The sequence below is a fragment of the Protopterus annectens genome, chromosome 4.part0 (genome assembly GCF_019279795.1).
Source record: "Protopterus annectens isolate FY-2018-M chromosome 4.part0, PAN1.0, whole genome shotgun sequence".
Taxonomy (NCBI): Eukaryota; Metazoa; Chordata; order Ceratodontiformes; family Protopteridae; genus Protopterus; species Protopterus annectens.
The window spans coordinates 806348684-806492862 of record NC_056733.1 but is presented as its reverse complement, the minus strand read 5'-3'; positions in this window follow the sequence as shown (position 1 = coordinate 806492862).

The window sequence follows — 144179 nt, the reverse complement described above, 5'->3', positions numbered from 1 at the left end:
CTTAAAGGGGTATACCAACGGGCAAATTGATTTAGCTGGGCTGCACATTGCTTACACCTAGTAAGCAGAGGTGTGCAATGCTTAGCATTGCTTATTTTTAAATGTGTGCACTATTTGCTGTTTGGCATTGATTTATTATTCATTACATGTTATATATTTGCTTGGTATCCATGATTCATGTGTACATACACTGTAAGGGGTACTTGTGTTTATTGGGGATTTCACCACTTTATTACAATGACACCTCATATCTGGATTTAATGCAGTACTCCAGTTCACATATATATGGTTATGTAGTAGGTTATACAATATAAAATTGTTTATAGATTCCTTTCACATGTTAATTGTGATTTTGCTATAGTGAGGATCAGTTTGGGTATACCGCAATTTTATGTATAGCTGTGATGGTTTACTGGTTAACTGCTGTGACTATAGTGTACAGAGTCCTGGGTTCAAGGCCTGTTTATTTTGTTGCTGGGCAGAACAACTCACACTATGTCAAGAAAACCCATGCGTGTGGACCGTTAAATTTAAATTAAATTAAGTAAAGTAGTAATGGCTCAGAGTCTGCAGCTGTCTGCCTCATGCTGATGCCGTCGTGCACATCCTACATGTGATGACATCAGCAGCAGTCAAATCAAAGAATTAAACTCGGGGAAATATGGAAATTAAAGGGGCCACTCGGGAATTCATGGCACCCCAATATTTTGCCCTCAAAATTGGTATTTACCGAGGAATTCGGTACGGTTGAAAGGTATGCTCAGATCTACACTGAGGAATTTGTAAGAAACTGTGTAGAGAGAAAGAACTGACAGTGTCTCCTGATAACTAAGATTTTTGAGGGTACTGATATATTTTTAGTTATGAATCTCTGATGTCTCTCAAGTTATGTGATATGTTTAGACACATACATGCCAAAAGGTTTATTATATTTAATAATGGATCTGGTAAGATATGAGTAAAGGGGAATTAAGACTTTTCACAAGAATGCTTGCTTTGTCATTTCATATCCTCAGTAGTCAATTCACGCATTGAACCAGTGCCTCAGATTACAGCATGAATGTGTCTTCCCTTGTTTCCATGACTTATCCCCAAATACTTTGTGTTTTTCTTTTTAGTGATTGTATCCTGGCCTATCATTCTCATTAAATTACATACATTTAATTACATCATTTCAGCCCAAATTCCTTTTTTCTTAATTCTTGCACCCAGTGAATAGAGAGTTTCATTCTATAATTATGGTCAGAGTTATGCAAGTTGCATTGATTATTGATTTGTTTATAAGAATTTGATCACAAGTGTAGATGGTGTCACTATCCATCCAGCACCATGTCCGATCATGCCTGTGTTTATCTGGACATTTTATTTGCCAGTGAAACTAAAAGATGGTTGCTTTGGATTCTTGAGACCCTGCTGTTTAAGTTTCATGAGACTTGTGAGGAGATTTGAGAAGGGGGTTCAACAGTTTTGGATTTCCAGCGATATTCAGGAGTTAATGGGAAGATTCCAGTAGGACTGCTTTAAATATAGTATTAAGAGACTGATTATTAGAATCAAGGGGGAAGGGATAGAATGGTGGGAGATGGTGATAAAGGAGGTGGAGCCTAATGCTTTGGGAATAGAGGTGCAGTTTAAATGTAGAGGCAGAGGGGATAGATTATTGAGTTACTCCACATGGGAGGCCAAACTTCATTATAGGCAAATACTGACTGTGATGCAGGAGGAGAGATGTGTGAGGGTAGATTATTCTTCTGGGCAAAGGACTAGATGCTCAGAAGTTGTTAGTTCTTAGGTGTAAAGAGAGGGAGAAAGAAAGAGGTCTCAGTCTTAGCATTAAAAATGAGAGATAAAAGTCTTGCTCATGACCCTGAAGAAATAAGTAGGTTATTGGCCTATGAGTATAAGTCAAATACTCAGGTGACATCTGAAGCTATAATTATAGATTAGTTCTTGGATGAGTTAGAGCTGCCTTTATTGACACAGGAACATGTTGGGGAGGGGTGGTTAGCTAATCCACTGTCCATCCTGGAAGTTTTAAGCACAGCTGATAGTTTAACCTCAGGTGAGGTACCCACATACATTGGATTTATAACAACATTTCACAAAGTGTTTTGACATATTTTGGCACTCAAACTCCTTTTACTGTATTTTGGGGCTTTCTCACCCAATCTTGTGTTATCTAAGGTTATTATAATGCCAAAGCTCAATAAGGACCCACAAGGGACAACTAATTACAGACCTATGTATCGCTTTCAAATGGAAGCCAAAATATTTGATAACATGTTAGCTATGAGATTAGAGAGCATATTGTGCCAGTGGATACCTGATAACCACTAGGGCTTTATTAAAGAGAGAAAGAAGTCAAAATTTAATTAGGCTATGGCTCAATGTCCAGACATAGGTCCTTCAGAATAATAGCTGGATGGCAGCTGTGTTAACAGACTTTAACAAAGCTTTTGATTTTGTGCATTGGCTTTTTTATTGGGGATTATATAAAATATGCAATTTCCTCCATACTTTATTTCTTTGTGTCAATTAATATATGGCAGCCTGATGGCTTTGTTTTTGCTAATGGCATTTTGTCAGAGTGGTTTAGCCTTCACAGGAAACCTGTTAGGGATGTCCACCCTCATTACTATTGTTTATCGTGATGGCTTCGACAGTGGATTTTTTTTCATCCATAAAGTTATGAGGACTGAGGCATATGGGCTGGTAGGGAAAGGAAAGAGTTCTCCTATTGGTTTGCTGGTGATTGTTTGGTTTGGCTTCCTAATCCAGATGGCACTATTACTGTTATTGTCAGTGTTTCACCAGTTTCGGGATGTTCTAGGATTTTCCATTAATCTGAGGAAATCCCATGCTCTGCTTTTAAACCAAAGCACCTATAATGCTTTGTGACAGGTAACATTCTTTCCCCTTCCAACAGTTGCAGTGGCATGCTATTTGGGGCTGAGGATGTTGCTGCATATGGAAAAACTGGTGGAACTTAATCTGGGCCCACTGTTAAAGCAAATACATCAGCAATTAACTATGTGGAACAAACACATTTTTTTCCTTTTTAAGTAGAATTCAAATTATTAAAACTATCATCTTACCCAAGGTGCCTTTTTTTCTGGAATCTTCTTTGTGTTACTTTCTTGATGTGACTGGGTGCTTTACAATGCAGGGTCACTTCTTTAATTGGGGAACAGGTATACCCAAAATATCCAGGAGGAAAATGTTTGCCCCTAGGATGAAGAAGGGATGAGGCTACCATCCTTTCTGCATTATCGCATTGCAGGTATGAGTGAGATGTTTAGCAGGTGCAGGACATCCAGGAAGCCAGTTTTGGGTTGGATGGAGGTTGCAGTGATTTTTGGGAAGGAGGGACCTGCTAGGCTCAATATCCAGAAGAGAGTTTGGGATCTCTGAGGGATTAGATCTCTGGATTGAGCATCAGTGATGGGCTGGTAGGAAGAATGTTATCAGTCTCACCCTTAAATCTAGAATTTGGGTCACCCCCTAATTCAGATAGATGACAGAAGTTTGTATTGGAAGCAGTCAATCAAAGGAAGTATTAAGGCTATACAATATATTTGGGATAGTGAGCTGGATACTCCTCTCTTCCTTGTCAAATTAAGAGACAGATCTGATCCATTAAAGGTAGCAATACCTGCAGCTACAATACTGTATTCATCAGGCAGAAGTTAGGCTTATCGTACCTGCTGGTTGACAGACATAGAGAAAGAGGTAAGACCTCTCAATCTGCATTTAAGCTGGGAATACATTATAGAAAGGAAAGTCTTTCTATATTGCACAGCTTATAAACATAGGAATTGTATCTAGCTCTAGGGATGTCATTGCCCTCTTTACTCAGCCCTCATTAGCATATGATGCCCCCTTTGGCATGTATCTGTCCAGAGACATGCAGCAACTGGAACGCATCAGAGATACCTTAATAAAAGGATATAAGGCATAAATAACATGTCTTATGTAGACAAAGTCTAAGTCCTGCCACTATACTCGGTATACTACAGAGTCCTAAGAAGTGACCTGTGTCTGGCATACAAGGCACCCTCCGATCCATTACTGTTTAATAAACTGCATATAAGCACATCAAATGGCATCAGAAATATTCAGTCCATGGATCTTAATCTCTTCTGCAACATCAACAGAACAGTTTGGAGGAACAGGTATATCTCAGAGGATTCCACTGCTGTGGAAAAGACTCCTCATCAACATAAAATAAAGTCCTCCCTTTATATATTTTCAAGTGAAACTTAGATTTATGGTTGAGGAAAAAAAATGCACTAATGATGGACACAGGCAGCTCCTAAATACGTCATCCCATGCATGTGTCTCCTCAAATTATCTATGGTATGATCCCAGTTATTCTCACTAGGAGTGAAATGCAATTATTGACCATGGGATGGGTAAGGCAATCTATAACCAAATGGAATAGGTTATTTCAAGCAAAAGAAATGGATAGTGACTAGGCTTTAAATGGCCTGCAAGAACAACTAGCCTAATACTTACCTATGAACCTTGAACATATATTTCATAGGGAAGTTTGCAAGATTGATGGAGGAGTATGAAACCAAACGGGATTTCACGTTAAATATTAGGATTGCAGAGAGGGAATGGCTAAACGAGTCTCTAAGCAGGTTCTCTGGAGATTTTACTGACGTTGCAGATTTCTCACTGCTTAAACATCATGATATATATTTGGCATAAGTCACCAGAGGTACTGAATAAGAGGACACGGAGAGAGTTTACAGGGTGTTGGAGATGCCAGTTTATGTACGTATGATTTAGGAGTGTTTTAGTCTTCAGAAAATCTGGGCTCATACATGGCATGCCATCTTTTATACCACTGGATTACAGCTACCTTGTATCAAGACTGTTCTCTTTCAGCTGCCAGGAATTAAACTGGTGAGAGATTAAAAAAAAAACATAATCATGTGCCTGATTAAAGGTGCTCATTCAGTCCAGGAGCAAACAAACCCCCCAGCTTTTGATCCATTTTTTCTCTTTCTTATTCAACATTTTATGCCAGCCTGTCTTGTTGGATCTAATGCCCAAAATGCGATCAATAATTATAAAATTAAAAAAAACATTTTTGATGTACTATAGTATGTTTATAAAGGGCATTAGTGATTTTTTGATGTTTTATATCACAAAAGTGCTCAGAAATAAAAATGGATCATTAAGCTGGGGTTTGTTTGCTCCTAGACTGAATAAGCATCTTTAATCAGTCACATGATTATGTTTCTTTTGAATCTCTCACCATTGGCTGTATAAGGAGTTTGGTTCATTCATGCTTTATACACTGATGAAGGCTATGTGATTTACTAAGCTGAAACTGATTTGTTTTATTCTCCTATATATTATATGTGTCTTAACACATAATAATAAATATTGGTTAACTGCCACAGTTTGCTGGTCTCATCATTTTGTTAGGATTATGTTTTGTTTTGGAACTTTGCAGCTGCCGTACCTGCAGAGATTCTGTTTTCACTTGGATTTGCTTCTGTTCTCTGCTGTTGGCCTGTGGCTTATGGACATTGAGCACCTTTTTTGGATTGTTTTTGTCCATTTTGACTTCATTTTTTGGCTGATATGACTTTTGCCATGATTATGTGAGATTTTCATCTATATGGATTATGTGTTTGTTTATTACTTTGGATCATTTCCAGTTTCAAGAGGTCTGCATCAAATGCCACCTCAGTGCAAAGGTTGGTGCCTTTATCTGATGACGTAGAGCTCTGGTGATTGTTTATTCAATGGAAACCTGGCTGTTTGGATTCTAAGTGCTCAGGTTTGGTTTAGAATATGGTTGGTTTGTTTTACTGTATATTGATCTGTTCACTCAGCAAATTTCGTCCTTTTTCATGGGATTTCTCTCCTGTTGGTGCCTTATTAATTGGTCGTTGATTCAATTTGACATTGAGGTATCTTTTGGGTTGGACTAAGCTGTTTTAGCTTTGTGGAACATTACTTCATATCCTATTGTGTGCAACTGTATATACTTCAATTTGGCTTTGGCAATTCTTCTGGATTTAGGACGGATATGACCTGTTTTCTACTATTGTACATCTGAATGTAGTCCTTATTACATCCATATTTTAAAGGTTTCGGGATTAATTGGAGGTTTTCTCCATAACAATCAAATGGGCATTTTCTTATAATTGTGTGGATCACACAGCTTTTCAGTCACAGAAGAACAATAACTATGTTTTGTGACTCTAAGGACAAAACACTATATCTTTTGTCCATAGTGGCCTGTTTATTTGTTATACATGTTTAAATTTATCTTTTGGGAGGCCTTTGTGACCCATTTTGGAGTGTATTTAATATTGTGTCTTGCATTCATCTGGGTCAGAACAATATTGGGACTCTTGAGTGTTTATGTGTTTCATGCTATCACTATTCCATTGATTATTTGCTTTACATCATTCTGACAAGCATATAGTTTCTAGGGGTATCAGACAATGCCAAAATTTGGTTTTGGCTTTGCCCAGTCATATTGTGGGCACTAGTAGCAACAATTGATAATTATTGGATTCACAGTGACTCCTAATTGTGGCGGGGCCACAGTTATACAATTCCTTTGAATATTTCATAGTTTTATATGGTCTCAGTACTGTTGGATGTAATTGTGTTTCCCACAGGGGCTGATATTGGCCATATGATGAATATATTTTATTTGGATACTTTTTATGGATTTGAACTCAGCACTGTAGACTGTATAGTGGGTAATATTGTTATATCTTATAATCAAAAACCTTCATTTTGGGTTATTATCATGGACTAAGCACTGTTGAATTTAGTATAGTTCTTTTTTCGCAGGGGCTGATATTGTCCATACTTTAGATATATCTGGAGTTGATATTTTATTATTGGTGTTGACTCTACACTAGAGATTGTTCCAACAGGGGCTGACTTTGTCCAATTTCTTTTTGTGTTGTGGTTCTGTCATACTGAAATGATTTGGAGTTTATTGTATAACTTTAGTTTGGGTTCCAGGTATTTATCTGAAGGATTTGGCAGTTGGCTGAACTATTTTGGAACATATTGATAACAATTGACTTGTTGCTGCATTTCTGACCAGTATTTTGATTGTGGCGTTCCACCTTTACTAGAATGACATTTGACCTATTACTATTGCTGCGTTATTCTGGTTACCAATATTATCATAGGATAATTCTATCTTTTATTATTACTTTTTTGGGCTAATTGAGTTTGCTTGATTCAGAAGGTTGTGGTTAATTTTTTCAATGAATATTTCTAACATATTGCGGGGGCTCGCCTCCGATCGTGATGATCTAGCCATTTTTGGGATGGGAATAATTAACCAATCTGAGAATGGTACAGTGTTACCATCAATGGATGATAGTTTTGAAACATGATTTTTAAAGCTTAATAAGAGTACAAACAAACAAACAAATAAGAGTATGAGGTTACTTTGAAGTAATGTTTGGCATTACAGGCTTTTTAGAGCATATATTACTAAGGGTATTATGCCCAAGGGTCTAAGAGTCCGTACACGACCTCTAGTCAACAATCCAGATGACATTCTCATGAAACAATTGGTGGAAGCCCAACATAAGGCTTCCATGAATTTTGTTGATCCTTGCTGGACACTATGAAAGAACAACTGATAGTGATATTGAGAATGTCACTAAGATGTGTGAGAACATTAGGGTTTTTGAGGGTCAGCCCATATATACTTCTTGTCTCAAAAAACTTAGTCAGAACCTATTGGGTCTTGAAGAACAGCTGAAGGATAGAAAAAAAAAGAAATTCCTTCATGATTTGGCTGATTATGATAGGGAGGATCCCTTCACTAAGGAAAGGGAAAAACATGTTCGGTTCTTACAACCTCACAAAAATGTCTCTAAGAGGAAACGCCCTAGATCTATACTTAAGAAAGTATCAACGTCCAGTTTTGACACCTCAAGGGATGATTCATCCTTGGGTTTTGAGGATGATATATCTGGCCCCACAGACTCTCCAGCATTAAAGAGAAGCAATTCTGGTATCCCTTTAGATTCAAACAAAGGGGGGGGGGCAGGAAGCACAAATCAGGTAGACAATATGGAGGGGTTGTTAAGAATGTTTGTATGGAAACAGTAAATCAAAATGTTCTGAATATTTCATCTTGCTCCCTTTCCTCTACGAAGATTGGTATTTTGAATAAAGGAGTGTCTTTTATACCTGTTTTTGTTTGTGTCTGAGAACAATTTTGTAAATGATGCTATAGCATTTTGGAGAAATCTTAACTTAAAGTTATTCTTTCAGGAAAGAGATACTCCTGATGCTTGGGAGGAGTTCAGATATCATAAGTCTACATTTATGCCACTGATGCATCACAATGTCCTTATGTTTCAAAACTCTGTCTTTAAGGACTTGCATTTTTACTCCAGGGAGACTAGGGCTAGATCCAGTAATGTTTCCAAGACTGATGTGGATGCAATTTCAAAACTAGCTGATAACCACCAACTGGTTATATTGATGGCGGATAAGGGAGGGGCGGTGGTGGTCCAAGATTTTACACAGTACAATACTGAAGCAACCAGGCAGCTTTCAGATGGTTGGTACTATTTACATTTAACACTTAATCTCACCCCCCCCCCTTTTCAAAAAACAAATTGATGAGTTTTTAGTTCTGGCCAAGGAGGAGGGTATCATTACAGATACCATTATGCACCATCTTATGTTATCTGACCCCAGCAACCAATATATTTATTTTCTTCTCAAAATCCACAAGGACACTCAAAATCACCCCGGTAGACCATTGTTTCAGGGAGGGGTTCCCTAATGGAACCGGTGTCCCAATTTTTAACTAAATATCTTAAACCACTACTTAAATGAGTACATGCCCAGTTACGGGAAACCACAGAATTTCTCTAGGTCATCTCTGAAGTGCAGCTTGAGCTGAGTTGGTTACTCTGTACTTTGGATGTTACAGCATTATACACCAATATCCCCCATTGGGCTGGGATTGATGCTTTAGAATATTGGTTGTATAAATCTAAATTATACCAACCTGGTTTTAATACATTTCTTATTTGTCTTGCCGAGCATGTACTTACAAAGAATGTTTTTTTCTATCATGATAAATGCTGCCTCCAGATTCAAGGTACAGCTATGGGTGCTTCATTTGCCCCAATCTATGCCGACCTATTTATGGCCTTTATTGAGGAGCAAATAATTTATGATAGCTCACATAATTTGTTTCTGGAGAAGACTAACATTTGGAAAAGATATTTGGTTGATTGCTGGATGGCATGGAGATTGGATGTAGACTATTTACAAGACGTTGTCAGTTACCTGAATGAGAACAAATGGGGGATACACTTTATGGTAAACTATGATATGGATCGGATAACTTTTCTGGATGTTTTGGTAACCAGAGGTCCTGATAACACCTTAATTTCTGAGGTCTACCATAAGTTCCCTGAATATAATTCCCTTCTCCATGCCACCAGCTATCATCCTCCACATATCTGTAAAAACATTCCCAAGTCTCATTTTTTGCGAGTTAAATATATTTTCCCAGACAATATATCCTCCACATATCTGTAAAAACATTCCCAAGTCTCATTTTTTGCGAGTTAAATATATTTTCCCAGACAATAGTACATATCAGAATTTCAGAGATGACCTTACAATCAGATTCAGGAACAGGGGGTATAAGGCGGGACACATCCTTCAGGCCAAGAACAGGATGGACACCATTGACAGGGAAAGCCTTCTTCAATATAAAAACAAGGTTGTTGATGGAGAACCCACTATACATTTTGTGACTACATTTGGCAGGAATACTGGATCACTTATGAATGGTGTCTAGCATCATTGGAACATCCTGTTGGCAGATAAACTCTCTGAACTGTTGGAGAACAGATGCCACTTTTCCTTTAGGAAGGGTAGGAATTTGTCTTCCTACTTTAATCATTATAAACATGGGTCCAGTTATAAGAAAGATTGTTTTCAAAGTACAATTTTGGGGGATCCAGTCATAGGTTTTTTTCCTTGTGGTCATTGCACATACTGTCCAAGGGTTATGAAGACCAAGTGTTTTAGTAGTAAAAACACTAGCCAGGTATATAATATTTCCTTTTTTGCCCATTGCCAAACAGATTGGGTGATTTACTTAGCCTTTTGTAATTGTTCAGCCTTCTACATTGGGCAAACATCATGACTGGTCAATTTTAGGATTTAATATTTAGGATTTCTGAGCACTTTTGTGATATAAAACAGCAAAGAATCAGTAATGCCCTTTATAAACATAATATAGTACATCAAAATGCTTTTTTTAATTTTATAACTATTGATTGCATTTTGGGCATTAGATCCAACAAGACAGACTGGCATGAAATGTTGAATAAGAAAGAGAAAAAATGGATCATTAGGCTGGGGGGTTTGTTTGCTCCTGGACTGAATGAGCACCTTTAATCAGTCACATGATTATGTTTCTTTTGAATCTCTCACCATTGATTATATAAGGAGTTTGGTTTATTCATGCTTTAATGACTGATGAAGGCTATGTAATTCACTAAGCTGAAACTGGTTTGTTTCATTCTCCTATATATTATATGTGTCTTAACACATAATTATAAATATTGGTTAACTGCCACAGTTTGCTGGTCTCATCATTTTGTTAGGATTACATTTTGTTTTGGAATCTTGCAGCTGCCATACCTGCAGAGATTCTGTTCTCACTTGTATCTGCACACAGTCAAGGTGAGGAACTGTGGCAGACATAACCCTGACTTCACAGCAATAGTGACGGCACTGTGTGATCTCCAAGGGATGTGCACATGAGTTGACCTTGCAATCATGCAGAGTTGGTGAACATTTGTATGGCAGACTGACCAAATACTGGCAAATGCAGATGGCCCATGATAGTATATCCTTGTCAGGAATACTGACTCCTGTAGTACACATAACAGTAGGTGCAACAAACCATCATGATAAGGGCATGCACACATATGCTCCCACAAATTGTATGTATCTCAATCAGCATCTGCGCAGCTAACACATTTGTGTGACACTGCATTTGATTGCACAGGTCATATGTCACATATCAGGTTCATGTAATGTTAACATATGCAGTAATGTGGCCCCATGGCATATCAAGGAAGAGGGTGCCATATCAATAAGGGTGTGTACACTCCCCTTATCCACGGTAAGATTTGAAGGTTGTCAGTGTAATTGTATTTAATTGGCCATATATGCAACGCTGATGATAAGATCTGTACATCAGACATTCACAAATGACATCTGTCCACATATTATCCCAGGTATGTGTCAGACAAACATATAGGGGCTATGAGCAGCAGAGGAAACATAACTGACACACATATACACATTCAGCAATGGTGTGTACACGTGTGAGGTTTGGTGCACAGTACATGCCAGGGTGCCAAACAGGTGCCAGCAATAATGTGCACATGGGTGCAGTGTGTTCCAGGGGAGGGAGCATCACCTACTAAAACAACCCATGCATCACAGAGATGTACATTGTTGCTAGCAGGGATTGGCTATAGCTGCACTGCATGCTGTTGAGTGCCATATGTCATGCATGTTGACAGATGGGTAATGAGAGGTCTGTGTGTAATATCTTTCTGCAACCTCACCTGTAAGTGTGTGTGTGTGGGTGTGTGTGTGGGGGTTAATTTGTCTGTAAGTGCTACCTGGTGGAGTGGAGGGGGGTTGATGTATGTAGAATCTGTGTGTGTTTATGTGTGTGTTTGTGTGTGTGTCCATGTATCCACATGTGTGAGTGTGGGGTTGTTCATACCTCTCAACCTCCCTTTGAAATAGTGCAGTACATGGACATGGACAAACACATGAGACACCAGGAATACGTTTCTGACATGTAATCTCAGGACAGCTGATAGTATAATAACGTCTGCAGCATGAAACATGTATTGGGAGGGAAAACTAGACACCAGGGATACTTTATTAATTGTAATCAGCAGAAAGGTGAAAGAATACCCACATATGCAGCACTACTGATGCACTGGGGAATTACTAGACAACACCAGAGAGTGTTTCCAAATATGACTGTAGTCCATATAAAAAGTTAATAGAGCAACAGATCTTGCATCTACTGAACAATAGTTATGTATGACATGCCAGTGTGTGACAGTATTGAGTGACTGTAGTAGCCCATAACATATGGGGGCCATGATCAAGATGTCTGGACAAAACCAGGGTAAACACTGAAAAAATGACTCCAGTCAAGGCAAAGAGGTAATAGAGTAACAGGTCATGTTTTTTGATCACTTTTCTAGGCAATTAGAAGAATGATACATTAATGACTTGTATTATTGACTGTAATTATTCAAGACTGATGCAGGATGGGGAACTTAAGAGAAAAAAACTAGGGACATTCTGTAAACTCAGGGACAGGTAAGTAGGATGGTGGAATGTCAGGGTGTGTGTGTGCATGTGTGTGTGTGTGTGTGTGTGTGTGTGTGTGTGTGTGTGTGTGTGTGTGTGTGTGTGTGTGTGTGTGTGTGTGTGTGTGTGTGTTCTGTTAAGCAATGCGATACAGGTCTTAAAGTGCATTTCTTGTTTTCCCCTCACAGGTGGTGAGGTGGGTTAAGGTCCCTCCTGCAGGCAATCTGATGTTGGTGTCCATAGAGATACTGAAAATGATGATAGGTGTGTTGAGGCACAGGTGGGGTTGTCAGGGGCTGAAGCTACACCATCGTTTGACATCCCGCTGTTATCCACCCCATCCCCGCACACAATCACAATGCCTTTACATGCCCAATCACCAGTGGCCATAGCTGAGGGACAGTTGGCAGTAGGTGGCATGGGACAGGACAGTGTGGTCTATGGCATGTGTTTGGACACAGCAGTGATAGCCAGATGTTCGGCAGGGTACCACATAGGCAGATGCACAGGGGTCCTCATTGGATGTCTGTTGGTCATCATGCCCCTGGCAGAAGCGCCACATCTGGTACCATCAGACGCATGTTTCAGGCCATCATGGAGGTGCAGGCATGTATGGAAAGGTACACCAGTCAGGATCTGAGGCTCCAGAGGGCTACTCATTCAGCTGTTACTGACAACATCTGTGATCTTGCAGGTGCCCTCTTTTATTTTTCAGAGGTATGGATAGACGGTTGGGTGAGATGGTGGGAATCCTCAACTGTGGAATGTCCATGCTCGAGCATATGGTGGGAGTGGTGTGACAGCCATGTGGACATAGGCCAGCAACACCAACAGCTGAAGGTCAATGTGGACATGCAAGAACACTGAGCCACTCCCATTGAGCAGTACCAGCCCCAGCACTGCAGGGTGGGGCACTGTCCCCACCACATCACAGCAGGCCATGTGCACATAACCCTGGCCAGTCCCAGGAGGGACCTGGATCCAGCAGACATTTGTCATCATCAGGGGAGAATACCATATCGTGGCTTGTACTTGCTGGTGCCCATGGAACCACTGGCAGGCACAGTTCTCATGTCCATGGCCGGAGACGGTGAACTGCTTGCACACCCTGACAGGTATGGTATGCAGCTGTCCAACAAACACCTGTATAGGGCAGCCACACGGCAGAACTGTGTGCATGCATACTCACACAATACAAACACAGCTATAGCAACCCCATACCTAAACACACCACATCACCATGGCCATATCAATAATTAAACCCCCTCACTCACACACATGGTGTTAAACGTATGGCTCAGCCTAGGTCTCTGGCAAACCAACAACACATCCTGTGCATATGATGATACCTGTGCCATATCCCTGTCATCCATAACATAGATGCAGGGACAGGCTAATATGGTTCTGATGCACACGGTGACTGTACTACGGTGTACCAATGTAATGCTGTGTAACATGTTGTCAGCAGTAAAGTTTAATGCTTACATGTCAGGAAGTGTAGCTGTCCAGCCATGATGCATTATAGCTGTTATTAACACTGACTGATTGTGGTCTTCATAATGTATTCCGTTTGTGCTGTAGGTGTCCATGTGTCAGCAGGAGGATGGTCTGCTTTGTATCCTACAAGAGGTATGTTACTGTGGTGACACCTTGGCTGTGCCATATTCTGGGTACAAGTGAAAACATGCCACAGGTCTGTATAACAGCTATTGCATGCACTACATGGCTGATAGGTCTGGGATGGTGTATACAGGTGAGTGCATGGTGGCTGCTGTCAGCAGCCCTTCTACAGTGGACAATGGTAAGGTAAGTGTACTGGGTGGTACACACCACATGTTTGTGTATAATACACAAACACAGGCTTTGGTGTTGATGCAATACACAGAGAATACTGTACACATGAATGTATGTACCTATGCAAGGAACACATTGTAGCCTATGTAATTCCATCAAGACCGAATAGGCACAACAACACATTGGGAAATAAGCAGTCTGCTAGTTTAATGTCATTAATGATGGTACTGGCAGAGTATATGTCCCCTTCCCCAATGTAGTGCAATCCTCAACTCAGTAAACATAGGTGTGCTGGTGTGGGTGGCACAGCCCTACCCTTTGGAGAGCGAGATGTGCTGTAGAGCCACAGATAGTGTGATAGACAACTACTTAACCTGTTAACATGAACTGTACAGTATTATGGCCAGCTAAGCAGGGGGATACACTCAGCAGTAACTGCAATGATGGTGACTGTGTCCACAAGAGCCACACCCAGCTATATATACCAATCCCAGTATCGCTGCACACCTATACAGTGGGGAAGGGGGCATTTACATATCTACCACTAGTTGTGATGGAATGTATTTCCACAGGATGATACCTGTGAAATGTTAGCATATGCCAGGCAGTTTTCAGACAGATGACCTCCTGGAACATGTATATTCTGCAAATGGAAGTAGATTCCTTCGCATGTATACACTCTTATTTGGCAACACTGGGACTAGAACCGCACCATAGGTATGTAGTGCTGCTGATGTGTGTGGCCTTAATTGCACACACCACACAGTTTTTAGGATGAAGTGTGTTCCAGGTTACATGTTGAGTGAAGAACATCCCCAGGCCTGTACAGTAAGGTAATGGGGGATGTACTGGTTGTTTATGGACAATACATAATGTGCTATACTGTCATATACACATTGACAAACACATAACAGTCAGAAACACATCTGAGAGACGTGGGCTTATCAGTTCTAACTACCTTGTCAGTGTGTCCATTGTGTTACAGATAGGTTGCACACAACACATGCATAACTGGACTGGATAGTGTTATCAGTTACCTGTATGGCTGATGGTGACAGTGGTTCCCATACAGTGGAACATAGGACATGTACCAGAGTTACCATGATGTAAAGACAGTATACTGAACACCCACACCCCACAGTGGATATTGTATGCACTGAAACCCATGATAACACTCTGACATACCCACCATCACACATTGACCAGGACTGCGATACAATCTCTTGTCTATCCCAAGAGTGCTACTACAGGGATATGCATCTAATGCACATGCCACAGGCATAGTAGGGTGATGTATTGTCATGGCTCTCCTATGGTCAGCAACATCACTATCCCTAATAATTGGAGGAACTCCCTGGTCAGCCTCAGTAAGAAGCTGAGATCCCTCATAAAATCCACCAAAACTAGTTATGAAAACAAAATTGCCACTGATTCTAAAGACAACCACAAATCATTCTATAGCTATGTCAAAAATCTCAATGGCAACACTCAGATCTGCTCTGACTTACAGCACAATGACACTAAATATACAGAACCAACTGATATGGCCAACATCATGGCAGATAGGTTCAGTGCTAACTTTACCCCCCTCTCACCCCCTAAAGGGCCCATCTTTATACCGGAAGAATGCAAAGTTCCTGTAATCACAGCTGTACAGGTAAAAACTTCACTCTCCAAAGCCAAGAACACAGCATCCATGGGACCTGACAACATCCCAGGCTGCCTTCTACATGAACTACAGAATGAACTGGCACCCCACCTAAGTGCCATGTTCAATCATAGCCTCACCTCAGGCTTTGTGTCCATTGAATGGTGCACCGCAACAGTTATCCCACTCCACAAAGGGGAGGCCACAACAGACCCCGGGAACTACCGCCCCATTAGCCTGATGAGCCTTGTCTGCAAGGCCATGGAACGTATCATCATGGAACTCATAAACAAAGACATTAGAGATCTCCAAACCCTGGACCCCACACAGTTTGGGTTTGTAAAAGGCAGATCATGTCTCCTAAACCTGATAGACTTCTTTGAAGTAGTCACCAAAGCCATAGATGAGGGTAAGGTGGTTCACACAGCCTATCTAGATCTCGCCAAGGCATTCAACACCATCCCCCACTCTGGAATTATAGATAAACTCACTAAACTAGGTATAAATCCCTATGTCACAAGATGGGTTGCGAACTGGCTTACTGAAAGAACCCACACTGTGAAAGTAGCAGACTCCAAATCAGACTTCAGACCAGTGACAAGTGGAGTTCCACAGGGTTCAGTCCTGGGTCCTCTCCTATTTGGCTAACTAAATTTGCAGATGACTGCAAACTAGGAGCCATAATTGAAATTCCTAACAATGTGGACATTCTACAAAAGGGCCTCACTTAGACAGATGCCTGGTGTCAAAGACATGGTCTCAAGTTCAATGCCAAAAAGTGCATTGTCATCCCCTTTGGTAAAAATTCTGTACCCATGAACTACCACATAGGCGGTAGTCTACTTAACACTGAAAGTGTGATAAGAGACCTTGGGACACAGGTGGACAGTAGTCTCTCCTTTGATAATCACATCACCAAAGTGATCAGGAAATCCTTCTACATGGAACACCTCATCACAAAAGGTTTCTCATCCAGAAAAAAAAGAGGTTATTGTTCCCCTCTACTCATCACTCATTAGACCCATTATAGAGTACAACGCCCTTTTTGGTATGTACCTCACAAGACATCTACAACAACTGGATAGGCTGCAAAAATACCTCACAAAGAGGATTACGGGCCTCAAACAGATGCCTTACGCAGACCGTCTCAAAAAACTCCAGCTTTACTCCGTCGCATATCGCCTACTCAGAGGCGATCTCTGCCTAACATACAAAGCTATGTCAAACCCAGAGCTGTTGGACATGCTCCACTTAAAGAAATCCCAGTCCTTCCGAGCTACACGCTCTAGGGGCCTAAACTTTGTCACCACAATAAACAGAACATGCCAGAGGGATAGATTCCTGTCCCAGAGACTTCCCATACTCGGGAAAAGACTACCTACCTATGTCAAACAGAGCTCCTCATTAGCACTCTTCAAGAAAAATCTTGATGATTGGATGGGTAATAGGAAATTCACCCCGGGGATCAGTTCTGTGGTTCTGCTTGACAGGGCCACAGGAAAATAATTTTCTTGGGTGGCGAAAGCTAGGGTACATTTTTGGCTAGTCTTGTATAGGTCCTAGGGCCAATAGCTTAGTACCTACCTATGAACCTATGAACCTATAATACTGTGTGGTATGGCATATGGTATTAGGAGAATGTGGCCTCAGAATGCTGTACCCTACAGATATACACACATGCACACATACACACATTTGCCAGAACTTAGAGGGTATCCCATGCCTATCAACCCATTTGTACAACAGTGTTGTGCTGGTACTGCAAGCCCCAGGTAGCCCTTAGGGAGAAGAGTGTAACAAGATACATGTAATGTCTGGGACAGCAGCAGCCACATCTAACTATGGCAATGGGGAGTGCGGTGGGTGTGAAGGGCCTCAGGGTATACTCAACTACAGGTCTACAAACACACAGACACTGATATTCTCAGTAGTGCACACATACACATTTGTTAGTACTGGGGTCCATCAGTGCAGGTGTTCATATGTGTGTACCAGGCTATTGTCCATGGAGAGATGGGAAATGTAGGGGATGTGTGTATAGTCATATCATGCCACCTGCCATGTGCCAGCAGGCCATCAATTACCAGATACCACAGGGGTGAGCCTCAGGGTGAGAGTTACATGCATCAGCTAATCATCTGGTTGCCTCTTGCAGAGGGCCAGTGAGGTGCTCCAGTTGACATGAGTGCAAGAAGTATTACATAACATGGTCAGTGTCTGCCTTGGAGACCTGTACCCAAGCATCTTCTGTTGACTGATAGTGTGGTTGAGGTATCCATGGCATGTGGTGTGTACAGGGTGTGAATTCCTAGCTATGGCATTCATAACACAGCTGGGAAGACATGTCAGTGTCAGTCAAGCATAGATTGCCTGTAAGTAGCCAAGATGGATACCTGACATCAGCAAATCTGTTCAGAGGACAGACAGATATCAGCTAGCCAACTATCTATGCATTAGGATGAATGCATTGACAGACAGACGTCTAACACTGATAGGTATGCCATTACTACATGACAGCAGCCCTCACTGATGTGCTATACACACAGTAGTCTACAGTTATTTTCCACATGTCAGATCAATATCCAGTAGGAAATATGTAATGAGACACAGCTCACACAACAGGAACACAACAGTGAGGAGTCAGAGTCCATCTTTGCATGCAGGGATGTTTGGCTCCAGTACTACATTCTGCAATCTACTCTTACATGGGAAAGCACTGTCAACAGTAGTACCATAATGATACACTACATGCCAGTGTGACTGCATATAACCTGGGATACTACCCATGTATGTAACACATTCAAATGTAAAAGAGTGTGGTACAAGCCATATATATTCAGGTGTCCCAGACAGTAGACACACACCCCTTGCTGCTGTAATGACAGCACATATACGCATGTTAAGTACATGCATTAAATACAACTGTTAAAGATGTCATTACCCAGATATTTTATCAGACCGGAATATGAGCACTGGTTATTAGGACTGAGCTATGCTTAGCAGGTGTAAGCATTGCTTCAATATAAATGCTAAGCACATTTGCACACTGGTAAGGGAAGCTGACACGGTGTAAGCGCCTGTACATTTAACCATATGTTAGTAGCACTTACCATAGCGTAAACCCGCACAAACCAACTTAAAGCTGCTCAAAACTGTCTTAACCACTCTGTATCCAACAGGCCTTGTTCTGCCCAGCGACAAAATAAACAGCCCTTGCAGGTTTTGAATCCAAGACCCTGTACACTATAATCACAGCAGTTAACCACAAAGCCATCACAGCAGTGAAAACAGTTGTTCTTTTTCTAATATATCTGTCAGTACACATACTGAATAGTGTTGAATGACTGCTATACTTCTAAAATGGTGTAGTACTTGTTAGTGATATTACTGTAGAATCACATATGTTGTTATATCTAAATATACACATAGATAAATATGGTGTGATACATCTAGGAAGGTATAAACAACAGTAATATTTACACATAACAAGGATATGGATTTTTATATATATATATATATATATATATATATATATATATATATATATATATATATATATATATATATATATGTATATATAAACATATGTAGATATAAGTGTACATGTACATAGTAATGTCTTTCGGCTTTTCCCAGTTAGGGGTCACCACAGTGGACTGCTAATGATTGGCAGTGGATTTTTATGGTGCTAAGTTGCCAGCCTGACACCCAACCTTCAAAGAAGGCACACCAATTCAAGCAAACACCTACCTGCATGTCTTTATACGTCACTCGACCATGGCGAGGACATGCAGACTCTACACAGAAGGCACTGCAGCCGAGAATTGAATGGGAGAACCTCTTGCTGTGAGGTGACAATGCTAACCGCTACACCACTGTGGCTACATACACATATATATTCATATCTATGTATTTATATACATCTGTATATTGCATTTTATATATATATATATATATATATATATATATATATATATATATATATATATATATATATGTATATATATATATATATATATATATATATATATATATATATATATATATATATATATAGATCTATCTGTATATATATATATATATTTGTGTGTGTGTGTGTATGTAGGTATGTATATGGAGCAGTGGTGGTGCAGCGGTTAGCATTGTCGCCTCACAGCAAGAGGTTTTCCTGTTCGATTCTTGGCTGGAGCAGCTTGTGTGTGGAGTCTGCATGTCCTCCCCATGGTCGAGTGGCATTAATGACATGCAGGTAAATGTGGGTGTGCCATAGTTGAAGGTTGGGTGTCGGGCTGGCAATTCGGCACCGTAAACATCCACTGCCAATCATGAGTGTACCAGAGTTCCGCTGTGGTGACCCCTAACTGGGAAAAGCCGAAAGTCTGTATCTGTATGTATATATAAATATATATGTATTTATGTCTATATATGTAGATATCTATAAATATATATATATATATATATATATATATATGTATATCTATATATTTATGTATATATGTAACTATATATATATATATATATATATATATGTATATATATATATATGTATATCCATATATTTATGTATATATGTATCTATATATATATATATATATATATATATATATATATATATATATATATATATATATAAATGTATGCATATATGTTTAACATATGTCCAGAACATGGAGTGGAGTCATACCTCAGGACCAATAGTCGCAACCTCTTAGTGCAAGGGGGTGTCATGTAATTATTGCAGGTAAAATGTAGACTGTTGCTACTGTAACAGGGGTTGTCTTAACAGTAATGTTGTGTATGGGAGGTCACATCTGATATTGACGTGTATGCCATCAGTTACTGACAGACATCCTAAGATCATCATGGTACAGTACCACAGACATCACAGTAATGGTCCTGTGGAATACAGCAGAGATATGACCAACAAATGTGGACATACTCTGGTCAGTCCAGAGCTATACACAGAACCCCTTAGTGTAGGACGTGTGGATCAAGCCTGACAATGTGGATGTTAACAAGCATGTAAATGGGTATATCACGTAAATACTGGAATACATATGTAAACACAGTTTATGCATTCACACACTCCTGCCTGTCCTGACACATAATAACCAGTGGTGCAGAGGTTACATGCCCACCTACTATCCAGTAGTTAGTGACATACATCTGTACAGCATCCCACTGTCTTGTCAGAAATACACAACAGTTATGTTGGCCCGGCAACAGTCCATCTGACAAATATCTGGGCATAACCAAAGGCGAAGAAGCAGGAACAGTCACAGGGAACAAACAAAGCCAAATTTAATTAGCACTTTTGGAAAGAATAATATTTTTCCTTCTTCAGACAAAGTGCTTTCATGAAAACCAAATACATATAAACTTATCAAATGCTCAATTACTTAATTGGCTTAATTGCCACTAGCATTTAAAGCAACAAAGCTCTATTAAAATGCCCTCAACAATAAGTAGAAATGACAGCACTATAAACATCAAACTGCCATTCGCGTATAACTAAAACTCACTTTAAGACCCATGTTGAACTTTCACTCACATCTTTATCATGTTTACACTAAAAATGACTTTATAAAACCCTAACAAAATATAAAAAGCAATTATAATAGTAATCAAAATTAAAATTAAAAAATTATCTTCTCAAAGCCAAATGCTTGAGAACACAAGCAATAGACACATACTCATTAAGTCCAGGGAAAAAATAAGCGGCAGTTCTTATTTGCCAAAATAGTTCCTCCTTTTCTAATAGTACTTGCCAAGGACCTGCTCTAAAGTCATTATTAATATGTTTTAAGATAATAAACTTGAAATTGTGATCTGGATATTTTAAAATGTGGCGTGCCAAGGCATTAGTGGGATCTTTCTTACAAATAGCATAGTTGTGCTCATATATGCGCTGCTTTAACTTTCTCTCAGTTTTACCTATATAAAAAGCAGCGCATTTTTCACAATTCGCAAAATAGACTACACATCTAGTCTCACAACTATACTTTCCCCTTATGTTATAGGTTTTATCCTTAATTGTAACTTTAGTTCCCACGCTGACAAATCTGCATTGCCGACAAGCACCACATCTAGACATACCTAAACTTTTACTATGACTATTATGGCACTTGACTTCTAAAAGTGATTTTAAGTTAATACCTCACCTAAATGTTATCTTTGGTTTGAGCCCAAATCAGTTAAATAAATAATTGTCCTCTAAAATAACTGCCCAATTCTTGTAAAGGACATTCCTAATAAGTACATGGTCTAAATTGTAGGTGCATAGAAAACTTGTTCTAAACTCAAATGTGCTTCCCATATTTCTAACGTTACTTTGATCCTGCAGATCAAACCCATGTTCGTTACCTATGTTTGATAAAAATGGTTTAAAATAACCAATCCTACGTTTATAAGTGACTTCAGATGTTATATCAACAATCAAAGAGCTCAGGTAGCCTCTATTAATGAACATGGATATAACACATGGATATAACTTGCCAAGTACCTGCTCTAAAGTCATTATTAATATGTTTTAAGATAATAAACTTGAAATTGTGATCTGGATATTTTAAAATGTGGCATGCCAAGGCATTAGTGGGATCTTTTTTACAAATAGCATAGTTGTGCTCATATATGCTCTGCTTTAACTTTCTCTCAGTTTTACCTATATAAAAAGCAGCACATTTTTTACAATTCGCAGAACAGACTACACATCTAGTCTCACAACTATACTTTCCCCTTATGTTATAGGTTTTATCCTTAATTGTAACTTTAGTTCCCACGCTGATAAATCTGCATTGCCTACAAGCACCACATCTAGCCATACCTAAACTTTTACTATGACTATTATGGTGCTTGACTTCTAAAAGTGATTTTAAGTTAATACCTCGCCTAAATGTTATCTTTGGTTTGAGCCCAAATCGGTTAAATAAATCATTGTCCTCTAAAATAAGTGCCCAATTCTTGTAAAGGACATTCCTAATAAGTACATGGTCTAAATTGTAGGTGCATAGAAAACTTGTTCTAAACTCAAATGTGCTTCCCATATTTCTAACGTTACTTTGATCCTGCAGATGAAACCCATGTTCATCACCTATGTTTGATAAAATTCGTTTAAAATAACCAACCCTACGTTTATAAGTGACTTCAGATGTAATATCAACAATCAAAGAGCTCGGGTAGCCTCTATTAATGAACATGGAACCCAGATTATCGCATTCTTCGATGAAATCACTTTCATCGGATATCATCTTAGCTGCCCTTACCATCTGGCCCTTTACAACAACTTTCTTCTGATGGTAAGGGTGACAGCTAGTATAATGGAAAAAAGCATTTGAATATGTGGGCTTCCTGTATATAACACTTTTATATCTAGAATTTACTGTGTCCTTGTATAACAAAATATCCAAGAAACTAATACTATTATCTTGGACATCATATGTAAAATCTAAAAATTCTGTCGTGTCAGAGATCTTAGAAATAAAAGATGGGACAAGGTGCGGTGGCCCTTTCCATATCAAACACATGTCATCCTGGTACTTAGTGTACCAGGCAACATAGTCTTTAAAAAGGGGTTCATTAAATAAAAGAGTCCTCTCCCAATGAGCCATTATGCAGTTGGTGAAACTGCCACCGCAGAGGGAACCCATAGCCACCCTTGATTTTTGCAAATATATATTACCATCAAACACCATGAAGTTATAGGTTAGTACTATCTCTAACAAAGTTTCAACTAAGTATATGATGTTATCGCTGACCTTTCTAAATGTCAAAAATTCCCTTATCCATTCAAGCCCCAACTTTTGTGGTATGACTGTGTAGAGATCTCTCACATCAATCGTGAGGAAACAGTAATCCTGATGAAAAGGAAAGTTGTTAATATCATGTAGGAAGCTCCACAAATCTTTGCAAATCTGAGGCTCCTTTTCGATAAGAGGCCTAAGCACACTATCAACATACTTGGCACATGCATAAGTTATAGACCCCCGCCCATCATCTATGGGTCTAAAAGGGGGGTCACTGACTGACTTGTGAATTTTAGGTGTGCCAAAAAGTGCTGGTAATTTAGGGTCAGAAATATTCAAATACCTATATACATCAATATCAATCATACCTTCCAAGAAAAGGTCTTCCAAGACAGACCTGATTTTTATTGTACGCTGTATTAACTTCATTAATGCTGGTCTGCGTGTAAAAACCAGTATTGAGATGGCTTAACATCTTAACAACATATGAATTATAGTCCATGAAGACCAGCCCACCTCCTTTGTCGGGTTTCATCACCCTAATGTTGCAATCGCTCAAAACATTAATGAAATCCCGTTGATTAACAGTAATATTAAGATTACTGTCTCTGTTGTTGCACTTACTGGCAGCAATTGCTCTTAAGTCAAGCTCACAAATCTTTTCAAAAGAGCGTAAAGTATCTTGTAAAGGTGGATTAAATAGACTAGTGACCCTAAAAGAACTAATAAGGGTGGATCTATCTCCCATAAGGACTTTCAAATTTAACTTGCGTACATATAACTTCAAGTCAATGATAGTCTTAACCAAGTCAAAATGAGAGTCAGGAATGAAGGAGAGACCTTTTGAAAAAAAGTTAACTAAATCGTGATCAATGTCAAAGGAAGTATAGTTATAAATTTTAAAATCTCCTTCTGTACTTAAAATGATACGAGGATTATTAAGGTAGTCGATCATCTCCTCCGCTGATTCCGCCTATTCCTCATATTCACTTGGTTCCTGTTCGATCTCAAATTCCTTTGTTGGCCATTCTGGCTCTTCGGAAAACCCTGCTGGTTGTTTGAATTTGATGTAGTGTTACCAGCATTATTCTGTTGCATCCTACTATTGTTGTTGTTATGATTGACACTATCACTATCATTAGTAAGTCTCTCACTACGACGTATAGACTGGGTTATTGACTTGTATTTCAACATCACTATCTTGAAACCTGACTGGGTCATCTTGTACAGAGACATTACCATGTTCAAAGTCATTACCTATAGGCGAGGTATTAAACAGTAGTTAATTGTGTTATAGAGGGTGGACGAGGATATGCTCTATTAGTAGCATATTGATGTATGTCCCTAGTGATCTTTTTCTTATTATTATTAAGTATCTTAACCATAGTTGCATCAATACTGGTAAAGATACGAGCGTAATCGTACTTATAACGCACAAAGTCATGATCACTTTTAATAGTAAGCTCTAAGAGCTCCAGCTCGTGCTTTAAGTCCTTGGCTTGACGTTTGTAATGTGCAATTAACATGTTAATAAATTTGAATCCTTGTTTATCAAATAATAAAAGAAGCTCATGGTGAAAATTTGAGCCTTCTATTAGTCCCACCAGGAACTGACATTGCCTTAAGCCTTTAGGTATAAGCTTTTTATCTAAGCATTCTTCCAAATATGCAATTTCAAGTTGCATCTTCTTACATTTATATAGTTTATGATCAAAGTCATTACTAAGGCTAGTAATGTTACTTACAGTCTCTTCGTGTTGTTGGTTAACACCTTCAGCGGACCCGAATTTGAAATAGTTGTTGTTATTAAGAAAGTTGGTAATCGATGGTGCCAAAGCACCATCTAAATTCTGTAACTCATTTACTTGCATCGAAGAACCACTCTGTTGTATGTTACTCCTTTGCCCTGCTGGAGTATCCGAAACCACAGGGGAAACTCCATTAGTATTGTTATTAGTAGTTTGAGCTGACTTAACTCCAGACCCAATTCGGTAATGTGGTTCCGCTCCTTTCTGTTTCCTCAACTCAGTAGCCGAACCACTACTAGGAGCAACCACATTCCCTGAACTTGAAAAGAAATCACTGCCTTCAAAATGCTCAAAACGTTGAGTCAGGTTATGGACCCAACCCATTAAAATGTGAATGAGGGCTGTTAGGTTGTCTTCAGCATTCGCTTCCACGGCACCAGGTGTATTAGCCGTTTTAAATCCACCATTCAACTCATTTTGAGAAAAAAGAGAACCCTGTGTTGACGCTCTGTCTTCGCTTGCCATACTAACAAACAACTTCACTCAAAGGTGATACAAACTAGTAAAAACACAAAGGCGAAGAAGCAGGAACAGTCACAGGGAACAAACAAAGCCAAGTTTAATTAGCGCTTTCGGAAAGAATAATATCTTTCCTTCTTCAGACCAAGTGCTTTCATGAAAACCAAATACATATAAACTTTTCAAATGCTCAATTACTTAATTGGCTTAATTGCCACTAGCATTTAAAGCAACAAAGCTCTATTAAAATGCCCTCAACAATAAGTAGTAATGACAGCACTATAAACATCAAACTGCCATTCGCGTATAACTAAAACTCACTTTAAGACCCATGTTGAACTTTCGCTCACATCTTTATCATGTTTTCACTAAAAATTACTTTATAAAACCCTAACAAAATATAAAAAGTAATTATAATAGTAATCATAATTAAAATTTAAAAATTATCTTCTCAAAGCCAAATGTTTGAGAACACCTTGTTTTCCCGCCTTTGCTCGACTAGTTAAGACCAGTATACAGGCTTTGCTGTATTCTAGGCTGTGTGTAGTTCCTGTGTTGGCCATTGCCTTACTTGGATAGAAGGAAGTTTCTGAGCTCACCAGTGGGAGTGGGGAGCCTTGAGCAGCCTATCTGTCCCTGGGGGAAGTGACCTCAGCACTTGAGCTGTAAATCATTGGTTGCTTTGGACCATTTCTAGCTCTTTTCAAGTTCCCTGTATAAAAATCCGCCTCAGGGCGTTTTTTTCTGGCTATATACCCAAGCAGAGCTCCATGTGGTCCTGCAGAGGGGTCCTGGCAACAGAGAACTGAAAGAAGCGACCACTTTCCAGATTTAAGTATTTTTTGGCTTTTTTATCTGCATTGTCCTCTCTGGCTTTCATTTAACTAGAAATAACTGTTTTTGTGTCTATCTGCTGATTTCTGAAGTATCTGCACTTAAAAGTAGCATTTTGGTCGACTCTGGTCGATTAATACTGTTTTTGTTAATTTAACTGCTGAGGCTGCCCACTAAAGTGTGCTAGCCTGTGTAAATCGATTTTACTGTTTGCTTAATTGCATTTCTGTGTGCTTTCCTGTAAAACAAAAAAAAAAAATACTCCTTGTTTTCCCGCCTTTGCTCGACTAGTTAAGACCAGTATACAGGCTTTGCTGTATTCTGGGCTGTGTGTAGTTCCTGTGTTGGCCATTGCCTTATTTGGATAGAAGGAAGTTTCTGAGCTCACCAGTGGGAGTGGGGAGCCTTGAGCAGCCTATCTGTCCCTGGGGGAAGTGACCTCAGCACTTGAGCTGTAAATCATTGGTTGCTTTGGACCATTTCTAGCTCTTTTCAAGTTCCCTGTATAAAAATCCGCCTCAGGGCGTTTTTTTCTGGCTATATACCCAAGCAGAGCTCCACGTGGTCCTGCAGAGGGTCCTGGCAACAGAGAACTGAAAGAAGCGACCACTTTCCAGATTTAAGTATTTTTGGCTTTTTATCTGCATTGTCCTCTCTGGCTTTCATTTAACTAGATATAACTGTTTTGTGTCTATCTGCTGATTTCTGAAGTATCTGCACTTAAAAGTAGCATTTTGGTCGACTCTGGTCGATTAATACTGTTTTTGTTAATTTAACTGCTGAGGCTGCCCACTAAAGTGTGCTAGCCTGTGTAAATCGATTTTACTGTTTGCTTAATTGCATTTCTGTGTGCTTTCCTGAAAAACAAAAAAAAAAAATACTCCTTGTTTTCCCGCCTTTGCTCGACTAGTTAAGACCAGTATACAGGCTTTGCTGTATTCTGGGCTGTGTGTAGTTCCTGTGTTGGCCATTGCCTTACTTGGATAGAAGGAAGTTTCTGAGCTCACCAGTGGGAGTGGGGAGCCTTGAGCAGCCTATCTGTCCCTGGGGGAAGTGACCTCAGCACTTGAGCTGTAAATCATTGGTTGCTTTGGACCATTTCTAGCTCTTTTCAAGTTCCCTGTATAAAAATCCGCCTCAGGGCATTTTTGCACGGTTGGGCGCATAGCGCAGCAGCGGTTATACAGGTTTAAACTATTTCTGGCTCCGCCAAGTCTGCTCTTCAATTTTTCCCTTAGAAGCTCTACTCAGTCTATTTAGCTGTATATATTAGCACTTGTTTTCGGAACTTCTATCCTTAGCAAGCACTCATAATAAAATAAGCACTCTTATCCTAAAGTAAGCACTACAGGCATCCACTACCCCCTGTGAATACACACTTCCCTTAAAGGCACAGCACTCCTTATAATATTCTAGTATGTCGAGTGGTAGACCACTAGCATCCTCTCTTGTTCAGCTGGTTAATCTGGGAATCTTAAGACAATGTTACAATTGTCTCATGTACACAGACAACCCTCTCCTCCTTCCTACTAACACATATACTTGTGAGAGATGCAACTATATAGCCAGACTGGAGGCTGAACACTCTCAACTCAGGACTGGCAAGATCAGACAGGAGGAGAAGGTACCCACACCCGAAGCAAAACTGGTCACACATAAAATCACCACTACTACAAACCAAACACATAAGAACACAAAGACATACTCGGAGGCTCTTATAAAAAACTTACCAAAACAACAGAGGCCTCCAAAGCAGACACCCAGAAATACACCCCCACAAAATGCAACACCTACAACACATACCTCAAGCAACAGGTGTGTCACACAATCACAGCCCCTAAGGCAAAACACTATGCCAGAGACATTAGTAATAGGTGACTCTATAGTCAGACACACCGACGTTCCACTTACCAGGCTGAATAAGGAGGGGGTAACGGTGAGCTGCCTATCGGGAGCTAGGATCCGCCACATTACACACGCACTCAGGTCACTCCAAAGCAAGTACAAGTATGATGCAGTCATTGTCCATGCTGGTGTGAATGACCTGAGACGTACCTCCCTGGACTACATGAAAAGAGACATTGAGGAGCTCTCCGATTATGTAGCCCAGACTGGTATGACCCTGACCCTGAGCAGCATCCTGCCTTCACCAAGAATGATGCCTCAATACAAAGACAAAATGATCAGCTTTAACAATTGGCTTAATCACTGGTGTCATTCTAGGGGGATCAATGTCTGTCAGCCTGGGATGACATGCTGGATAGGCCACGTTGCCAAGGGATGGCTTGCACCTGTCACCACTGGGCTTCGGATACTGGCCAAGGCTCTTGCCACCCCATAGTGCATTTTTAGGCAATGCTCAAAAGACAAATCAACCTCCATAAAAACAAAAATGGAAAAAAATTAAGGGTAATGCTGCTTAACGCCAGAAGTCTAAATCTCAAGATGCAGGCACTCGAAGCACTTCTCAGTATGGGGAACATCGATGTCTGTGCAGTAACTGAAACCTGGTTCAAGACTCCTGAGAGCACTCCAGCGCTACCAGGCTATACCTCATATCATGCGTTTCGGCCTCAAGTTCCAGGCCGAACCACAAAGGGAGGGGGAGTGTCCATTTTCATAAAGGACACCTACACCTCTCGATTAGTGGCTACCGATGAAGCATCAGAAACCATACAAGTTTTACTCACCATAGGCAAAACTGCCATACAACTGGTCGCATGTTATAGAACACCCTCCCAATCCCAGGAATCCCATCAAGCATTCCTGAAAACACTGGAGGATATGAATGTCACACCAAACACCATCATATTGGGTGACTTCAACTACCCCAACATAGACTGGGCCCACTATTCTAGCCCTAACACCCTAGCCCAAAGATTCCTGGAATTCATTAACTCAAATGCTATGGAGCAACTGGTCACTTCTCCTACGAGGAGAGATAATATACTTGACCTGATTATTACAAACATGGGGTCCAAATGCTCCACCGGATATAAACCCCTCACTAGTAAGATCTGATCATAAACTGATCACGTTGGATGTACATATCCCACCCCCAGAACAAAAGACTACAGTGAAAAACTTTTCAAAAGCTGACTTTGCGCTCCTTAAGTCAGAAATGATATCCTTTAAGCCTACTGGGTTAATGGAAACCACATCCCAAAATGCTGAATCTTTCACAAAAGCCTTCTACGGACATCTCCAAGAATGCATGGATCAAGCAATCCCAACTAAAACCAAGACCCTCTCCACCAAGGGAAGCCCAGTTTGGTGGACCCCGGCTATAAACAAACTGTACAACAAAAGAAGGAAGCTACTGCAGGACAAAGCCAAATCCCACAAAGGAAAGGCTTCCCTGATCAGCACAAGTAAAAAACTACGTTCTCTCATAAAAACATCTAAAGCAAACTTTGAGAAAAAGATTGCCAAGGATACCAAAGACAATCACAAGGCCTTCTTCAATTATGTCAGAACCTTGGGAGGAAATTCTCAGATATGCTCTGAGTTAGTACACAACGACAAAAAATTCACTGACCCTACCGACATTGCCAATATTCTGGCAGATAGGTTCAGTGCAAACTTCTCCCCTCCCTCACCCCCTAAAGATGAAGTAATTATCCCTGCTGAATGTAACCTACCTGTCATCACAGACATACAGGTGAAATCAGCACTCAACAAAGCAAAAAACACAGCATCTATGGGACCCGATGGTATCCTCGGTTGCGTGTTACGTGAACTTCAAGATGAATTAAACCTGCACCTAAGAACGCTATTCAATCTTAGCCTCACTACAGGATATGTACCTGAACACTGGCGCACAGCAACAGTGGTCCCACTCCACAAAGGGGGAAATTCTACTGACCCTGGTAACTACCGCCCCATAAGTCTGACCAGCCTGGTCTGCAAGGCTATGGAAAGAATCATCATGGAACTCATAAATGGCGACATTGGGGATCTGCAGACCCTTGATCCCACCCAGTTCGGTTTTGTAAAAGGCAGATCCTGCCTCTTAAACCTGGTTGACTTCTTCGAGACAGTCACTAGTGCCATTGACGAGGGCAAGGCTGTCCACACTGCCTTCTTGGACTTGGCTAAAGCCTTTGACACGATACCACACTCTGGCATCATAGACAAGCTCAGCAGCCTAAATGTAAATCCATATGTCACAAGATGGGTAGCAAACTGGCTAAAAAACAGAACCCATAAGGTCAAAATTGCTGGAGCTATGTCAGACTCAAAACCAGTCACGAGTGGTGTCCCACAGGGCTCAGTCTTGGGACCACTCTTATTCGGCATTTACTTCTCAGATGTGAAAGCAAATATGGGAGGATTATGGCTGACAAAGTTTGCAGATGACTGCAAACTGGGTGCCATAGTTGATTCACCTGCTGACACACACATCCTACAGAAAGGTCTCACTGAAGCGGACAACTGGTGCGGAATCATGGCCTCAAACTTAACGCCAAAAATGTATAGTCATCCCCTTTGGGAAAAACAAAGTACCCACAAATTATCACGTAGACAATAACCCACTGAATACGGAAGAAGTAATCAGAGACCTGGGGACTCAAGTCGATAGTGACCTCTCCTTTGACAACCATGTTGCCAAAGTGGTCAGAAAGACATTCTACCTTGCCCATCTCATCATGAAGGGATTCTCATCCAGATCAAAGGAGGTCATTGTACCTCTATATTCCTCCCTTGTCAGGCCCATGATTGAATATAATGCTCCATTTGGGATGTATCTCACTCGGCACATGCAACAACTGGAAAGACCCCAGAAGTACCTCACCAAGAGGATCATAGGTCTCAAACATGTGCCTTATCCAGCTAGATTAAAGAAACTCCAGCTCTATTCAGTAGCATACCGCCTGCTCAGAGGTGATTTGTGCCTAACATATAGGGCCATGTCCAACCAAGAACTGATGGACATGCTCCATCTCAAAAATCCAAATCCACCAGAACCACTTGAGCTAAAGATTTCAACCTCTGCACAAATATGAATAGGACATGCTGGAGGGATAGATTCATAACACAGAGGTTACCCATACTCTGGAACAAAATCCCAGTTCATGTGAGACAGAGCCCTTTATTGGCACTGTTCAAGAAAAATCTCGATGCATGGATGGGAGATCGCAAGTTTACCCCGGGAGTCACCTCAGTGTCACTACCAGACAGAGGTATAGTTTACTAAATAATGGGGTCCCACATGTGTCACTACTAGAGAGGCGCAACTATATAATCGGTCTGGTGGCGAAGCCACATCACTGTTGGCTAGGCTTATAAATGCCCCCGGGCAGATAGCCTAGTACACTACTATGAAACTATGAAACTATGAAACACAATCAATAGACACATATTCATTAAGTCCAGGGAAAAAATAAGCGGCAGTTCTTATTTGCCAAAATAGTTCCTCCTTTTCTAACAGTACTTGCCAAGGACCTGCTCTAAAGTCATTATTAATATGTTTTAAGATAATAAACTTGAAATTGTGATCTGGATATTTTAAAATGTGGCGTGCCAAGGCATTAGTGGGATCTTTCTTACAAATAGCATAGTTGTGCTCATATATGCCCACTTACTTAACTTTCTCTCAGTTTTACCTATATAAAAAGCAGCACATTTTTCACAATTCGCAGAATAGACTACACATCTAGTCTCACAACTATACTTTCCCCTTATGTTATAGGTTTTATCCTTAATTGTAACTTTAGTTCCCATGCTGACAAATCTGCATTGCCGACAAGCACCACATCTAGACATACCTAAACTTTTACTATGACTATTATGGCGCTTGACTTCTAAAAGTGATTTTAAGCTAATAACTCGCCTAAATGTTATCTTTGGTTTGAGTCCAAATCGGTTAAATAAATCATTGTCCTCTAAAATAAGTGCCCAATTCTTGTAAAGGACATTCCTAATAAGTACATGGTCTAAATTGTAGGAGCATAGAAAACTTGTTCTAAACTCAAATGTGCTTCCCATATTTCTAATGTTACTTTGATCTTGCAGATCAAACCCATGTTCGTCATCTATGTTTGATAAAATTGGTTTAAAATAACCAATCCTACGTTTATAAGTGACTTCAGATGTAATATCAACAACCAAAGAGCTCGGGTAGCCTCTATTAATGAACATGGATATAACACATGGATATAACTTGCCAAGGACCTGCTCTAAAGTCATTATTAATATGTTTTAAGATAATAAACTTGAAATTGTGATCTGGATATTTTAAAATGTGGCATGCCAAGGCATTAGTGGGATATTTCTTACAAATAGCATAGTTGTGCTCATATATGCGCTGCTTTAACTTTCTCACAGTTTTACCTATATAAAAAGCAGCGCATTTTTCACAATTCGCAGAATACACTACACATTTTATCTCACAACTATAATTTCCCCTTATGTTATAGATTTTATCCTTAATTGTAACTTTAGTTCCCACGCTGACAAATCTGCATTGCCGACAAGCACCACATCTAGCCATACCTAAACTTTTACTATGACTATTATGGCGCTTGACTTCTAAAAGTGATTTTAAGTTAATACCTCGCCTAAATGTTATCTTTGGTTTGAGCCCAAATTGGTTAAATAAATCATTGTCCTCTGAAATAAGTGCCCAATTCTTGTAAAGGACATTCCTAATAAGTGCATGGTCTAAATTGTAGGTGCATAGAAAACTTGTTCTAAACTCAAATGTGCTTCCCATATCTCTAACATTACTTTGATCCTGCAGATGAAACCCACGTTCGTCACCTATGTTTGATAAAATTGGTTTAAAATAACCAATCATATGTTTATAAGTGACTTCAGATGTAATATCAACAATCAAGGAGCTTGGGTAGCCTCTATTAATGAACATGGAACCCAGATTATCGCATTCTTCGATGAAATCACTTTCATCGGATATCATCCTAGCTGCCCTTACCATCTGGCCCTTTACAACAGCTTTCTTCTGATGGTACGGGTGACAGCTAGTATAATGCAAAAAAGCATTTGAATATGTGGGCTTCCTGTATATAACACTTTTATATCTAGAATTTACTGTGTCCTTGTATAACAAAATATCCAAGAAACTAATACTATTATCTTGGACATCATATATAAAATCTAAAAATTCAGTTGTGTCAGAGATCTTAGAAATAAAAGATGGGACAAGGTGCGCGGTGGCCCTTTCCTTATCAAAAACATGTCATCCTGGTACCTAGTGTACCAGGCAACATAGTCTTTAAAATGCTTTATTTACTTTATTATTCCTCGTCCACCCTCTATAATGCAATTAACTACTCTGTTTAATACATCACCTCTAGGTAATGACTTTGAACATGGCAATGTCTCTGTACAAGACGACCCAGTCAGGTTTCAAGATAATGATGTTGAAATACAAGTCAATAACCCACAGTCTACACGTCGTAGTGAGAGACTTACTAATGATAGTGATAGTGTCAATCATTACAACAACAACAATAGTAGGATGCAACAGAATAGATAGGATATAGATTTATATCCTAATCTATTAACAAACAGGAAATGACTTCAAACAATTAGCAGTTGCATAAACAAAAAGGAAGTTCTTTTTTGAGGTCACTTTTCCTTTCTAGAGGTTACACCTTAGAATGGTTAAAAAAGATAGAAAGTGAAGTCATGGTGATAAGAAGGGGAGTGGATTCACCTATTTTGTATTCGACTGACACCATGGTAGGTCCAGTTACTGACAGCACATCAGGTACATTGGAGACTGGTGTTTCTAAGTACATGAGTGCTTTTCCTATACCTATAGTCAATGAAATGTAGCACATCAAACACATTATAGAGAATAACTGGAAAATAATACTTGGAAACAAAGAGTTAGTGGCAACAATTGGACTGAGACCTAGATTCACCTACAAAAGAGTAACTAACATTAAGTCAATGGTAGAATCAGGAAATAGCAAGGCTAACAGTTGCACTAGAACAGGTTGCAATAAGAAGGGTATTTATGCTTGCAGGAATTGCAAGCAATGTATGTTTATTAGTAACACTTCCTTTGTAACTCTAGGTCATTCAAATCAAACTTTTTGGGCTAAAGACTACTACAATTGCAACAGTGAATATGTTGTTTACATTGCTATATGTATGTCATGTTATAATTATTACATTGGAAAGACCATAAGAAGTTTGAAACGCAGGATATACAAACACAACCTGGCTATTAAAAAAAGAGATAAAACAAATTAATTGGCTAGACATGCATTGATATGTCTTGATTTCAAAAGATTTGATTTTTTTTGTCTTGGAAAAGGTGGAGAAGGTTTCATTTGAAGGTGATCTCAATAACACATTAGAATGTGAAGAAGCACTGTGGTAGCTATTTTTAGGTGCAGGTAGTGCACCTGGATTAAATGAATCCATAAATTTAAAATGCTTTTTAGTTAATAGATAAAACACTGTTTATGCAAGTTTTTACAACAATCATTTTATTTAAAGACAAAGTGTATTTTATAACTATTTACACACACATAATATTTAGTTAATTGTTTATGCAACTGCTGATTGTTTGAAGTCATTTCCTGTTTGTTAATAGATTAGGATATAAAAGGAAGTTAGTGTAGGTTCATTTGTAAATGTTTTTTCTGAAGAAGTTCACAGAATTAAAATTGGACGAAAGTGCTAATATACTGTTCCAGAATGGTTTTTGGATTTGTATCACAGGACTGGTTCTTTTTGTGTTTCCTGGTTTGTTCTCTGAAAGTTTTTTCCAGATATGTCAAGGTAACTTACATCACAAGGCATGCTTCAGTAGGGCAAGGGGAGGTGTAGTGAGTGTGAATGGCTTCCAGATCATTAATCTCCACACACACACACACACACACACACACACACACACACACACACACACACACTTGCCAGTACTGACATGCATGGGTTAATTGCTTCACAGGTGTATAGTGGTTGACTGTGCCAGAAGGCTATACAAGGCTTGGCAAAGGGTATACCTTGACATCAGGCCACATGATAATGGTCTGCAGTGTGGCTCGGGGGTGTAGTCTCTGGATTGGCCCACACAGGTGGGTATTGTATTCACCATCCACTCATCTGGATTACTATTGAGGGTGGCCAGTGCTGTGCAATGCTTGCCATGTATGTGTCCTATATTCCATAACATGGATGGTGTCTGGTATGTGCACATGTCCCACATACATGTTCTGTGACATGTGGAAGTGTACCTGGGGTGTCTGGGTCATGTTGTGTGGACAGATTGTTATCATCTAATGTGGCATTCCTGACATCATGTGGTGAGAACTGGCAATGGAACTCGGGTTGATCCTGCACCTACATTGACAGCATGATACAGGTATTCACTGGTGTTAGTGGCATCTGTCCAAACATGGCATGTGTATAAAGCATGGTATTTCCTTTGTGAGTTACATTTGCTGACTCTACAGTTGTTGCAGGCATCCAATGGGGAACATAGCAAAGCACCACTCTATGCAATGATTTGCCTATTGTAGGGATGGAACAGGGTGCCATGTCCTATGTAGTCCATGGCAATCACACCATGGTTACTATCTGTGGGCAATATGCAGAGAACTACCAACATAGTGGTTGTTGCCTAGCCAAGTGTGTTTGTGTATGAGACATAGGTGGAAAGTGTTCTCTGGACAAAACAAGGGTTGCCTATATTGTTCCTCATTCCATAATGTCACATGTATGGGTATGGATTGTCTACACCAGCCTCTCTGCTGTTTGACATCTGTTGTCCTTGTAAGGTGGACATTGTGATACATAATAGGTCCTCCATATAAGAAGTTTGCAAAACCTGCTACACAATGAGTCCTGTTACTACACAATCACATCTACCTCCACACAGGATACTGATGACAAACACACACACACACACACACACACACACACACACACACACACACACACACACACACACACACACACACACACACACACACACACACACACACACACACACACACACACACACACACGCACACACACACACACACACAGAGTCTCAAAGTTGCCATGTCTGGGATTAGATCTCCTACTTAACTAGTACATCATGCTACAGCATTATGCAGTTACAGCACATGCCACGGAGCTTACAGGGTTACTCCTTCCCCAAAGGTATATTTCAAATTGAATGACATCAGCAGGCTTGCCAAACTAGGGCAATGGAAAGTAATTTGACTGTGAATGGCTTCAAAAGCAATGATCCATACACAGACAGACAAGCAGACACACACACAGTTTCATAGTTGCCATGTCTAGAATTAGAACTCCTAACTAACTAGTACACCACACTACAGCATTACACAGTTATAGCATGTGTCACAGAGCTTACAGCGCTACTCTTTCTCCAAAGGTGTATTTCAAAGTGAATGACATCAGCAGGCTTGCCAAAGTAGGGCAATGGAAAGTGATTTGACTGTGAATGGCCTCAAAATCAATGATTCCTACACAGACAAACACACACACACACACACACACACACAGTTTCATAGTTGCCATGTCTGGAATTAGAACTCCTACCTAACCAGTGCATCACACTACAGCATTACTCAGTTATAGCATGCACCACAGAGCTTATAGAGCTACTCATTCCCAAAGGTATATTTCAAGGTGCATGACATCAGCAGGCTTGCAAAAGTAGGGTAATGGGGAGTGCAGTGTGTGTGAATGTGCCATAAACCATTAATCTGGCAGCACACACAATACTCAGTCACACATAGGTTTACATTTAACATGAATGTGTATACAACTGCTAGATGAATAATGACTTTTACAGTCATGTTACATCATCACAAGCACCACAGACACTATAGTACTGAGGGATACCAGAAGCAAATGTCTACAGTGATTGACATTTGCATATCATGTGGTTTTAGCCAATTGAATGTTTGCTGGGTGGGATAGGCCTCATGACGGGAAGCTCTTTGTCACTGTCTGTCATTCTCTTCCACACATCTATGTATATGTAAGTTTGGCCTATTATAGTGTGTTGTCCTTGGATATATATCTGTATTCCTATCCAATGTGTGTGCAAAGCATGACTGGTGTGCAATGCGGACTGTGTGTACAAAAATCTGCGACTGTCAGATATGTATAGTCCACTGTTGTTGCCAGACATGGGCTTCATTTATAAGTGTGGGAGCATGCCCAGTATGACCTTTCAGTATTTTGTTGTCAGACATGTTGTCAGACATGGGCTTCATTTCTCTAAGTGTGGGAGCATGCCCAGTATGACCTTCTGTATTGAATGTGTGAATCCATTCCAGGTAGGTTGCACTCCTGTGCTGGCTTTTGTGTTCTACACCTACAACTAGCAACCTGTTTCTGCAGGATACCTTTAGATTAGTTTACAATATGGGATCACAATAAGCAAAGGATAGTGGGATCCTGTAAGTAATCATGTCTGTGCTGCTTCTGCTACATGGTTTTGGTGTTAGCAGATATATTCATGCGTATGTACTGTTTTACACTGTGGCATTTTATGTCATCAACTACTGTCAGGTATACATATTTGCTTGCAGTAATATCCTGGGAAACACAGGGTGAATGAATTTGTGTCCCAGTATTGTGGTCTGCAGCCTACATATTCTTGCACAATCATGCCATTCTGGAGGGGGAGCTGCAGACATTTGCTGATGGGTCTGTATAAATGGTTCAGCACCTTGGTACAGTGGTAGCTGAGGATCCCATGCTTGTAAATCCATTGACATGACAGTATGGGCATATCCTGCTGTGACCATACATCACAGCTGTACAGATTCACACAGGTTACCCAGAGGCAGGGCTCATATTTATCGTCATTATCCCTTCACATTGTGGTTTATGAGCAAGTTTGTAGCCACCCATTCCTGTGTTTGCAGGCAGGGAATGTATTTGCACACAGCTGAGTTTCAGACTTCACACACTCCATGGCATCCATGCTTCAACCCCCCCCGTTATTCTATCCACTTTCAAACATTATGCAAACGTTATCTGATAAGTATCCCCATAGTTATCACCTCATCACAGCAGTATTTAGGGGTTGGTCCACAGTTCATGCAGTAGGACATGGTGGACATGCTACTGGGATTTGTCAATATAGCCTTGCATTTGGTTTTTGTGGACTATGTTATGTTGTTATTTGGGAGTCCATGAGATAACATACATTGGCAGTATTGGTGAGACACAGGCCTTTGACAGAGGACTGTAGGGCATTTGGTAGTGATGCAGGCCATCTGTAGCAGGCCAGTGTATTGTGGCACTCCTACAGTCCCAGGCTGCAAGCAACTATGTTCCCCTGGGGTGACAGCGTAGGTGTACAATGTGTTAATATCAGTAGTTTCTGTCCTTATTGATCCAGTGGCGTGGATGTTGGCAGGGTGCTGCTTACAGCTAGGGACACACCTGCATGGGACACCTCTTCAGCATGCTACATTCCGTGGCTATTCCCATACAGAGATGGGGGTCATATTGTACTCATTCCCAACAGCAGGGATAAGACCTGTGAGGTACCTGTGGCTGATGGTGGGGTAAGATGGGTGCATATGTGCTATGGAAGCTACTTGCAGCTGACTCACAGATATACATGGGGTATTCCACTTATGCTGGCTTGTACAGGGACATCAGCAGTTTCTCATTACTTCATACCTGTGACTTTTGTGGTCTGCCAGTGTTTGGCCAGACAACATCAGTCTTCCATACTACGCAGCCAACTAATGTACTGCTAACCTGTATGTACAACTCCAAAGTAGTGTCAATTTGACAGTAACATTTTATACACTCTCTGTCTAGGGTACTTTCACCTGTGTACTGTTTGTATGTCTCGGCCCGCATTCATGCCATGTCCATCTTTCAGATGGTGACAGATATTACATCTGAGCAATTAGTATGGATTACTGCTGGAATGTGTCTTGCTGGTATGCATTGTGTTTGGCACTGCAGTTGTAAGAAGTTGGCCCTGTCATCAGCAGTTCTGCACATTGGCCCCAGGACACAACCCACCATACCTACATGCTGACCACTGTCACATAATATACAACACATACCAACCTAACACACACAGCCCTGCATATTGTACACGTGCTACAATCTATCCTGCTACTTTGGCCAGCTTAGGTAATCTGTGTTCCACTGTTATTATACCTACACATACATGTTACTACATTTCTACATAGAATTATGGGGGATCGGCACACCTGAAAACTGTACACATTTGCTATGATTGTACTGGTATTTCAGGTACTCCATTTCATTCTATATTCTGGCCTATCATGCAGACTATAGGCATATCAGTGTACTACAGTTCTTAGGTTTTATTGACATACATTTCAGTTTCAGACTTCTTACCCTTCAGAACTAACATCCCACTGCCTGACCTGTTGTAGTCAGTCTGTGTAGGTCTGAAGGGGAGCTGTTCTCCATAGCCATCAATCAGAGGCCTTAGCATAGCCTTTCTTTGGGTTTGTCTACACCTGTCCTGCTGGCTGAGACTGTTGTTGGGTATGTAAGCCTCACTGACATGCATATGTGTGTCCTATGGACACACATTTGGCCCAACACATATCCTGCTGTGGGTTTTGTCACCTTGTCTAGTACTGCCTACTATGTTGACACCAGTATTTGTTAAGGATTTCATGCTGCTGATATAGGTGTCTACTATCTGCTGGCATCCCATTCAGCCACCAGATTCCCCTAACATGCTCGCATCCATACCATAGATACAGGTAGTAGGACATTTAGCAATTGATAGTGAGCATGACTTACCTTGTGGCTGTGCCAGTATTGATGATGGTGCTGGAGGGCTGACTATATTGGATACACATAGTACACTCCCTATACATGGTTAAGCACAGGTAGAGTCATGTTTGGCATCCCTTTTACTGTATGTGTAAGTCAGAGTGAGGTATAATATCCTGGGTTTCTACCATGTCAGTGTATGTGCTATGTGTAGCCTCTTTGCCAAGGCCTGGGCATATTGGGCATGCCTCCTTCTGCCTACTGGGGCAGGCTCAGGTTGTTCCTCCTCTGAGTCACTCTGTGCCTGTGCAGGCCTTGGCAATGGTGGGGGGCTGTGTGGCCCTGCCTCATGCTGTTCCTGCTGCAGCTGTTTCCACAGGATCATATTGTGTAGTATGGCACATACGATGACTATTTTGGTACATGTAGCTGGTGAGTACTGCAAGGCTCCACTGGATATGTATAGGCACTGGAACTGTGACTTGAGCATCCCAAACACACGCTCCATTATGATTATGGTCTATGCGTGTACCTCATTATAGAGTTCTTGTTTGGGTGTGTGTGCATTTCTGATGGATGTCATCAGCCACGGCTCCAGTGCATAACCAGCATCCCCCACTAGGTGGCCATATGGGATGGCCCATTGGCAAATCTCTGTTACAGCTGTATCATATGCCAGATGTGGGAATCATGATAGCTTCCAGGGCTGCCAGCACACACACTCATTATAATGCCCTGGGCATTGCACATGACCTGGCAGTTGATGGAGGGGAAGCCCTTGCAGTTTATGTAGACACTACCCCACTCACCAAGTGGTGCTTTGATGTGTATGTGCTTGAAGTCTATAGCACCCACTACCTCAGGGTATTCTGCTATTTGGTGGAAGAGATGCATATTGCTGGTGAATGCCTCATGGGTGCTGAGGAAATATATGTTCTCACTGGCATGTTCTGACATAACATCCAGGAACTAGTGGAGTACTCTGGATGCTGATGCTTGTGAGATCCCCATAATATCCCCAGTTGGCCTTTGGAAGGTACCTGTGGCTAGTATTCTTAAGCCTATACATACCTTGGTATCCACTTAGATGGGTTCCCCTCTGTTGGTTCTGTGTGTGAGGTGTGGCCAGCACAGCTCAGCAATTTGCTGTAGGAGGTCCCTGTCCACCCTATAGTGCTCCACTATCTCCAGCTCATGTAGCCCCTGGTAGGTTACCCTGGATCTGTATACTCTTCTCCTTTTCCTCACTGTGGGTTGGTCATCAGCATTCTCATCCTTACCATCCCCAGCCTCTTCCACATGTTGATTAATGAGAGTGAATGCATCCCCTATCATTTTGTTGCTTTTGTTAGGTAAAATTTATCCATTTGTGTAGACCAGTGGTGTAGAGTTTGTGGGAAAAAGCAGAGGGAAAGGTGTTTGCATAGTTTATAGTAGTGTGCTGGGCTGGGCTGCTGCCTGTGTAATTGGATGATTCTGATGCATTTCACCTGCCAGCTATGCTAGTTCTCCTTGATTACCTTCCTACTGCTGTTTTCCCTTCCCACTGCCTTCCTGTTTAAGCTCCGATGTGCACGATGCAAACCCAGTGCTCAGATGTGAATGGAGCTGCTATTTCCTGGGGTTTTTTTGTTTAAAACCTGGTGTGCAGCATGCACACCCGTTTAGGCAATGTAAATGATGCTTGGCAGCTTCAGACACAGCACTTTTCTTAGCTCTGCTAAGCTAAGGGCAATCCCAAGCCACAGAGTTCCAATAAGCTTACAGTATGCCTGACACACCCCTCGATGATGCCAGCTAGCTCTTAGGCTTGCACCATGGTTTTCCTGTACCTACACGGTTCGGTGCAGGCTAGTCATGAGGGAAAATCTGTGACTCAGTATCATCCTCTTATTTGCATAGCATTGCCTGCTAATGCCTAGTTACAAGTCTGACACTGAGCCTTCCCCCTTAGCAATCAATATTTACTGGCTTTGTTGTCTTCTGGCTGCCATTGACTATAATGGAAAAACTGTGATTTTGCAGAAAAAGCTTTTTTTAGGGTTTTACTGTTATTTTCCGGCCAATCCCACTTGCGCACCACCATCCTACACTTAAACGTCTGAAACTGGCCAAAAAAAAATAAAAATTTTTTTTTGCAACTGTTTTCCATGCCAGTGGCCATATATATTGGCCGTTGACATGCTTTCCACATTATATACACCCTTTATTTGGAGCTGTCATGGCTCCATTTTGTAGTTTGCAGAAACCAAGTACATTTCTGCAGGTTATACCAATCCTGCATGGATGGCCACCAGCTTCCTAGATTGCTAATTCACCTAATTTGCATGGTTTTTACCTGCAAATGGGATAATTAGCATACAGGTGCTGTGTCCATGCAGGAATAGTGCAGAAGCACTCATGCACATCCCAGGAGCTTGTTCCTGGATCTCTTGGCAGCCATATTGCCTCCAGTAGCTCCTGCCCTATTCCTGCATGCTGGGCAGAGCTTACTGAATCCTGGGGAATTGCATTTTCTCATTCTTGCATAGGGGACTGTCTTGCCTTTATCTAGTAACAAGTTTTAAGAGCAAATAAATAAAAAAAAAGAACATTGAATATAATAAAGCTCTTGTCTAGCAAATAAATCAGAAAATAAATACTTGTAGAAGTTATTCTGTTTCTGGTTCTAGTGTCTCCAGGGAGACAATCTGATAAAGAGCAATAAAAATGAAATACTTTTTTTTCTTTTAATGGCCTTCTTTCAATAGCTAGGAAATAATATTTTCTGAAAGCATTCAAGGCAGCACTTAGTAGAAGCACAAGCTATACCATGTCTCTTAGCATGGACAACCTTCCTTTTAGGTTAATCAAAGTGTGAGAGTGTGGCCATCAGTTTTGGACAATTGTTCCTACTAGGAAGGTAAAACTTCAATATTTGAAGATGTAGATAGTTTTGTATGTTTATTTATTTATTTAACATTTGTTTAGCGAAAGTCTGATGTGGAACAAAGCCAATTTCCAGTGGAGTCCCAGGGAGAAATGCTCTAGATGTATGTCTTTGTAGTGTGGGAGGAAACTGGAGAACTCGGTGGAAACCCACATGGATGCATGGAGGACGTGCAAACATTGCACAGAAGGCAGCCCAGTCAAGAATCTAACCAGAGAACCTCTTGCTGTGAGGTGACAACGCAACCACTGCACCACTGCACCATCCAGTGCAATTATAATAATTAATAACAACAATAATAATGTATCAATGTATTAATAATAATATAATTAATAATTAATAATAACAATAATAATTAATATTAATTAATTAATATTAAGGTAATATGTTTTTTGGGTGTGCTGGGGTGTATTTGTATTTTTGTTTGAGGGCTTTTTGTAAGATGTGACATTGGCTCAAATGGATATGGCAATAAAAACTGTATAAAAGGTCAACCTACCAAATATTATTGTGTGTGTATAACACAAAAACTGACACTAGATACGTAACAAAATAGCTGTTACAAGTAAAGGGTGAGAATAATAACTTTTTGACCTAATAATCCTTTCGCTATTATCTTTAAATGTTAATTGTCTCACAGATATATAGATATATACACATATACAAAAAAGAAAGAGTAGTGAACTATATTAAAATGTAGAATGCAAATTGTTATGCTACAGGAGACACATCTGGAAATTACTGAACATGTGAATTTGATAAAGAAATGTTTTCAGGATTGTTATTCAGTGGAATACTTGGGACAAAGGAAAAGAGGAATGCTTATATTAATTGCATTAGGATCTTCAACAGTTGTAGAAGAGGACAAAAAAAGATAATAACGGTAGATATGTAGTACTAAGGGGATACTGACAAGGGAGGGGGATTACACTGGCATGCATGTATATTCCACCTAAAACGTCTATAATGGAACTTAAGGAAATTCTGGGAGAAATAATCAGTTTTCAGCAGGGATCATTACTTATAGGTGGGTACCGGAATATGATTTGCAGCAGGAAATATGTGTCTGGGGTCCCAAAGAGGAAAATATAATAAAACAGAGTAGATTTTTGAAGAAAAGTATAAAAATATTTGGCATGGAAGATGTGAATTCAGTAGTAGGAGTTCAGAGTGAATTTACAGATTATTCCACAAGATAAAAAAAACTGGGCTAGGCTAGACAAAGCTTACATTTCACAGGAACATGTGCATTTAATTGAAATATTTGATAGGCATCCAATAACTATTTCAGATCACATACCAATAAGAACTAAAATAAAAATGCAGGGTAATGAAATAATAAATGAGACACTGGTGCTTTCACATCTATCTGTTGAAAAAATAGGAATTTAATAAATGGGTAGTAGAATTTTTAGGGAGTTAGAGAATACAGGAATTTATTCTGAAAGTATAGCTAGGGAGTGGGATAAAATGAAAGTGGAGTTTAAAAATTGGATGGAAATAAAAGAAAGGGCATTATGGTTAAGAAGTTACAATAATTATTTAGAGGGACTGACAATGTTAAAGTATTGAAGAATAGGGGGAATCACACAAAACATGAATGGGAGCAATTGCAGAATGCTAAGCAGAATATAAAGGATTGCCTTGATAATATGCATGAGTGTAGAAAGATTGCTATCAAGCAAATGTTTTTTGATAATAATTCCAGAACACAAAAACATTTTGTGCAATGACTCAAGCAACAGAAAGTAGAAAGGGTTGTCACCACAGGGAACCTAAAACAAAGAAGATAACAAGAGATCCTGTAGAGGTACTAGAAATATTTTGTAAATTTTATGAAAGTCTGCATAAAGGAGAGACATATAGAGATCAAGAAAAGGTACAAATTGAAATGTTTATGGAAGAATTAAATATGCCAATGTTAGAGGTAGATGAGGCTCAATTATTAATAGTTTGGACAGGAGGAGATGAGATACAAATGGCAATGTATAACCAATCAACAGAAAAGTCCCAAGGAATAGATAGTACTCCTCTGGTAGTTTGGAAGCTTTGAGAGGGAAAAACTGATAAAGATCTGGAAAGTTTTTGTCTAACAGTATTTTACAGGAGGAGAAGCACCAACATCCTGGAAGAAAGCAGTGGTGGCTGAAATACATAAAAAGGATAAAGGCCCATCAGATTCAGCTTCATACAGCCCAATTTCAATCCTAAACAATGATTAAAAATGTTTATGTCTATAACGACTAAACAATGGCAAAGGTGATGACACAATTGACAGATATGGAACAACGTGGTTTTGTGAAGGGGACGCAAACATTTGACAACATTAAAAGAATACTGATGATCCAGAGGAAAGATGAATGTAAGAAAATACCACTGTTGTTTGTGGGTCTTCATGCAGAGAAAGCATTTGACAGGGTAAGCTGGGAGTTTATGAGCAGGACAATGGAAGCATTTGCATTCCCTGATAAACTTATAAAGTTGTTTAGGAGGATATAAGAGGGATCAGAGGTGAAAATTAAAGTGGGTGGATTCTTCTCTGATAATTTATGTTTAAGAAGAGGAACTAGGCAGAGGTGTCCTCTTTCCCCCTTGTTATTTGCACTATATTTAGAATCATTGGCAAAGAAAATAAGAGATTCATAAATTCAAGGATATAATTGGTATGGTAGTCAAAAAAGCTATATCTATTTGCAGATGATATTATTTAATACTTGATAAAACCAGAAAAGGACATTTCAGTGTTGTGGAACATTTTCAAGCAGTTTCAAATCTTTTCAGGATATAAAATGAATGAAGCTAAAACAAAGGGAATAGCTGTAAATTATGTACCCACACATGAATTGGTTCAGCAATATCCATATTTGTGGGGACATGGTAAAATGAAATACTTAGGATTATGGATTTAAAAAGTTCTGGTGTGGTAGCTATGGATATGTGGGAAGAGGCTAAACAAAAGATTATACGAAAACTGAAATATTAGATCTCTTTTATGGATATGGATAGCAAGATACAAGCAGTTAAAATGTTTTTAGTCCCTTTAGTTTTACACACAGGTCAGGCATATTTTTATCAACCAGAGTAGATGCTGTGGATAGAAACTGATAAAGAAAACAATTTTCCACTACCTTCAATGAACTACCATGATCCACAATATAGCACCAAATCAGGATGCCAAAAATGCTTCACACTGTTTATTAAAGTCCAAGTTAGTTAAGGACTTTTTAAATAGGTGGCACTACATATTGTAGAGTATTTAAGGTTTACTTCAGTTTTGATGAAGTCCATTATATTGGATTAAAGTGCTTAACTAACTTGGATTTTAATAAACAGTGTGGATCATTTTTGTTGTTCTGACTTGGTACTCTGTTGTGGATTGTGGTAGTTTATTAAGGGCAGTAGAAGTTTGTTTTGTTTCATCAGTATACTCCAGAAGGGTCTTACACAGACCAGTGACTGGTTTCTTAGTCACAATTTCAAACTGAATGCAAAGAAATGCATCATCATTCCCTTTGGCACAAAATATGTAATTTCACACTATCAAATTAACAACAATACTTTATGTACCTATGAAGTGTTAAGGGATATGGGTTCACGGGTTGACTGCGACCTTAACTTCAACCACCATGTGTCTACTGTAATAAGGAAGGTTTTCTATGTAGCACACTTGATTAGTAAAGGCATCACCTCTCTCGAGAGCAAAACCAACCTCTCTATGCTCTGTACTTATCCAGCCCACAATTTTGTATAATGCCCCATTCAGCATGTATTGTACAGAGCACCTGCAGCAATTGGAGAGACCTCAGAGGTTTCTAACAAAGAAGATCAGATTGTGTAGACTTCTTATGGGAGACTTATGCCTGGCTTATGTAGCAATCTCAGACCCAAACTTAATGAACTTGCTGCATATCCATAAATCAAATGAGACTAGAGCTACCCTTTACAGGGGCCTAAATATGGCCTATGACTTAAAAAGGACATGTTGGAGGAACAGATTTGTCTCCCAGCAATTGCTACATCTTTGGAATAAGCTATCAATCAATTCATGTGAAACAGAGTGCCTCTATGATACTGTTGAAGAGGATCTTGGATGAGTGGATGAGGCACCACAAATTCTTACCGAGGATAGGGCCCACAACACTCTTGGACATGAGAAATCATTACTAAATGCAATCTTAGATATTGACTAGCATGTCTGTGGTATTGCATGAGGATGAAACTTCTACACTTGAAATGACTTCTGGGTTGATATATTAGTAATCTCCAATGATCCTATGATCCTGTCTTTGGTCTAACCACTCCTGTTTTGTTTTTCAGGAATTAATGAAGAGCTGAAGGATTTTATCTGGGAGGGAAAGATGGCAAAAGTCAAGTGAGATAAGCTGATCCTTCCAACTGAACAAGGCGGTTTGGGATTATCCAATTTGAAGGGCTTTTCAGAGCCACACAGTTAAGGCTCCTATACATAGCACAACCAGAAACCTATAGTTCAAAGTGGAAAAGGATGATGATGATGATGATGAAACAAGCGGGAAGCTCAAGAAATAAGGAGAGATGCAGATCCTTAAGGAGAATAACAATAATCATGCAGAATATTATATTCATAAAGTAGCAGAAAGTACTCTAAGAACTAAGCTAACACAAAAATGAAGAAAGGAGATTCTGCCAATAGGGATGACTGGAATTAAGGATACAGACAATAGGCAAGAGGAGGTTGGAATTTATTGGAGAAAACCGTAAATAAACCAATGTATTGGGGGGCAAATAATTAGAGAGGAAAAGGTAATAGAATGGGAAGAGGCCAAGAAATTGTTTGGATTGCAGGCTAGAAATTGCCTTTCCTATCAAGGACTGATATCACAGTATAGGCAAACCAAAAGAAATAGGGGGATTCTAAGTGAAAGACCAGCACTGGTAGAGTTTTTAGTAGAATCTAGAATGGAAACTGTTATTAAAAAAGGAATAATTAGTAGAGCATACAAAATATTGTGAGAACTATAAGAATCAATCTAAGCAGTTTAGAAAGGATTGAAATGCAAGACTGGATAAGCAATTCACAAAGAAACAATGTGGAGATATATGTATGTCTCCCAAATATGCAACAAAGTCTAGAAGATTTAGGATCTTTGCTTGAAAGTGTTTACATAGGTATTTTTATACCCCAAGTAGACTCCAAATAATTTTTCCTCAGGTAGACATTAAATGTTGGAGGTGTGATGGGGAAGAAAGAGGTAATGGGAAACATATTTTCTGGGATGTAATAAGCTGACAGGCTTTCAGGATTCTCTGCAGGCTGCTCTGTCAGAGATGCTGGGTGAATAAACTGGTGTAACTAAGGAAATTATTTTTTGAGCTATGATATAGAATCGGAATTGCCTAGACATAGAAAGGCCTTGCTGAGTCTAATAATGGTGGCTGCCAAAAAAAGCAATTACTAGAAAATGGAAATTCAAGCCTAAACAAACTTCACTAGAAGCAGTGAATATAATAACAGAAATAAAACAACTGGAAATGGGATCTGTAGATAAGAGTAGGAGCAAATTACATAAGAACATTTGGGAATTGTGTGAACAATATATGCAGAGCAGGAACGAATTGAGAGGATATTATATATTGTTATCTGTGCTAGCATGACTGGCTGAAGTTTTGTAAATAATTGTAAATAATTGTAAATTACCAGCATGACTTGCTATAATTTTGTAAATAAGTTTATGTCTTTTGATTGTCACTCTGATTTATGCAGGATGTTTGAATGTCAAATAATGCTCTTCTGGCCTACCAAATGTACATGTTCTTTGTAAAGAAAATTCTAAATGTATATTTTGCCAGGGTCAGCTGACCTAGATGTGATGTCATTGTGAGCCATTGCTGGGAGAATAGAATCTTCAAAAATCACTGTGGAAGTCCAATAAAGGGAGAGAACTGGAGGAAAAGAAATTTATTTTACAAATCCGGCACAGACACACCCAAATACACAAACGTTGTAATTCTCACAAATACATTTGCATTTCACACTTCATCAGATGTAAAAATCAGAAAAATTACAAAGAACTGATTGTATACAACATTTGAACTAGTGGCTTGGAAAAAGAACCAATCGAATCAAACTGTCAATTAATAACATCAAAACATGAATATGCATGTCTGTCCTCATGAATATGCAAATTTAAAACTGAAAACTTGTAAAACATATTTAAAAGTCCAAAAAACATCTAGTTTAAACTAGGAAATAAATTAATTAATTGCAGAATACAAAAAGCTAACATACACATTTATAAAATGCATTAAATACATACCTAAGTAAAAACTTGATTAACAGTGGTATGTTACAATCAAATATACAATATGGTAAATAAATGCCCTCTAGTGGACTAAAATGCCAATCACAACTTGGCTCATCTTATTTTTAAAACTGGAAGAATAGACAGCATGTTATTTAAACCAGGGAAGCTTTATTGGCAAATTGTTTTAGAAGCCATAAAATTCACTGGTTTAAATGACATGCTGTCTATTCTTCCAGTTTTAAAAATAAGATCAGCCAAGTTGTAATTGGCATTTTAGTCCACTAGAGGGCATTTATTTACCATATTGTATATTTGATTGTAACATACCACTATTTATCAAGTTTTTACTTAGGTATATATTTAATGCATTTTATAAATGTGTATGATAGTTTTTTGTATTCTGCAATGAATTAATTTATTTCCTAGTTTAAACTAGATGGTTTTTAGACTTTTAAATACGTTTTAAATATGTTTTACAAGTTTTCAGTTTTAAATTTGCATATTCATGAGGACAGACATGCATATCATGTTTTGATGTCATTAATTGACAGTTTGATTCGACTAGTTCTTTTTCCAAGCCACTAGTTCAAATATTGTATAAAATCAGTTCTTTGTAATTTTTCTGCTTTTTACATCTGACGAAGTGTGAAACGAAAACATATTTGTGAGAATTACAGCGTTCATGTATTTGGGTGTGTTTGTGCAGGATTTGTAAAATAAATTTCTTTTCCTCTATTTCTCTCCCTTTATTGGACTTCTACAGTGATTTTTGTGGTTACCAGTTTGGATTTTTGCTGCCATCTCCTTTTTTTAGAATAGAATCTTCACTGCACCTGTTTCTTTACTTTTCAAAGTCTGATATGAGAGTAGACTTTTCATGGCAGCTTCGTGTTACTTTTGAAATAGATCTGCTATAAAAAAGCAGGTTCTGAGTCAGTAGTTCAGTTACTGTTCAGTAGCTGTTTTCCAGAGCTGTTCAGAAGTAGTAGTCCAGTTGTTTCCAGGAGAGTAGTTGTTCCAGTCACTGAGGACAGAAAATAGCCTGGAGTGTGGACATAATTTCTTATCTTACCTTGCCGAAGTAAGAGTATAATCTTGCCTTGCTAAAGTATTTAAATTAGATATGGACAGTTAATATTCAGATAGGGAAGTACAGTTAGTTAATTAGTTAGAAGTTTTCTAAAATTAATGTGAGATCTATCCTACAGTATTATTTTCATATTTCCTGTGTGAAACTCTGATGTTTATTGGAATCAGTTATTCAGTATTTACATGTTTTAAATCCTTTTATCTATTATTAAATGTTTTACTACCTCTTATTGTGGCTGGTTATTTAGATAATATTTTTAATAATTTCAGAGTGTTTATGTTTATTGTGATAACACCAGGGCCACTCCAAAAAGCCTTACTGCTTGGAATACATGCTACCGTTTGTTTCAATATGTATTTTACCCAAAATAATTGAACACCCCTTTTGAAGAGTATTGTGGTATTTGACTGGTGGCAACTGTTACCTTTTAATTTGGGAAAAGAAACACAGCAGGTAAATCTGTGTCAGTCTTTCTGAATTGTGTGTGTATGTTTGAATATCAGACATTTAAGAGTGAGTATGTCAGATACTTGGAACTGGGACACAGTGTTCTGCAGTGGTTAGTGTGGAGACTCATTTGGGGACCTGGACTGAGATGTATAGTCCATTTCCAGGTTTTGGAACCTGTTCCCAGTGTACTGTTAAGGGAGATTGTGTATTTTGATCCCTGCTTTTAGTGACAGTCCCTTATCGGAGACAGTGGTGAGGATTGAGACTTCTTAGTTACTGCCCTGTGGTAAAAAAGGCTCATCACATGAGGTTTAAAAGAAGGCTGGATTTGAGTGAGCTATGTAATGCTTGATTGATAATGACAGGATAGATTACAAGTGATGTATAATGTTTTCAATTACAATTGTGTCAATATGGTTTGTGATGGACACTATAATGTTTACAACTAAAATTATGTCAATATGGTTTATTTTCATTTATATAAACGTATGATTGCCTATGTCATAAATGATAACTTAATAAAGTATGTTTCTTGTTAAAAAATAAGATGCTTTCTAGGTCAGGCATAGAGCACCTCTCTGCAACCTGAAGGTAAGCAAGTATAGGGTAGGGCTTTGAAGTTGTCTGTATAGGATATGCTATTTAGGCCATGTATTCTTTTTGTGAGGAAGTTCTGTGAATACTCTACTTACTGCAATTGTCTGGCCAGGTACATACCAAAGGGAGCATTGTGCCCAGTGATTGGTCTCATAAGTGACAGTGGAACAACAACATCCTTAGGTTCAGATGCATACCCTTGCTTATAGGTTGCACAATATAGCATGATTTCCTTTCTACCAAAGACACATGATGGTCAAAGGCTAGGCTGGTATCTACACATGTTCCCAAAATCCCTGACAACCAGATCTACTTCTAGGGGTGTATTATCAATGTGATATTTTCAAGGGGTAGTTGCCTTCCCAAAGGATACTATTATGCATATCTGGGCTTTGAGTGTTAGACTGTGACTCTGGCATCAGTTGTTAATCTGTATCAGGCCTTCTTGGAGAGTATCTGTTTGACTAGGGAATTCTATGAGTGTACCTAGTTTGCAGTGGTGTGCAAGCTTGATCAGCCAGAGACCTCTGATGTTAGTCTTGACTTATGAGAAGCAGAAAAGGAGTAAGCCCAGCACTGAGCCCTAAAGGACTTCACTAGTGACTGACCTCTTCGTGGAGGTAGACTCCCTTATTTTAACTTCTTGACTCCTATCTGTGAACTAGCTGGCTATCCGGCAGGTGACATAGGGGGTTATACCTAATTTCTTGAGTTGTTTGCAATTCTGGAGTGGGATATTGTGTTATATCATTTGGCCAGGTCAAAGTAGGCAATATGTATTGTTTTGCCCTTGTCCATTCCTTCAGTGACTTTCCCGAAGAAGTCCACCAGACTAAGTAGTCATAACCTGCCCCTGACAAAAGCAGACTGGTTTGGATATTTATCATTTCCATGATAATTCTTTCCATAGCTTTGTATATGGCACTAGTCAGATTTATGGGTCTGTAGATAACTGGGTTCATAAATGGGCCACCCTTGTATAGGGGAATGAAATTTGCAGTCCTCCATTCACTTGGTACAAAGATTGTCTCAGGCTGTGGTCAAATAGTGATTCTAGAGTTCCTGATAGGTCATATTTCATGCTATTAAGGTGGCATCCTGAGATGTTATCTGGGCACATCAATGCTGTGTTCTTGGTCTTGGATAGTAGATTGGTGCATTGAGGACCTGTTCCCTAGTGATAGTCAGGGGAGTTAAGGTTGAGTCTATTTCCTGAGGGTTGTATGAGGGGGAGGGGCAAAACTAGAGTTAAATTTGTCAGGCATTAGAATTGCCATATATTCTGGTTCGGTATAGGTGTCTTCATTTACAATTAGTTCATCACATTGTTGGTTATTGTATTTAAGGGTGCTAACATAGTTGAGTAATGCCTTGCAATTGTCCTTAGCCTGATAAGCTATTTTCACTCAAATTTGGCTTTGGTAGACTTGATTAGCCATTTGAGTTGCTTGTATACATTGATGCGAGGCTTTTTACCTTACTTGGTATTGCACTTCCTAACTTTTGCCATAATTTTCTTTCTTTTGTTGTACAACTTATTGATGTTAGGATTCCACCTGGGTAGCTTGTTTTTTTTTGAGTTTGTCCATTGCATATCCTGAATAGCTACACATGTCTCTATGCAGCCATTAATATGACTGTACATAGTTTCTGAGAACGATTCCACATAGGCAGTATTCCCAGGGTTTGGGGGGCTTGACATTTTGCCAGGGTGTTACTTAATAGTAAGAAGTCTACCTTAGAACAATTCATAAAAGTTCCAGTGTTAGCTGTGGTCCTGAATTTTATTTTTATTTCAAAGGTGACAACTGTTTGGACTGACTTAACCAGTTTTATTTGTTTATTGTTTTATGATCGGGTAGGTGAAATAGTTAGCTGACCCTTTTCAGGTATGACTTGGGCTCACAAGAGCATAGAACAATAGGAGACAGTTAATACATACATCATAGATACTTGTGTGTAGTATATTTACATCTGAATGTCAATTCACTTGCAATTTATAATACATTAAAGTTAGCTGTCTGTAAACAAATGTGAAATAGAATAATTATACATAAATATAGAAGAACATATACAATATATACTCAGTTAGTGAGATTGTGTGCATTAGGTAAGGCATTAAAATTGCAGTTGTTCATTTGTTGCATTTGTTATACATAGCAGATCAGTCAGAAAGTTTTATTTATGTTGTTGTGTCTTTCGGCTTTTCCCGGTTAGGGGTCGGCACAGCGGAACTGCGGTCCGCTAATTATTGGTAGTTGAGTTTTATGTGCCGAGTTACCAGCCTTGATGCACAACCTTCAACGAAGGTACACCCATTCACGCATGTCTCCATGCAGAAGACGCTCTAGCTGAGAATCAAACCGGACAGTGTCTTACTGTGAGGCGACAACGCTACCACAGCACCACCACCGTGGGTAGAATGTTTTATTTAAATTATGCTAATAATTGTGCTATATTAATAGGTGCATAAAGTTTAATTGGGTACACATTGGTAATTTCTATTTTAACATAATATTGCACCACTGTGTAAAATATTACTGGAAATGTTTTTGGAGATTTCCATATCTTTCCTTTACTTTGGGAATGGTTACATACAGTAAGGCACCATCCAAGTCTGGGGGTAGGGGGAGGTTTACAGAAAAATTTTGAATTGCTTAATATTCATTTGGCTTGCATTCTTGTAAGCTCAAATGCTTTAGATCATGCTTTACAGTGTACAGAAATAAGAATAATAAAGACATCATTGTAACACTATACAACTACTGTTAATTATACAGACACATATACAGAGTTGAAAATTAGTGGCAATAATTTCTTGTACCTTAGAGTGTGGTGGTATTGTGGTAGCATTGTCACCTCACAGTAAGACATTGTCCTGTTCCATTCTCAGCTAGAGCATCTTCTGTGTGGAGACATGCATGAAGGGACGTACCTTCATTGAAGGTTGTGCATCAGGGCCGGCAACTCGGCATGTAAAAATCTACTGCCAATCATTAGCGGACCGGAGTTCCGCTATGGCAACCCCTAACCTGGAAAAGCCAAAAGACACAACAACAACCTTAGAGTGGTCAATTGAAAACAGTTTGCAAGACTAGCAATACCTGCAGGACTGTGACCTTCCTGAAACATGCTATCTGCTGATGTTACCATGGTGCCATACCTTTTAAAACCAGATAGGTCAATAGATCAATTACCATCATCCCACCACAGACACTATGGTGTCTCTGAATGTATCAAACTGGGAAAGTTCAGTACTCCTTGCTATGATTTATGTAAAGTGGAACATAGGAGTAGTTTTACAATAACTACTTCTCCAAGGTCCAGTCATACTTTTACACAATAACATGCTGCAATATCCTCATAACAAGATACTGCACAGTTTTAGAAAATGAAGCATGGAAGCTGTGGGAGGTGCTGACACATGGAAGGGTTGGGAGGTGTAGATGTAAATTAAGCTTTATTAGTATAGGTAACAGAAGTTGTAACTATTGAATGGCTTTTAGACAAAATGCACACACGTGGGAAAAGTGACTTCCTTTTCCTCTCTTTTTTTTTCATTTCTTAACAGCCCCAAAGGAAATTGTTAAATTGTTCACAGCATCAGCAAATAATGGCTGGCTGGAGTGATGTACTTGTAATATAGCAAATACTGAAGACAATAAAATAATATATAAGTTTATAATGTTAAAAATATGGCACCATTGCTTACTGCAGTACGTCATTTCATTTTGACAGATTTTCATTGTCAGAGCATCACTAAATAGTCAGTGCATAAAATCAGTGATGGTAATGCAAATGTATTATACTTAACCAATGAACTAGAAGGAAATTCCCTATTCCAATATTGACTAATTTGGTAGTGAAAGCATTTCCGGTCAGTGAAACAGTACTTCTCAATAATTATTGCTACAATACTTCATTACAGATTGGTATTGGTATATCATTTCACAACTTAAAATAGTTATTCATTCATATCAAGCAAACAGCAGTAATAACAATTACCATCAATAAGTAGTTGTCAAAGCAGAGTAATTTCCCAGGATTCAATAAACATATTTTACCATGCAGGAAAGCAACTCCTGCATAGAATATGGCTGCAGAACGATCCAATAAATAAGGTTGGGGCCGTCCATGAGCCTGATAGCACTAATCTGGCATGGACACCACTGAATAATGCTAATTATCTCATTTGCTGGTAAAAACCATGCAAATGAGGTGAATTAGTGATTCAGTAAGCAGGCAGGCATCTGCGCCAGAACAGTGTCCATTCCAGAAATGCATTCGGTTACTGACCGTGTACAGTTCTGCCATAAATCAAAATGGGGGCAGGACAGCTCAAAGTAAAGCATGCATTATAATCATTAGGCATGCCAATGGCCAAAAATATGGCCAATATGGCAATCAGCATGGAAAAATGTTGCAAAAATATGAAAATCAAAGTTATTTGTTTTTTGTCGATTTCAGCCGTTTAAGTATAGTGCAGCAGCGAGTAAATAAGATCATGCCGAAAATAAAAAAGGAAATGTGAAAAGAAAATTTTAAGCAAAATCTGCATTTTGCCATTATACTGTATGTCATGCAGAATCAAAACAAAAACAGGTAACACTGGTTGCTAAGGAGGAAGGCTCTGGTGTAATGGTGTAACAAGGGACAAATGCAGTTGGGTATGCAAATGAGCAAATTTTACTGAATCACTAAATGGGAGACCATTCTCTGGCTGCACCTAACCGTGTAGGAGCTATAAGGCAGGGGTGTAATCAGGAGAAGCAGCTGACATGAAAAGGAGATGTGTCATGCTTGGTGTAAGCACACTGGAGCTCCATGGCTCCCATTTCAGCTTAGTTAAGCACAGCTAAGCAAGGGTGTGTGTCTGAGGCTGTATTTATATATTCCATGAAATGAAGAGCATATTCACGTTCAAGGGAGGACCATTTCTTCTTCAAAGTTTTTACTTTAGCTAAATGGGTTTAGTGGCACTCACCGGGTCTAAAACAACAAAAAAAAAAAGCTGGAAATTGCAGACCTGTTTACATTTGGGCACCGGGTTTGTGTGGTGTGCCTTGGGGCTTAAAAGGGGCAGAAATGGGAAGGGCAAAGCAATCAAGTACAAATAATATAGCAGGCAGATGGAATGTATCATAGCCAGCCAATCATACAGGCAGCATCTGCAGCACAACAGTATAAACTGTGCAAACACCTTTAGTCTATTTTTTCCACAAACTCTGCACCATTGGTGTACACACTCAGGGGAAGTTTAACCCCACAAAATGTTTGGGGCTGCTATCACTTTGATACATCAGTATGTGCTACAGGCTGAGGGGAGTGAGGAGGATAATGCTGGCAACAGCCCCAGACTGAGGAGGAGAAGAGTGTTCACACCCAGGATAATCTACCAGGAGCTACATGATCTGGAGATAGTAGAGCGCAACAGGGTAGACAGGGACATACTTCAACAACTCATCGAGCTGTGGTACCCTCATCTCACACCCAGAGTCAACAGAGGCAAACCCATCCCATGGATACTAAGATATGTGTAGCCTTAAGAATACTAGCTACAGGTACTTTCCAAAGACCTACTGGGGACATCATGGGGGTCTCACAGGCATCTGCATCCAGGATACTCCACCAGTTCCTGGATGCCATGCTACCACATACCAGTGAGGACATTTACTTCCCCAGCACCCATCAGGAGAGGACCAGCAATATGCGCCTCTTCCACCATGTAGCAGACTACCCGGAGGTACTGGGTGTCATAGACTGCATGCACATCCACATCAAAACACCACCCAGTGAACAGGGTAGGGTCTACTTAAACCACAAGGGCTTTCATTCCATCAACTCCAGGTTGTGTGCAATGCCCAGGGCATTATCATTAATGTGTGTGCTGGCAGCACTGGAAGCTATCACAACACCCACATCTGGCATTCCTCACATCTGTACCAGGGATTTGCTAGGGGTGACATCCCATATGGCCACCTGGTGGGGGATGCTGGCTATTCACTGGAGCTATGGATGATGACTCCCATCAGAAATGCACACACACCCACTCAAGAATGCCATAATGAGGCACATGCACAAACCAGGATCATTATAGAGTGTGTGCTTGGGATGCTCAAGTCATGGTTTTGCTGCCTTGACATATCTGGTGGAGCCCTGCAGTATTCTCTAGCCAAATGTGCACACGTTCATAGTATGTGCCATGCTACACAATATGATCCTGTGGAAACATCTGCAGCAGGAACAGCACAGGGAAGGGCGACACAGCCCCTCCTTCATTGCCAAGGTCCCCACAGGCACAGAAGGACTCTGAGGAAGAACCCCCTGAGCCAGCTCCTATAGGCAGATGGAGGTATGCCCAGTATGCCCTGGTCTTGGCAAAGAGACAATGCATAGCACACACACTGACACTGTAGGGACCCTGGGACTGACACCTCTCTCTGACTTGCATACCCTGTAAAATGGATGCCACACACATCACACTACATCTACCTTACCATGTATAAGCAGTGTATCTGCATGCATACGACATAGGCAGCCACTAAAGCACCATCCTCACAACTGTTGCAGGCACAAGGTAAGTCAGTCTTCTTAACAATAAATTAATGGATTAGTATGTTCTGGTAGCATATCTATGCTATTGCTGCATTCATGCAAGGGATTGGGGTAGCCTACTAGGAAAGCAGCAGACAACTGACAGCTATGTGGGACACCAGGAAATGTTTGCCCAATACTAGCCTCCCCATACTATTCAGTAGTACCCAATGTGACAAATCCCACTATAGTATATGTGGGCAGCCAACTAACTGGGGAGTCATAGGTCACATGCATGGCTATCAGTGTGGAGGTCCAGTACTCACCCCTCAGCCTCACCCAGCAAGTCAGCCTTAGAAAACCATAAAGAAATGCCTGGCAAAGGCCCACAAATGGTGACAATGATGATATACCCCCTACAGACTTACACAATGGTAGCACAGCAAGTCTTGCAGTTGCAGTAAGGCTCTGAAGGGTAAGAAGTCTGAAACTCAAATGTATGCCATTACAATCTGACCTGTGTTCTTTAGTGATATGCCTCTAGTCTCCAAGACAGGGCACAATACTATGCTAAATGGAACCAAAATGTAAAGCAAATATCAGCAGAGTCTATGCAAATGTGTACAGTTGACAGGTGTGCCCCCCCACCCATATTCCCATAGAAATGCAGTAACATGTATGTTTTCAGGGGAATAACAGCAGAGCACACAGTACCAGGGCTGTACCAATAAACATGATAACTTGTTGCATGTCCACAATATGTAGGGGTCAATGAGCTATGTATATGTGTGGTTAATACTGTCAGGATGTGGCCAGCACTTACTCCCGGCTGTTGTGTTGTAGTGGCTTAGGTACAGTGCTGTCTTTGACAGGGCCATGTTCCAAGAACTGCAGTGCCAAGTATTCTGCATGCCAGCTACATCTATGGTAGGAGTTGTATACACAGTCCAGGTGAAAGTATCTGTTAATGTAGGAAAGCTGTACAGGTCAAGGACAGGGGGCCACACATATGGACAGTACACAGTGTGGAGTAACCTACAGAGTGCCTACCATACCTCTCAACTGTACAGATCTATTGCAGAATGTCCAGAGATTTGCATCATACGTGTGGTCTGTATAACATGAAATAGTGATTGTCTGGCAAATCATTGTCAAATTACACAAGACTATGGTCAGAAAATAATGACAGATTGTAGTGTCAGACATCATACCCTATAGAAACATGCATATGAATGCAAAACCTGTTATTGAATCACCTTTCTAGGTTTGTAAGGCCAAATCTTAAAAATGGTCCCTATATTTAGGCATCTGTCCCCAATCACTTATGGCTTTGTCCAGATGTCTGGCTCTCAGAAGTTGAGAGATATGGTCCCTAGTAGGACAGCAGGTACCTGAAGGTCAGTGTACTTCCAGTGTATAAAAGGCTGCTACCTTTCTGTGTCAGCACTGACAACATGTTACTGGCCAACAGCCATACCCCTGGAATGACACAGGTTGTCACAGAAGGAGCACAAGTATGCCTTGTATATCTGTTCTGCTTGTCCCAACATTGCATTTGTCTACCAACTATTTCAAAACAAGAAAGGGTCATGTCAAAACAGCAATGGCAGACAGTAGAGAACCAGATGTCAAACTCATAAGAGGAAACAAGCAATTACCAATCCGGTCTTCCAACTGTCTATGTTTGGCAGAACAGTAGTAACACTCTATTCCCATGTGTGAGTCTTTGTCTGTCATAATTGGACCTGTGCAGATGTCAGTCTGTGATGGCATGACAATTAGGCACACCTGCAGCCTCATAATAACATATAGCAACACAAACCATCTAAGGGCTACAGCAAATGGAGTGGTGCAATAATGGACAACCTGCTAAATAGGTACACTCAGAGGTGTGAAGTCCACAACCCTGTGTACAGTGTATCAGCATGTACCCCGCTCACATCAGAATTACAAATACATAACAGCAGCCAGTGTGGCCAAAGCCTCTGACTGGACTACAGAAGGACATAGAGAGACGCACATAATGAGAAGGGAAACCACTGGCCAGACAAATGAAGAATGTGCACACCAGAACAGATTGTGCAGTAACATAGGTTCCATGCAGTGGAAGGAGTCACTAAACATCACCTGCAAATACACAGCACACACCCATGTAAGCGGAGGTCCACAACAAAGCAAAACCCAAACAATGGATACCTCAGAGGCAAAATCACATGAGAACTCCACAAACCTACACACCAAAGACCATGTAGACTCCACACACCAGGGTCTTGCAAACACTAAGGACTTACCCCAAGCCCCAAATACCTACCCTACACAGATAGCGTAACAGCACTGTCTTCCTACCCCGTTCCATACAGACCCCTGTCTGGCATACAAAGCATTCCAGACCCTACCTTGAAGGGACTATCACACATCTGGAACTCGAGGCCCACTCCATCAACCTGTAGGTGCAGAATCAAACTGGGCTATGATGTCAGTACAGCTTGTTGGTGTGACAGATATGTGTACCACACACTACCCCATTTGTGGAATACACTCCCTGTCAACAGCAAGCCAAGTGCCTTAGTACCCCTAGTGATGTGCTCCCTGTATAACTGCATGAAATACACAAAATACAGTCCTGTGATCCCACCTGTGTCCTTGCTGGGCAGGGGATCTGTGTGCTGACATGTAACATGGACTACACTCTCATCTGTGTAGGTTATAAGGGATTCAGGACCAATGCCCTACTAATGTCATAGCAAACTATCAACCTATACCTGTCTGTCAGTGATTCACCACATTACTCTGTACTGCTCTGCCACTGACATACCTGGAAGTCATAGTGCTATGTGGAATACACTACACATATAATGGACATTTCTGTCCAGTAGAATGCACTCTGTTCCCACACCCATACCTCTCAACTTCTGACAGCAAGACATCTGGACAAGGTCATAAACAAAAGGGGGACAAAGGCACAATGATAGGCATTTGTTGTAAATATTTCCCTTACATACTGAGAAAGTGGGTAGGATAAGGGGTTTTGCATTAGCAGGAATTGTCTAAAGTTTATGAAGTCAGAAACACTAATGCCTGTCATTATTTTGTAATGTCAGTCTTCAATTATATGCAACTAACTTGGCATAAAAACACAAGTTTATGTAGACTGGATGAAATTTCTAGAGAAACACCTGGACATTCTGCCAAGATATGTACAATTGAGAGTTATGGCCAAACCAGGATATGTCTTTTTAGGTAAGAAGAATACCACACAAGCAAGAGCTCCCCAGCCAGTATATCACCAAGTTGCTGGACTGTTTACACAGCTTCATCAGTCAACCGGCTGTAGCCACACCTCTCAACTGGCCTTTTTTGTGCAGGAATGTATATAGTTGGGCTCATAATATTGGTCTGTGCATCATACATCTTGTATCCCTCTAGTAAAGCACTGTGGTGATCTGAGGATGTCTGTCCCTAGGTAGTGACACAATACATTGCAGTGTCGGACTTCAGATATGTCAGAAAATGTCTGCTACAAATAACCCAGTACATCTAGGAAAGTCCTGTTTACTTTTGAGAGGTTTGGCTCTAGCAACACAAATCCCTGGACCTGAGTACACCTATCTCTGGAATGGAGTCCCACTCTCACTATAGAAGGTCACACTGGGCATGCTCTTACACTTAGAAAATCGCAAACTATGTTGGAACCCACATTGGGCTATATAACTTTATTGGGCATATATGTCTTTACATACAGACAGCTATGTACATCGTAACTGTCCCTATACACACACACATCAGATAGGATTACCCTCAGCTAGCTGTAGATGGCCCATATGTGATATATCTGCATCTGTTGTGTGTGATGCACAGACATATATATGGGGAACAGATAACAATAGGTCAAGTATACACACATCGATGTGGGGAAGTGAGAGATAGACAGTGATAGAGAGAGAGGCACAGGGGGACACGCACAGAGTGGGTCACACACATGGATACCCTGAATGGCATAAAGTGATGTCTTGCTGCGGACAGTAACATACCAGTTGTAACCAGTTGCACATGCCAGCATAAAGGCAAGCTCCATTGTGTAATAGTGCTGAGGTGGGGGTTATAATATCACATCATCTGCGTGTGTGTGTGTGTGTGTGTGTGTGTGTGTGTGTGTGTGTGTGTGTGTGTGTGTGTGTGTGTGTGTGTGTGTGTGTGTGTGTGTGTGTGTGTGTGTGTGTGTGTGTGTGTTTCTCTGTAGGTCTAAGTATTAGGAGGCTGTTCCCACTCAGTACACTTCCCATTGCCCTACTTCACAAGATCTGCTGCTGTCATTCACATTAGAAGTACCACTGGACACCTGTCAGCTTTGTAGTATGTGTGGTAACTGTGTAACACTGTAGTACAAATAACTAGCTAGGTAGGAGTTCTACTCTCAGTCCTGGCAAATGTAAGTGTGTGTGTGTTTGTTTGTTTGATTGTTTGTTTGTAGGTGAAACAGTTTCAGGCCATTCCCATACAGTACACTTCCCAGTTCCCCACTTTAGCAGTCTGCTGATGTCATTCTCCTTAAAAGTACCTTTGCACAATCCTAGCCATATAAGCTCCAAGGTGCATGTAATAACTATGTAATAGTATAGTATGAATAACTAGATAGGTAGGAGTTCTATCCCCAATTCTGGCAAATGGGTGTGTGTGCATGTGTAGAAGTGTGTGTGCAAGTGTGTATGTTTATAGGATGATGTATTTTGAGGACTTTCCCATCCACAAAACTTCCCAGTGTCCTACTTTAGCAGTCCTGCTAATGTCATTCCCCTTAGAAGTACATTTGGATTTCCCCAGCCCTATAACCTCCATATATGTACAAATAACTAGATAGGCAGGGGTTCTATTCCCAGTTCTGGCAAATGTGTTTGTGCATGGGTGTGTGTGTGTGTGTGTGTGTGTGTGTGTGTGTGTGTGTGTGTGTGTGTGTGTATAAATGTGTGTAAGCCTGTATGTTTGTAGGATGAAGTATTCTGAGGACTTTCCCACCCTGTGCCTTACTATAGCAGTCCTGCTGATGTCATTCACCTTAGAAGTACCTGTGCACTTGTCAGCCCTGTAAGCTCTGTAGTGGGTGTGATAACTGTGTAACACTATAATCCAAAAAGACAGGGGTTCTATTCTCAGGTCTGGCCAATGTGTGTGTTTAAGTGTATGTACAAGAGTTTGTAAGTTTTTATTCTGAAGTATTTTGAAGACTTTCCTACCCACAACGCTTCCCAGTGCCCTACTTTAGCAGTCCAGCTGATGCCATTGCCCTTAGAAGTACCTCTGGACAGCACTCAGCCCTGTAAGCTATGTGGCACATATAATAACTAAGCAACAGTAGAGTACCAATAACTAGATATGCAGGGGTTCTACACTCAATTGTGTCAAAATGTGTGTGTGTATGGGTGTGTGTGTGTGAAGGTGTATGTTTGTAGGATAATGCATTTTGATGCCCTTCCCACCCAGTACATTTCCCATTGCCATACTTTACAAGGACTCTTGACATAATCACCTTAGACATACCATGTAATTAATTACTAATTGCTGCTTCTATTTAAATGGAATTTGCTGTGACAGTGTTTGTACTCTGATGATGCCCATTCTATGGGTGAAAGCGCTAAGTACTCTTTTGGTGTGTTACAAATTTTACTAGCATTATTAAACCAGTGTTCTACAATTGACTTGGTTCATCCTGGTTTGTTTTACTGGTTTTTGTTCTCTTTTGGAATACCATGTGACACTGTTGAATCCTATAAGCTTGAGGTGCATGTGATAACTGCATAAAACTGTAGTGCACACAGCTAGTTAGGTATGGATTCTAAAATCAATACTGGCAACTGTGATACTGTGTGTGTGTTTGTGTGTGTGTGTGTGTGTGTGTGTGTGTGTGTGTGTGTGTGTGTGTGTGTGTGTGTGTGTGTGTGTGTGTGTGTGTGTGAGAGAGAGAGAGACTTACATCATCCCTGTGTGTGTGTCCTCTGGGGGTGTGTGTTATACCATTTTGAGACATGTACGACTCAGTACATGTCCCATTGCCCTACTTTACAAGGCCTGCTGATGTCATTCACATTAGATGTACCTATATACACTTGATGGCAAATTAAGCTCTGTGGCATGTGCAATAACTATAGTGGAAATACTTAGATAGGTAGGGATTCTAATCTCAATACTGACAACTATAGTAGTGTGTGTGAAGCATATCCCCTGTGGCTGTTGTGTACGTAGGTTATACAATTTTAAGGCCTGTTGACCCTCTACTCATGACATTACTTTAAATACACTGTTAATGGCATCTGCCTCACATGCACCAAGTAACACTATACAGCCCATACCAGTTATCTGTACAGGTGTACATGGGATATCCAAATGTTTGCAACTTATATGTGGTCTGTGTCCCCTGACAATGAGCATTCCTGTGATATCATTGTCAAATATGTCAGTTACCATATTGACACACATGCCAGCATCATACATTGTACCTGACTCACATATCATGCTGATACAAAGTCTGTCACTCTATCACTTGTGCAGGTTTGTAGGAGTAGTAGATGAGACCAATTGCTATGTCTGGTGGTCTGGTGGGTTATCCCACCATCCATGAAGGCATTTGCAAGATTACCTGTTGTAAGAGGTTGTGTGTTATGTCCCAGGCATATAATCTATGTGGAGCATGTCATGTGTACCTAGCACTGTAGTACATACAAGTGGATACATAGGATTACTAATATGTCTATTGGCAACTGTGTATGTGTTTCTGTATGCACAGCCCCTGCAGCTATCTTCAGTGTGTATATGTGATGGCTATACCATTTTGTGTGCCTCTTCCACCCTGTGAACTCCCCCATTGCCACCCTAGTGTCAGCCCATACAGATGTCATCTATGGTAAAAGCACAGTTACACAGTTTCAAACACTAAGCCACTGTGGTGCAATGGTTGTATCACTGTGTATTGCACATTAATGGATGGGTAGGTTCATTGGTTCATAGGTTCATAGGTTGGTACTAGGCTATCAGCCCTAGGGCCTATACAAGCCTAGCCATAACAATTCCCTGGCTATTTCTTCCCACACTATTTACTTCCTTGGACCCCTGTCTACAAGGGTGACTGACGTGATCCCCGGGGTGAATTTCCTTTCTCCCATCCAATCTTCAAGGTTCCTTTTGAAGAGGGCCAAAGAGGCACTCTGCTTGACATGTATGGGCAATCTATTCCAGAGTCTGGGGAGTCTCTGGGTCAGTAACCTATCCCTCCATGATGTTTTGTTTATTGTGATGACAAGGTTTAGATCCCTGGAGCATGTGGCTCTGAGGGATTGGGATTTCTTTAAGTGTAGCATGTCTAACAGCTCTGGGTTTGACATGGCCTTGTATGGTAAGCAGAGATTGCCTCTGAGTAGATGATATGTGACAGAGTATAGCTGGAGTTATTTAAGGCGGTCAGCGTAGGGCATCTGCTTTAGGCCTGTGATTCTTTTAGTGAGGTATTTCTGCGGCCTTTCCAGTAGTTGCAGATGTGTTAAGAGGCACATACCAAACAAGGCATTGTATTCTACAATGGGTCTAATGAGGGATGAGTACAGTGGGACAATGACCTCTTTTTTCTGGATGAAAAGCCCTTAGTGATGAGGTGTGCCACATAGAAGGATTTCCTGACTGTTGTGGCAATGTGGTTATCGAGGTGAGACCACTGTCCACCTATGTCCCTAAGTCTGTTATCACACTTTCAGTGTTTAGTGTACTGCCACCTATATGGTAATTCATGGGTATATGTTTTTTTCCCAAAGGAGATAACTATACATTTCTTGGCATTGAGCTTGAGCCCATGGCTCTGGCACCAAGCATCTGTTTCTGTAAGGCCCTTTTGTAGAGTATCCACATCATTTGGGGATTCAATAATGGCTTCCAGTTTGCAGTCATCTGCAAACTTTGTTAGCCAGAGTCCCTTAGTGTTGGCCTGTACTTCAGAGAAGTAGATGCCAAACAAGAGCAGTCCCAGGACTGAACCCTGAGGTACTCCACTTGTCACTTGTCTGGAGCTGGATTTGGAGTCTGCTACTTTTACAGTGTGGGTTCTATCAGTAAGCCAGTTAGCAACCCATTGGGTGACATAGGGATTAATGACCAGCTTAGTAAGTTTATCTATGATTCCAGAGTGGTGGGATGGTGTCAAAGGCTTTGGCAAGGTCTAGATAGGCTGTGTGAACCACCTTACCCTTGTCCATGGCTCTGGAGACTGATTTGAAAAAGTCAATCAGGTTCAGAAGACAAGATCAGCCCTTCATGAACCCAAACCGGGTAGGCTCCATTATTTGAAGGTTGTCAATGTCTTTGTTTATAAGTTCCATGATAATACGCTCCATGGCCTTGCAGATAAGGCTCATCAGACTGATGGGACAGTAGTTTCCGGGATCCAATGTGGATCACCCCTTGTGGAGTGGGATAACTGTAGCTCTGCGCCACTCAGTGGGCACAAACCTGAGGTGAGGCTATGATTAAACATGACACTTAGGTGAGGTGCCAGTTCATATTGTAATTCATGTAATACACAGCCCGGGATGTCATCTGATCCCATGGATGCTGTATTCTTAGCTTTGGAGAGTGCGTTTTTTACCTGTGTGGCCGTTATTACCGGAATTGGCAATTCTCCGATATTGAGATGGGCCATTTAGTGGGAGAGAGGGGGGTGAAGTTGGAACTGAATCGATCTGCCAGGATATTGGCAATATCCTTGGGATAAGTGTATTTAATGCCATTCTGTTTTAGCTCAGAGCAGATCTGAGCATTGCCATTTAGATTCTTGACATAGTTATAAAATGCCTTGTGGTTGTCTTTGGAATCTTTGGCAATTTTATTTTCATAACTAGCTTTGGAGGATTTTATGAGGGATCTTAGTTTCTTACTGAGACTGGTAAGGGAGTTTTTTGCATCCTGGGATTTTCATCTTTTCTGCAACAGTTTCTTCCTTTTGTTGTAAAGTTTGTTTATGGCAGGGGACCACCAGATTGGCTTCCTTTTTTGGATGAGAGCATCTTGGTTCTATTTGGGATGGCACGATTTATGCATGAGTGGATGTGCTCGTACAGTGCCTTAGTGTAGGATTCAGCAGTTGAACTTTCAGTTCCCGTCTGCATGGGTGTCATGAAGTTTGTCACTTCTGACTTGAGTAGCATGAAGTTGGCTTTGGAGAAGTTTTTATTGAGGTTTCCTTACTGGGGGGTGGGGGTGGGATGTGGATGTTAAGGGTGATTAGCTTATGGTCAGATCTGACTAACGAGGGTGTGACCATAGGTGTGGAGCATCGATTTCCCATGTTGGTAATGACCAGGTCTAGGATATTGGAGCCCCTGGTGGTATTATGGATTAGTTGATCCAGGGCATTGGAATTTATGAATTCCAAGAACCATTGGGCAAAGGTGTTCGTACACAAGTAGTTTTCCCAGTTAACGGCAAGGTAGTTAAAATCACCCGGTATTAGGTTGCACCTGGAGAATTTCAGATGCGTTGTGTTGGGCAACTAGCCTGGTGGTGTGAATATCCTTGGTGAATATGACACTCCTCCACCGTTAGTGTTTTGGTCCTGGTTTGGTGGCCGAAACGTGTGGTAAGAGTTGTAGCCTGGTATTGCAGGGGTGCTCTCTGCATCCTTGAACCAGGTTTCAGTTACTGCACAGATATCGATGTTCTCCATTTTTAGGAGTGCCTCAAGAGAGTGCATTTTGAGGTTTAGACTTCTAGCATTGAGTAGCACTACCTTCAGATTTTGCATGCCTGTACTTGTTACGGTGGTGGTTTTGTCCTTTGAACTTTGCCTAAAAAAGGCACTATAGGGGTGTCAAGAGACTTAGCCAGTAACCTGAATCCCAGGGGTGACAGGTGCAGACCATCTCTGGTAAAGCATCATGGTCTGTCAATCATGTCATCCCAGGCAGACAGATAGTGGATCCCCTTTGAATGACACCAGAAGCTTAGCCAATTGTTGAAGTCAATCATTTTGTTCTTATATTGTGGTATCATTCTGGATGAAAGCAGGATGCTACTCAGGGCTAGGGTCATACCTGCCTGGGCCACATGATCCGAGAGCTCTTCCCTGTCTCTTTTCATGTAGTCCAGGGAGGTACGTCTCAAGTCATTCACTCCAACATGGAGTCATATTTGTACTTGTTGTGGAGTGACTTGAAAGCATGCGTTATCTGGCGGATCCTGGCACCCGAAAGGCAGCTGACTGTAATTTTCTCCTTGTTCAACCTGGTGAGTGGGACATTAGTGTGCCGGACTATAGAGTCACCTATGACTAAAGTGTTAGGTATGCTGTCTTGCTTTAGGGGCTGTTGCTGGGTGGCAAACTGGTGTTGTGAGCTATGTGACACTTTGGTTGTGATTGGTGTTTGTTTGCGTTTCAGCTTCAGAGGTCCTTGTTGCTTGGGCAGGTTACAGTTAAGGGCCTCTGCATATGTGGATTTAGTGTTGCTATATGTGGGTGTTGGTGGTGAGGGTTTAGAAGGGCTATGTGTTGTTTGAGGTGTAGTGTGGGTGTTAACCTTCTCCTCTTGACTGTCTAGCACAATCTTGGGTGGAGAGAGCTTTGCTTCCATTTTGGCTATGTAAGTGCATCTCTCACAGGTTGTAGTGTTGGGTGGTAGGAGGAGAGGGTTGTCTGTGTACATGAGGCAATTGCTGCATTGCCCCTGTATGCCCAGATTCAGCAGGTGGACAGGCGAAATCACCAGAAGCTGACCCTTGGACATGCCTGGTTTGGTGCTTTTTTTTTTGTAAAGTACAGGAGCTGTTTTCCCTTACCTTAGCAAGGTACTTTGCAATTATAGGCTGTTTAGTGTCTACGATTAATTTCTCCTTATTAACAAGGAGAGTTGAATGCTTGTATCAGTTTAAGGCTTCCTAGTGCTTTCCAGCAGGTATTAAAGCAAGTGCTAGTCACAGGGATGCTTAAAGGTAAGATGAAAAAAATGCACACTGGCAGTGTGCACTAGAGAAGTCAGATGTGAAAGTAGGTAACTTAAGTTTTACCTATTTAAAAAGTTAAGGTTTAGTGGAGAGTTACTATTTTTAAAACAGAAAGATGGATTGAAAGGGGTGGTCACTTTTGCATTCTGGTACTATGGAATACAGTTGGATGGCCAATAAATTTAAATAGTTGAAGGGGAGGGATTTCAAAAATTATGATTTTGTGATTACTCACACAAGCCAGTGAAAGCAGAGAGGAAATGAGATATATGGTCAGATTAACATAAGAAGCTGGCAGCTAGAAAGACTGTGGTATTTAACAAGACAACTGTAACTGGGTGGGAGGGTGGGAAAAATGTCTGCCTGACTCAGAATAGACAGAGCTGTGGTCTCTTTTGAAGTTTTAATATGCAGTTAAAGCAGAATGCAAGTAAAACACAAGGTAAAGAAAACAAACCACAGTATTCAAAATATAAAAAGGCAATAAAGTAATACAAAATACAACAAATAAAAGCAAACTAACCTTTCCTTCACAGCAAAGTGTAGCAGAGTCTGGATGAGCCTTTCTAGTAAAGGTCATCTACTCTAAGTGTCACCTCCATTTGCATGTGTGTCTCAATGCATGTCCCCATGCAGCAGTGTGTGTGTGTGTGTGTGTGTGTGTGTGTGTGTGTGTGTGTGTGTGTGTGTGTGTGTGTGTGTGTGTGTGTGTGTGTGTGTGTGTGTGTGTGTGTGTGTGTGTGTGTGTGTGTGTGTGTGTTTCAGATGGCTCTAGTATGTTAAGGGCTTTGATCCCACCATTGGCAATCCTAACAGCCCCTGCAATTGTCACCTATTTCAATAGTAGTGGCAGACACTGCTACATTACTGTACCGCTGTGCTCTGATATGTACCTAGTGCTATCATTCATAAGACTGTCCAGGTAGGGGCTGTGCTCAGCCCTTCATCAGCTGCAGCATGTACAGGACTATGACTCTGTGTGCACTACCAGCACAAGAGGCCAGAGGTGCATATGAGATAGCAGACACACATACTGGTGATTGTCAGGTTAGACTAACACAGGCTGACGTGTGTCAGGAATACATACCCCAAATCTGTCATACACAGTACCAGGCGTACCCTCATCAACTGCATAACGGTCGAGTGGATGTGACAGAAATAGCAGAGGCAGCAGGTGCTGATAGCTGAATCTGTTGCGGTTAAAGTAATGGCTAAGCTTGTGAGGGACTTAGTGCCAGTACTCAAGTAACCTCCTCTGTATGTGTGAGCCTGCAGTTCTACAGAACACCCAGGTGATATGTATGAAAGCTAGGTGGCTGTATCAAGGGTATGTATGCAAGATCACACTGTCTGTCACAATTGCCCCTCCCACAGTATTGCATGCAAAATACAGCTGTACCTTGGCTATGAAAATGTCACTGTGTTTCCACTCCGCCTTACTCATCATTGCTACTGTAAGCAGGCCCACAGCCTGCAGACACATAGACACCTGGAACACAAACAGAATACAGTATGTGACACTACAGTAAGTCAGCAGTACTAACAGCAATAGTGCATCATGGCTAACAAGGTACATACACCTCGATATGCACTCATAACTACTGTCAGCAGACAGCACCTTACACAGCATGACATTGCTACCCTATATTATAGTCAACCTGTGCATCAGACCCATATGAGCATGTTCATGCATCAATGGTATGGATAACAGGGTTGTGGCACAAGTATCATCTCATGCATGGGGTGTGGTGTTGGATTGCCAGATGGCTGACATTGTGTGTGTGTGTGTGTGTGTGTGTGTGTGTGTGTGTGTGTGTGTGTGTGTGTGTGTGTGTGTGTGTGTGTGTGTGTGTGGAGGGGTGATGTTCAACTGGGCCATGCAGAGAAGCTGTGCATGTCTGGTGGTGACTGGCCTGTGATAGGGATGTGTGAGTGTTTGTCTGCAAAGCATCAAGCAATGTGGATGTCCAACACAGGACTATTTTGGACAGCTATTGAACATACATGGCAGGATGTATGGTTCATCATCTCCTGGGAGGGATGTGGTAACTGGTTCTGCCAGGAGTATCATTGGCACTGCCAGGCCCAAGGACAGATGCAGTACTACTCCCTGATAGTGATTCCTGTATGCTGGATCCGCGTCTCTGATGGGACTGGCCAAGACAATGTGCTTATGGCTTGCTCCGGTGTTGTGTGGCTAGCACCCTCCTTTTGGTAGTGCTTTTGGAACTGCCACTATGGGACTGTGAATGTGCATGGCCACATGGGCTCACAGCTGATCATTTTGCTGACCTACGTCCACCTGGCTGATGCCCTACTCCCACAACATGCTCAAGCACAGACATTGCATGGTCGAGCAGTGACAATGTCTCACCCCACAGTCTATCCACAACATTGGCAGGATGACATATGGCATCACAAATGCTGTGGTGGTTGTCACGCATGGCAAGGAATGCTTCATTCATGACCCTGAGTATCTGTCTGGTGTTGCAGTCAGTAGGCATCTGTGTCTCCATGACGGACTGTAACATGCATCTGTTGATGCCTACTTTGGCATGTGTGATAGGGGCTTGATGGGCAGCAGTCCTCTGTTGAGCACCGCTGTCCATCTGCCTTGGTGTGATCTCTCCTGCTCTTTGCCTCTGGTTGGTGTCTACACTCCAACTCTCCATACTCAACACACTAGCCTGTTCCATGCCCCCACCCTTAACCTGTCCATTATCCGTGGATGCTGGGGACTGGGTATGTGTGGGCATACTGATACTGATACTGTGTGGGTGAAAGTGGGATACCAAACAATGGCATGTATTCAAGCACCAGCAACCCCACCTCTGCCTCACTATGACCACCATCATCATGGGAGTCCACTAAGACACTGACATCAGGTTGTGAGGGGGAGAGACATCAACCCCTGTGTTCACCTGTGAGGGGAAGACAACATATGTGAATTAATACCCTGCAGTATTATGTTTGCTGACAGCTCACACACACACACACACATACACACACACACACACACACACACACACACACACACACACACACACACACACACACACACACACACACACACACACACACACACACACACACACACACACACACACACACACACTTCTGGTACAGTCTGTCACAACTATGGCACTTATGCGCCCTTCAGGGCAGACATTACAGTAGTACTGCCTGCTGCAAGCCATCTCTTTCACTGCTACTGTAAGGCCCACAACAAAGGGTTGCAAATTTTACCGTATGATGGGCCTAGTAGCAGAATGGTAATTGTGGCCAAGACCAAGGCTATTGGAGAGAGCTATACAGTGTCTCAAAGTACATATATATGTACTGTAAAGGGCTGACTTATTGCTATACAGACCACACACAATGACAAGGTGTAATGATATGTGATGATAACTAATGAAGGGACAGGAGTATACACTATCACTGCAGTACCTACACAGTTTAGACTAAAAATAAAACAACAAAGTCTAATGACTTCTCATTTGTTGATGATTTAAAACTGTATAGCTCATCAGATGAGGAACTGAAAGCACAGCTGTGGGTTGTCAAAACTTTCTCAGATGATATTTGAATGTCATTTGGTCTTGATGAATGTGCAAAAGCAACCTTTAAAAAAGGAAAACTGCAGCACCAGGAAAACATCAGTTTGGGACAGGAATGGATATAAAAGAACTTGAGCACAGGGGGTGTATAAATTCTTGGGAATTGATGAAGGATCAGCAATAAAACATGAACAAATGTGAATAAAACTCAGTAAGGAGTACTTTAGAAGACTTAAATTAATCTTGAAAACAGCACTGGCATCTAGGAACAAGATCCAAGCCATAGATCAGTTTGTTCTTCCTATCCTAACTTATAGCTTTTGAGTGACTGCCTTGTCCCAAAAAGTGTTGGATAGATTGGATATTAAAACAAGAAGGATGCTTCATGCTCACCAAATGATTTACAAAAATCAGTGTATACCAAGATTATATATTCCCCATTCCAAAGGAGGGATGGGCCTCCTTGAAATTTATTACATGTATAGATCTGCAATCTTGGGACTCCACACATATGTTCTGACCTCACAGGATCCAAATATAGTGAAAGTTTTAGAACATGAGGAGAATAAATCTAAGATGACATCTCTACTTAATTTAGCAGAAACATACTGACGTCAAGCAGGAATGGAAATCAAACCAGAAATAGATAAAAAACAGGCAGCAACTGAATGTGCTAAAAAACAAAGGAAGGAATATAAAGTGAAGGACCAGATGAGAAGGCAAGAAATGTGGAGAAAACATAAATATAGTTGCATGTATAGAAAATGTCTGGAAGAGCCCCATGTTGATCAAGAACAAATGCAGGAATGGTTAAGGAGAGGTGAATTCACATCAAGAAATGACAGGTTAATATTGGCAGGCCAACATAGTGGGCTACATACACACTGGTTTACAAAGTCCATTGAACATGTGGGAGAAACAGACATATGTAGGTTTTGTAAAACTAAATTGGAAACAGTCACACACCTTGTTGCTGGCTGCGATGCACTAATGGCAGAGGGGCTGTATACTGAAAGGCATAATAATGTGGCGAGACTGTTACACTGGAGATTGTGCAAACATTATGGTGTCAAATTGGTGGAAAAACACTGGAAACATGATTCGCAAAGAATCATAGAAAATGATGAAGTTTATATCACATGGGATCACCCAATACCAACGGTTCAAAGATAGATGCTAGAAAACTGGATGTAGTGGTCCAAGAAAAGAAGACAAAAGTAGCATTGATCATTGAAATTGCCACACCTAGTGACTACAGTGTCTTGCATACAGAGAGACACAAAGTCATAAAATACCTTGATGTGCAGGCAGAAATGAGAACCATGTGGAAGAAAGATACCCAAACAGTTCATAGGTTCATAGGTAGGTACTAGGCTATTGGCCCTAGGGCCTATATAAGCCTAGCCAAACAGTACCCTGGATTTTGCCACCCCAAAAAAATATTTTCCTGTGGCCCTGTCAAGCAGAGCCACAGAAGTGATCCCTGGGGTGAATTTCCCATCTCCCATCAAATCATCAAGATTTTTCTTGAAGAGTGCTGATGAGGAGCTTTATTTGATATAGATAGGTAGTTTTTTCCAGAGTATGGGAAGTCTCTGGGACAGGAATCTATCCCTCCAGCATGCTCTGTTTATTGTGGTGACAAGGTTTAGGTCCCTAGAGCATGTAGCTCAGAGGGATTGGGATTTCTTTAAGTGGAGCATGTCCAACAGCTCTGGATTTGACATAGCTTTGTATGTTAGGCAGAGATTGCCTCTGATTAGGTGATATGTGACAGAGTAAAGCTGGAGTTTTTGGAGACGGTCTGCATAGGACATCTGTTTGAGGCCGGTAGTCCTCTTTGTGAGGTATTTCTGCAGCCTTTCTAGTTGTTGTAGATGTCTTGTGTGGTACATACCAAAAGGGGCGGTGTTCTCTATAATAGGTCTAATCAATAATGAGTAGAGGGGAACAATGACCTCTTTTTTCCTGGACGAGAAACCTTTTGTGATGAGGTGTGCCACATAGAAGGATTTCCTGACTACTGTGGTGATGTGATTATCAAAGGAGAGACTACTGTCCACCTGTGTCCCAAGGTCTCTTATCACACTTTCGGTGTTAAGTAGACTACCGCCTATGTGATAGTTCATGGGTACAGAGTTTTTACCAAAATGGATGACAATGCACATTTTGGCATTGAGCTTGAAGCCATGGCTTTGATACCAGGCTTCTGTCTCAGTGAGGCCCTTTTGTAGGATGTCCACATCGTTAAGAGTTTTGATTATGGCTCCTAGTTTTCAGTCATCTGCGAACTTTATTAGCGAAAGACTTTCTGTGTTAGCCTGTACTTCAGAAAAGAAGATACGAAACAGGAGAGGACCCAGGACTGAACCCAGTGGTACTCCACTTGTCACTAGTCTGAAGTTGGATTTAGAGTCTGCTACTTTCACAGTGTGGGTTCTGTCAGTCAGCCAGTTGCAACCCATCTTGTGATGTAGGCATTTATACCTAGTTTAGTGAGTTTATCTATAATTCTAGAGTGGGGGATGGTGTTGAAAGCCTTGGTGAGATCTAGATAGGCTGTGTGAACCACCTTACCCTCATCTATGGCTTTGGTGACCACTTCAAAGAAGTCTATCAGGTTTAGGAGACATGATCTGCCTTTTACAAACCCAAACTTGGTAGGGTCCAGAGTTTGGAGATTACCAATGTCATTGTTTATAAGTTCCATGATGATACGTTCCATAGCCTTGCAGACTAGGCTCATCAGGCTAATGGGGTGGTAGTTCCTGGGGTCTGTGGTGGCTCCCCCTTTGTGGAGTGGGATGACCATTGCTGTGCACCATTCAGTGAGCACAATGCCTGAGGTGAGGCTATGATTGAATATGGTACTTAGGTGGGGTGCCAGTTCGTTCTGTAGTTCGTGTAGAACGCAGCCTGGGATGTTGTCAGGTCCCATGGATGCTGTGTTCTTGGCTTTCAAAAGTGGGTTTTTTTTACCAGTGCAGCTATGATTACAGGAACTTTGCATTCTTTTCATATAGAGATGGGCCCTTTAGGGGGTGAGAGAGGCATAAAGTTAGTACTGAACCTATCTGCCAGGATGTTGGCAATATCAGTTGGTTCTGTATATTTAGTGCCACTGTGCTGTAACTCAGAGCAGATCTGAGTGTTGCCATTGAGATTCTTGACATAGCTATAGAATGCTTTGTGGTTGTCTTTAGAATCAGTGGTGGTTTTGTTTTCATAACTAGCTTTGGAGGATTTTATGAGGAATCTCAGCTTCTTACTGAGGCTGACCATGGAGATCCTCCAATCATGGGATTTTACTCCTTTTTTGCAACAGTTTCTTTCTTCTGCTGTAGAGTTGTTTATGGCAGTGGACCACTAGAATGGCTTCCTTTTTTTGGAGGATAGCATCTTGGTTCTGTTAGGGATTGCACGATCCATGCACTCGTGTAAGTCCTTATAAAGTGCATTTGTAAAGGATTCAGCAGTCGTACCTCTATTGTCCATCAGCATGGGTGTTGTGAAGTTTGCACTTCTGTCTTAAGAAGCGTGAAGTTGGCTTTGGAGAATTTTTTTTTACGGTCGTTTCCCTAATGGGGGTGGGAGTGGGATGTGGATGTCTAGGGTGATTAGCTTGTGGTCAGATTTGAACAACGAGGAATTGACCTCTGTCGTGGAACACCGATTGCCCATGTTGGTAATAACCAGGTCTAGGATATTCTTGGCCCTGGTGGGGGTGTGGATAATTTGATCCAAGGCATTAGAATTTATGAATTCCAGAAAACGTTGAGCACAAGAGTTGGTACATGAGTAGTTTTCCCAGTTAATGGTGGGGTAGTTGAAATCACCCATCATTAGGGTGTTAGGTTGTACCCTAATATTTTCCAGTGTATCAAGAAATGAGGAGTGGGAGTCCTGGGACATGGTGGGGGATCTGTAGCAAGCTACAATTTGGATTTTGGTCTTGCCCACAGTTAGTTGCACTTGGATAATCTTGGATGCATTATGCTGAGCAACTAGCCTGGGGGTCTGGATATCCTTAATGAATATGGACACGTCTCCACCTTTAGTGTTTAAGTCCAAGTTAGGTGGCCGAAAGGTGTGGTATGAATTATAGCCTGATAATGCAGGGATGCTCTCTGGTACCTTGAACCAGGTCTCTGTCGCTGTACAGATGTTGATGTTCTCCATTTTAAGGAGTGCCCCGAGTGAGTGCATTTTCAGGTTTAGACTTCTAGCATTAAGTTGCATTACCCTCAGATTTTGCTTGCTTGTACCTGTTACGGTGGTGAATTTTTCATTTGAACCTTGCCTAAAAAAGGCACTATAGGGCTGGCAAGAGCCTTAGCCAGTATCCGGAATCCCAAGGGCATCAGGTACAGGCCATCTCTGGCAAAGCATTGTGGTTTGTTGATCATGTCATCCCAGGCAGATACAGGATCCCCTTAGAATGACACCAGAAGCTTAGCCAATTGTTGAAGTCAATCATTTTGTCCTTGTACTGTGGTATCATTCTGGGTGATGGTAGGATGCTACTCAGGGCTAGGGTCATACCTGCCTGGGCTACAAGATCAGACAGCTCCTTCATGTCTCTTTTCAAGTAGTCCAGGGAGGTACATCTCAGGTCATTCACACCAACATGGACAATGACAGAGTCATATTTGTACTTGTTGTGGAGTGACCTGAGTGCATGTGTTATGTGGCGGATCCTGGCACCTGGCATGCAGCTGACAGTAACTTTCTCCTTGTTTTGCCTGGTGAGTGGAATATCAGTGTGCCTGACTACAGAGTCACCTATGACTAGAGTGTTGGGTACATTGTTATGCCTTATGAGCTGTGGTTGAGTGGCACACTGAGTTTGTGGACTATGTGTCATTTGGGTTGTGTTGGGGGGGTGGAGCTTGTTTGCATTTCTGCTTTGGAGGTCCCTGTTGCTTGGGTAGATTTTTATTGAGAGCCTCTGCAAATGTAGGTGTGTGTTCTGTGTTTCTGTGTGTGTTTTGGTGGTGTAGGTTTTGAGGGACTATGTGATGAGTGTAGTGTAGTGCAAGTGTTTACCCTCTGCTCTTGACTGTCTAGTCCAGTCTTGGGTGAAGAGAGCTTTGCTTCCAGTTTGGCTATATAAGTGCATCTTTCACAGGTTGTAGTGTTGGGTGGTAGGAGGAGAGGGTTGTCTGTGTACATGAGGCAATTGCTGCATTGCCCAAGATGCCCAGATTCATCAGGTAGACAGGAGAAAACACTGGGAGCTGACCCTTAGACATGCCTGGATAGGTGCTTATTTATTAAGTACTAAAAAACTGTTTTCCTCTAGACAAGTGAGAAAAGTTGAGTACTGTAGTAATTTTTAGCTTATTTAGTACTTTCAATGAGTTCTGAAAAAGTGCTGAGCTCAAAGAAACAGATCTGAGTTCTGAAACTAGAAAACTGGCTAGTTCTAAGAAATAAAATTAAGCTGGAAAGCTTCCCTCCAACACAGAAAATCTTGGGGGCTCAGAATAGTAGTATAATGCTAATAGTAGTAGGAGCAACTGGCCTTATAAAAAAGAATTTAAAATAATATTTAGATATGTTAGCAATTCATGTAACACTCTACAAATTGCAAAAGGAGTCATTGCTGGGCACATTGCGCGTGCTGCAAAGAGCACTTTTGGCTAACATCAAAGAGTGAAACAATACTAATTTCATGAACTTTAATCATACTTTGACATAGGAATGGGGTCCATTACTGTCATGGTATTAGAAACCCAAAAGACTTTGAGAAATTAAAAACTTCAGTCTCACAGGGATTCATTTCAGACAACATTGCCAGACAATCTGCAATACATACAGGAAACAAGTAAAGTACTAGGTGCATAGCCTCATAAGATGACACCAGGCTATTGGCCTTGATGCCATCATAAGCCTGGCCATGACTTTCTCCCATGTCCCTTCCAAGCCAGCACCTGTTTCCCCCTGTCCAGCTGCTACTCCCGTGGGATCCTAGGGGTGTCTCATCCATTTCCCATGCAGTTGTCCAGCTTCTTCTTCAAGAGGGCTATACACGTACTTTGCTAGACATGGGGAGGGAGTGTATTTTACAGACAGTGTGTTGTGTGGGACACTACACTATCCTGCCAACAAGCATGTCACAGACCAGGTGAGGACCTTGCATGCATGATGCATGAGTGGGGTTTGTCTTACAGATGTGCAGAATTACCATTAATGCTGGTTTGGAAATGGCCTTGTATGCCAGACACAGATCACCTATGATCAGTCTGTATGAGACTGAGTACAGGGACAGGGCTTTAAGCCTACCTGTATTGGATAGGTTTTACAGACCCTGAATTTGCCTGGTCAGGAAATTATGTGGTCTCTGCAACTGCTGCATTTGCTTGGCAAGGTACATGCCAAAGGAGCCATTGTACTTGGTAATGGGTCTGATAAGGGTGAAGTACAGGGATTTTGTGGCCTACTGGTTCCTGGATGATGTACCCGTATTTGTGAAGTGGGCCATGTAGACAGCCTTCGGTACAATGGTGCCCACATGGTGGGTAACTGTCAGGTTGTTACCAACCTTGGTGCACAAGTCACCTCACACCTGATTGCATGCTCAGTACATTATTACTGTTATAATTAGTGTGGATGGCATCTGCAACAGCAGGGAGAATAATGCCTGTCCTTGCATTCAGTTTGTGGAAATGCTACTTGCACCAGTCATTCATTGGGTGAGGGCCTATTGGGAGATGCTCACATCAGTAGGGAAATATAAGACAGTGGCCAGCTTGTAAGCATCTGTACACCTGGTCAGCCACAGACCACTGCTTTTGCCCTGTACCTCAGATACATAAATTTCAAACAGTAGATGCCCCCAGACTGATCCTTGGGGTACACCACTTTGGAAGACTCAACTAGTAGAGCCGGGTTCTACTACTTTGACTGAGTGGGTATTATCATTGGGCCAGTTAGCTACCCATCTGGTAACATACAGGTTGATGCCTAGCTGTGTAGGTGTATGTATCCTGGCTGCCTGGGGATTATATGTTCATTGTTTCATAGATGTGTACTAGGCTAATGGCCCTGGAGCCTTTACAAACCTAGCCCATAGGATTACCCTGGCATCGTGTCACCCAACCTTAGTTCCTAGTGCCTCTGTTGAGTAGAGCACTGAAGTGATCCCGGGGGGGGGGGGATTTTCTATTTCCCATATACTCATCAAGATTTCTCTTGAAGAGGGCCAGTGAGGTGCTCTGCTTGACATGTATGAGAAGTCTATTCCATAGCATGGGCAGTCTCTGGTTTATGAACCTGTCCCTCCTGCATGTTCTGTTGATTGTGATAATGAGGTTGAGATCTCTGGTGCATGTGGTGTGAAGGGATTGGGATTTCTTCAGATGTAGCATTTCTAACAGAGCTGGGTCAGATATGGCTTTCTAAGTCAAGCAGAAATCGCCTTTGAGTAGGCAATATGAGACAGAGAATAGTTGGAGTTTTTTGAGTCTATCCATATAAGACAAGTGTTTAAGGCCTAGGATCCTCTTTGTGAGGTACTTTTGTGGCTTCTCCAGTTGTTACAGGTGTCTAGTGAGGTACATGCCAAATGGGGCATTGTATTTGATGATTGGCCTAATGAGGGAAGAGTACAGGGAGACAATGACCTCTTTCTTCCTGGATGCAAAACCCTTAGTAATGAGATGTGCCACATAGAAGGACTTTCTGACCACAGTGGCAACGTGGTGGTCAAAAGGGAAGTTGTTGTCAACCTGTGTTCCCAAATCTCTTATAACACCTTCTGTGTTCAGTGGACTACCATCAATGTGGCAATTCAAGGGAACCGGGTTTATCCCCAAAGGGATGAAGACACATTTTTGGGCATTGAGCTTAAGGCCATGGTTCTGACACCAGTCGTTGGTCTCATTGAGGCCTTTCTGTAGGATGTCAGGATCACTTGGGGAGTTAATAATAGCTCTCAACTTGCAATCATCTGCAAACTTTGTCAGCCAGAGTCCCTTCATGTTGGCCTGGACTTCAGAGAAGTAGATACCAAACAGGAGAGGACCCAGGACCGAACCCTGTGGAACTCCACTCGTGACTGGTAGGCAGTCTGACTTGGAGTCAGCTACTTTCACACTGTGGGTTCTATCTGTGAGCCAGTTTGCAACCCACCTAGTGATAAAGGGGTTGATACCTAGATTAGTAAGTTTTTCTATAATTCCTGAATGGGGAATGGTATCAAAGACCTTGGCCAGATCAAGGTAGGTTATATGAACCACCTTACCTTCATTCACAACTCTTGTGACTGATTCAAAGAAGTCAACCAAGTTGAGCAGGCATGATCTACCCTTCACAAAACCAAACTGTGTAGGATCCAGAGTTTGAAGATTCCCTATATCCTTATTTATTAGGTCCATGATGATGCGTTCCATAGCTTTGCATATCAGACTCATGAGGCTAATGTCGTGATAGTTCTCGGGGTCTGTAGCCACTCCTCCTTTGTGGAGATGGATGACTGTAGCAGTGCACCATTCATTAGGGACAAAGCCTGAGGTGAGACTGTGATTGATTGTGAGAGAATTGGGCAAGGTGAAGGTAGGCATTGTTCACCATCTTCCCCTCATCATTGTGTCTGTTAACCACTTCAGAGAGATCAACCAGGTTTAACAGGCCTGCTCTCTCTTTGACAATAACATGCTCTTTGGGGTCAGGCATTTTGATGTTGCCGATGTCCCTGTTCATAATGTCCTTGATATTGCCTTCCATGCCCTTGCAGATCAGGCTAGTTGGGCTGATGTGCATATGATTGGCGGGGTCAGTGGATTGCTCTACCTTTGTACATAGGAATGACAGTAGCTCTCCTCTGTGTAGACAGAATGACACTGGTGCTTAGGCTTTGGTTGACTACAGTGCGGAATAGATCTGTGAGCCCATGCCTGTATTCATGTAGGATGCAGCCAGGGATCGTATAAGGCCTATGGAGACTGCTTTGTGTTGCCTTTGAGAGGGCCTTATGGACCTGCTTCCTGATGATGAGGGAAGGAGGGCAGGTGCTGTGCATGCACACGTATACTGATGGGGGGACAGGGTGGTGATGTTTACACTTCCACTGTCTGCAGCTGGTTCCCTATATCTATGCTGTATGTGTATGTGGTGTTATTGACCACCACTACAGAGCAGATTTGTGTGTTACCTCTGGGATTGCAGACACATGTGTGGAAGGCCTAGTGATTGGCCTTAGTGGATGTGTCCAATTTGCACTCAAAGATAGCCTTAGGGTAATTCACCTGTGACCTTATTTGCTTGTGCAGACCAAGGTGACATTGCTTCCAATAAGGTGCCTGTTCCTTATTGGCTCTGTCCAGCAAATATTTCCACCTATTATGGTATTTGTGTATTGCTGTTGTCCACCATGGATGTTTACCCTACCTTGATGTAGATGATGTTGTCATGTCAGGTATTGCTGAGTCCATACAGCTATGTAGGTGCCCACATAGTATTGTGGTGTGGGCCTGGACACTACTGCTAGTTCTAGCTGATGGAAAGTTGGCTGTAAAGCTACTTATACTTGCTCTGAGGAGATTTATGGTCATTTGAGTAAAGTTAATTTTGTTTGACCCTGACAAGGGGGAGTCAGGGGAGATGGTGACCTGAACAGTTATGGCTATGTGGTCAGATCTTACCAGGGAGGATGATACTGTAGGAGTGCTACAATGGCTAGTCATGTTGGTTAGGACCAGGTACAGGATATTTCCACCTGTTGTAGGAGTGTTGACTGGCTGATCAACTGCATTGCCATTGACAAAACCGAGAAATCTCTGTGCATTCATGTTCAGGTGGCACAGGTCATGTACAGTATGGTTGAGTAGCGGAAGTCACCCAGGAGCAGGGTAGATGATTGAATCCTGACAGATTCCAGCAAGACCAAATAGGTGTGGTGGGTGTCCATAGTCATGGATGTAGGCCTGTAGGTAGCTATGATTTGAGTAGGTGTTTTGTCAACTGTTAACTGCACTCGGGATGTCTCCTATGTGTCATACTGTATGCCCAGTCTGGAGGTGTGCATGTATATGATAATGTACAACACTCCACCTCCTGTGGTTTTGCAGTCCTCCATTTGGGGTCTAAACATATGATGGGATGGGTAACCTGGCAAGGTTAGTGTGCTCTCCACAGCTACAAAGCAGGTGTCAGTGACTGCACAAATGTCGGCATCCTACAGGACAGGGTACAGCTGCATTGACATGGGTTTCATGCTAAGACACTTACCTCCTGTTAGACAAGACATCTGCACAAAGCCACACATTACCAGTGGGCAAAGGCCAGAAAATAGTGTCACTTTATGAATCTAGCTGAAACACACATAGTTGCCAGCAGAGATGATGTTGCATTCACAGGTCTACTCCATAGGATATGCCATCTGACAATCAAATGCATGCCATTATGTTATGACTTCAGTCTTTAATGGATTGCCAGTGATGTGCCAGACAATGCACAACTATATGAGGCATTGACTACAAATATGGGACAGACATGTGGTCAGTCTGCAAAACTCTGGACACTTGTCAGGTATGGGCTCAGTATATAACATACAGTTCAACACACACTTCTGCTCCTGTTGTGTACTATGCACATACCCTATATAAGTCTCTTACATTTGTAAGACAAGCATATGTATCATAGTAGGATTCACAGGTGACATATGAATATGTACAACATCCCAGGCTGGCCTAGCAGTGTCACACTCAATACTGGACAACAGACACTCCAGTAGTAGTCATACATGAGGCAACCTTTGCTGGGGTGACTCAGGGGCCAGAGATGTGATCCATGTCAATGCAGGCAGGGCAAGCAGGAATGGCCATAGGTGGCAGACAGCAGTATGTGAGTCCAACAGGTCTTGTTGCAACCTAGTGTTTAAATTCCTATTTGGCATTATTGCATCCCCTTCTGCATTCCATTACAAGCTTACATCATTGACATACCTGTTATAGTTTCCTCAGAATAATGGTAATGGTTAGGTTTGTGTAGTCACAGCCTCTCTTTGTGTAGATGGGTTTGGACCTGTGTTGCATAGGCAGTAGTTTGTGTTTTGTAGGTAATGCTCATGAGGAATTGATGGCCTGTGCACCAATTGGTGTCTCCCACTTGCTACTTGCATCCAGAGCAGTTGTGTTGTCTTATATTAGCCAATGCCACAGCAACACAGTGCTATAATTAAATCCTTCATGTGGGCCTTGCCCCTTTTCCTTGCCTGTGTGGAGGACATTATGGCAGTGTGGGGGCTACAGCTTCACAGATGGTAGGTGGAAATACCTCTCAGGACAAGACATGTGGAGACAGCCCAACAACATGGGAGACAAAGCTCCAGAACTGGGAATAGATTGTAAGTAAGTATTGCTGTTATACACATAGAGGATTGCTTGTTTAACAGTGTCTGTCTGGACATGCATTTTCTGCATGGCTTGAAGTCTGACAGTGATATGTCTCTGACATACCTCTCAACTTTTCAAGTGTACATAAACTGCTCAGAGGTTTGCCTGTTATGTTTGGTCTGTTCCTCTGACAATATCTGTTTTTGAGAAATCTGTAAGATAATGTGAGGACTGTAGTCAGTAAATGTTGACATCCATTAGTGTTTCAGACATCATATCCTTCAGGGATGTTATGTAACAACAAACCCTGTAACACCAGCAACTGTTTCAGTTTGTAACACCATTATGTGAGATATGTCTCTCTTTCCGGGCCCCTATCCCCCAAGTATGTCATGCTTTGTCCAGATGTCTTGCAGTAAGAGGTTCAGAGGTATGGTATATCATTATTTAGTGACTGCACTCCTGGTATCATCCCAGTGACTTAGCAGACTCCTGGAAGTGGTATGCAGCAGTTGCCATAAACATGGTCCCACACCCTGGACATTCTGTGAAAATCTGTACAATTGAGAGTTATGTCTGGCCATTGTTATCAGACTGCCAAGATTGTGCAACAGTGTTGTGAGGAAATGTTTGTTGGGCTGAGTAGGGACAGTAGCAGATGTAAGTGTCATATATCCATTTTCTATCTGACTGTGCATGCTGCTACAGTTGCTGGTGGTCTATCAGGTGTATATGTTTGTAGGGGCAGACTGAGTAATGTCCTGTAACACCTCACGATTCCCAGTAGACTGTCAGTTGTGCGAGCATATGTCAGTGTAGTGTGTGATTGGCAATCAGGATATGTTTGTTCAAACAGTCATACTCTAGAGTTCATTTGGGGTACTGGTATGTTGCTGTGACTGTTGTGCAAATGGTTGTAGATGGACATTTCAGCAGCAATATATGCTTTTCCCTACAGTTCCATCCATGTAGTGCATGATAAATTTAGAAATACATGGGTAATTCCCAGAGCTGATTTGGGGTAGTGTTGTGTTAGTCTTACTGTTGTTGAGAAGGTGCTGGGTGAAATGGTTGGCAGCTCTCTGTTTTTTCTCTACTATGACATGACTGCAATCATACATCTTCACTGTCCAGATGTCTAGACACTGCCCAGATGCATGGCTCATATGTTTGGTCTGTTCCCCATAACAGTTGTGGGTTTCTGACAAATCACCGTGATAATGTCAGCATTGACATCAGTAAATGATGACATTCATTTGTGTTTCAGACCTGGAATCTATCAGGAATTATATGTTAAATCAAACCATGCTACTCTAGCAGACTTCTATGCCATATTTCAAATATGTCACTATTGTTTGCCCTTTACCCCCCACTTTGTCAGGCTTTTTGCAGATGTCTTGCAGTAAGAGGTTGGTTCTCTATCTATCTATCTATCTATCTATATATGTATATATGTGTGTGTGTCTGTATATATATATATATATATATATATATATATATATATATATATATGTATGTATATATAATATATATTTGTATTTATATATACATATATATGTTTATAAGAGTACTATGGATATATATTTTCCCTTATGTTAAATGACTGTAGTGCATGATTTGTAAAAACATTACAAATTCCTACAGCTCAGATGGTGTCAAGGTACGTTGCTGTGATTGTAGTGCACGGGGTCCTGGGTTCAAGACTTGAGAGTGGTGATTTTTTATATTAATGTTAAATGACCAGTATGCATGATATGTTGGTAAAAGCATTACCAACTCCCACAGCTCAGATGATGTAGTGGTACATTACTGTGATTGTAATGCCAGTGTCCTGGATTCAAGGTTTGGCAGTGCTGATCATTTTATTGCTGGGCAGAACAAGGGCTGATGGAGATAGAGTAATTAAAGCACTTTTAAGCAGCTGTAAGTGGGTTTGTGTGGTTTTGCACAGAGCTAAGTGATGCTGACAGATGGTTAAGCCCTCTTAGCTTGACTTAGCACCACTTACTCCTGCTTACACCCAACCTAATTTTAATTAAAGAAAAGAAAAAAAGGTTGATAGGAAAGTGGCGAAATGGGGGCAAGCAGGGAGTAAAACATTAGGAAAACCAGCTAGAGGTATGCAGGATGGGTGTAGGAAAGAACCATCGCTCTACATTTCTTCTGCAGCAACAGCTGTGAATAATGTGTAGAATTTGAATTTACAGCCTCACACCCCACAGGGAGGGGTGTTGGCAACAGACATTTGTAGAATAATTTGTGGGTAGATTGATTAATTTTGCTGTACATGAGGGCAAAATGTAGAGCTATGTATGGAGCAATGATGTATTAGTGGGACAGATGCCCTTTTTTTAGGTAAGAGTGGGATGTTGGGGAAGGGCTGTAGGTATGTTTGGGGAGGTAGGTTTGGCAGGATAGGTAGCATTTGCAGACAGACAAGACACACAAGACAGCAGACAGGGGTGGTATATGACACATGAGGGGGTAAACACCTTGGATGGGGAGGGTGGTTGAGAATCAGAGGCTCATGAGCCCCCAAATGGATACAGTGTGACTGAGGACCCCACCCATGGGCAGTCACCACTGCACCTTCATGGCCTTGAAGGTGACTGTGCTAGGGGCTGGACAAGAGGGGCAGTGTGCCCCTCTAGGTGCACCGTGTGGCCCTCCATCTGATGGAGTGGATGATGCTGCATACCATACCGCAGAACATTCTGTGGGTGATGGGTTCCTCTCTGAGCCCACACCCAGGGGTGTGGGCCCTGTCCCCTGAGGGGGTTCTACCCAAAGGTGGTGCAGGACCAGTGGAGGAGGATGTTTTGGGTTGGGTCCCATACATCCTGGGGCCTGATGCCATTACCAGATGGGGTGGGAAAGGTGGATCTGCCAGGATCTGCCTTCCCAAATGTGCTATGGTCTTGTGGTTTTCCCAGGTATATTGGTTACTCATGCACAAAACATTGCAAAATTAGTTATAACAGCATGCATGGGTGTTCCCATTAACCCAAACCAACAGATCTGAAACAGTTTCATAGCAAACAGAACACACAAATAAATGGAACAACAGTAAACAGTAAACATTTTTAACAGCATGCAAGTTACATTGATGGCAACAGACCACCAATAATGGTATTTGAGCAAGGTATGTTAATATGCAACCAATGAAATATATGAACAATAATGGAACACATGTCCCAACAATAAGTTTTGAGAACAACATACTCGTAGTATATTAATAATAATTATTGATGCAGATGATGGGTGGGAGAGAGAATAAAAAGTCCACTAACAACTGTATCAGCTTCTATATTTCACAACAGTATTGCTCAATACTCTACAAGTCTGCCCTCACTTTACATCTGCCTATAGCCCATAGCTTCTGTGGCACATACATACCTGTTAGAATGTCAACCTGTAATGGTATGAGGCAGGACTGGGTGAACTGTGGCTACTTTACTGGAGGGGGATTTTACATGTCAGGGTTACATACTTAACAAAGAAGGGGTACCCTGCAATGATGTTGTGTCAGTCCGCTACTAGAATAGTTAACCTGGATTCCTATCTGTGTCTGAGGTGATTGGCAGCAGTGACCACTAGCCGTGACAGTGTGAAACTTGAGAGACATGTATCTGGAAGAGAGCATGGTGCATGTACCTATCCTGCTGTCATTTGCAGGCATGGGGTTGGACAGTGGGACAGTTGTACATGGTGTATTGTTATACCCTTCAAAGAGCTACTACATGCATTTCATTACCTGTAAGAGCTATGGAAAAAATATCAGTTACCACTATCTGACTGTTTCTACAAATATTCCAGATTTCTTGAGTGCATATATGCACATATCTCAGTACCACTCCCGGGATTCAAACTGTGTCTGGGTGTGCTAAAATGAACTACAAGGCTGTTTCTCATCACACTGGGTTACTGTGAAACTGCTGTCTCTTGTTTGACTGTTTTCTGACTAATACTCTGTGGGTTAGACAGTCTGACCTTGTAATCTTGAGATTCATGCATGACAGATAGTTACTGTACTGTGTAGTAATCCTTTGAAATTATACAATCTGGAAAACAAAGGTTAACACAAGGCACTGCAGCAGGGGACATGCTATAATACATTTGACATTAGTATTCAGGGTTCGAATCTTAGTGCATAACACATGTCATATTTCATGTATATCTTGATTTACAGCTCCACAAGCTACTGTTTTGCATACTAGCTGATTCTCAGAATGACCTCTGTTAATTCAAAGCCATATTTTCTGTGCAGAACCTCTATGTATTCTATTTCTACAACAACATACCACAATAAACACAACAGTTGGTGGTTTAGGTTTGTATTGTAGCTATATGACACAGTGCTCTACTACTGCAAATGCTGTAGATGACTATTAGTCTGGCAAACTTTTATTTAATGGTTAGACACAGAACACAGTTAAGAATTTACTCCTTCTTATTTATTTCATTATATACTCAGCAGCCTGTTGGCACAGCCTTGTCAGTCTGTCTGCATGAGCCTCAGCATTACTCGCCCTCTCCATGGCAGCTGTAGAGGGAGAAACAAACAGTATGCATACCTGTCGATCACATAATCAGGCTAGAATTTGGTACAGCTATATCTCAAATGCTTACAAACTGCTGGAGCATGGTTGTCCTGAGCATCTTGCATCTATTGGGCCAAGAGCACCCCCTTCCTCTACTTTAGGTCAGCATAGTGATGCCTTACCTGCTCACCAGTTCGGGGGATGCCAGTGGCACTGTTGGGGTCATGTGCCAGACAGTCCCAGGCCTCCGTATTATACTGCGAGCCCTGCTACTGGCCCTGCAGCAGTCTGTCATCATGGTTTGATAAGAGGAACCCAGCCATAGCCCTGGACTCCAAAATGCCCCTGCACTGTGCCCAAAAACACAAGCCCCCTCCAGCATGTGGCATAGTTCCTGCACAGATCAAACTACAACAGGTTCTGGCTGTATTCCCACCTGCATGGTTTACATAAGGCCATATCCCTGTCCTTTGCTGTCATTGGACCATTTTGAAAATGCTAAGCTCAACTAAGCAGTGTGCAAATCTGCTAAGGTGAGTTGAACAGTGCTTAAAGGGGTAAATGCTGAGCACTGCTTACAAGTGTGCAAATCCACTTAGCTCAGCTAACTTGGTGCTTAGCATTCACATTTAAGCAATGATTACACTGGCTATGCATAGCTGAGCAGTGCGTAGCATTGCTCAGTTTTCATTTAAAAAAATATCAAGATTGTAGATTACTTCATTACTGACATATTATTAAGTGTATATGATTTACTTTACATGATATCCCCCTATGTGCTTTCATTACATTACCTTGGGGTGTGACTATACTGTGTGGGACACTTGTGTATACAAGGGTGACTTCACATCTTATATGCACTCACACTTCCATTTTGGACCTGCTACACTACTCAATTACTACATTATTTAACATTAAAAAATTAACAATGCTTTCCCATGTAAAAATAAAGGGCTTGTCTCGGTACGCAAACCATGAATGCCTGCATGCAAAGCCGGGACTCTAACCACTACTCTAGCTTGTCATTGAGATTTTGGCTAAACATTTTTATTTAGCTGCTATGAGATGCTTAAGCAATGCTGAGCATAGGGACCTAAAACACACACACACACACACACACACACACACACACACACACACACACACACACACACACACACACACACACACACACACACACACACACACACACACACACACACACACACACACACTCATACGCACTCTGATATGCTTAAACATACCTTAGAGTGGGAAAAAAGTAATTAATAAACCCACATTATTTACATGTATCTGTACTCTTTGTCAGCACATTAAGGGAAATTGTAAGGGGACACATAGGGATAGATTTTAAATATTGCTCTTACAAACTTAAAAAGTTGTTAGAATAATAGGTTTTGCATTAGCATGTCTTTTCAGATGGATGTGGAGTCTTAAACTAAAATATTTGTCATTTTTAATGATTCACTTCCTCTGCTATTTGCCAGGTAGGGACAGAGGTTTGGGGGAACACACCAAAAATATGATGCAGCAAACCTCTCAGCTGTACAGATTTGTGCAGAATTTCCAGATTTCTGACTCATATTTATGGTTCATTTCTCATATGATTGTGGTTTTCTAGCAAATCATTGGCATATAATTCGGGTTTAAGTCAGTAGATAATGACAGACATTTGAGTTTCAGATTTGATACTCTTCAGAAAATCCATGCTAATGCAAAACCTGCTATTTTATCAACTTTCCAAGTTTGTATGAGCAATGTTTAAAAAGTGTTCCTATTTTAGAGCTTTTGCCCCCTCCATTATTTATGGTTTTTGTAAAGATTTTTTGCTCTAGGAGGTTGAGAGGTATGTGAGGCAGGCATCTGGGCATTCTGCGAAAACCTGTACAGTTGAGGGGTATTGCCATATGGCTCTTTTGCAATGTAGGGGGTGTATTACAGTACCTGTCACACACCCCCTGCATTGCTTCCTATTGGGATAGCTGCTTTCAGTGTCCGCTGACACTGAAAGCACTTGCAAAGTGCCATACAGCATGTTGACAATGCAGGGGGTGTGTGACAGTAACTGTCACACACACCTTCCATTGCTTCCTATCCAGATTTCCTTCTTTCAGTGTCCTTGGACACTGAAAGCACTTGCAAAGTACTGTACAGCACTTTGACAATGCAGAGGGTATTTGACAGTACCTGTCGCACACCACCTGCATTTATTTCATGATCTCCTAGCTATTTCAGTGTCTGCGGACACTGTTTTGCAATTTTATATGATATAAGTGTCCAAGGACACTGAAATGCATTTAAAAAGTGCTGTATGGCACTTTCTGAGTGCAGGGGGCATGCCAGATGTGCATGCACTACTTAAACACATCCCTTACACTCAGTAGTGTTCATGTCCACTTAGCCTTAGCAGTAGTGCACCTTCATGAATATGCAAAGTGTGCTGCTGTTAAAGCTAAGCGGAAATCGACACGGTTAACTCTGTGCAGGAATAGCACTATTTTTGCATGGAGTTTATTGAACTCTGGGGATACTGTCCCTTTTCTCTCACCTCCTTTAGCATAATCCTCTTAATGTTTTCCTTTTGATTTTTCTCTTACGTTCTCTCTCCCATATTTGCAGCTTTCTTAACTTCCTCCTTTCCAACCTTATAAATGTCAAAATAGGGGTCCATGTAAGGACACTCTTTACAATGATTAGAAGAAACCTTAAAACAGCTCAGGTTAGCATGGCACAGGTTCTCAAGGAAACTCTAAAGAAATCGACACAGACTCGCACACATAACCGCCTGTTAAAAATGCCCACTAGCATTCATGGCTTTACATATATATGAATTAATCCACACATAACTACACTGGGTTTTACTTATTTTACACCACTTCATGTGTGCAAAGCTGCTGTGGCCATTCTGCTGCAGGCCTGAGAAGATATGAAATGAGCACAGTTTGTTCATGCTTTACAGATTTAAATACAGGCACTGCAGAGTTATTCTTAGAGTACCATTCCATATCTGAGAAGCATAGGACTATGAGTACCACCCTAATCATGGTATGAGTGCCACCTTAATAAAAAAAATTGTGCCTCTTCCTACTTCATTTTTCTACTTGTGCTTAGGTGTTCATCTACATTTAGTTTGACACATTTGTTACTGCTTGTCCGTAGCCTTGTTAAATTGATGACGGTATTCTACTGAAATGCTGCTTTATTTGAGATGTTTTTTACTGTTGTGATTGTGAGCTAATTTATCACTTTTGCACTGTTTTAAAGCAATTTACTGATTAACTGCTTTCATTACTGTTTAACTGTATTTCATTGGTATTTACTGCAATTCATTACTGTTTAACTGCATTTTACCGCATTTCATTACGGTTTAACTGTATTTTATTTTTTCATACTGTGAGTTGTGTTTTTGTCTGTAAGTCGTTAATCTGTCCTTTTTTTGTGTGAGTTTTACTCTGTTCTTAACCATTATATTGAGTAGCATAGTCTGGATACAGGTATGCTGCATCCACAGCTGTTTTTTTTTTTTTGTCTTCTGTGTTTCTGGCAGCCCTTTTGTGTTTGCCTTCTGTGTTTCTAACAGCCATGTTGTGTTGGTAGGGGTCTATCTCCTCTGCTAGTGAAAATAGCAGGGCTGTCTGGCCCTTGTCTTGCACAAGCTGATTGCTAAAGAAAGCAGGGACTAGCAGGATTGGCTAGATTTCTGTTTTACTAGAATCTTCTATTTTTTTTTTTTTGGTATTTAAATCCTGTGTTTTTATTGGTTTGGGCTTGTTTGCACGTCATGCACCACAGCTGCACTGTTTTTGACACTTTGTGTGGTATTCCAGCTACAAAATTTCCCCTAGTAGCATTTGTGTGATCGCCTAATATTACTTCTCTTAGACCGTCCACCCTTTACCATCTTAGCTCTCTCTGGCCTCTCTTCCTCAGATTCTGACAAATATAGATAGACAATTTTTTATGCTTTCTCCTGCCATTCTGGTTGATATGGGCATCCTGAGACAGTGTAGTGACTGCCTCATGTACATGGACAACCCTCAACTACTACCACCTAGGAACACAATTTGTGAAAGATGCAATTACATTAAGAACCTAGAGTCTATGCTCTCTCCCTCATAAGCCAGTATATCTGGCACTGAGAAGGTTGTCAACACAAGCCCCATACCTCAAACACCACCCACACCTAAACAACATGCACCCACATATGTAGAGGCCATCAACAAAAACATACCCAAACAAAAGAGACCTCTGAGGCAAAAACACATGCAAACTCAATTGCCCACCACACCACACATAGTCCACACACCTGTGTCTAACAGCCACTAAGGCCTAAACATAAACCCAGCATATTAGTCATAGGCGACTCCATTGTGAGACACACAGATGTACCCCTCACTAGGCTGGATAAGGAGAAAGTCATGTTTAGTTGTTTGTCATGTTCCAGAATCCGCCATATCACCCATGCACTCAAGTCTCTCAACAACAGGTACTGTTATGACTCTGCCATAGTCCATGTTGGCATGAATGACTCGAAACATACCTCACTGGACTATGTGAAGAGAGAACTGATTGAGTTCACTGAATATGTGTCTCAGGCAGGTATGTGCCTAGCCTTAAGCAGCATTCTACCATCACCCAGAATGATGCCTCAATACAAACAGAAAATGATTGACTTTAACAACTGGCTTCATTTCTGGTGTCATTCCAAGGGGATCCAGGACCTGACAGCCTGGGAAGACATGATTGGCAAACTACAATGCTTTGCTACAGATAACCTGCATCTGTCTCCGTTGGGCTTCAGGCTTCTGGCAAAGGCTCTTGCCTCCCTTGTAGTGCCTTTTTTAGGCAATGTCATGAGGTTAAAACTACCAACATGAAAATTTCATCAAAACACAAATTAAAGGTCATGCTACTAAATACTAGGAGTCTAAACAAGAAACTGCACTCATTGCAAGCATTCTTAACCCTGAAAGATGCAGACATTTGTGCAGTCACATAAACCTGGTTCAAAGCTGCTGAGAGCACCCTAGCCATACTAGGTTACTCATCCTATAATACATTCAGACCCCAAACCATGGGCAGCAAAGAAAAAGGAGGTGGAGTTGCAATATATATAAAAGACATACACACTTCCAGGCTGGCCAAACAATATGACACACAAGAAACACTCCAAGTGCAGTTAACCATTGACAAGACCCCTATTTAAATCATAGCTAGCTACAGGCCCCCAACTTTGACTCAAGATGCCCACTCCACTTATCTGGACCTCCTTGAATTTATCAAGATTCAACCCTTTACCCTGATCATGGGTGACTCTAACTATCCGACCATAGACTGGAAGAACCACTCAGTCCAAAACACAAGTGCCCAGAGATTCCTTGATTTCATCAATGCAAATGCCTTGAACCAGCTGGTTGACACCCCCACAAGAGGTGAAAATATCTTGGATTTGGTATTAACCAACATGAGTAACCTCTGCAGCATCCCTACAGTGTCATGCTCCCTGGTAAGCTCTCACCATAAAGCAGTCACTTTTGAAGTCACCCCCCCCCAGCTAGTGTCAAACAATAAAACTTTTACAATGCTGATTACAGCCTCCTGAGGGAAGGTATAAACAGCTTCACAGCACCCTCCCTGTATATAGGAACTGGCATATATGTCCAAACCTGCACCAAGCATTTATACAGCTACATGGAATCAGGAATACTGGACAGGACAACATCCTCCTCTGCAATGAAGATGTAAACTTGTCTGGTGGACATCTGCAATAAATAAACTCTATAATAAAAGAAAAAAAATGCAGTCCAGGACCAAGAGGGAGCAGGTACCTAATTGGAAGCTATTTCTTCTTAGCCTGAACAAGCAAATAAGAACATTAATGAAATTCTCCAAAGCAAACTTTGAGTCTAAGCTGGACACATCTACTGAATACAATCATAAGGCCTTCTTTACATATGTCCAGAGTCTCAAAGGAAGCACTCAGATCTGCTCAAAACTGGTGGTCAAGGACACCACATACACAAATGCCATAGATATAGCCAACCTGCTGGCAGACAGGTTCTGTGAAAATTTCACTCATTTGTCCCCCCATTAGTAAACCAGGACATCTCTAGCACCTGCCCCCCTCCCCTTACCTATATGGAGCAAGTCATTGCTGCCCTCTCAAAGGCAAAACACACAGCCTCCATGGGACCCAATAACATCTCAGGTTGCATCTTACATGAATTCAGGCAGGAACTTGAAGCACCATTAGGCACCCCATACAAATACAGCTGGAATATCAGCTTCATCCCAGCTGAGTGGAGGACAGGCACTGTTATCCCTTTGCACAAAAGGGGAGCATCCACTGAGCCAGGAAATTATAGCCCCATCAGCCTAACTAGCCTGATCTGCAAGGCCATGGAGCGGATTATCATAGACCTAATTAACAAGGACATTAGCAACCTCCAAACCCTCAAACCCACACAGTTTGGTTTCATCAAGGGGAGGGCATGCCTATTAAATTTGGTTGACTTCTTTGAGACAGTCACCCAGGCCATGGATGACCTGGCCAAAGCCTTCAATACTATTCCCCACTTGGGTGTAATAGATAAACTCTCTCAAATAGGAATCAATCCATATGTTACCAGATGGGTCACAAAGTGGCTCACTGATTGAACCCACCTAGTCAAAATAGGAAAAGCCACCTCAAGCAGTAGACCTGTAATGAGCTGTGTACCCAAGGGATCGGTCTTGGAGCCTCTGTTGTTTGGGATATACTTTTCTGAGGTGGAGGCCAAAACCAGTGGGCTATTGCTGACCAAGTTTGCAGATGACTGCAAGATGGGCCCTGTCATCAATTCCCCTAGTGATGTGAACATTTTTTAAAAGGGTCTCACCCAAACAAATGACTGGTGCCAGAAACATGGTCTCAATTGAATGCCAAAAAATGCATCATCATCCCCCTTGGGAGAGTGACATCCCCACAGATTATCATATTAATAACAAGGTCCTAAGCATGCAATCGGTCATGAGGGACCTAGGCATCCAGGTTGATAGCAAACTGACTTTTGACCACCATATTGCCACCGTTGTAGGAAAAGCTTTCTACATGGCCCACCTCATTAGTAAGGGTATCTCATCTAGGGACAAGGAGGTCATAACATCCCTGTATTCTTCCCTTATAAGACTCATTATTAAATACAATGCCCCTTTCTGCATGTACCTCACAAAGCACATGCAGCAGCTGGAGAGACTACATAGGTTCCTCACCAGGAGAATTCAGGGCCTTAAACATCTACCCTACAGAGATAGGCTAAAGACCCTGTCCCTGTACTTCATCTCATACAGATTCATCAGAGGGGACCTCTGTCTGGCATACAAAGCAATTTCAGACCCCACCTTGATGGGACTGCTACATCCGCAAGTCAAGCTCCACTCGAGTAACCCACACGTGCAACCTCAGCCTGGTCTGTGACATCACTAGCACTTTTTATCAGGAAAGATGTGCCAGAGACTCCCCTTCTGTAGAATAGACTCTTTCTCCACATCAAGCAGAGTACCTCATAAACCCTTTTTAAGTGCAACATGGATAACTGTATGGGGAACAGAAAGTACACCCCTGGGATACATCACCTGTGTCCCTGCTGGACAGCGGCATCGGGCGCTGACTTGTCAAAACATGGGCTAAATTCTTGGCTAGGCTTGTAAGGGTCTCAGGACCAATAGCCTAGTAACTTCCTATGATCCTATTATACTATGATCCTATAAGTACCACCCTTAAGCATGGCATGAGTACCACCCTAAACATGGTAAGGCATTGAATCAAGATGCTGTTGTGTATTCCTGTATTTATTTATTTTTTGTTATGTTTTAGGAAGCCTCAACCAAGTGAGATAAAGCAGGAAATTGCATCAACACTACTACCCTAACATGTTACTGTACAGTACTACTAACTATGTGCAGAATGTATAAGAACCATAGCCACTAATGAGACAGTTGTTAGTCTACAAGCAGGGCTGGCCTTATGAATAGGCAAGCTTAGCAATCGTCTATGACATCATACTTATGAGGGTGCTCTTTCCCATTTATCCATTTATTTTTTAGAAGAACATTTCACTGCTCTGACTAAATAAATAAATAAATAATGTCCCTAAAGAAAATGCAGCCGCAGAAAATCGGGTACTCCAGGGTGCAGTGCTCCAGACTAGTCACATTGCATTATCTTTACATTGTGAGTGCACAAAAGTAGAGACCTTGTAGCATTCAAATATTTGCGCAAATTCACCTAAAGGAGTTGTTTAATGACAGACAGACAGATCACAGGGACACTATTCTGGACAGAGATGAGCATAATGTTGCATTTATGGTGAGGTAAGTGTTATTAGTGTTTTACAATAGTGCTGGTGGCAGTGATCAACCAGACATGTCAGCTTGTTTTTTAATGTTTTAATTTGTGTAGGCAGTTAGGACGAGGGAATAGCTCTGCAAGACGTGTTCTTATTGTAATAATGTTGGCAGAGATCGACCGGATATTTTAGGAAATATTTATGGTTTTGTTATTTGTGTGGGCAGATAGGATGAGGGGAATGGTACAATGAGATAAATGTTATTACTTTTTTACATTAATTCTGGCAGTGATCAACCAGATATTTCTGGAAATATTTTTCTGGCTCTGTGATTTGTATGAATAGTTGAGATGACAATTGACATGTGATAAATGTCATTACTATTTTTACAGTGATGCTGGTGTTGATCAATCAGATATTTCTTTTAATATTTTTCAAGTTCTGTGATTTGTGTGAAGCAACTTGGATTGGAACACTGTAGTGTGTAGCACCTTATTTATATAGACTGTGGAGGTGAAATCATATTAGTTTGCCATCAGATGTTGTGGCAGTATCTATTGGGTGGGGGTTGGGGTTGGTTGGATGAAAGTAATTGACCTTTGCTCAGTTTAAATGGTCACTATACGGCTTTGAAGGGCAAGTGTGTTTTTGTGAAAAGTAAGACTGAATACTTAAATGGACACCTGATATGCACAGACAGAATAGGCATAATTGCTATAGCTGTCTTCTATGGAAGAAAATGAATGGCTACCTGCTGCTGTTTATTAGTTTGGATTTGTATGACTAAAGTGATTATGTAAAGCAACGTGTAATACTTTAATGTGTGCCAACTGATTGTTTGAAACAGAAGTGAAATACATTACATAGTCATCCTCTTTTATCCAATTGGACATCTGACTTGTACATAGAAGTGGTTATAACTGCTTGGTGGTAGTTGCCTGGATGAAAGTATCTGATCCTGTTGTCTCTTGCACAGTTTAACAACCATCTCTCAAAAATAATGGATAAATGCATCACAGAAACCCAGACTTTCAGAACTTTTAGGATTTTGTGGGCCTCACACACCAAGACTGTATAAGTGGATTTTGACATGAGCTTAGTAATCGCCTCTGCCCTGATCCCCACCTAGTTTGCAACCAGCCCTGCTCATGGGTGTATACATAAGGTCACTGCACTTGTACAGGAGAATGGTGAAATTAGCATGTTAACATTTTTCCCAAATGGTCACTATTTCTGGTGTTGGGCTGAAGACACTGTGGTCATTATTTCTTTAACTTTCCTCACAAAAGTCAGAGGGATGCACAGAGAGTCACTATACCTTGTGTAGAAGCAGTGTACTGTCTCTAGAAGTAACAAGTTGGAAACATTATTGTAATCTTTTTTTTTAATTTTCCTCACAAGCATCTGATACACATGCTGGTGGCTATCTTTTGAGGCAAAAATAAACAAGCAAGCTGTTTATATATGTTTGATAGCAGATATGTTACATTCCATTTTTTTTTCATTTTTGTTCCCATCTGACATCAGAAGGGTACACAGACGATGGATGACTTTTGGGGCAGGGAGTGAGGAGGCTTGCTGTATATAAACATGACAGTAGCAACTTGAAACATGACTGTGAGCATTTATGCCTTAATTTTAATCCTGATTTAACACCAGCAGGGGAATACACAGAAGGTGACTACATATTTTGAGGTGAGCGAGTTGGGAGGGCAGCTACAATACCTAGATATTATATGATATATGTGTCTTCACAAGCATTTATTTTTTCAGTTGATTGTGAACTAGCGTTTAGTCAACTCTGAGCATGAAAACTTGGCTTCCGTTAAATTCAAAAATAAGATTTCTTTTCTGTATTCTTATTTTTGTACAGGCCATCACTGGATCAAAAGGTTGTGGAAAAAGCTCTAAAATGCACCTCAAACAATCTATTACCCATGGCTTATGGGTGCCTAGTGGATTCTAGACCCCTAAACTGCTTAGTTTAATTATTACTGGTTAATTTTGGTCAGTTAGGGTATGTTGAAAGTATGCAGGATAAAGCAAAGTTGAAGAATAACACTGATTTTTGTTCCCAAATCTTTTTTGTTCAGGCCATTGATGCATGACAAGGTTGTTTAAAAAACTGTAAAATGCATCTCAGAGCATCTAGCAGTCCTCCATCACCTGCTTAATACTGTTATTTCCACTTCACTTATGAAAGGGTAGTCTTGGTCAGTTAGATTGTGCTGAAAGGAAGCAGGAAAAAAGTTGAAGGGTAAGGCTGCATTTCTTTCTTTGATCAACTTAATAAGGTTATTTTTTCTTTGATTGGCTTAATACGGTTATTTCCACTGCAGTTATTACAATGTACTCTCGGTCAGTTAGGAAGTGCAAAAAGGACATAAGAAAAAAGTTGAACAGTAAGACTAAATTTATTCTTATGCTTATGGTTTTTGTCCATGCCATTATTGGATGAAAATTTTTTTAGAAACTCTAAAATACATTTCAGATTATCTAAAACCTACATGGATAGCTCTCAAACTCATCAAAAAAAAAAAATCTGGGCAAGGCCAAAAATAAAGGGGTGACAAAGCCTCCCAAAAAGGGACAATTTTTAAATATTGCTCATATAAACTTAGAAAGTTGTTAGAATAAAAGGTCTTATTTTAATATGCATTTTCTGAAGGATATGAAGTCTGAAACTCAAATGCCTGTTATTATTTAGTGAATTAATTCCTCAATGATTTGCCACAAAGATCCAGAAAATCACAAATGTTATGAGGAACAGACCAAAATATGAAGCAAAAATATGGACATTATGCAAAAATCTGGGCAGTTGAGAGGTATGCCTCCATGTCATCTGGGGCAGATCCCAGACCCCTGTTTAAATGCAGTTGTTTCCTCCAGAGTTATCAGAGTACAGTCTCGCTTAGATAGAGCATGTTGGATGAATGAATAACTGCATGTAACATTTGAAGAGTAAGATAAACTGTGAAAAAAGGGATGAAAAATAATCTAACTAGCATGATTAGGCCAGGATGGGCTCGGAGGCACCACAGAGTATTTTTGTCTAGGTCACCAGTTTGCCTAAGGTTTTACCTGTGTACAAGAAAAGATACCAAAGCACCTTTACTGAGTACAGCTAGCTTAAGGAATTCTTTAAAGTTTGGCAACTGCACAAATAAACAGTAATTCTAGATCATTGTGGTACAGCAAGACACGGACAGATTATGAATTAGAAGAGTTCATAGTAGCAATCACTAGAAAAATAAATAATTAAATATCTATTTATAACCTGATTAACTGTAGTTCTTTTTAAAGTACTCCAGGTTTTGAGACAGCATCACCATCCATACTGTTGATAGAAATAGTTGATAACTGTCCCTCTGTCATGAGTAAACCGTGACAGCAGAACAGTTACTTGCATTCAGGAATAGCAAGGCAGTAGAGTCCAGAGGTGATGGAAAAGAAACAATCTGAGTAACTGACAAATACAGAAAGATTGTTGACACTGTCAGCTTAGTACATAGGGCCGGATTTACGAAGGCTTGCACGGAGTGTAAAAATAGTGTAAGATGGCAGACAGGCAATATGTCTGCCGAGCGATTCAGCAATAGCCGGCAGGGGCGTGCATGAGAGCTTCTAAAGCTTCTAAAGCTACTCTTGCACGGACAGTGTTATGGTATGCAAATTACCTCATTTGCTGCTAAAAGCTATGCAAATGAGGTAAATTTGCAATCCAGGAACCATTAACCTGTCCGTGTAAGAGTAGTGTTATTTGCAGAAATGTACTCCGTTGGTAACGGAGTACCGTTCTGCAAATAGCTAAATGGAGCTATGACAGCTCCAAATAAAGGATGCATCTAGTTGAGTAAGCATGCTAATGGCCAAATATAAAGCCATTGGCATTTGCAAATGTTGTAAATCCATAAAATTCAATGTTATTTTTTTCCCCGATCGCCGATGTTTAAGCGTAGAGCAGCGTCACACAAACATGCTGCACTTTAAATAAAATGAAAAAAAAGGGACAATTAGCCACAAATGTGCATTTACACTAAAAAGCTTGTTCTGTCATGCAGGTGAATGGCAGGCTGAAAACAACATGGCCAGTGAGTAGTGGTTGCTAAGGGGGAGAAGCTCAGTGTGAGAGATGTAACCAAGCATTAGTAGGCAATCCTATGCAAATGAGGATAAGGATAGTGAATCCCAGTTTTTCCCGGCATGTGAGCCATATCCCTAGAGTGTAAGTGTAGGAGTAGGGTAGTAGTCGAGTAGAAGATAGGTGACATCATGAGGAGGTATGTCTGAAAGACTGTAAGGGGATTGGAGCACAGTGGCTTGTGTTTGCCCTGAGTTGCTCAGGATTACAAGAGGTGTGTTCACAGTGATAGTAGCTGAAAACAAGAAACCAAAGGCATACGCCATGGATATATCTGAAATTTCTTGCAAACGTGCTTACACCATGTTCTCATGTGTGTGCTTGTGTGCGTGCGTGTGCGCGTGTGTGGGGGCGTGTATGCGCGTGTGTACTTGTTTGAGCACTGCTACCCCAGGTGGAAACAGAAAGGGAAAAAGGAAGGAAAAGAAGTAGTAGGAAGTTAACCAAGGAGAACTAGCAGAGCTGCCAGGTGAAATATATCAGAATCAGCCAATTACACAGGCAGTCAACTAGCCCAGCCCAGCAATTTAAACTCTGCAAACAGCAATCTAACCTGTTTTTTTTCACAAGAACTCTGCAACACTGCAGTATAGAAAGAGTGAAAACTCAAAAAGCTTAAGGCTGACAAAATGTTAGGGGCTGCCATTGCTATTATAAACCAACATGTGCAAGGTGCTGAGGGTGGTGATGTTGTGAATGCTGCTGAGCAACCCACAGTGAGGAGACAGAGAAGAGTGTACAGACCCAGGGTAACCTACCAGGGGCTACATGAGCTGGAGATAGTGGAATGCTATAGAAAGGACAGAGACCTCCTGCAACAAATTGTTGAGCTGTGCCGGCCACGCCTCACACACTGAACCAACAGAGGGGAACCCATCCCAGTGGATACCCAGGTATGTGCTGGCCTACGAATATTAGCTACAGGTACCTTCCAGAGACCAACTGGTGATATGATGGGGGTTTCACAGGCATCAGCATCCAGGGTACTGCACCAGTTCCTGGATGCCATGTCAGCACATGTTGGTGAGCATGTATATTTCACCAATTCCAGTGAGGCATTGACCAGCAATATGCGTCTTTTCCACCAAATAGCGGAATACCCTGAGGTGGTGGGTGCAACAGACTGCACACACACACACATCAAAGCACCACCCGGTAAGTGGGGTAGGGTCTACATCAACCACAAGGGCTACCCCTCCATCAACTGCCAGGCTGTGTGCGATGCCCAGGGCATAATAATGAATGTGTGTGCTGGCTGCCCTGGAAGCTATCACAATTCCCACATCTGGCATCTGATGCAGCTGTACCAGACATTTGCCACTGGGGACATCCCTGACGGCCACCTAGTGGGGGATGCTGGATACGCACTGGAGCCGTGGCTGATGACACCCATCAGAAATGAACACACGCCCGAACAAGAACTCCATAATGAGGCACACGCACAAACAAGAAACATTATTGAGCATGTGTTTGGGATGCTCAAGTCATGGTTCCAGTGCCTGGGCACATCTGGTGGAGCCTTGCAGTACTCACCAACTACATGCACCATGCAAACTAGTGCAACGTCGGGCAACGTTGAGCAACATTGGGCAATGTTGGGCAAAGTCAGGCAAAGTCAGCTAAACACGCTCACACCTGCTTTACTGTTCCTTAACCAGTCAGGTCTGCCCAACAGGAAAATAAAAAGCAGTGACAGGGCTCAAACCCAGGATATTCTGCACTATAGTCACAGTACTGAACCACTAAGCCATGACAGCATTTCACTGGTACAGACACAGCAGGGCAATTGTAGACTAATGCAAACACAAACAAATGCTGTATCATGCCCTCTGAACTTCGCCCCAACAGACAGATAACAGCAGGCCAGGCAGTGTGATGTGGGTTGGGTAGGCTATGAAGTCACAAACTAATACACGTGAAATTGTAAGCTAAGTTCTGTAGTACAGTGGTATTCCTCAAGCCAGTATGATAGGCAACAGTACAGACTGAAATGGAGTACCTGACATAGCAGTGCAGGCCTAGCAAATGTGTATAAGTGTCAGGTGAAGCCCTCATCCTATATACTCCCACAGTAACAATCAGGTGTACCCCCTGGGTAGAAATGTACAAACAATAGCTGTCCCCCTGTATGTAAAAATGTTGATAAATCTATGCAAAGTGACTCATGGTAGCCCTGGAGGCACAGCATGCTTCCTGTCAATGTACAACACAAAGGTGAGCCCTGAAGTAAAAACCAACTTGATTTTTCACACAGACATATAGTATATATGTCCATACTGGGCAGGCTCACACACTTCAACAAATTTAGCACATTTCAGTCAGCAACATACTGAAAGGGCATACTGGGCATGCTCACACACTTAGGCCATGTCTGAGTACAGCAGTGGGCCACACATATCTGGCAGTTGCAGTTCATACCCCAGAAACTTGTCACTATTCACCAATCCTGCCTTGCGCACACAGTTATATGAAAACAGACCCATATAATAAATTGGACTCCTGTCATAATCAAACTATGTACTACAAGTACTGAACTTGTTCAGAGAAAGTGAAAATTCAAAGAAGATCAATAAATCTCCAATCAGTATCATCAATAAACAGTGAGCACTCCTAACATTATCCAATCCATGTTCTGGCAAAAATATTGTCAAAGAGTCCATAGAGAACCATGAAGCTTTATTTTGCAATGTCATATATATCAATGTAAACACATAGTTCGGAGTCAGTGCAAACTGTAAATGAATACATGTACATGACTGACACTGCCAACATCTTGTCAGACAGGTTCATACATATTTACCCCCCTGTCACTGACAAAAGGGCCCATTATCATACCTGGAGATTGTGAAAATCCAGAAATCACATATACAATGGTTAAACAGCACTGTCCAAACCTAAAAACACGGTGTCTATGGGATGACATGGTTTCCCTAGCTGTGCCATATATGAACTCCAAAACAAACAGACCCTGCACCTTTACAGTCTGTTGAGACTCACCCTCTGTACAGGATATGAAACTGTTGAATGCATTACAGCAACATTTGGCACACTCCACAAGTGCTGGTGCACAACAGACCATAGGAACTATTGTCTTATAAGCCTATTAAGCCTGATCTGCAAGGCCATGTAGTCCATCATGATGGAACTCATAAACAGAGCTACTGTGAGCCTACAAACACCCAACCCTACCAGTTTATGTTTGGTCATGTGCAGATCATGGTTCCCAAACCTGCTAGACTGTTTTCAAGGCAGTCACCCAGGACATACATCAATGAAATGAGCTACACACGTCCCACATAGACCTTGGAAAGCCCTCTTCCAACATCCCAGACACATGTTGTATCCACAAAATCAACAACCAGTGCATAAATATGTATGTCCTCTGATGGATTGCCATCTAGGGCACAGATAGATCCCACAAGATAAGAATTGTGGTCTCCTGTTCAAGCTGGTAACAACTGCTGTCCCCCATGGCTCAGTCCTGGGACCCCTCCTGTCTGGTGTATACTTTTCAGAAATACAGTTAAACACATGAGGGCTATGTTTAGCAAAGTTTGTGGATGACTGCAAAAACGTTGTCATAATCAATGTTTGGGACAACAGAGACATCCTTAAAAAGGGTCTCAGTCAGACATATGTGGTGTAAAAATCATGGCCTCGAGCTGCAGTCATACAAATACCACATAGGTGCCAACACCCTAAATATGTAGGTGATAACAAGGGATCTATGGACACATGTGAATAGTCATCGCTACTTCCAGAAACATATTTACAAAGTGGTTAGAAAATCATGCTATGTGTTCCCACAAACTAACAGCAAAGAACCAAACCAGGAAGTAAAATGCACACACAGCCAGGAAATGGAACAGCTCGTTGTAAGTTCACCAAAGCAGATTCAATAAATCCAGGTAGGCACCAAACGAATTCAAATAATTCCTTTATTCAGAACCACAGAATGATAACACACAAGCGCTTTCGCTCAGAGGAATTCTGAGCTTTTTCAAGTGACACCATGCTGTTAAATCAGGTGTCTTATATACCTTGAAAATCCTAGATTAATTAGAAAGCACTGCCAATTAACATTTTAAAGAGACTATGTGCTTTTCCACATGCTTAAAAATTCCATTAAAGCAAAATATATAAAAGTAGTGGTAAAGTATGCTTAAAATAATGCATTAATGCATCTGTTACTACTAAAAATGTTAATAACATAAAAATAAGCAAAACATTTTACACTATTTCCCTGATGTTTAACTTTATAGTAAAACTTGCTGTGTGCAAAATCTGCACTTCTTTTGAAAATTGAGATAAGATGGAATGGCTTGACATACCAGCTGTTGTTCGTGTAATTGTAATATAAGGCTGATGCCTAATGTGGGTATAACAATGTTTTCCTTTTTTGGCCTCGTTGACAGCCCTGCTAGAAAAAGAGAACACTATATCTTAACTAAACTAAACTATGCTATACAATAGGTCATTCCTTAACATAGACCTTGTGTGATATAACATTAAGTAAAAAACATATCTATGCGTGTGGATGCTTGTCATAAATAATTGTATAGGGAATATCAAACTAAAGTCTTGCCCTTCTTAGTTTCAATAGTGGCTTGATACTGATCAAACCGTTAAGCCCAGGGGGTCTCCCAGCATCTAACTTTAATTGCCAGAGGAGTTCTCGGTATTCTAAAGTTGATTCCCAGTCACCCCCCCCTGGCATCAGGCTCAACTTGTTCCAGTACCATGAATCTCAGTTTTATGTTTGGGCAGGTCAGGGAGTGCTTATAAAAAGCGTTGGTTTCCTTCTTTTTGTTTATATCGTAAAAATGTTCATATATCCGCTTGCGGAATTCCCTTTCCGTTTTTCCTACATAAAAACTGTTGCATGTGGTGCAGAAGCCTAAATAGACCACTCCCTTGCTACCACATGTAAAATGGCCTGCTGGGTAGATTTTAAACCTTCTGGATGGAATGGTGATGCTTTTTTCTTCCAGGATGGCATGGCATTGGCTACATGCCCCACATTTAAACGTACCCTTTCTTACTGGGTTGATTTTCCTTGTAATGTTCTGCTTTTTTTCAAACATTTCCTTAAGATTGGTACCCCTTCTCCTTACAAATGAAGGTCGGTCAGGCAATAGCCCCCTAAACTCTTCAAAGAGGGCGAGTGCAGGCCAATATTTTCTTATAGATTCCTCCATTTCCCTTGAATGCAAAGAATAGGTGTAGATAAAACTGTTCTTAAATTCATTGGTGATAACGGGAACGGAACTAGGTGGTGTGCCCGTTCCCTTACCCAGAAGGGGTGGGTAGACAGTTTCTCTTTTGTAATTTACCTCCTCGACCAGGCTTTGAAAGAGGTCCAAAGGATAGCCCCTTTCTAGGAACAGACCTTCCAAAAACTTGACTTCTGCCATGTAGTCGTCATGTCCACTGCAAATCCTACTTGCCCTGATGAGTTGTCCTTTGACAATGCCTTTTTTCTGGAAAAAAGGATGTGCACTCTCAAAGTGCAGGACAGAGTTGGAAAAAGTGGGTTTTTGATACAGTTTAGATTGAAAACTGTTCTCCAAGTATTTTTTGTATATGGTGACGTCCAAATAATGCAATTGGTCTGGATCGATAGAATGGGTAACTGCAAAATATTGGTACTTGCGTTGATGTGGACAAAAAAACTCAGAAGCTCATCCTCAGACCCTTGCCACAGAATGCAGATATCATCGAGGTAACGTCTGTAGAGGAGCAGATGTTGTTCACAAGGGGGGACCAACACAAACTTGTGCTCCCATACGTGAAACACCACGTTGGCAGGGAAATAGTGTAAAATGTTTTGCTTATTTTTATGTTATTAACATTTTTAGCAGTAACAGATGCATTAATGCATTATTTTAAGCATACTTTACCACTACTTTTATATATTTTGTTTTAATGGAATTTTTAAGCATGTGGAAAAGCACATAGTCTCTTTAAAATGTTAATTGGCAGTGCTTTCTAATTAATCTAGGATTTTCAAGGTATATAAGACACCTGATTTAACAGCATGGTGTCACTTGAAAAAGCTCAGAATTCCTCTGGCCAGCGCTTGTGTGTGTTATCATTCTGTGGTTCTGAATAAAGGAATTATTTGAATTCGTTTGGTGCCTACCTGGATTTATTGAATCTGCTTTGGTGAACTTACAACGAGTTGTTCCATTTCCTGGCTGTTCCCACAAACTGCCAAAGACTTTGCGTGTAGGTCAAAGGAGGTTCCTTCTACTCATCCGTCATCAGACCCATCAGAAAGTACCACAACACACTTGTGAGGAATCTGACTGTGCTCCCTCAGCAGCTGGAAAGACCACTGAAGTACCTCAACAAGAGGATTACTGACCTCGAACAGTTGCTCCATGCAACAAGACTGAATATAACTCAATCTGTACTCTGTTGCATACTGTCTACTCAGGAGATCTGTGCCCAACAGACAGATCCATGTCCAATGCAGAACTGATGTACATGCGCTATCTGAAGTAAACCCAAGCTCACTGTACCACATGCTCTAGGGATATCATCATCACAACATTAAATCGAACATGTTGGAGGGACACATTACTAACTCACAGACTTCCCTTGCTTTGGAACAGGCTCCCAACCGATATTAAGCTGAGACCCTCACTGACACTCTTCCAGTGGAGCCTTGATGAGTGCATGTGAAACTGAACTGTCACACCATGGATCACTTCATCAGCTCTACTACACAGAGGCCTAGGGAACTAACTCCATGGGTGGTGATAGCTGCACACTCTGGCCATACTAATATATGCCTGCAGGCAGATAGCCTATTACCTACCTATGTACCTCTATATATATGTAGGGAGGACACAGTATAATCAGCCAAAGATGGATGTGCAGAGATGTGTGTAAGAGGGTGACCACGACAGGGAGCCATCCAGGACCGTCCCACCCAGCCCACATCCCAATGGCATGAAATACATGAGGTGCACATCTCTCGCACTGTACATAACAGCCACCAGTATCTGTAAGCATTACAGTGTATGTGGTCCATGTGCCTGCTGTACAACATGACTGTACAATGAAGTACACATCTGCTATCTGTAGACATGTACCTGTCACATAGGTTCATAGGTATGTAGTAGACTATCTCCACGAAGGCATATATCAGACTATGCAAGTTGGGCAGCTTTCACCACACCAGTGGGTAGTCTCCCAAGGTCTAGTTCTAATAGTTAGTACCCTAAGCCCCTTTCTAGTGGGGCTGTTGATGTGATGCCTAGCATTAATTGTCTGTTTCCCATCCACTCATCAGCGTTCCAACTGAAGAGTGTCAGTGAGGGGCTCTGTCTGATGTACACTGGGACTCTGTTCCACAGTAAGGCAAGTGTCCGGGATGGTACTCTATCCCACCAGCATGTTGTATTCATCATTCTCATGAGGCTGATATCCCTGGAATGTGTAGGGTGACAAAATGTTGTTATGTGTAGATGGAGCATGTTCAACAGTTATGTGTTGGACATGGCTCTGTATGTTAGGCAGAGTGTGCCTCTGAGTAGGCGGTATGCAACGAAGAACAGATTTAGTTTTACCAGTCGTGTTGCATAACACAACTGTTTGAGGCCAGTAATCCACTTGGTGAGGTACCTATGTGGTCTCTACAGCTGCTGGATATGCTAAGTCGAGTACATCCAAAATGGTGCACTGTACTCAATGATGGGTCTGATGAAGGAAGAGTAGAGTGCCAACACTACCTCTTTGGATCCTGATGCAAACCCTTTGTTGATTAGGTGGACCACATAGGATCACCCAATCACTTTGGCAACATGGTTGTCAAAGGAAAGATGACTATGTACATGTGTCCCCAGATCCCTTATCACCATGTCATTTTTAAGGGGGTAACACCCATGTGGTAGTTTGTGGGTATTGTGTTTTCAACAAAGAGGATCACTATGCATTCCTCCACAGTGAGCTTGAGGCCATGATTCTGACACCACACATCTGTCTCATAGAGTCCCTTCTGCAGAATATGTCTGTCTTCCGGGGAATCTATTATGGCAAACACTTTACAGTTCCCAGCAAACTTAGTCAACCACAACTCTCCTGTTTTGGCATGTACATTTGAGAAGTCTATACCAAACAGGAGGGACCCCAGGACTGAATCCTGGGGGACAGCAGTCATTACAGGTGTAGAGTCTGAAATGTAGCCAGCAACTCGTAACATGTGGGATCTATCTGTGAGCCAGTTTGCAATCCATCTTGTGATGTATGGATTCATGGTCAGGTTGGTGAGTTCATCTATGATAACTGACTGGGGAATGGTGTCAAAGACCTTAGCGAGGTATAGGCTGTGTGGAGCTCAGCTCAATCATCTGTAGCCTGGGTAACTGTCAGAGAAATCCTCCCAGTTCAGGAGGCGTGGTCTGCATTTGATGAAGCCAAACAGGGTGTGCTCAACTGTGTGAAGGTTCCCAATCTCTGTATTGTTGACTTCCATTATGATTGGCTCCATTGCCTTGCAGAACACACTCGTCAGGCTCATAGAGCATGAATGCCAAGGGGTATTTGTGGCACCACCACTGTGGAGTGTGAAGAATGTTGCTGTGCAACCTTCTATGGGCACATATCCTGTAGAGAGCATGTAGAGAGAGGTGTAGGTAACCTTGATGAATATGGATACATCATCATCCTATGTGCTATGATTCAGGTTCTGATGCTGGAAGGTATGGAATGAGTAGTATCCTGGTAGTGCTGGTGTGCTGTTTGGAGCCTTGAACTAGGTTACTGATACTGCACAGATATCAATTTTCTCCATAATGAGAAGTGCCTCAAGTGTGTGCATCTTGAGGCTGAGACTTCTGGCAATGAGTAGCATTTAGCTTACTTTGTGGTTATTTGTGATGGTTACGGGGTTTGGTTTGTCCTGTATGACCGGTGTTCCACACCTGACGTCAATGCCTTATTGGTCCCATCAGACCATAAGCTAATTACCCTACATATCCACATCCTGGACCCACATCCCCTTTAAGGAAACCATATTAAAAATGTCGCCAAAGCCAACTTCATGCTTCTTAAGACAGAAGTGCTGAACTGCAGGACACCCATGCAGATGGACAATACAGTTACAACTACTGAATCCTTCACAATTGCACTTTATAAGCACTTAAATGAATGCATGCATCGTACTATCCCAAACAGAACCAAGACGCTATCCTCCAAGAAAAGGAAGCAAATCTTGTGTTCCCCTGCCATAAACAAACTGCACAACAGAAGGAAAATGCTGTTGCAAAAGAGGGTAAAATCCCATGAGGGGAGGAGCTCCATGGTCCACATCAGTAAGAAGCTGTGATCCATGATAAAATCCTCCAAAGCTAGTTCTGAAAACAAAATCGACACTGATTCTAAAGACAACCACAAAGCATTCTATAGATATGTCAAGAATCTCAATGGCAACACTCAGATCTTCTCTGAGTTACAGCACAATGGCACTAAATATACAGACCCAACTGATATTGCCAACATCCAGACAGGATCAGTGCTAACTTTACCCCCCTCTCACCCATGAAAGAGCACATCTCTATAATGGAAGACTGCAAAGTTGCTGTCATGACGGCTGCACAGGTAAAAAACACTCTCCAAACCAGTGGAATACAGCATCCATGGGACCAGATAACATCCCAGGCTGTGTTCTACACAAACTACAGAACGAACAGGCACCACACCTACGTACCATGTACAGTCACAGGCTTTGTGCCTGCTGAATGGTGCACAGCGACGGTTATCCTACTACACAAGGGGGAGCCACAATGGACCCCAGGAACTAGCGCTCCATTAGCCTGATGAGCCTGCTCTGCAAGGCCATGGAATGTTTTATCATATAACTCATCAAAAAAGACATTGGTAATCTCCAAACTCTGGACCACAACCATGTTGGGTTTGTAAAAGCAGATCATGTCTCCTAAACCTGATAGACGTCATTGAAGCAGTCACCAGAACTGTAGACAAGGGTAAGGTGGTTCACACAGCCTATGTAGATCTTGCCACAGCTTTCAACACCATCCCCCACTTTCGAATTATAGATAAACCCACTAAACTAGGTATAAATCGTTATGTCACAAGATGGGTTGCTAACTGACAGAACACACACTGTGAAAGTAGCAGACTCCAAGTACGACATTGAACCAGAGACAAGTGCAGTACCACAGGGTTCAGTCCTGGGTCCTGTCCTGTCTGGTATCTACTTCCCTGAAGTAAACTTTAACATGGAAGGTCTGTGGCTAATGAAGTTTCCAGATCACTGCAAACTAGGAGCCATAATCAAAACTACTGAAGAAGTGGACATCCTACAAAAGGGCCTCACTGAGACAGATGCCTGTTGTGAAAGCCATGGCCTCAAGCTCAATGCCAAAAAGTGCATTGTCATCCCCTTTAGTAAAAACTCTGTAGCCATGAACTACAACATAGGTGGTAGTATACTTCACACTGAAAGTGTAATAAGAGACCTTGGGTCACAGGTGGACAGTGGACACACCTGTGATAATCACATCCCTGCAGTAGTCAGGAAATCCTTCTACGTGGCACACCTCATCACAAAAGGTGTCTCATGCAGAATAGAAGAGGACATTGTTCCCCTATTCTCATCACTCACTAGATCCATAATAGAGTACTACACCACTTTTGTTATGTACCTCACAAGACATCTACAACAACTGGAAAGCCTGCAGAAATACCTCACAAATAGCATTAGTGGCCAGAAATACATGCCATTCACAGACCGCCTCAAAATGCTTCAGCTGTACTCACTCGCATATCGCCTACTCAGAGGTGATCTCTGCCTAACATACAAAGCTATGTCAAACACAGAGCTGTTGGACATGCTCCATGTAAAACACTCACAATCCCTCTGATCTTCAGCCCCAAAACCCAGAGTGAAATACAAAAGGAAGTGGTGTATCCATTTACCATATGGATACCCACACCTTCAGGTTAGTGGCACAACATGAGGCCTTGGAGACCATGCAAGTGCAACTAACATTGGGCAAAGCTGCTTATCAGATTGTAGCCTGCTACAGATCACCTACCTTGTCTCAGGAACCTCACTCAGTATTCCTGAGAACAGTGGAAAATATAAAGGTCCTACCAAACACCATTATATGAGGAGATTACAACTACCAAAACACTGACTGTAAGAATTACTCGTGAGCAACGTCCTTTGCCCAATGCTTCCTAGAGTTTAAAAACTCAAACACTCTGGAACAGCTGGTCACCACACTCACTTGAGATGACAACATACTGGACGTGATCATCACCAACATGGGGTACCAGTGTTCCACAACAGAGATAAACCCCTCGCTGGTAATATCAGATCATAAAGTAATCGCACTGGACATCCACATCATGCCCCCCCACAGTCAAGGAAACCACTGTGAAGAAAGTGTCTAAAGCAAACAGCACACTTCTCAAGACCAAAGTGCAAAGTATAAAAACACCCTTGCTATAGGATAATGCTATGCAATCTGCTGAATCATTCACAAGTGCATTCTATGAGCATCTACAGGGATGTATGGATCGAGATATGCCAAATAAAACCAAGATGCACTCCTCCAAAAATAGGAAACCAATCTGGTGATTGTCACACATAAATAAGCTATACAACAGAAGGAGGGAAAGAACACATGATAGAGCAAACTTCACATAAGGAAAGGCATCACTGATCATTATTAGGAAGAAACAATGATCGCTCATAAAATAATCCAAGGCCAGTTTCTAAAGACAAATTGCCAAGGAATGTAAGAATAACAGCCACAAAGCCTTTGTTAGCTATACCAAACATTTAGGTGGCAACTCTGAAAAATGCTGTCAGCTACTGCAAAATGGAAAAAAGATACACTGAACCAACTTACATTGCCCACATCCTGGGGGACAAGTTTAGTGCAAACTCCCCTCCACATCTCCCCCAAAAGGGCCTGTGTCCATCCCAGAAGAATGCAGAACACCAGACTTCATGGACATGCAGGTAAAAACAGCCCTCTCCAAAGCTAAGAACACAGCATCAATGGGACTGGATGGTGTCCCAGGCTGCGACTTACACCAGCCCCAAAAGGAACTACACCCTCACCTACATTCACTGTCCAGACTCAACCTTACCACAGGCTATGTACCCAAAGAATGGCATACAGCAACAGTCATCCAGCTCCACAAAGGGGATGCCACAACAGAACCAGGAAACCATTGCCCTATAGGCCTACTCAGCCTGGTCTGCAAAGCTATGGAGCAGATTATCATAGAACAGAGACATTGGGGACCTCCAGACACTGGACTCTACCCAACTTGGCTTTGTCAAAGGTAGATCCTGGCTCCTAAACCTAGTTGACTTATTTGAAACAGTTACCAAGGACATAGATGGAGGTGAAAGTAGTCCACACAGCCCACCTGGACCTCACTAAGGCCTTTCAACACCATTCCCCACTCTGGCATCATGGACAAGCTTACCAGCTTGAATGTTAACAGCTATGTTGCAGGATGGGTGGCCAACTGGCTCACAGATCAAACAAACATGTTCAGAGTTGCAGGTGCCATGTCTGACTCTAAACCAGTCACAAATGGCATCCCACAGGTATTGGTCCTGGGACCCCACCTGTTCAGTAGATACTGCTCAGAGTTACAGACAAGCACGGGAGGAGTATGGCTGAACAAGTTTGCAGATGACTGCTAACTGTGGTCCATAATCAACTTCACAGCTGACAAAAACATCCTACAGAAGGGTCTTACAGAGACAGATACCTGGTGTCAAAACAATGCCCTCAAGCAGAATGCCAAAGAATGCATAGTCATCCCCTTTGGAAATTACCACATAGGTGGTAATCCAGTATGTACGGAGAATGTAATTATGGCCCTGGGGACTCAGGCAGATAGTAAACTCTCCTTCGATGATCACATTGCCAAAGTGTCTACAAATTCCTTCTATGTAGCCCACCTAATGTAACCCACTTTGTCTAGTCTGATGATATCAACATCCTACAAATATACCTGTGGAGAGGAGAACTCCCAGTAATGGGTATAGCCCATTGTGTAAATGTGTAATGTTCTAGTGTCATTAAGTAGTTAGGCAGGGGTTTGAATCCTGCACTTGACAAAGGTATGAGACTGTGTGTGTATCTCCTTGTAGAAAAGTAACCTTTTTGGAGACAACTACAACACCTTAAAAGTGGTATACTTATCTTTGTCAAGTCTGATGATGTCACCATCCTACAAATATACCTGGGAAAGGAGCACTCCCAGTGATGTGTATAGCGTGTCGTGTAAATGCATACTGCTCTAGTATCATTAAGTAGTTAGGTAGGGGTTTGAATCCTGCAGTTGACAATGGTATGAGAGTGTGTGTGTTTATCTCCTTGGAGAGAAGCAGCCTTTTTGGAGACAACTACAACACCTTAAAAGTGGTATACTTATCTTTGTCAAGTCTGATGATGTCATCATCCTACAAATATACCTGTGGAAAGGAGAACTCCCAGTAATGTGTATAATGCATTTTGTAAATGCGTACTGCTATAGTATCATAAAGTAGTTAGGTAGGAGTTTGAATCCTGCACTTGGTGAGTGTGTGTGTGCTCTAGGTGTGTGACACAGTTGGTCACTGTGTTGTGGGTTTTGCTTTTACTACTGTATGACATATCACAAAGACAACAGTATGTGCATTGCACATCAGTTAGCTGTGTGGCAAATGCATATACGTACATGTGACCTCAATTACTTCAGAGGTGGGAACCCTGCTTTCTCCATGAACACATCTGTTATCTTTGCCAGAGTGTGCTGCCGCTTTCCAGACCTTAGGTCACATCTGTATGCTTGTGACAATCCCAGCCACTGCAGTGATCCCTGGCCTAGGTCATCCGTGTCACGCACACTCATTACGGTTTCTATTGAATAGTGTGACTGAGGGTTTATGCCTGAGGTATATTTCAGACTAGTTAAAATGCAGCAAAGTCTGTCAATGATGGCTATTTATTATAGGTGTACAACAACCTTTGTGGATATGCATGCAGACCCCTTATTCCTTATATGATTCACCGAGAGATTTCAAAATACCTTTGGAAATGTGATTACCAAAGGAGAGATGATGTAACACTTGGCTGTATGTACACATCGGTACCTGTCAACATGTTGGGGGCTACTACCTATGTGGTACTGTGGGGATACTATGTTTTGCAAAGGGGGATGACCATGCTTTAGTTGACTTATAGCTTTACAGCATGGGTTTGACAACAGGTATCTGTCTGTATGATACCCTTGTGGAGGATGTGTGTGTCATCTAGAGAATGCATTATAGGCCACAGTATGCATTCCCAGACGTGGATGGACATATCCCTACTGTGTTTGCTTATACCTAAGTGAGCTATATGGCAATCAGGAGTGGTCCCAGGAATGGGTGCAGGTGAACACCACTGGTTACTGGCATAGTATAGTTCCTGAAGGGTACAAATGTTACTGTGTGCCCTACATTTGTGTGTCAGTTGTCAAGACATCATCTAACGATTGTTTATGGTCAGGCTGTAGAGGTTATGTATACTACCAGAATGCAAACCAATGACAGACAGTAACAGTATCACCAACAGCACAGTGTCAAACCATGTCATACACACATGTGTACCCAAGTTCCAAAATGTGTGTAGTACAATGCATACTAGCCACCAATAGAAACTATGGAGTGTTGACACTGTGTAATACAGGGCATGTCACCCTGCCCATGTGTCCACTATGCACGTACATGCAGACAGTGCACCTCCACCATGTTCACAAATGTACACCTGCAAACCTGTGCTGCACACATCCCACATGTACTGTCCACTCTCTAACACATGCTGCCAATACTACACACATCAGCCAAGTGGCAGGTGGGCGGACAATACACTACTGGGATTAACACTGGTGTAAACAATACTACATTGACAATCATAGCTCTAATGCACCATGCCTACTCAGCTACACCTTCAAGGATAACATTACACTTTACTGCTGACAACAAGCTAACATTGCTATACTGTCATAAAGTCACCCTGTGCATCAGCACCATGTTAGCCCGCTCCTGCATCAATGTTAAAGATGACAGGAGGTGGCACAGGTTTCATCATATGCACAGGGGGTGTTGTTGGTTTGCCAGAGGCCTACATTGAGCCATACAATCGATATGTGTGTGTGTGTGTGTGTGTGTGTGTGTGTGTGTGTGTGTGTGTGTGTGTGTGTGTGTGTGTGTGTGTGAGGGCCAAGAGTACTGGTATGGGCCAATGTTGATGTAATGTGTGCGGGTATGTGTTAGCCCTAGGTGTCTGGTTTATGTGTGTGTGTGTCTGCATGCACACAGTTCCACCATGTGGCTGCCATATACAGGAATTTGTGGGACAGCCACAGACTGTACCTGCCAGGCTTTACAGATCACTGTCTCCAGCCACAGATACAGTACCTGTGCCTGGCAGGGGTGCTACTGACAGTATCAGGTACTGAGCCAGACTGAGTACTATCCTCAGAAGTAGACATATGTACACTGGAGCCAGTTCCCTGCTGGGACTGTCCAGAGCCATGTGCACGTGGTCTTCTAGGACGGTCTATGGACAGCCCACCCCCAACATTGCTGGGGCTGGTACTGGCACTACGGGAGTGGCTGTGACTTGAGGGACATCTGCGGTGACTGCCAGCTGCTGATGTTGCTGGCATATGTCCACATCAACATCTCACCCATCCCCGCACTGTCTTGACACATGGGCATGACACTGCAGAGGACATCTAATGTCTCACCCCAACTTCTATACATGTCCTCAGTGTAATTATGGATGGCACCTGCTAGGTAACGGATACTGTCATTTAAAGCATTGTTATGTGCCCTCTGTGCCCTTAGTCCCTGTCTGGTGTACCGTTCCATACGTGCCTATGCCTCCATGACAGCCTGGAACATGCGTGAGGTTGTAAGACCTGTGGCACGTCTGCTAGAGGCATGATGACCAGCAGTGCTCTGATGAGAACCCCTGGACATCTGCCTATGTGGTACCATTCCAGACCTCTGGGTATGGCTGCTGTGTCCAGATGCATGTGCCATAGGTACCACACTGTCCTGGCCATTACCGACTGTAGACTGTCCCTCAGTTAAGGGCATTGGTGATGAGGGATGTATTGGCAGTATGACTGTGTGCATGGATGGGGTGGACAGCTTTGTACTGTCGACTGCTGGCCCAACAACAGACCCTGGCAAACATGCCTGTGCCTCAACACACCTATCCTCATTATCTCTAATTGTGTCAGTGACATCAGGTTCCCTGCTGCAGTGAACCAGCCCAACCTCAGCACCTGTGAGATGAAGACAGGAAACACACTTTACGACCTGTACATGATGTCAGAACACATGAACAAATGCACACATGCACACATGAACACATGAACACATGCACACATGCACACATGCACACATGAACACATGCACACATGAACACATGCACACATGAACACATGCACACATGCACACAACTACACTCCTCACTAAAGCAGACACACACACACACACACACACACACACACACACACACACACACACACACACACACACACACACACACACACACCAGCAGCAATCCAGAACATACACAATAGTGGTTGATGGTGGGGTACAGTATCACAAGGCAAACAGTAATAGCACACGTGTCAGCATGCAGGACGTGTGTTGCTCAACAGCATACAGTGCGAGTGTAGACAGTCCTTGCTAATAACAGTATACATGGCTTTGATGCATGTGTGTTGTTGTTCAGTGATTGGCCACACCCTCGAATGCAATGTGTACATGGACACAGCATTGCTGTGCAAATATTACAAGCTCTTCAATGTGCTGTGCACCATCACTCACAGGTATACATACCATGGCTGGATGTTTATCTGTGTGTCACATAGATATCCGTTACTGATTAGAGCATCTGTGTCTTTAGCAGATAATTGTGGACACAGGTTTAGCTCACGCATGCTATGTATACACACAAGATGAGTGGTGCATGTATACCTGATGGAATTCCATTGTTCAACATAGCCATTGTGCAGTAGTTATGGTGAGTGTAGAACATATTGTGGACATGCCAGTGCCAGCTATGACATGGCATGCTACAACACAACTTCAACATTAAATATCAAACATACCCAATGTGTGTCATGTGGCCTATACACTCAATAACATTACAAGACATATATGTGTCACTTTGTGCAAATGGTGATTGCTATGCATATTGTGTATAGGTCCATATGTTTGCACACACACAACATTGAGGTGAATAGCAATGAATGCTATGTGTAGTACTGTGGTTACTGTAACTGGATGGCATGTTGTACCATGAGCCATCATCATGCAGCATCATGTGGTCACTCAAGGCTACTTATGTGTGCCAGACCGGCACCTATCATGCTGTACCTGAACCATAGTTCTATGGCTACATTCACCATTTCACAGCCAGTTGTTACATGGGTTTGTAAGGTGCTCAATAGGGAGCATTGCCTAACATGAATGTGTTGTGTGTTGAAGAGTGTTGCACTGCCCCATGATAGGCCTCTACCCCTCAGGTATATTATGTGTGCTGTGTGGATGACATTTGGGATACTGGAGTGTGACCTTACAGTATGTGTCTGAATACGCCATGTGTAACATATTAACATCTACTGCGTATGACGGAGTTGTGTATGTCGTGTGCATGTGTATCGCCTGCCTATCCAATGTCCACTATAGTGTAGCCACAATTGTTTGGGATGCTCTGTGTATTGCATGTGTTTGAGGCAGCCACTCATGTTACTGAGATGTGCATAGTCTCACAGCAAACATGCACAGCATGCATTATGTGTAGGTGTGTTACATGTGTACATGGCCTACACCTCACCTATGACGTGCACATTTTATTTGCAATATTAAATGTAGAACACACTCACCAGCATGGGTCTGCTGCCTTGCTGTCACACCAGAGGGACCTACAAGGATATGAAACAGTTTGTCAGTGGCAACAACTGTGGCATTGCTACTGTGGGTTTGCAATCTTACAGTAGCACAATGGTTCACAGTCACAGGCCTACACATCATGTTCCAAATTATCAGTATTGAACAACACCAGGCTCCACATCTTCTAACTACACAGTACACATCTCACATATGCATGATATAACAATAGAGGTAACAGTAGTCTACAGATATGCCATCTTACATGTACAATCCATGTGAACTTGCTGGGGGGCTCCGGCCTCCATGATGATACATGTGTGCTGTTGTTGTTGTTGGCTGGGAGACCCCAGGCTCAGGAGCAGCTTTTCCACTCTGGTGAGGGGGGATGGGTGGCAACCCCACCACCTGTGGCAAGCTGTTGCCTATGGACATCAGATGCATGCTGCCGGACATGTCTAAGTAAATCACTGCAGTGATGTCCTACCTGCTCATATGTCCGGTTATGCATGCCTATGTCATTTATCCTATGGACAACATCTTGCCACAGCACAGTCCACTCATGCTGGTCCTGGCTGGTTCTTGAAAATAGCAGGATGTAGTGTTGGATGAGACAGGTGGTTAATATCTCATCCTCTGCATGACTTTAGGCAGGATAGCGATGGTGGGTCATGACCCTGAAAGACAATGAAACAATATGTGTGAGCAAGTCATGTGGCACACAACATTCTACAGTACAGATATCACTGAACTGCCATAAATAGCAAACTATTGTCTGCCAGAGGATACACACTTTCAAAACCATGTATCAGTGCTCAACCCACAACTGCCCAACAGTGCCTGACACGATCTATACATTAAAACATTTTCTGCACAGCAACAAAGAGAAACCACTGTGTAAGACTATGCAACAGTACATGGCACACTGTATGCGACACAATGCATCACCTAGCTACAGGAGGTATATATCAAGCTAATGCATAACGAAATATGTAATCCATTGCAATGATTGTAAAGTCCAGTTACAGTGTTACCAGTATACCACACTAGTTGTTGATGGAAAACCTCTGCCTACAATATGTGCACATTTGTGAATATAGGTGGCATATTGCTGTACTAGACTATACATGTTGCTAGTTATGCACTTATATCCTGTAACACACATATGACCGAGGGCATGTTACAGGCATACCCACACACACATCAGACATACATACAGGACACAGAAGTATGCAACCCAGATGAGCTTTAAGTGTGTACCATACAGTACTGTGGGTCAGTACTTACAAACCCTTATGCCTGCAATATGTAATCGGTGAGCACTACAGGGAACACACAAAATAGTGTTTCCAAACAATGTGGACATACACCATACTGTGCTGTTTAGGCCTACAGCTTCAGGTAATACTACAGTTCATACAGGGGTTTGATTCACCAGCAGTACCAATCAATGAGCATACATGTACTGCTTTATTCTCCAATGGCACACCCCAGTTAACACAAAGGGACTATGTCAGATCATATGCCATACTGCTTTTTCTGGCTAGATATAGCATACACATCTTTTGCTGGGATTAGAGCTAGGACACATAATACCATGACAGAAACAGTTTCCCACTAAGCTATCCCACATATACACAACTGTGACACATTCACCAACACATTCACCATCACACTCAGTCAACCTCACATAGCAATTATTGCAACAAGTACATGTGGGTGTGTATTGGTTCATAGGTAGGTAACAGGCTATTGGCCCGAGGGCCTATAGAAGCCTAGCCAGATGGTACCCTAGCCTTTGACACTCAAGTAATTTAATGTCATGTGTCCCTGTCAAGCAGAGACACAGAGGTGATTCCTGGGGTGTATTTCCTATCTCCCATCCAATCATCAAGACTATTCATGATGAGTGCTACTGAGGAGCTTTGTTTGCTATTGATAGGTAGCTTGTTCCAGAGTATGGGATGTCTCTGAGATAGGAATCTATCCCTCCAGCATGTTCTGCTTATTGAGGTGACAAGGTTTAGGTCCCTAGAATGTGTAGCTTGTAGGGAGTGTGATCTGTTTACATGGAGCATGTCCAACAGCTCTGGGTTTGACATAGCTTTGTATGTTAGGCAGAGGTCACCTCTGGGTTGCCGGTATGTGACACAGTCGAGCTGTGGTTTTGTGAGATGGTCTGCATAGGGCATCTGTTTGAGGACAGTATTAGTCTTTGTGGGGTATGTCTGTGGCCTTTCCATGTGCTGTTGATGTCTTGTGAGGTACATACCAGAAGGGGCATTGTACTCTATAATGGGTTTTGTGAGTGATGAGTAGAGGGGAACACTGACCTCCTTTTCCCTGGATGACACAGCTTTTGTGATGAAGTGTGCCATGTAGACATAGTACATGACTAGTGTGGCACTGTGATTATCAAGGGGGAGACCACTGTCCACCTGTGTCCCATGCTCTCTTATCACACTTTCGGTGTTAAGTCGACTACCACCTATGTGGTAGTTCATGGGTACAGAGTTTTTAGAAAAAGGATGCCAATGAATTTCTGACATTGAGCTTGAGGCCATGGCTTTGTCACCAGGCATCTGTCGCAGTAAATATGACTCTCTCTCTCTCTCTCTCTCTCTCTCTCTCTCTCTCTCTCTCTATATATATATATATATATATATATATGCATATATATGAATATGTATATATATATATATATATATATATATATATATATATATATATATATATATATATATATACATACATACACATACATATAAACATCCATTGGTGTACATATAGCTATACATATAGGCACATAGGCACATATACAGTACACCTTTCATGGTGGGAATATCAATTATCCGAAGTATGTGAGGTATACAGTTATGTAATGATATTGCACAGTCTTGTGCCACATGCATTGAAGGTGTTCTCAGCCCATGTGGCTTTAGCAGGCCTCACTGGCTGCAACACTGCAAACCTAACAAATCACACCCACAGCGTTTAATCACCACATGTCATATACCAGCCCTGTATACTGTCTTGTTTGCCACACACTACTACCTACATACATATATGCACATAACTACCTTCACCAACATATATATGACCTCCCTTCAGAAACAGTTGCAGTATGTCCCTTGCTCTATGCACATGTACAGATGCTAATATATGTGACACAGATATATCTCTCTGTATGTGTGTGCCATACACACACAAGGTCCACACTATTGTAAGTCCCTGGACCTCACGGCTGACCTGTTGGGCCTTGCTGCAACATGAACAGGTGTCACGTGTGAGCACACAGTAAAATTAGAGGGTGTATACATAGCTGTAAATGCTAGATTAGCATACTAGCCTGGTACAGCAGTTGCCAATGCTAAGCTACACGTTGATATGACTATCATGCATGTGTTACTCTGTCACATCCATGGTTATATAGCTGTATGCATTACTCCCCCAAACAGCCATTGTCCACACTACTGTACAGACCACAGTTAACATGATTCAGATGTTTGACATTTAATTCTGAGCTACATAAATCACAGTTATGTCCCACTGCACACAGCTACACACTGATTTGTCCATGGCAGTAGTTATGCAGGGCATCTGTGCATAGATACATGCTGCTGCCACATATTGATGTTTCAGCACCTCGCTGACTCTGTTCAAGAGAACTAGAGACCTGGATGTGGATCGATAGGTTGGGTCGAATCATCTCTGGTCGGCTGGACAGAGGCACACAACACTAATGGGCACAGTATTTTTCATATAAGGGGTATAAGCGTAAGGCAATATAATTAAGGCTAGGCTTATAAATGCCTTAGGGCAGATAGCCTAGTATAAACCTATGAACCTATGAACCTATGTAGAGTAGTCTTCAAATACATCTACTACATGCCAGTAAATACATATCTGTTACATACCTTTCCTTTGTATGTTTTCATAGTTTTCAGTTTGGTGTGTCTTTGGCTTTTTTTTTCCCCCTGGTGTGCGTGGGGGTGTCTCTCTCTCTCTCTCTCTCTCTCTCTCTCTCTCAGCACCTGCAATGGGATGATTGCATGTGTGGCCAGCAAGTACAGCCTGCTTTCATAGGTATCTGCACATGTGCATGTGATGGCCTCTGCACCAATTGGTGGCCACCATTTGGTAATTGCATGCAGCCTGCTGTGTGGTAATTGCAGTACTCACTGTCATAGCAACCCAATATTATAAATTGCTATGTCAGGTAGGTGTAGCCCTTTCAGCTTTCCAAAGTGGGGCCCATGCTAGTTTCCTGTGGACACCGTTGTGTAAGTCAGAAGGTTGGTATAGTTCTTATATCTGAAGCTAGGGATGTAGCCACTGATTTAAATGTTGTACTCAGACCTGAATGTTGCCACTTCCACTACAAAGTTGTCAGTGTAGAATTGTACTCATCCCTACAAATGCTAACACAAGATACATAGGAGTATGTAGCTTATTTTCTACTTATACAATTAACTGCCATACAAAAGTAGTTATTGAGATGTATTCATTTGGCACATGAACTGTTTGTGAACTGCTATACTGTGAATATTAATTTACTCACTTTTGAACAGTTTTTGTTTTTTTAGTGTTGACATTAGCACAGGCTGCTCAAGGAAACTGGACAAATTTCAGTACTGAGTATGTCTACCTACATCCTTGGTGGACCCTGAACACACAGGTATAGTGTACATTTGGGTAGTGGTGCAGAAGGACAGAGAGCATTATATATTAATGTGTGAAATTTATCTAGCTGGACTTAAAGGGTTGCTGTGTACCTGTTAGTTTGCCAAGGCAAGTAGTCTGTCTGCGTAGCTCCCAACTGTGGACCTATCCAGATGGTAGCCAGAGGTTAGCCTGTTATTCTTTGTCTGTGCACCACACCGGTCATTTCAGCACTGGAACAATGGCATTGTCACAGTTGGTTGCTACCAGTACATGGCTACATCCCTTGGTATTTCAGTGTTGTACTCCTACATAAGGGTATGCTTCTGGAACTCCTTCCAAAGCTATTTGTACAGTGTGTAACAGCAGAATAGCTGATATGCCTGTGTGTTTCAGCCTCTGCCAGGCCTCTCAAACACTCAGATACATATTTAAACAGACTCAGGCAAAAGTAGGTAGAAGTGAGGTACACATTTACAATATTAGAGACATTAAGGTGAGACTTTGAGAGAACCAGAGCATATGGATTAATGCACATTTCCTGAAGTACAAGCAGTGTCTAACTCTTACTTATTGTCATTATTCATTAAGTGTAATTCCCCACCTTTCTGCCTAATGTCAGTACCTTTCAGAGGGTTTCAGAGGGACACAGCTAAAACCTGTCTCAAAATCAGGGACATGCCTGAAAATTAGTCACAGTTGGGAAGTATGGCCTCTGCTCTAATTAGATATGCTAGTGTTTGTCCTGCTATGAAACTGTGTGGGGGTTGTAAAGTGCTGCTGTAACATTATTTCCTGCTAGAATGGCTGGTTCTCTTTTCACAGTCATATAATGCAATTCCACAAGAACTGCTGGTAAAGATCCACAGAACAGGATTTGTGTTCATAGGTTCATAGGTTCATACTAGGCTATCTGTCCTAGGGCATTTATAAGCCTAGCCAGAGTGTGTTTGGCTTTTGCCGCCCATTTTAAATGAATTCTGCTATGCCCTTTTTCGAGGTTAGTATACTGTCCCTCTGTCTAACAGTGAAAAAGAAGTGATACCCAGGGTAAACCTATGATCTCCCATCCACTCATCAAGAGTCCTCTTGAAGAGAGGCAATGAGGGACTCTGCCTAATCTGGACTAGGATTTTATTCCAGAGTGAAGGGAGCCTTTGGGTTATGAATCTGTCCCTCCAGCATGTCCTATTTATTTCAGTGCTGAGGTTCAAGTCTCTTGAGTGCATAGCTCAATGGGATTTGGATTTTCTGAGGCGCAGCATGTCCATTAATTCCGGGTTGGACAGGGCTTTATACGTCAGGCACAGATCGCCTCTGAGCAGGCGGTATGCCACTGAGTAGAGCTGGAGTTTCTTTAACTGGGCAGCATATGACATCTGCTTGAGCCCTTTGATCCTCTTGGTGAGGTACTTTTGGGGTCTTTCCAGTTGCTGCAGGTGTCTGGTAAGGTACATCCTAAAAAAGGGCATTGTGCTCAATTATGGGCCTGATGAGGGATGAGTAAAGAGGCACGATGACCTCCCCTGATCTAGATGTGAATCCCTTCATGATTAGGTGGGCGATATAAAATGTTTTTCTAACCACTTTGGCCACGTGGTTTTCAAATGAGAGATTGCTATCAACTTGGGTCCCCAGGTCCCTAATTACTTCTTCCATACTTAATGGGTTACCACCTATGTGGTAATTTGTGGGCACTTTGTTTTTGCCAAAGGGGATGACTATACACTTTTTGGCGTTTAGCTTGAGGCCATGGCTTTGGCACCAGTTGTCTGTTTCTATGAGGCCCTTTTGTAGGATGCTTGTGTCGGTTGGAGAGTCGATTATGGTGCCTAGTTTGCAGTCAATTGCGAACTTGGTCAGCCACAGTCCTTCCGTGTTGGCCTGTACCTCCGAGAAATATATACCGAACAAGAGAGGTCCCAGGACTGAGCCTTGTGGGACGCCACTTGTAACTGGTTTGGAGTCTGACATGGCTCCAGCAATTCTAACCATGTGGGTTCTGTCCTTGAGCCAGTTTGCAACCCATCTAGTGACATAGGGGTTTATATTTAAGCTGGTGAGCTTATCTCTAATGCCCTAGTGGGGTATTGTATCAAGGCTTTTGCGAGGTCCAGGTAGGCTGTGTGGACCACCTTCCCCTTGTCAATGGCCTTGGTGACTGTTTCAAAGAAATCAACCAGGTTTAAGAGGCAGGATCTGCCCTAACAAAGCCAAACTGGGTAGGATCCAGTGTCTGTAGGTCCCCAATATCTTTATTTATGAGATCCATGATGATCCTTTCCATAGCTTTGCAGACCAAGCTAGTCAGGCTTATGGGGCGATAGTTTCCAGGATGCGTTGAGGCACAACCTTCTTGGAGAGGGACCACTGTTGCTGTACGCCATTCTTTGGGTACATATCCTGTAGTAAGGCTGAAATTGAACAGTAGTTTTATGTTTGGGTTTAGCACTTCTTGGAGTTCATGTAGGATGCAGCCCGGGACACTGTCTGGTCACATTGATGCTGTGTTTTTTGCTTTGGAGAGGACGGCTCTTACCTGAGCATCTGAGATGTCAGGGGGCAGCACTCTGCTGGGATAGATATTTGCCCTTTTGGTGGGGAGGGGGGAGAGAAGTTTGCGCTGAACCTGTCAGGTAGGATGTTGGCAATGTCTGTGGGTTCGGTGTATTTTTTCTCATTTTGGACTAATTCTGAGAATATCTAGGAATTCCCACCCAGGTTCCTAAAATAACTAAAGAAAGCCTTGTGATTATCCTTAGTGTCCTGTGCAATTTTTCTCTCGAAGCTGGCCTTAGATGATTTTATAAGTGCCCATAGTTTTTTGCTAATACTGATCAGAGATGCCTTCCCTTTTTGGGATTTTGCTCTATCATGTAGTAGCTTCCTCCTTCTATTGTATAGTTTGTTTATGGCTGGGGTCCATCAGACAGGACGCCTGCCTTTGGAGGATTGGGTCTTGGTTTTATTTGGGATTGCATGATCCATGCATTCCTGAAGGTGTTCATAGAATGCATTTATAAAGGATTCTGCAGTCTGGGCCGTATTTTCCACAGGCCTGGGGACTTTGAAGGATTCCACCTCGGTTTTGAGGAGTGTGAAATTTGCTTTAGAGAAGTTTTTCACTGTGGTTTTCTGGGCAGGGGGTGGGGTCGGGATGTGAATATCCAGTGAGATTAGTTTATGGTCTGATCTTACCAGTGAGGGATACACTTCTGGTCTGGAGCATAGAGCCTCCATGTTGGTGATGATCAGGTCCAGTATATTTTCCCCTCTTGTGGGAGTGGTAACAAGTGGTTCCATAGCATTTGAGTTTATAAATTCTAGGAACCTTTGGGCTAGGGTGTTAGAGCTAGAGTAATGCTCCCAGTCTATGTTTGGGTAGTTGAAGTCGCCCAATATAATGGTGTTTGGAGAGACCTTCATATTTTCCAGTGTTCTCAGGAAGGCCGAGTGGGGTTCCTGGGTTTGGGAGGGTGGTCTGTAGCAGGCTATAAACTGGAAGGCAGTTTTACCCAATGTTAGTTGCACATGGATAGTCTCTGATGCTTCGTGCTGTGCCACCAACCTGGAGGTGTGGGTATCTTTGATGAATATTGATACTGCCCCTCCTTTTGTGGTTCGGTCCAAGTTTTGGGGCTGAAAAGCATGGTATGAGGTATAACCTGGTAGTGCTGGGGTGCTCTTGGGAGCCTTGAACCAGGTTTCTGTTACTGCACAGATATCAATGTATCAATGTTCTCCATGCTAAAGAGAGTTTCAAGTGCATGCATCTTGAGGTTTAGACTTCTGGCGTTGAGTAGCATTACTCTTAGTTTCTTATCCCTTGTGATACCTATGGAGGTGGGTTTGTCTTTTGAGCCTTGCCTAAAAAAGGTACTATGGGGGTGGCAAGAGCCTTTGCCAATATCTGAAAACCCAGGGGTGACAGGTGCAAGCCGTCCCTAGCGAAGCATCATGGCTTGTCGAGCATGTCATCCCAGGTTGACAGGCATTGGATCCCCTTTGATTGACACCAATACTTAAGCCAATTGTTGAAATTGATCATCTTGTCTTCATATTGCGGCATCATTCTTGGTGAGAGTAAAATGCTACTCAAGGTCAGGGTCATACCGGCCTGGGCTACTTTCTCAGATAGCTCCTCTATGTCTCTTTTCATGTAGTCCAGGGAGGTACGTCTCAGGTCATTCACACCAGCATGTTATGGCATTCCTATTTGTCCTTTACATTCACTCATTCTGATGTATGATATATTTATTTCAGCACCAATTTGTTGTATGTTTACCATGACTTAGTGGTACTTCATGCAGTCTAGTGTGTTCAAGGTCCGGGGTTCGAGGCTGATAGAGGTGTTTTATTTTGCTGCTGAGCAGAACAAGGGCCCTGACATACAGAATGACTAAGGCACTTTTAAGCAGTTGTAAGCAGGTTTGCGCGGGTTTGCATGATGCTTAGCTAAGCGCACACAGGCGCACACTTGCACAAACTCGCTAACCACTGCTTAAAAGTGCTTACTCCCGCTAACCCCCGCGCTCATTTCTTTGAAAGAAAAGAAAATGGGGAGATAGGAAAGTGGTGAAAATGGGGCACAAAGAGGGTATGACAGTAGGGAAAACAGCTCGGGATGTGCAGGACGGGTGTAGGGAAGGCCCATAGGTGCCCATTTCTTTAGCAGCAACAGCTGTGCATATGCAGTAAATTTGGAGGGAAACATGAAACCTTCAACCCCTGTGAGAGGGGTGAGGACAACAAAGTATGTTGTACTGCCAATTAAATATCAGGTTATGTGTCCAGCAGACATGTGTGCAAAATGGGCAGCTATGTATGGGGTGTAATTTTTTTGGGGAGCAGATTGCCCTTTTTTTCTTTTTTTTCAGGTGTGTGTAATGTGGGGTAGGGGAAGTAGGTATATTTGGGGAGGTAGGTTGGGGAGGTTAACAGATAAGACAAACAAGACACATACAGGGGTGGAATATGACACATGTGGTGGGTGAACACCATTGATGGGGAAGGATGTTTGGTAATCGCAAGCCCATGAGCCCACAGATGGCAACAGTGGAACTGAGATCCCCACCCATGGGCAGTCACCACTGCACCTTCACAGCTCAGAGGGTGGCTGTGCTGGGGGCTGCGTAGGAGGGGCAGGCTCACCCGTGAGTCACACCACCCGTGCCTCAAACTGGCGTAGAGGATCAGTGACAGAACGCTCGATCTCCCTACGTACCACAGCCCGGACCGTTCTGAGGGTGATAGGTGGCCCTCCTCTGCCCACGCTTGCACGGGTGGGGGACGAGCCCCATCCCCTGCAGCGCTTCCACCCAAAGGTGGCACAGGGCCAATGGAGGAGGAGGTCCCAGGCTGGGCACTGGACCTGCTGGTGCCAGGTGCCATCGCCAGCTGAGGTGGGACAGGTGGGTCTGCTGGGACCGGCCTTCCCATACGTTCTATGTTTAGGAGGATTTAATGAAAATATGGGTTAGTAACAGTCAACAGCATTCCCAATTAATTATAGCAGCATGCAGAAGTATTCCTATTAACCCAACACACCAGAGTTCCAACAGTTGAACAGCACGCATGACACATGCATATATGGGGCAACAGTGTACATTACAACAACATGCAGGTTTAATTGATGGCAACAGGCCACCAATATTGTGGTATTTGAATAGGGCACATGCATAGAAATAAATGCAGATATTTATAAACCAATAGGACATATGTCCCAACAAATGTTTTGAGAAAACACATACCCATTGAGGTGTGGAATTGCATTTTTTATGCACATACAGTAGGGTGGAAAATGACAGCTCCATTAACAATGTATATATCCTTCTAGTTTACACTACATTCCTATTGACTGCAGTTATATGTCCCCTACATGTATTATTAGACTACACAATTGTCCTTAGATTGTAAAATGGGTTTTGCTAGATCTTTATATACATGGGCTGTATCTGACATACAAACTGTCTGGGATGCAGATGTTACTGCTACATATTTTGTGAGTTGATCAGACACACTACTGCTGAGATGGTACACTGACAGCTCTAAGTAAAAGACAAAAAAAGGCAATGAACAGACTGAGCGATATAACAAAAATAAAATCAAAAACAGTTTTATTAGTGCTTTTGGAGTGGTCCGTGCCTCTCCTTCTTCAGACAAAGTACAAAACAATTAACCAACTTTTTATAAGAGAAGAAATACACTTAATCATTCAATTAGGTAGTTAATTGCATTTTGCAATTCTTTAAAGGGAAAAATACAAATCCCATATCTAAAAGTATATAAAGCAGTGATAAAATATGTCAACAACAGATTTTAATAAAAAATTGGCCAAATCGCCTCTATAAAATATATAATGCATATCATTATTATAAGATTGTATGCTTAAGCAGTCCTGTTTATAATTGGCTTGTTGTACTAAAGTTAAAAGAGCCATTAGCTAGATCATATAGATGAACCTTGTTGAACAAGAGCCCCAGATCTGTAAGGACTCGTGGAGTTTCCTGAATGGTTTGAGTAAAATCCCTTTCCATCAAGATTACTGTTTCCTCACAATTGATGTGAAGGATTTATATACTGTTATACCTCAAGGCTTAGGACTTGAATGGATTAGAGACTTTATGACACTAAGACAGATAGATGATAATACCATTTACTTAGTTGAAACCCTTCTGGAGATTGTCCTAACTAATAATTATATGTTTTTTGATGGGCAAATATATCTCCAGAGAACTGGGGTGGCAATGGGGTCACCCTGTGGAGGCAGTTTTGCCAATTGTATAATGGCACACTGGGAGAAAACTTTATTATTTAAAAACACACTATTTCAGAACAATGTCACTTGGTACACTCGTTACCAAGATGACATGTTTCTGATTTGGAAGGGGCCTACTGCCTTAGCTCCGATTTTCATTACCAGTATTTCTCGCATGACCGACTTCTTTGAATTTACTTATAGCCTACATGAGACCAATATTAACTTTATGGACATTAATTTGTTTAAAGATGTGACAAATTCTGGGTATAAAAGCACCATTTATAGAAAACCCACTTATTCTAATTCATTCCTGCACTTTACCAGCAGCCACCCTTACCATCAAAAAAGAGCTGTAGTGAAAGGGCAGATGGTAAGGGCAGCTAGAATGGTTTCTGATGAGACTGACTTTGTAGAGGAATGCAAATTTTTGGCGTCTATGTTTACTAATAGAGGCTATCCTATATCTGGTGGCCAGTATCACTTCTGAAGTCACCTATAAGCATAATATAGGTCACTTTAAGCCCCTCTTGTCGTACAATATTAATCAAATTGTGGAAAACATGGACAATCAACATCATTTGGGGGCTAAGAATAGTGAACACAATTTTAAAATCAGTTTTCTTTGCACTTACACTTTGGATCACCTTAGAATAAGGGAGATGTTAAACAAAAACTGGGCCTTAATAACTGAGGACAGTGGGCTATTTAAAATATTTGGCGGAAAGCCTAAAATAACTTATAGAAAAAGAGCCAACCTGAAATCAATACTTGAAAGTAGGAACAGCATTACACATAGTAGGAACTACAGAATGTCTAAATGTGGGGCATGCAGTGCAGGCATGTAAACACTGATTTTCAGGTCATTATTAGAGATAAGACATATAAAATCAATGGCAAATACAACTGCGAGACTAAGGGAGTGATCTATTCAGCATGTTGTGATAAATGCGCTGTGTTTTATATAGGGAAAATGGAAAGGAAGATTAAGCAGCGCATTTATGAGCACCAGTATGCCATCGGGAGGAAAGATACAACTAATGCCCTGGCTAGGTACACTATTGAGTTCCCCAAACATAGGTTTAAATTCGCTATATTAAAACAAATAAGAATTGACCAAAGAGTTGGACCTTGGCAATTACAATTAGAAATGGAAGAGGTTTTTTGGCAAATTAGAACAGCGGCCCACACTTTTCCAGGGCTTAATGAATACATCTCTATAAGATGTATTCTTAAGTACCTTGCCCTGAGAAGGTAGCTTTTTCTGTTTTGAAATGAAGCATTGTTTTTTACTTAGTATATTTTATTTTATTTTATTTATTTATTTTATTTTATTTTATTTTATTTTACATTTGTTGACCGGGCTAGTCTAGCTGGATATATGTCCATTTTCAGTAGAGGCCCGGGGAGAAAAGCTCCAAGTATTAATACATAGTTTAATAAAAAGTAAACATAAAAGTAATTACAGCTAAAATAGTAAGAAGGAAGTCAAGTAAAAAAAAGTTTTTTTTTTTTTTTTTTGAGGAAATTGGGAGATTAATAACACAATAGTCTTACACATAAGTTAGATATAAGATCCCACATATTATGTCATGGGCAAAGCATAGTACTTTTTATAAAGTAACATAATTAGAAAGCATAATGAACAGACTGAGGATAAAGTAAGAAAGGAAGAGAAGGAAAGACAGGAAAGGTATCAGAGTTAGTATAGGTTGAGTTTATGGATTTAAATATCTTCCTAGTTAGATATAAGATCCTGCATATTATATCATGGGGAAAGCATAGTACTTTTTACAAAGTAACACAATTAGAAAGCATTATGAATAGACTGAGGATAAAGTAAGAAAGGAAAAGAAGGAATGATAGGAAAGGTATTAGAGTTAGTATAGGATGAGTTTATGGATTTAATTATTTTCCTAGGGCTAAATAAAAGAGTTACTTTATGAAAGAGAGGCAGAATTTACACCTATGAAAGAGTGGAGAAACACTCAGAGATAAATAGTCAGTGGGTCAGTTCACTATCTTAATGTATAGTTGAGGAGCTAGGAGACCTCAACTGGGTTACTGGGTAAAGAGGGAGAGAGGGGAAGGTAGGGAGACAAGAAAAGGAAGTGCGAGGCTAGTCTGGGTTAGTGCAGGGGCATATCCATTTTTTATTGAGATAATTTTTGAGATTCTTCTTGAAAATAGGAAGAGAAGTCAGAGAGGAGATATCAGAGGGTAATTTGTTCCATAGTTTTCCAACTGAGTTGGAGAATAAGCTGTCTCCTGCAGCATTATTAGTTGTAGTCCTGTTGATCAAAAGTTTGTTAGAGGAGCGTAGATGTCGCAGGTTATAATAAGGGGTAATAAGGCTGGTGAGTATTGGAGTTTTAGTGGGTTGGTACAGGGTTTTGTGAGCTATTATAAGTTGTTGTAGTTCAATCTGATTGTGAAGTTCTAGCCAGCCAAGTTGTCTTAGATTGAAGCAGTGATGAGCCCTAAAAGGAGATCCGGTAGCAAATCTAGCAATGTTGTTGTAGGATATAACTAGTTTATTAAGGTTTTTTTTTTGACAGATTGGTATAAATAGGGCATGCATAGAGTAAAGTAGAGATAAGATGAGTTTTGGTTAGGGTAATTCTAGTAGCTGGGGTAAGAAATGGTTTGATTCGATATAGGGTTCCTATTTTTTTGTTCACAGTTTTTATAGTAGAGTTAATGTGATTTTCAAAATTAAGTTTATTGTCTATAGTAATTCCAAGTAATTTTGTGGTGGTGTCTGGAAAAATACTAGTATTGTTGTTAGAAGTGATAGAGAAATTTAGGGGGATTTGCTTACGTGTTGGCGAAAAGAGTAGACGCTTTGTTTTCTTGGGATTGAGTAGAAGGCAGCGTTGTGAGAACCATTGTTCTACTGTGTTAAAGGCTTTTTGGGTAAGAGACTGAAGTTCAGTTTGAGAGGTAGCTGTGCAGATTATAGTGGAGTCATCTATATTGAATACAGGTAGTAAAAGGGATAGCTGATTGAAGGTCATTAATAAAGATGGAAAAAAGAAGTGGACCTAGGATAGAGCCTTGTGGTACACCTAGGGAGTTAGGAAGGTGGTCAGATAATGAGTTTTTCCAGAGTACTGCTTGTTGTCGGTTTTCAAGGTAAGATTTAAACCAAGTTATGCTGTTAGGATCAAGTGAAAGAGAATTAAGAATGTGCAAGAGTATTTGGTGATTTACCATGTCAAAGGCTTTAGATAAGTCAATGAATAGTGCAGAAGAAAGACTGTTTATGTTACGGTTAGTTTTGATGGTATTTGTGAATGAGAGCAGTGCAGTGGTGGTACTGTGGGAAGGTCTGAAGCCGTGTTGACAGTTAGCAAGTAGTATATAAATTTGTGTTTTAATAGAAACTAGTATATTAATGTTTCATTATTTGAATGATAGTGAATACCATGTAAGCTATTATTACTTATCAGCAAGTAATTTCTTAGATGTATCATAAACATCTACGTGTACCACTTAATGGGGTACCTTTAAAAGTGACACTTTACTTTATTTTAATTATAGGCATACATAAATTTCTGGCTTAATATAGTGCTAACTACTTGAGCTGGTCTATCTATATGATCTAGCTAATGGCTCTTTTAACTTTAGTATGACAAGCCACTTATAAACAGGACTGCTTAAGCATACAATCTTATAATAATGATATGCATTATATATTTTATAGAGGCGATTCGGCCAATTTTTTATTAAAATCTGTTGTTGACATGTTTTATCACTGCTTTATATACATTTAGATATGGGATTTGTATTTTTCCCTTTAAAGGATTGCAAAATGCAATTAACTACCCTATTGAATGATTAAGTGTATCCCCGGGATTCATGAAGCTCGGCGCAAGGCCGGTATTAGGCTTGCGCCGACCGTGCGGCATGAGGATGGCGCAGTAGAGCCAAATGCATAGTAATGAAGGCACACTGCCGACACAGCCACATGCACAGGAAAGGAGCGCGAATGCATAGGGCATGTCGAAGTGCCGCACGGAGGCGTGGAAACGGCAGCTGTCGATGTGCAACCTAAAATGCTTGCATATAACAGGTTGCAAGACAGTAACCACGTCAGTGTCCCTGGATACTGAAACGTATGCAAAGCATGCAAGAAAGTACCTGTGAACACAAAGTGATGAAGCAAACAGAAATGGATGATAGGGAATAACGGGTCCCTATCCTGTGAACAAATGACTTGGAAGACCGTGTGGCCGTAGTCCAATGCAGTGTAGATAGCCATACCAAGTGGAAGTGAAATGCATCATATGTTAGCGATCTGCCAGTAGGTACATCCAGCCCAATGGTGAGGGTCACCAGCTGACCCATAATGTGAGGGAGGGTACACAGCTGGGCAGATGTGTCCATAACAAACTACACGAGAAATGTAGATATCTAGCGACCGTATGTCCAAATTATATCCCACAAGGCATGTAATAGTCACATACAAAAGGTATGTCTGTATTTCACATACCAAATGTGATAGGAAATAGAATAAGCATGTAAACGAAACAGAAGGAGCATGCAAACAGCCACAACAATAAGGACACATGTAGGCTGAAAGGAACAGTATTATCCGTACTGTCAGCTAGGATTACCTCCTGTCCCACTTTGCGAGGGACAGTCCCTCCTTGGGCAGTTGTGTCCCGACAAAAACCTGTAACAATGGCAAATGTCCTGAGATTATAGGACAAAATTATTCCCTATACGTTATGTAATAGTTGCATTAAACAGGTTTTCTGTATCTAAATTACATAAATGTTATAAGAAACAGAATAAGCAACTGAACTGCTACAAGAATAAGCTTTGATATAGACAAGAAATCTAAGTTCTATCCTGTGTACTGACTGTGGGTATGTGTTGGCCTGTAAAATGTGATGTGTGTACCAAAAATGTCCCACTTTGGCCAATTGAAAAGGTGGCAACCCTACCGTCGACTGTGGGGAGGTGTTGTCCACTACAGTCGGATATGTGTATGGAATATATCCCATCCTGGACATAGGAAAAGGTGGCATCCTACCAATGAGTACAACAGGCCGCCAAAATCTGGAAGTCAGCGGTACAAGCCGAACTTGTCAGGATGTGTCACAGTCGAACGGGTAGTACCTGGGTATACCAAACATGTAATGAAAGAGAAGTATGGGCGTGTACCTATGTGCGTGAGGTATAGCATGTGGAAAGCAAACATGGCAGGGTAGTCCACACAACCATACAGGTACCAGACACATGTAGGGTATTCAATGTGTTACTCTGGCCGTGTCATGGGCCAACAACCAAAGCACAGATGTATGGGGTGTGAGGAATCTGTGTGTGTGGGGTGGATGGGTAATGGTACAATCCTCCAAGGCGATACTGTGTCGTATGCAGATTAGGTGAACAGAGGTGTATGAGGGAGCAGTGGATGAAGCTGAAAGAAACACAAACACATGTATAAACAGCTGCAATACAACCAGACAGGCCATACTGTAGAACACAATCCCACAAACAGATGAATATTGAAATGTGCGATACAAATGTATAGATATGTCACCGGCACATACCCACAGATTGGTCCTGATGGAACTGGCCATAACAAATGCAACACACCTGGATGGAACTGGCCATAACAAATGCAACACACCTGGATGCATAATGGACTACCCAGCATCCCCTCCACATCACACAACCCGCTCCCGTACCTGAACGTCCACCAAATCCAGCCGTACTTGGCCTACTGGTGTGGTGCAGCCACAGCTACACATAGTGACCACTATGCATATGTAGTAGGTAGTGTCACCCTAGGCGGTTGCAGGATTGCACACGACCTCAGCACATTTTCGTAACTCCAAAACGATGTTCGGTATACCTCTTGTTGTGGATCGGTACAATTTTTGGATATCCCTCATGGGATATGTAACCTGTGTAAACATTAGAACGGAAGACACAAAGTCCAGTCCTGTAGATATCTGGATAGAAGTTGGAATGTGCATTAGAGGTGTATGACACTGTCCAGCCCTAAGTGGTCATGCATAACCTACTACCCAGGATCAAACACTTGCCCGTGACGCACGTGTCCCGACACGAATAAGCAGAAATATATTGCACACATTCGCATAGTGGCAAATGGTATAAGGGTGATGAAGGCACTGACGTAAACAGGATAACCCTGATCTACTGTGTGAGGGACACTTAATGTGTGTGTAGGTGTGACCGACCATACCTGTCAACCTCTGAGAGCAAGATATCTGGACAAAGCCGTGAATAAAAGTATACCTGTCAGCCTCTGAGAGCAAGATATCTGGACAAAGCCGTGAATAAACATATACCTGTCAACCTCTGAGAGCAAGATATCTGGACAAAGCCGTGAATAAAAGTGGGACAAAGGCCCAAAAGTATGGACAATTTGTAAAGAAACTGAGAAAGTTGATAGAATAACAGTTTGTACATTGGCATTAATTTCCTGAAGAGTATGAAGTCTGAAACACAAGTGTCTGTCATTATGTTCTGACTTCAGTCTTTAATGACTAGCTACTGATTTGCCAGAAAACAACAGTGTATTACAGAGGTCCGTACATATTTACAGTAACAAACCTTCACATTTGTTTACTGTACCACTGCATACCTGTAGTTAATTCATGTCCAAAATAATAATCCTCGTATGAATGCATACAGGAAATAGTCAAATGTGAATGGGAACACCCCTCACCGTGGATTATGTATTGTAACCACCCCCACCCATATTATGTATTGCCAACATACAAAGCTGCTGACAGGTGCCAAAAGACCTGTGTCTGTAAACACAGGTAAACCTCTATAAAATGGACAAATGCTGTCCATGTGCTTCATCTGACATTTGAACTCGGTCAGGGCAGTTCCGTTCACCAGGCGGACAAGCCTAAACCCAGATCACCACAGGAACACCCTGACAATCAAAGACTTGTATGTGCCAGGACTATAAGCCTTGGAGTTCTGCATATCCTTGGAGTGATTAAATATGCAGCTTGGGTCCAGAGCAGTAGGGAATAGGGAATGTGTAATATGTAGTACCATGTTTTTCCCAGCAGGAGAATGGATGCCTGTGTTGTAAGTGAAGCGGTGAGGCATATGTTAATGTAGCTATGTACTATGGGTATGCATATAAATGAGTCAGAACACCAATAGTATAGTGGTTACAGCATCCGGCCAATGTGAATGCAGTCCCGGGTCAACTACGACTTCAGCACATATGAGTTAATGAATGCGTGTGTGCTGTAAAGACATTTAAATATGTAAAGGTGAACGTGTGTTTCGCATATGTCCGTTAACCGGATTACAGATATTGTACTGGTACCGTCACAATTAAGAAAGCCCACGTAAGCACAAAGACTTAGTAAACATATGTAACCCACAATAAGGATATGCAAGTGTGCCTGCGTGTGTAATCCGCTCACAGCATAGCAAATGAATGCTGTTTTCTACACGTTTATTTATATATCTATATATGGATATATATATTTGTGTATAGATATATATCCACAGACTTAAACTAAATAAATATATGAAAGAAAGAATGTACAGACATATATATATATATATATATATATATATATATATATATATATATACACACACACACACACACACACACACACACACACACACACACACACACACACACACACACAATTACATTAATCGATATATACATAACAAACACAGAAACATTTGTCCTTGTAGATATAACACATGTACATAAATAGGCTACATCATAGCTATTATGGACAGACATACAGACATGCAAGAAAGGTAAATCCACTGCTGCTTTCCAAACCATTGCCCGGAAAGTACCAGTGTGCCAAATCTGCAAGTTCTACTATTTAAACATGGATATAGGTGTCCTTTGCAGGACTCCAAAAAGTGTTGTCTACAAGCAACGGCCAGTAATAATCAATGCTAAGGAAGTCACATCCGCAGCTACAATATAGCTGTACATGCAACAGTAGCTTGTGCAAGGGTAATAACGCATGGGTTGACAGAATGAATGACATATGTCCCGATACTCGGAGAGTGGATAGTGCTTAGAAGTATCTTCATACTTTATTATTGCTCACATTAAATATGTCTTATGACTACTGTGGAGGGGTGTCAGATATGGGGATCATGGGTACGCAAGAATGGGCCTAGGTTCACAGGTGTTGGTTGGCACAGATTTATTAGGTCCACCCCATGGGAGTGATTAATATTCCTATGTGAGTATAGCACACACCTATACCTTCCAAAAATGAAGAACCCATCTACTGGATATTGTGTAAACCATTGGGGGAAGACGTAGGGACTAATATCAGTGTCATGTAAGCGATTATCATGGACGTACATGCATACGAATAAGATGGTAACCATACCTCTCAACCTTTCAGAATAAGACATCTGGACAAAGGCATATTTAAATAAGTACAAATAGGGACTATGTTAAATATTCCTCTGACAAAGTTAGAACGTTGATAGAATAATGGATAATTCATTAGTATGAATGTTTTGAGGGTTATTAGTTATAAACTACTAATGTCTGTCATTATTATCTAACCTCACAGTCCTTAATGACCTGCCACTAATCTACCAGAAAGGCACAATAATAACAAAGAAGGAACAACATTATAAGTCTAAGTTCGGGACATTTACCCAACATGTGTACAGTTGAGAGGTATGAAGGTAACCCTGTCCTAAATAAATGTACAGAACTAGTGATATCAGGTGGACAGGTGTGAAGAAAGATGGGATGACAAATGACAAAACATGTATAAGTCAAAAGCATGTACCTCGATAAATGTGAATGAATACTTATGCCCTGTGATAGTCAATGTGGAAGGTTAATAGTGTCCCTCAGGGTGTTATGCAGTGTCCCCGATACAGTGTCCAGTCTCCCACACTCGCATGTGAGTTCTGCCACTGACGGACATCGCAAATACCGGCGAACACATAAGGTAGATGATAGCATAATATGTTTTGATTAGCACCTGTTGGCTTTTGTGAGGAACACAACACTCTTGGCGGGTGTGTCCTGCAAAAGGAATGTAATGGCATCTGGCCTGTGATTTCTTCTTGTGTGTAGTGGTGTAATACAATGATATATCTTGTATCAGAAACAGATACATGTGATAGGAAACAGTATTATCGACTATACTACTACAAGAAAACTCTGGAGGTATGAAAAATGCTGAAGTAGTCAGTTCAGTATTGACCGCAGGTATGTGTTGACATGTCAAATGTCACAGCTGTATATATAGTACCTATAGGGCTGTCACCATTACAAATGATGAAGGTGGGAGCTGCTTTGTAGAAATGTCAGACGTAGCAGGTCAAACCATACCTACAGCCATGCATACTCCACAAATAGACATATTAGCACACAGCAAAGCTTAGGCCAGGGGTCATGGAGCCTTGGCCAGCGTGTATGAGTAGAGGAAGTGTAGAACAAGGCAAGATGTCTGCCGAGCTATTCAGCAATATCCTGTAGGGGCGTGTAAGACAGCCCCTAAACCGAACGTTGCACGGACAATGTTAGGATATGCAAATTACCCCATTTGTAGGTGAAAGCTATGCAAATGATGTAAATCTGTGATACATGTAACAGTAAGCTGTCCGTGCAAGAGTAGAGTTATGTGCAGAAATGTACTCGGATGTTAACCAAGTTACGTTCTGCAAGTAGCTAAATGGAGCAATGTCAGCTGCAAATAAAGGATGAATTCAGTTGAAGAAGCATGCCAATGGCCAAATATAAGGCCAGTGGCATATTTTTCCATTGTAAATTAATAAAACTCTATTTGTCCTCCCCCGATCTCCGGTGTGTAAGCGTAGCGCAGCGGCGCAAAAACGCTGCACTTTTAAAACAAGAGAAATATTTAAAATACACATAGACATTGTAATTATCATTAACAGTTAGTTCGCCATGCAGGTGAATGGCAAGCTGAAGACAAGATGGCTACTGAGTACTGGTTGCTATGTGTGGAAGCGCTCTGTCAGAGATGTAACCAAGCATTAGTAGGCAATCCGATGCAATTGAGGCTGAGGATAGTGAATCACAATTTGTCATGCCATATGGGCCAAGCCACTACAGTGGAAGAGTAGGTTAAGGGGACTATCAGAGTAGAAGATAGGTGACATCATGAGTGTGTATGTATAAAACACTGTAATCCTATCGGAGCAATGTGTCACATGTTTGCTGTCAGTTACTCATCAGTGGAAGAGGCGTGTTATGATTTATCCTAGGTACAGTCAGGAAACTGATGGTGTACGCCATGGATATCACTGAAGTTTCATGCAAACCTGCTGACAGTGTGTTCGCGCCTGTGCGCGCCTGTAAGCCCGAGTAAGCATGTGTGCGCGCGTGTCAGCCCGTGTGCGTTGAAGAATGAGTAAGCTAGTGTAAGCATGTTGAAGCCCGTGTAATGTCATGTAAGCCAGTGTATGCATTTGTAAGCATGTATAAATCTGTACTACACACATCACACACGTACTGCACACTCTGAAACACATGCTGCCAATACTACACACGTCAGTCAAATGGCACATGGATGGATAATAAATCATCAGAATCAACAGTGCTGTAAACTATACTACATTGATGGTCATAGCTGCAATGCATCATGCCTGCTTACATACACCTAGAAGGATATCACACTTTGTGTTAACAACATTTTAACATTAATACAGTGCTATAAAGCCACCCTGAGCATCAGCACCATGTTAGTCTGTTCCTGCATCTATGTTACACATTACAGGTGGTGGCACAGGTGTCATCATATGCACAGGGTATGGTGTTTCTTTTCCAGAGCCTGTCATTGAGCCATCCAAGCAACATGTAAGTATGTGTGTGTGTGAGGGACAACAGTGTTTGCATGGCCCAATGTTGATGCAATGTGTGTGTGTATGTGTTAGCCCTAGCTGTTTGTTTCATGTGTGTGTCTGCATGTACACAGTTTCAGCATGTGTCATGCATATACAGGAGGTTGTGGGACAGTCACAGACCGTACCTGCCAGGCTGTACAGATCGCCATTACTGGCCATGGACACCCCTGCATGCATTCAACAATATTCCAGTCCTGCACCTGTCAATGTATACACATACATTCTTGGGATCTGTATCACAACCTGTGGATAAACGGGAGTCAGTAATGTTAACCTGATTTGCATAGTAGTGTCAGGTAATACATAGTCATATGAGCCATACTCATCCTCCAAAGTAACAACCACTGCTGACTGTTGCTGAGATGTGCACATGACCGTTTAAAGGTGCTGTACTATCATTGTTGTCAATGTCCCTTGTAATACCCAGCAACAGAATAACTGGTCACTACACAACTATAACCCAGGATCACTACAGCACACAGTATGTGCACTATCACAGAGCCATAGCAGATTTACATACATCAAAGGTGTTCACGTACAGATAATGCAGCACATTCAATAGTGCTAATATCCACATACATATCAATATCTATCTACATTACATATATAGAAATAGAAATACACACACACACACACACTTGGCAGGGTTGTGATCAGAACACAGACCTAACTACCTTATCACACTACAGCATTACGCATGTACAGAATGCGCTACCATGATTACTAGATCACAGCATTCACACAGGCATATGTCCAGCTTGCTGGCATCAGCATCAAAGGCAAAGACGCCATACGGATTCTACGGAGAGTGAATAGTGTAAAAGCAATGTACTGTTGTCATACAGCAGGAAACTCTCACACACACATGTGGCAGGATTGGGATTAGAACACAGACCTAACTACCTTATCACACTACAGCAATACGCATTTACAGAACGCGCTACTGAGATTACTGAACACAGCACTCCCAGAGGCATACTTCTAGGTGGGTGACATCATCCTTAAAGGCAAAGACGCCGATAGGGAATGTATGTGGTGTGAGGCATCTAAAAGCATTACCGTGTCCCCAGGCTGCAGGAAACACACACACACACACTTGGCAGGGCTGGGAGTCGAACATACACCTAACTACCTTATCACACTACAGCAATACGCATTTACAGAACGCGCTACTGAGATTACTGAACACAGCACTCCCAGAGGCATACTTCTAGGTGGGTGACATCATCCGTAAAGGCAAAGATGCCGATAGGGAATGTATGTGGTGTGAGGCATCTAAAAGCATTACCGTGTCCCCAGGCTGCAGGAAACACACACACACACACTTGGCAGGGCTGGGAGTCGAACATACACCTAACTACCTTATCACACTACAGCAATACGCATTTACAGAACGCGCTACCGAGATTACTGAACACAGCACTCCCAGAGGCATACTTCTAGGTGGGTGACATCATCCGTAAAGGCAAAGACGCCGATAGGGAATGTATGTGGTGTGAGGCATCTAAAAGCATTACCGTGTCCCCAGGCTGCAGGAAACACACACACACACTTGGCAGGGCTGGGAGTCGAACATACACCTAACTACCTTATCACACTACAGCAATACGCATTTACAGAACGCACTACCGAGATTACTGAACACAGCACTCCCAGAGGCATACTTCTAGGTGGGTGACATCATCCGTAAAGGCAAAGATGCCGATAGGGAATGTATGTGGTGTGAGGCATCTAAAAGCATTACCGTGTCCCCAGGCTGCAGGAAACACACACACACACACTTGGCAGGGCTGGGAGTTGAACATACACCTAACTACCTTATCACACTACAGCAATACGCATTTACAGAACACGCTACCAAGATTACTGAACACAGCACTCCCAGAGGCATACTTCTAGGTGGGTGACATCATCCTTAAAGGCAAAGACGCCGATAGGGAATGTATGTGGTGTGAGGCATCTAAAAGCATTACCGTGTCCCCAGGCTGCAGGAAACACACACACACACTTGGCAGGGCTGGGAGTCGAACATACACCTAACTACCTTATCACACTACAGCATTACGCATTTACAGAACACGCTACTGAGATTACTGAACACAGCACTCCCAGAGGCATACTTCTAGGTGGGTGACATCTTCCGCAAAGGCAAGGACGCCGATAGGGAATGTATAGAGAGTGAGCAGTCTGAAAGCATATTACTGTCCCAAGGTAGACGTAGACAAACACATGGCAGTGGTGTGATCGGGGCAACTAAATATCTACGAAGCACCACAACAACACTACATAGATATGGGACGTGCCACAGACAGTACACCCTGCAAGACAGTCAGCCAGTGTGTTCAATGTAGGCATCCATCGTGATGTTGAAAATGGACATCTGTTGCCTGGATGTCCACCATCGCTATACAGGATGTCAATGGCCATGCCCATACACAGAGGCACAAGGTGTCACTGGCCATGCCCACATGCTTAGTATCACACGTCCGTTTGGAATGTACTGTGTGTCCATCTACACAATGGCGTACTGGGCATGCTCACACACTTAGCAGTTGCAAAGGGCCGTCTTGCATGCACATGGATTCTAAACACGTAAGGGCGCAGTTTGGAATGTACTGTGTGTCCAACTACACAACGGCATACTGGGCATGCTCACACACTTAGCAGTTGCAAAGGGCCATCTTGCATGCACACGGATACTAAACATGGAAGGGCACAGTATGGTATTACTGTCCCCACGTACATGATGGCCACTCACATGTATTGACCAGTACACAC